Source organism: Eublepharis macularius, chromosome 1 (assembly GCF_028583425.1).
Source record: "Eublepharis macularius isolate TG4126 chromosome 1, MPM_Emac_v1.0, whole genome shotgun sequence".
NCBI classification, from domain to species: domain Eukaryota; kingdom Metazoa; phylum Chordata; class Lepidosauria; order Squamata; family Eublepharidae; genus Eublepharis; species Eublepharis macularius.
This window is the reverse complement of record NC_072790.1, coordinates 251,285,597-251,423,299: the sequence shown is the minus strand read 5'-3', so window position 1 is coordinate 251,423,299 and position 137,703 is coordinate 251,285,597. Positions and strand designations below refer to the sequence as shown.

General features: G+C 47.1%; 3 protein-coding genes across 5 annotated transcripts; all 3 read right to left on the bottom strand.

Annotated features, from left to right (window-relative positions):
- Positions 1-46,977: 46,977 nt before the first annotated feature.
- Positions 46,978-68,503, bottom strand: RFX5 (regulatory factor X5). Of its 2 annotated transcripts, none has more exons than XM_054985824.1 (10): positions 68,345-68,503; positions 61,699-61,839; positions 61,434-61,467; positions 59,374-59,456; positions 58,454-58,573; positions 58,154-58,270; positions 55,416-55,497; positions 51,224-51,422; positions 49,969-50,063; positions 46,978-48,982 (listed from the first exon to the last, which is right to left on the bottom strand). In XM_054985824.1, the coding sequence occupies exons 2-10, from the start codon at positions 61,821-61,823 to the stop codon at positions 47,753-47,755; spliced, it is 2,085 nt and encodes a 694-aa protein (XP_054841799.1). In that variant the 5' UTR covers positions 61,824-61,839; positions 68,345-68,503; the 3' UTR covers positions 46,978-47,752. The 2 variants fall into 2 exon arrangements, with proteins under 2 accessions (XP_054841799.1, XP_054841807.1); XM_054985832.1 differs by having other exon boundaries at positions 61,699-61,836.
- A 4,599-nt stretch (positions 68,504-73,102) lies between these two features.
- On the bottom strand, positions 73,103-108,938 carry LOC129329976 (methanethiol oxidase-like). The gene is made up of 12 exons (XM_054979755.1): positions 108,857-108,938; positions 102,317-102,373; positions 100,381-100,493; positions 96,056-96,241; positions 93,523-93,643; positions 92,331-92,513; positions 88,752-88,930; positions 86,858-86,936; positions 85,002-85,123; positions 84,193-84,285; positions 73,870-73,988; positions 73,103-73,780 (listed from the first exon to the last, which is right to left on the bottom strand). The coding sequence occupies exons 1-12, from the start codon at positions 108,909-108,911 to the stop codon at positions 73,618-73,620; spliced, it is 1,470 nt and encodes a 489-aa protein (XP_054835730.1). The 5' UTR covers positions 108,912-108,938; the 3' UTR covers positions 73,103-73,617.
- A 9,984-nt stretch (positions 108,939-118,922) lies between these two features.
- LOC129332476 (methanethiol oxidase-like) lies at positions 118,923-131,315 on the bottom strand. 2 transcript variants are annotated; one of them, XM_054983629.1, is made up of 11 exons: positions 131,267-131,315; positions 130,505-130,617; positions 127,404-127,589; positions 126,570-126,690; positions 125,489-125,671; positions 123,591-123,769; positions 122,704-122,782; positions 121,442-121,563; positions 120,645-120,737; positions 119,176-119,294; positions 118,923-119,085 (listed from the first exon to the last, which is right to left on the bottom strand). In XM_054983629.1, exons 1-11 carry the CDS (start codon positions 131,271-131,273, stop codon positions 118,923-118,925), a joined length of 1,365 nt encoding a protein of 454 aa, XP_054839604.1. In that variant the 5' UTR covers positions 131,274-131,315. The 2 variants fall into 2 exon arrangements, with proteins under 2 accessions (XP_054839604.1, XP_054839613.1); XM_054983638.1 differs by lacking the exon at positions 127,404-127,589 and having other exon boundaries at positions 131,267-131,297.
- Positions 131,316-137,703: the final 6,388 nt, after the last annotated feature.

Sequence of the window (137,703 nt, the reverse complement as noted above, 5' to 3'; positions counted from 1 at the left end):
GGGCTGGAAGTATCAGGGAGACCAGATGGACAGCATTTCCTGTGCAAGAGCCGTCCTCTCTTGTCTCACTCTGGGTTTCCAGCGTGCCATCTGCAAGGACCCAGTCAATAGGGCACCCCCTCCAAGGAATAAAAAGAGGAGGGCCAGGTGGGACACGCTGAGCCTCCAGACGGCAAGAGGGACAAAGAAGGTTCTGGCTGGAGCCAGATTGCAGCAGGCAAGAGGCGGCGGAGAGAAGGGCCGGCTGTACCCTGCCATCTGCTTCCCAGCGGCCCTTTCCTTTTGCCTCCCTGGCTCTGTCTCCAGCAGGCAGCAGCTGCTTCTTTTGTTTGCCCCTTTGTGCCCGAGGCGTAGCATTGGCACACGCCCAGGATCAATTAACTTCCATTCCCCCACCCCCCACCCCCACTGAAAGAAAAAAAGGGATTTGTGATTTGGATGTTCTGGGGTGGCCAAGGGTGCTTGAAGTGGGGGCAGAGAGAAATCTTCCACGTCCCATCTGTTCCCGACTCCCCTTGACCGGTGCCCTCTGAGCACAGAGTGGTTTTCCGCACCATTGCCAGACTCCGTGGTGGTGAGGAATATGGATTTGAAGAATCCATGGGCCACATGTTCTTTGCAGGTGGCTCTGAACACATATGGCGCTTGGCAGAGTCACCTGAGCAAAAGGCAGGTCCCTGCCCCAAGGAGGTCACAGTCAAAATATACACCGCATTAGTCACGTAGGGTTGCCAACCCCCGGGTGTGGCCTGGAGGTCTCCCAGAATTACAACTGCTCTCCAACCCACTGAGATCAGTTCCCCTGGAGAAAAATGGCTGCTTTGGAGGATGGACTCTATGGCATTATACCCCATGGAGGTCTCTCCCCTCCCTAGGCTGCACCGCCAAATTCCAGGAATTTCCCAAGCTGGGCAGTTGGCAGCCAGGCAATGTTTGGCTTTAAAAGGTGTGATGAGATGACCAGTCTACAGGAAGGAATCTTGTATATGCGTTTAGGGGCCACCAAGGGGTGCGTGTGTGCGTGCAATGAACACAACCCCCACACATATATAACTTACAATGTCTTTTCTGGACCAGTTTGAGTGGATATGTCCACAAGGCAAAGGAGCTCCCACCCATTCGGGAGGCAGGGGTACAGCTGAATCCTTGGGGAAATCTCTTATCTCTCCGCCTCATTTCCCCTTCTCTAAGCAGCAAAGAGGGGCAGTGTTTCCCCCCCTCCCCCATATAATTTCTAAAGGACTTTGCAAATTAAAAATGGGATGTGTGCCTTTTGTACTTTAAAAGAAATCCAGATTCTGTGCCAAGACAGATTATAGGGCTGTGTCATAAGAAATAGTTCAACAAGAAATAGCTCAACGAGATAAGAGACAAGAACTATAGACTCAGAGGAGTTAGCCGTATTAGTCTGTAGTAGCAAAATAGTAAAGAGTCCAGTAGCACCTTTAAGACGAATCAACTTTATTGTGGCATAAGCTTTCGAGAGCCACAGCTCTCTTCATCATGCATCTGACGAAGAGAGCTGTGGCTCTCGAAAGCTTATGCTACAATAAAGTTGGTTAGTCTTAAAGGTGCTACTGGACTTTTCACTATTTTGGACTATAGATTATCTATGGCCTTTATTTTATTTTACTTTATTTTATTTTTATTTATGGCATTTATAGTCTGCCTTTCTCACTGAGATTCAAGGCGGATTACACAGCGTGAGATTGGTACAGTCAATATCAAGAACATTTCCATAAACAATGCCATAGGGTAAATAGATCAAGATGGGTAGCTATGTTAGTCTGTCTGTAGCAGTGGAAAAGAGCAAGAGTCCAGTAGCACCTATAAGAGTAACGAAATTAGTGGCAGGGTAGGAGCTTTCGTGAGCCACAGCTCACTTCTGCCAGATATAGGGTAAATAGACACAAGTTCGCAAAGACACACCATTAGCAGGAATCCAGTACAACACAGTGGTGAAGTCTATGGTGCCGAACTCTGAGATCCTCTCCATAGAATACAGCCCTCCTATCTGAGTAAAAAGCCTTTTTGAGTAATTTGGTTTTGCATCTTGCGTTCTGTCTGTCTGTTGGGGTAGATATGCTCCTACTGAGTAGTTTCCACATTGCTTTTTACTACTTACTCTATTGGTCTATTATCTGCTTTAATCCTGTTTTGCAAAACTTTATTTTGGGGGTCTTCTGCTATGGCTGGGTTGCAAGTCAGCACTCTGCTGGTTCGAATCCCACTTCTGCCAGAAGCTCAGCAGGTGGCCCTGGGTAAGCCCCTCCTCTCAGCCCAGCTCCCTAGCTGTATTGTGGGGATAATGATAACACTGATTTGTTCACTGATCTGAGTGTTTTACTGGGCCCGAAGCTTGCTCTTCTACTATAGACCAACAAGGCTACCCAGCTAGGGTTGCCAGCCTCCAGGTGGTGGCTGGAGATCTCCCAGAATTACAACTGGTCTCCAGGCCACAGAGATCAGTTCACCTGGAGAAAATGGCTACTTTGGGGGGTGGATTGTATGGAATCATGCCATGCCAAGGTCCTTTCCCTCCCCAAACCCCACTTTCTCCAGGTTTCTCCAGGTTTCACCCTCCAGATCTCCAGGAATTTCCCAAGTTGGAGCTGGCAACCCTATATCCACCTGAAACTATCTCCACAGCTTCTTGCACTAGGAGAACGCTCACTCGGCTCCGACCTTAGAGGAATGGATCCAAGAGATTCAACCTAAACTGTCCTGGGGCAGAGAGATCAAGGCTGGTAGCCGTGTTAGTCTGTCTGTAGCAATGGAAAAGAGCAAGAATCCAGTAGGACCTGTAAGACTAACAAAACTTGTGGTAGGGTATGAGCGAAGCTCTTGCTCTTTTCTCTTGGGGCAGCTGGCCCTGACAACCCGATTGCCAACATAACACCCACCTCGCCAGAGTGAAGAAGACAGAGAGAGGAGGAAAGACTTCCCCCCCCCTTTCTAATTCGGTGTAGTGGTTAAGAGCGTGGGACTCTAATTTGGAGAACCAGGTTCAAATTCCTCACTCCTCGGCTTGAAGCCAGCTGGGTGACCTTGAGCTAGTCACAGCTCTCTCAGAGCTCTCTCAGCCCCACCCACCTCACAGGGTGTTTTGTTTTGGGGATAATAATAACATATTTTGTAAACCGCTCTGAGTGGGTGTTAAGTCATCCTGAAGGGATGTTGTTGTTGTTGTTATTATCTTCAATGCTCTTTCTCCGGGTGATTTCCTGGCGGTAGCAGTTTTGACAAATGGGTGCAATTATCTGCTGTCATGGGACACCTGAACTTTGGAAAGGAGCCTGTAAGCAAGACTGGACCAGATCTTGTTGTTTTTTTCCCTTTTCTAAGTTCTTCCTTCACTCTCCATCTTCTGCTTTTTGCCCTGCTGCCTCTCCCTCTTTCCAAAGTTCCCTTGACGTTTCTCTCATTCCCATTTTGCCATCTTCTGGGCATGGAGCAGGGGTCACTGGGGGTGTGTGGGGGAAGGGGAGGTAGTCATGAATTTCCTGCAGTATGCAGGGGGGTGGTCTAGATGACCCTGGGGGGTGCCTTCCAACTCTATGATTCTTTGATTTATGCACAACGCCCCCCCCTCCCATTATGTTTTCAGCCACCGAAGGCTGCAGTTAGTCATCGGCGGGTGATCGGCTAACCACAAATTCTGCGGGTGTGTGAAGATCAGTGGTTGAGGGACTGCCCCTTCCCTGCCCTTTGGAATGACTAATTTATTTCGAAAACCAAAAAATTTCCATTTGAGACAAATATTTTGAGTTGCTACTGCCATGGTGGGAGGGGAAACTCCATATATAAAAGTTCCTGTCAGCACACTGAAACTTTTTTTTTTAAATAGTCAAATGGCTGATTTCATAGCTTTTGCCTAACAGAGCTACAGCTGGCTTCCAGTTCCAATCCCACCTCTTCTGTGGGCACAGGTAACCACTGGCCCTTTTCTAGGCTCTGAACTTCGGTTGCCAGCTCTGGGTTGGGAAATTCCTGGAGATCTGGGGAGCAGAGCCTGGAGACAGCAGGATTTAGCCTGGAGATCAACTGTAATTCCGGGAGATCTCCAGCTACCACCTGGAGGCTGGCAACCCTACTCTCAACCCTGAGGGCAAGATTTGGGAAGAGGAGAGATCTCAGCAGAGCATTGTTCCATGAAGTCAGCCGTCTTCTCCAGAGCATGTGATTTTGTGTGGTTTGGAGATCAGTTGTGATTCTGGCAACACTAGGGTTGCAAAGTGAACACACAATCAGAAGTGCATGCTCTCCAGCCGTGCTCCTGGAAGGCTGCTTCGGGGGGGGGGGTCTCATAAATAATGTCCAGTTTGTGCCAACTTCATGCTGACAGTGCCCGCTGGACAAACAATACCTTCCTTTTCCTAGCTCTTGGGGCAGAGGGGGGCAGGGGGCTGGCTGAACCCTTGTGCCGCCAGCCTGCATTCTTTGGCTCTTAGCTAAGCTTCCTCCCCTCTGTTCACCTTCCACCCTTTGGCAAGCGTCTGGAATGAGGGAGAAGGCTGTCCCAATCCCTGCCGGGTCTGTGAAGTTAAAGAAGTGGGAGAAAACAGGGGCAGGCCCCGGGATCCCTCCTCGTCTTCTGCTGGGCAGATCCATGGGGTGAAGGGGAAATGCTTTGATACAGGGAAAGAAACAAACCAACAGGATACACTGTGGTGGTGTTGTAGGAAGGAGAGACGGAAGGACTTCGTCCTAAGGAAAAGGTTATTAATGGCCAATATGGTTTAGTACAGGGGTGGCCAAACTGCGGCTCGGGAGCCACATGTGGCTCTTCTAGACATATTGTGCAGCTCCCAGAGGTCTCTGAGTATTGCCGTGGCTGTACAGTTTATTTCAGTTTATTTCCCTCTCTCCCTTCCCTTCTTTCCTTCTTTCTTTCCATGTCTTTCATATTTTCAGTAACAGTGTTGGGGTTGCCAGGTCTGACTCAGAAAATACCTGGGGACTTTAGGGGTGAAGCCTATCAAGGATGTGATATCACTTTTGTCAAAGGTCAGGTGACGGCTCTTCCCAAGCTCCACCCCTTCCGATTATGTCACTGCCAGCATACTGCACCAAAACCCCACCCCTTCCTGTGATGCCACTTTCAAGACACTCCCCCAAACTCACCTCTTCCTCTGAAGTCACTTCAATGCATCACGTCTTGAGGCTCTCAAACATGTGACGTTTATTCTGTGTGGCTCTTACATTAAGCTATTTTGGCCACCCCTGGTTTAGTAGGTTACAGTTTACCATTTAGCTTCTCCCTAGACGCTAAAATGATAAAACTAAGGCTGTCGTACTTTGGTCACGTCATGAGAAGGCAAGAATCTCTGGAAAAGTCCATAATGCTAGGAAAAGTGGAAGGCAGTAGGAAAAGAGGAAGACCTAAAACGGGATGGCTTGAGTCAATAAAAGAAGCCACGTCCTCCAGTTTGCAAGATCTGAGCAAGTAAGTTAATGATAGGGCATTTTGGAGGTCTTTCATTCATTGGGTCACCATGGGTTGGAGGCAATTTGACGGCACATAACGTACACACAGTTTAGGTGTGTATATGAATTTCAGTTGATGTTGTGTCTTTGAATAAGCTTATTTGTCCTGAATGGAATCGTAGTTTTGATAAAAGCTTACAGTTGAAACGGAGGAATAACCTGGGGCAACTGAAAACAGAAGTTCTAAACAATACCGGTTTAGAACTGAAAGCACTTTATAACAGAAATTCTTTTTTTAAAAAAAAAATGTTATTGGATGGGTTAACAAATATAAACATACAAGTCATTACCATTTTCCACCCCATTACATTTTCCCCATCCTTTCCCCCACCCCTTTTTTCTGGTGACTCCCAACAGTTTTCCATCCCCAACTTAATCTAAAGAATATATCATATCCTAAAATCTATAATAATATATATCATATATATCTAGTCTATTTACTTATATTAACTAGCATAATATAATACTTATCTAAATTAAGAGTATGAAAATTATATAACCATATAATAAGTACATATATATATAAAATATACTATTCCTTAACTCCCTATTATCTGTATTATAAATCTATTACTTCTATTACATCCCTAAAATATCATATATACTTACTATTACCCATACAATCTTGTTATTTAATCTTATACTTTCCCAAATAATTATACTATCTTACTCTTAAATTTAAACAACTACAGTACTGTAACTTTCTAACTCTATACTATACCATTAAAATATAATAATATACCCCCTTTTAACCTTAAGTAAGTTTCTATCTCCCCTTAACAACTATCCAAAGACCACAATTTCCCCTTCATGTCCCACTTTTTCTCCACATATTTCTTAAATTTTTCCCAGCTTGATGCATAGTCCAATTCTTCTTGTTCTTTCAATTTCCTTGTTAACTTGTCCATTTCTTTTATAACAGAAATTCTAACTACAGAAGTTCAAGACTGAAGGCAATTTAACGGTGAATTTGGAATTTGCAAGTTATTTGCCTAAAATCAATATGGAGCTTATTTTTTCTGTGTGGCTGTTGTAAATATTGGGTGTAGAACACGTTATATTTAATTGTGATAATTTGTCAATGTGCCTTTAACTTGTTATATTGTATGCTTGTATAGGAGATATTATATAAAACACTTTGGTTAAACCTCGTTTCTAATTAGCCTGTTTTCACAGTGGCTGTTTTGTTTGATACAAGGGAAGGCAAGTAAAACGAGTCCAGCGAAGACTCACCATTTATGAGAGTCAGCGCTCACTTCATTAGATACTCCCAGCGCATGGAGGGAAGTTCGATTTATTCATTCGATTTTTGTTTTGCTTCCGCTTCAGTCACATCGCTTCTTGAGGCAAAGAACCCACAATGCGCCGGCTACTTTCCGTCATTGCCTCTGGCACCTGCATATTGATTTATTTTGTTTGCGTTATTTATATTGTTATCTTCCTCCGCTGAGACTCAAGGGGAATTACAAAAAGTTAAGTTGAAGCAATCTTAACGGGACTGGACATCCAAGAAACAGTACCTGAAAAGGGTGCTCTGTCTCCCGAAATCTTGCATTCCGAAAACCTTGTTAGTCTCTAAGGTGCCACTGGACTCAAATCTGATAAACATTGCAATAAGATTTGGATTACAGAAATCGGAAACCAAGAAGAAATCAGAAAACAGCTGGAACAAAGCTTGAGCATTAACTGGGCACACTGAACGGTGGAGAAGGATCATGCTTGGGCCATGTGACCAGACGGAGGACATGTTTCATTGCATTTTTTAATGGTGTTTTCATGCTTTCAGGTTGTTGCTTTGGCCTGAAAATGGGATATAATTTAAAATCCCTGGATTGGATCTCCCAGATGATGCAGAGTTGCCACCTCCAGCGTGGGAAATTCCTGGAGATTCTTGGGGTGGAGCCTGGAGAGGGCAGATTTTGGGGAGGGAAGGGACTTCAGAAAGATATAATGCCATAGAGTTGACCCTACAAAGCAGCCATTTTCTCCAGGGGAACTGATCTCTAGGGCCTGGAGATCAGTTGTAATTCCTGGAGATCTCCAGCCACCACCTGGCAGCTGGCAACCTAGGAAGGCGCCTCCCCAGGGGGAAGTTCATTGCATCAGGGAAGGCACTGCAGTGCGTGAAATGGATCTACGGGATCCCACCCTATATGAAGGCTGCATGCATCCCCTCTCCAATTTTTCCTACTAAGAGGCTTTCAGGAATTGTAAGAAGCACTGAGAAAGAAGCCGCCTTCTTCCTGGCAGGCAGGAGCAGCTCCACCTGTTGAATTTCTGTCACGCAACTGTTAAAAGCAGAAGAACTACATGGGAAGGGGCAGTAACTCTATTAAAGACTTCTGTCTCTTTGCAGGGGCATTCATTCAGAGGTGGACTGGAATCATTCTTTTTTCCCCTTTTTGCACTGTTGATTCATTGCACGGCTTCTATTGCACAATGTGGCTTTTGCTGTAAGCCGCGTTGAAGACCATGGAGAGGAGAAGGGGCGACCCTTTCAAACAGATGAATATGCCTTGGCTTCCAAGGATTTTCACTTCCCATATTTCCAAAAACGAGAAGACCCAGAGCAAAAGTTCACCAAACAGACCAAAACACACGAGGGACATTTTCTCCAAGACCCTGACTCATCTGCTGATAAAATCTGAAGGCTGAATTCCTCAGAGGGGAGTCCTGACCTTAGCCCTACTCTCCTTCCTCCCCCAGTGTTCCCCCTCCCGCTCTTGCCATGTCTACGTGAAGTTTTGCACAAGCCCAAAATAGCCTCACCCCCACGGTGGCAACAGAGAGGCGGAAGCATTCCTCTTGCCTCTAGCTGTAGCCAGATGGTATCTCAGCCCGTCCGGCCTAATCGCCAGGCACCGCTGCTTTATCTCACATTGGCCAACCTCCCTCCAGGTCTATTTTCACAAAGATTAGAGCTTCCAGACAATGAAGGCTGAGGGATGTTGGTTCCATGCTCATCCGCCCTTTGACTGATCAATGAATCAATTAAAGGGAGATAAATGTGAATCCATTAAAAGGAGACAAATATACAAAAACCTCATGTCCTAGCTGTTGATTATTGCATTCCACTTCCACTGTGTAATCCAACTTGGGTCTCAGTGAGAAAGGAATGAATGAATGAATGAATGAATGAATGAATGAATGAATGAATCTATCTATCTATCTATCTATCTATCTATCTATCTATCTATCTATCTATCTATCTATCTATCTATCTATCTATCTATCTATCTATCTATCTATCTATCTATCTATCTATCTATCTATCTATCTATCACCAAAGTAGTAAAGGAAAGATTCAGGCCAGCACCTTTATGAACATATAAAGAACTGTAACACATCCCTTTTTTTAAAAAAAATGTTATTTATAGTCCATCTTCTCTTAAACTCAAGGTAGATTAAACAAAGTGAGGCAATGCAATCAATAGGTAAAAAGGTAAAGGTAGTCCCCTGTGCAAGCACCAAGTTATTACTGACCCCTGGGGGACGTCGCATCACGATGTTTTCTTGGCAGACTTTTTGTTACGGGGTGGTTTGCCATTGTCTTCCCCAGTCGCCTACCCTTTACCCCCGGGAAACTGGGTACTCATTTTACCAACCTCGGAAGGATGGAAGGCTGAGTCAACCTTGAGCCAGCTATCTGAGCCCTGCTTCCGCCAGGATCAAACTCAGGTCATGAGCAGAGCTTGGGCTGCAGTACTGCAGCTTACCACTCTGTGCCACGGGGCTCTGTTGCAATCAGTAGGATGCAACCTCTAATAAGCAATGCAATAGGACTGGAACTGCAGATTAGTTTTAGATGTGGCATGTTAAACAAGCAGTAGAAATATAACACACTGAGAACAAGGTAAGCAACCGATAATACATACAATGCACTGTAGTGAAGTCCACGGACCTTGAAACATCTCCTGAACTGTCCCGTTTTACCTATTTGCTTCTGGGCACAGTTCAAAGAGGGGCTTTTCACTGTTAAAGAGTCTCTGTAACTTGCATTTCCAGCCAAAAGGCTCAGATAGTGGGTGACGTGAAAGAACTTTCTCTGCCTGAAACTCTGAAGAGCCACTGCCAGTCAGAGCAGGCGATGGTGACCTTGATAAACTTTCAGTGCAATCCTAAAAAGAGTTATGCCAGTCTAAGCCCATTGAAATCAATGGTCTTAGACTGGAGTACCTCTGCTTAGGATTGCACTGCAAATGTCTGACTTGGAACCAGTTTGGTGGAGTGCTTAAGAGCAGCAGGATGCTAATCTGGAGAGCCAGGTTTGATTCCCCACTCCTCCACCTGAAGCCAGCTGGGTGACCTTGGGTCAGTCACAGCTCTCTCAGAGCTCTCTCAGCCTCACTCACCTCACAGGGTGATTGCTGTGGGGATAATAACAACATACTTTGTAAACCACTCTGAGTGGGAGTTAAATTGTCCTGAATAGAGATGGGCACGAACAGCAATACGAACAAAAAAAAGCCACAAATAGCCCAATCTGTTGCTGTTCTTCAAGCTGGACAGTCTGGCACGTGCAATCAATTCCCTTGGCAACTGGAGGCAGGGATTGTCTGAACTCTGTCTGAACTCCTGCTGTTGCCCTGGAAACCCCAGTCTAAGCCCAATTTAGCTTGATAGGCAGGTCTTCCTTTCAAGTGTGGAGCTCCAAATTTGTTACAAGGGAACAAAGACAAGGGGGGATGGGGGCTCCCAGCTCTGGCTTTGGAGAGGGAGAGACAGCTGCTGTTGGCATTTTGATAGAGAGAGTGCATTGGAGCTTGAATTTTCTTTGTGTGTGGTGGGATAGGGATCTAACCCTTCAAGTTCCAGGGCTCTACCAGGCTCTGGGCCAAGCTATTATTTATTATTGGTACCTTTCCTGGTGCCTGCTCAGGTAAGGTTTCTGGGAGTGGAGCAGTAGGGATCTTGACTTGGATGATGGCTGGAGGAGAGCCTGCTGGCCCCCACGAACAGCCAACCACGAACGTGTTTGTGAACAGGGCCATGTTCGTGGTTGTTCGTGAGTCTCTGTTCGTGGATGGCAACGAACAACGAACATCATGTTTGGTTTTTTTTCTGTTCGTGCCCATCTCTAGTCCTGAACAGTGGTATATAAATTGAATGTTTGTTGTTGTTGTTGTTGTTGTTGTTGTTGTTGTTGTTGTTGTTGTTACAAGGCAGCCTCTTCTAGGATGATGCTCACTGGCTGGCATCTGTGTTGCATTCAGAAGGTATCGGATCCAATCCCTGATATCTCCAGTTTAGAAACAGGCAAAGGATCTCTTCCTGAGACCCTGGAGATAGTTTGTGGTGACATCTCAGCTGGGTGGACTATGTCTTGCGCTTCGGACTACAGTTTGAAAACACACTCCTCACCGTGGTTTCACAACATGTAGCTTCGAAGTTAGAGCTAACTACAGTTTGGCCCATTTGGATGTCATGGCAAACCCACCATTCCCAATCAGGTTTTGGAGGGCTGGAGTATGACACTGGAAAGAGAAAAGAGGCCCTACATCCAGGCCCGGGTATATCCCATAATTCTGCATGTAGAAGCCCAGAATTCTGTAGTGGGGAGATAATTTTTAAAGCAAGTTTCTAGAGCATACAGCTGAGAAGACATACCTGAACTTGAAGAGGGGAGGTGCAACGGAAATCTCAGTACCTGGGGAGGCAGTGCAGCCTAGTGAGATTTCCTGGAAAGAGGGGACAGGGTCCTGCATCTCGCCAGATCTCCTTGCTCCTTTCCCCATGCCAAGCTGATGCAAAGCCAATGTGCATGCACCATGAAATGAAATCCTGCCCTCGAGTCACAGTTGACTGATGGCGCCCCCTGGTGGGGTTTTCATGGCAAGACACTAACGGAGGTGGTTTGCCGTCACCTGCCTCTGCAGCCCTGGTCTTCGTTGGAGGTCTCCCATCCAATTACTAACCAAGGCCGACCCTGCTTAGCTTCTGAGATCTGATGAGATCGGGCTCTCCTAGGCTCTCCAGGGCACATCAACCATGTAGGCTGGAGGAGGTGGCTTTTCAGGGCACAGAGTCTGGCTGCCTTGCTACAGAACTGTGATGCTTTTCTAGTACACGGCCTCCGAGTTTCTCTCTTAAAGAGGTGCCCCACGACACCCTAGTGATACGAAAGAGGCCTGGTTCTCCCTGGCACTGCCCTTGCCAGGGGACGGTTGGCACTTCCTGGTTCCTCCTGTGGCTGCAGTTGCTTGACAAAAACACAAAGGAGCTTTGTGACTCCCGCCTCCTCCCCCATTAAGGGCTCACTCATTCCTGTTTCCTCTGCTGGTGGGAGCCGGGCCAGAACTGGCCGGTTTCCGTCAGCAAAACCTCACTCCCCCTCCCCTCCCCTCCTCCCCCCTTCTGTAAAAGAATGTTTCCTCTTCTTGCGCCTAAAAGGGAAACATCCAGATGCACGAAACAGGCAGGTTTTGTCAAAAGGGGAAGGGATTTCATAGTCTGGTCAACGGACACTGCTGGAACCCGAAACAATCACATGCCCGAACTTTGCACAGATTGACCCAGAATAAAGACCACCCACCATCCCGCCGCCACTCTGGTTCCTTGCTCTCATTCAAATCCTCACTTTTATCAATCATTTCTGTGCGTGCTTTAAAAAAAAAGCCAAAAGCCAATCAATCAATCAATCAATCAATCAATCAATCAATCTATCTATCTATCTATCTATCTATCTATCTATCTATCTATCTATCTATCTATCTATCTATCTATCTATCTATCTATCTATCTATCTATCTATCTATCTATCTATCTATCTATCTATAAGAACCCCAAAGCTAGCAGTATAGTCTGTAGTCATGTTTATTTATTTATTTAATTAATTTATTTATTTGATTTATACCCTCCCCTCCCCACAAATGGGCTCAGTGCGGCTAACAACATTAAAAAATACATTAAAATCACAAAAACATAAAATCAACAATAATTTTTTAAAAAATCATTAAAATGGTCCAGGAGCAGGCTATTTAGACAAATATTGGGAGTCCGTATACGGGCATAGCAGATGGCCGAGGGCAGCCCCAGAAGAAGTGGTGGTCTTAGATGGAAGAAGGAGGATACCCGATGGCACTCAGCCGAAGGCCCGGTGGAACATCTCCGTTTTACGGGCCGTGCGAAACTGTAACAGGTCCTGCAGGGCCCGGATCTCCAGCGGGAGAGCGTTCCACCAGGCCGGGGCCAGGGCAGAACCATCAACAGCTTTCAAGAACCACAGCTCTCTTTGTCAGTTGCATCGACCACTTTTGAGAACCACAGCTCTCTTTGTCAGATGCATCGACCACTTTTGAGAACCTCAGCTCTCTTTGTCAGATGCATCAACAGCTTTTAAGAGCCACAGCTCTCTTCGTCAGATGCATCAACAGCTTTCGAGAACCACAGCTCTCTTCGTCAGATGCATCTGACAAAGAGAGCTGTGGTTCTCGAAAGCTGACAATGCATCTGACAAAGAGAGCTGTGGTTCTCAAAAGCTGACAATGCATCTGACGAAGAGAGCTGTGGTTCTCGAAAGCTTATGCTACAATAAAGTTGGTTAGTCTTAAAGGTGCTACTGGACTCTTTACTATTTCTGACAAGGGTGGTGATTTCCCCCACCACAAGGACACTTTCACTGATGTAAGAAGTTCTCCAGCAGCAGAGCTTTCAACGGAACAGATACGGTTGACAGTTCTGGGTTGGGAAATTCCTTGAAATTAGTGGGGGAGCCTGGGGTGGGAGGGAACGCTGGGTTGGGGAGAGAACACAGGAGGGTAAAATGCCATAGGATCCACTCTCCAAAGTCTCTCTGGGGGAACTAATCTTTTTACTCCAGAGAGAAATGCTGGGAGATTATCAGGCCCCACCTGGAGGTTGGCAACCCTATGAACTTGTCTCTTGCAATGCAGTGTGCATGTCAGCTGTGGGCTTCTTGGGGCAGGGACCTGCCTTTTGCTCAGGTGCCTCCGCCAAGCATTCCCTGACAGGGTTGCCATCCTCCAGGTGGGAGCTGGAGATCTCTCAGAATTACAATTGATCTCCAGATGCCAGAGATCAGTCCCCCTGAAGAAAACAGCTGCTTTGAAAGGTGGCTTCTATGGCATTATGCCCCACTGAGGTCCCTCCCCAAACCCTGCCCCCAAATCTGCAGGAATTTCCCATTCTGGAGTTGGCAACCTTACACCCAGGCTCACCCAGTTCTCACCTACAAAGCTCTGATTCTTGCACACCTCCCGAGTCAAGTTGATCATTTCCATCTGAAGATTGCCCTTAACAGCTGGACGGCAGGCAGAAATTCATTAGAAGCAGCCTTTGCCTGTTGCCCTTCTGCCAGGCAAAGTTGTACCTGTTGAACTCTGGCCTGTCACGCAGCTGTACAGAACACAGAAACTGCTAGGAGAAATTTTAAAAAATAGGATGCAAACAATCCTAATCTAGAAGAATCCCACGACCCCTGAGTTCATGACATCGCCTCCCCGAGTTCCCAGGTCCGCAAGACCAAAAAGCACCCGTTCTGCTCCTGAGAAGGAAAGGTCTGCTTCATGCAATGCAACGGCCGGTCGAACCCCTCTTTTTGAGCGAGCCCCAAACCACACCAGTCAAAGTTGGGGGTGCCTTTTCAAAACTGGTTCTGAGCTTTCCCCTGATTGGTCTGGTTGGGACCCACCCCCCACCCCGGCACAGCTGGTTCTGCCCAGCAACTGGGACGGTTATAGCAGCATTTCGGGGAAAGAGTGTGCGTGAGCGGCTTCCAGGAAACCACAAGTCCTCCAGCCCAGCAAAGGAAAATAAGCTGTGCTCTCACTAAAAGGCCAGGCGTGTTAGGGCTGCTTACACTCCCTCCCCACCCGCTACACACATGCTTGAAAATGAACAACATAATCTCTATCGGGGACAGGGTACCTCAGACCTGACCCCAGCCCTTCCTCCAAGCCTTCGTGGAGATCCACAGGCAGTGCTTAAATTTGAAAACAAGCCCCAGCCTGTTGGAAGAAGCACAACTTCTGATTGCAAGGTCAGCTGAACTTCCTTGCTGGTGCAAGAGCCTCGGTCCCGCGTAGCATTCCCACCTGCCGCTTGGCCAGGTGAACTTCCTGTCCATCAAGGGGATTTTTATTCCATCTGCCTTCCAAGGAGTTTAGGGAGGTAGAATGGTTTTCTCGTCCCCATTTTACCTTCACAACAACCCTGCGAGGTAGGTGCGACACAGAGAGGGGCTGCTTCCCCGTGTCAGTTCTGCTCCGGTTTGGCATCCAAACCGGACCAAGTTTTTTGGGGGAGCGCCCATACGACGTCATCCCCTAAATTTGCCCACTTCCTCCGTTTTCTCCTGCTTTGTTTCCCCAAACTTAGTTTAGTACAATTGCTTTGCAAAATACGTCGGCAAACTCTGTGGACAGCAAGGCATGCTTTTTTGAAGGTCCCACGCATCAGCACTGTTTTTGTTGCCACAAATACTGTGGCCACTATAATCCACCCCATGCAGGAAGAGGGCTTTAAAAAAAAATTGGCAATCGCTAGAAAGCTATAGCACTACAACAGCCGATTGCCGCCATCTACCAGGTACGGATGTGCTGTTAGATCTCAAGGGGTTTTCAAAGCAAGTGAGTAGCAGAGGGGATTTGCCAGGGCCTTCCTCTGCATAGTCTTCCTTGGTAGTCCCCCATCCAAGTACCAACCCTGTTTATCTTCTGAAATCTGACAACATTGGACTCTACTATGCCTCCCTCTCCGCAGCCTATGGGTTCCTCAGAACTCCCAGCGTTCATTAAAAAAACGAAGTCCCCACAAAAAGGGCAAGAGACCTCCTTCGAAAAGAACCACTAGCAGAGCATAGCAATAAAGTGTTATAACACTATTGCAATCTAGCAGTTACCGTGACTGGAAGCACTTCTCTTCCCCTGCGCTGTGCAGTTCGGGGTATCTCTCTCTCTTCCAATTTGCCTTCACCCGAAAGCTTCTTCCACAATAAATGTGTTGGTCTCTTTCTAAAAGTGTCACTCTCCCATCCAGAAGTCTTTCTAACCCTGCAGTCCCAGTGGCTCCTCTGCACATGCTCAAAGGTAGTCTAAGCTTATATTTCCTTCAAATTGTGCCTCTTGTGCAACTGGAGGAGAGGCCATTGTGAATGTCCTGCATTGTGCAGGGGGTTGGACTAGATGACCCTGGAGGTCCCTTCCAACTCTGTGATTCTATGAGACAGGAGAGGAGAAGCCAGAAGTGACCTTTGTTATTTTGTCTGCAGGCCTATTTATTTTCAGGTTTGGTGGATGGATGATCTAAGGTTGAATCCTGGAGCTTTGCTAACAGTGGAATTTTCCTCCAGCTCAAGGAACTTTGATGGGAAAGTCTCTGGGAGCCTCTTATGCTGCATTGATTGGGGGTTACTACTCAGTTCGGCTTCCACTGGCTCCTTGCAGAAAGACTGCGGAATTGCAACGGATAACGAAGCTCAGGACAATGCATCCCCCTGGATTGAACTGAGACCCCGGCTTCCTGTCTCATGACCAATGTTGCTTTCTCCACACCCACCACCCCTCTGCATACTCCACCCAATCCAATCACGCCTGCTATTGTCATTCACCAGCTATCGTCATTTAGCTGCTCTTGTCATTCGGCGTCTGAAATCACTCCACACTCCAAGATATAAGAATAGATGGACTCACATTCTAGCTGTATCTGAAGATGTGAGCTTTGACTCACGAAAGCTACAGTAAATTTTGTTAGTCTTATAGGTGCAACTGGTCTCTTGCTCTTTTCGGACTCCTTATGAGTTAGCGTTTCCTGAATTAAATCTCTCGTGGGTTTAACTCGACTACTATCACATTCTGCATCTGTTATTGGTCTTTTAATGGGCTTGTGCATTCTGTTTGATGCTGGAGTAGGGTTGCCAGCCTCCAGGTAGTGGCTGGAGATCTCCTGGAATTACAACTGATCTCCAGGCCACAGAGATCAGTTCACCTGGAAAAAATGGCTACTTTGGGGGGTGGACTCTATGAAATTATGCCATGCCAAGCTCCTTTCCTTCCCCAAACCACACTTTCTCCAGGTTTCTCCAGGTTTCACTCCCCAAATCTCCAGGAATTTCCCAACGTGGAGCTTGCAACCCTGTGCTGGAGAGATGATTAATCACAGGTGTTCAGATTTTCAAATGGGGGGGCTGCCATTTTTTTCCTTTTTCACCCCAGAAAGCAAAAGGAGAGACTTGACAAAAACTCTTCCCAGAGCCATCAAATCTATCCAAATCTCAGGGATTTGCAGCCAGTCCTAGAAAAGAAGCAGCCAAGAACGAGGCCTTTGCACCCCAGCCTGAAATAGCTCCCCCTCCCCTGTTTTTTTGCATATATTAAAAATGCCGACAACCGAAGGGAATAGTTCCCTTCTACATGGAGGATTGTCTACACACAACAATAACAACTTGTGTATTGAAGACTGTACCAGTTGGACTATTTATGTTTGAAATTTACTGTCTGGAATTAACACGGTCTAATGATGTTATTCAATGTATCTGTATGTTGTATTTATGATTGCCTCATTTATGACAGCACATTACGCACCTTGCAACTTGAACTAGAAATTATATAGAGAAAAAAAAATTGTAATTGAACATTACTGTTGTTGTTTATTTTTATGCTACCTTCCCTTTGGTTGTCATCGTTCTCTGAGTGGGAAGAGACGCCCCAGTGCTTAGTTGGTTATATTAAAAATGCAACTGGACGAAAAGTTGTGGGGGAAAACACACATGTTATTTTGGGTGGTCCTAATAAAAGGTATCACATGGATTTTGCTTTGGGGTTATTTTGGATTGTAAACCTCCCTAAATACACCCACAGAAAAACAGTCTCTAGATGCAGTAAATTCATACGTAATAAATATAAACCCTCCTGCCAGAAACAACAAGTAAGTATATCACACACGCACACATACAGGCACACATTTTAATTTTAGACTGGGCCTTTCTTGGGGCGTGGAGCTGTCTTTCTGTGTCTTCGCTTATGCTGCGTGTGCGTACTAAAGGCGTCATGGAAATTTTTTGTAAAAAATCAGGTTGGTGTTCCGAGAAAGGTATACCAGGTCAGCCCCGCAGACAAAGCCTAGATAGGAGACCTGCGAACAGTGGGTTTGGGAACCAGAGAAGATGCCGAGAGCAGGTCGAAATGCAAAAGGATGTGGTTGCTACATTCTGCCTAAACAGACCAGAAGAGGAAGCTTTTGACAGAGTAAAACATCCTGCCTTATTGCATATAAATATCTTGGGGGAGGGGGACACTGGTCCTCCCTGTTTCCCCCCCCCCATCTACACATCTCAGTTATTTCCTCAGACATAGACAGCAAGCTCACTGCGGTGGGACCATCTTATATATAGTTTCGCTACAAACACCAAGGGGTCTGGGGTTCTCTTTGCTGGCTGCTGCCCGAGCCAGTTACTTCTCTCTTTCTGGTGTTCCGGAAAAGTGGCCGTTAGTTTCAGTTTGTGTACATCACCGGAAGCAATGAGGAAGACGGTGCTTGGGAGCTAGCGTTGCCAGCCTCCAGGCTGGAGATCTCCTGGAATTATGACTGATCTCCAGGTGACAGGGATCAGGTCCTTGGGAGAAAATGGCAGCTTTGGAAGGCGCACACTACGGCAATTTGCCTCACTGTGGTCCCTCCCCTCCCCAAACCCCGCCCTCTCCAGGATCTACCCCCCCACACAAATCTCCAGGAATTTCCCCACCTGGACCTGGCAACCCTAACTGGGGGCATATGCAGAGTAGCTGCTGCTGCATGGATTGACCTGACATCCAGAGAGGCTCCTAATTCCAACCTTGAATGGCATTGGGGACTCTGTGTGCATTTGGATGTTTTGCAGCGTAATTTAAACTGAGCTCTGTCCAGCACAGCCCCTGCCTTTATTTGGCTTATGATGGCACTAAATAAATAAACCTGGACATACAAAGCTGCCCCCCTTCCCTGGTAGATTTCCCTGTATGATTTTCTGTCCTATAGCTATCTGACAAAGTGGACTGTGTGAGTCACAAAAACTCATACGGAAATAAATGGTGTCAGTTGGGTGTTGTGGCTGGATTCACGGACTAAGATCTATTTTATTTTATTTATCTGTGTCATATATAGTCTGCCTTTCTCACTGAGACTCAAGGTGGATTACACAGTCTGAGATTAAGACAGTCAGTTTCGAGGATATTTTCATAAACAATGACATGGGGTAAATAAACACAACTTTGCAAAGACGTAGCATTAGCCAGAATCCAATACAGAGTTGAAGAAATGCTGAAACAGAACGTAAGCAATTCTAGGGCTGACATTAGACCACATGAAGCTCATAGGAGCACATATTTAAGACAACAGATAGTACCGTAAGGCAACATAGTGGTAAAGTCTATGGCCCTTAACTCATTGGCGAAGCATCTGAGAGCCCCTCCCTACAATACAAAAGGCTTTTTGAATAATTCGGTTTTGCATCGTTTGCGGAAAGCCAGGAGAGTGGGGGCTCTCTTGACTTCCTCAAGCAGGCTCTTCTCTCAGGACCAAGATGAAATTAAATCAAGAGAGGACTTAGCAGCAGAAGGGCACGCCTGTCAGTGGTTTCCATATATGCAAATTTTGGAGAGATTCTAACTAGACAAGAGTCATTATGACTTTGAGAAATCTAAAACTGGATTTGAAATAGCCCTTTGTACAAATGATGCACATGTTATTTCTAAAACGCATAAACTTTTGTTGAGGTTTGAGACGGAAGAAGAGCAAGTAAAAGAATGTATGATTAAATGGGCGAAAAACTGTGGGCACGATATATTAATGGAGCAATGGGAAAATATGTGGATAAGGGGGCTGAAATTTACACTAAGCTCCAGTATTGAAGAAAATTTTTACAAAATGATGTATTGTTGGTATATGACTCCTGAAAAATTGGCTAGAATGTATAAGGGGGCGTCAAATGTATGTTGGAAATGTGCTAAACAAGAAGGGACACTTTTTCATATGTGGTGGACATGTAAGAAAGCAAAGAGTTTTTGGTTGCAGATACAATCATCGATGCAGAAGATTTTGAAGATTAAAGTCCAGCTGAAACCAAAGACTTTTTTGTTGGGAATAATGGGCAGCCAGTTGGAAAAAAGTCTTAGAACACTGTTCTTATACTTTATTACAGCAGCAAGAGTACTTTATGCACAAAAGTGGAAAACTACAGCATTGCCTACAGTGGAGGAACGGTTGACAAAAGTTTTGGAGTTTGTGTTAATGGCAAAACTTTCTGCATTAATTAGAGAAAGGACATTAGTTAACTTCTTGACTGAATGGAAACCGTTAATAGACTTTTTGCCTGAAATGGATAACAAGGATTTGATAACATCTGGATTTATGGATTAAGAATCAGGAACAATAGAAAAAAGAGGGGTTTTTATGACTAACTTAGAATAAGTGGGACTCTAGAAATGATATATACTTGTTGCGGAGAAAATGGGAACTCAACATGTAGTGTGATTTAGGTTTCTTTTTTTCTTTTTTCTTTTCCTCTTAATTTTATAGTTATATGTATTGTTAGTGTGTTATGTTTAGAATTGTGTGTTTTTTCTTGTTCTCTGTGTTTGTTGTTTATTGTGTTGTGGTGTGTAGTTTATAGTTTAAATAAAGAAAAAAATTAATTCAAAAGCAGGCTGTTCCACAGGGTAGGGGCCACCACAGAGAAAGCCCATGTACGGCTTTCTCTGGAGACCCAGGTTTGAATCCCAGCTCTGCCACGGACGCTTGCTGGCTAACCATGGGCCAGTCACACCCTCTCAACCTAACCTTCCTCTAGGAATCTGTAATTCCTCATTTTTAAGCCTTTCCTTCACTGAAAATTTTTATTTTATTTTGCTTCATTTATACCGCACCTTCCTCCCCGTCAGGGACCCAAAGCAGCTTACCTTATTCCTGACTCCTTCATTTCCCCTCACAACGGCCCTGTGAGGTGGGCTAGGCTGCGAGTGTGTGACTGGCCCAAGGTCACCCAGCGAGCTTCCACGGCAGGGTGGGGATTCGAACCTGGGTCTTCCAGATCCTAATCCATCACTCTAGACACGACACCACACTGGCTCTGAAATCATATCTTATGTTTGTATGTTGTAAAGTCGTGGATTCATAGGGAGGCCTTTCCCCCCACTAAGGAACAGCGTATTCCTTTCTTCCCTCCAGTTGCATCCCTTCTCTTATTTGAAAGGGCACAGAGGGGCTGTTTGATACATTAGGTTTCCCTTTGTAGGTGAATTCTTCTAGAGATGGCAGCAAAATGGCACCCATTCCTTCCCCCAAATTAGCTATTCCCAGGAGATGTTGGGCCCTGACCTGGATAGCCCAAGAGAGCCTGATCTCATCAGATTTCAGAAGCTAAGCAAGATCAACCTTGGTTAGTAATTGGATGGGAGACCTCCAAGGAAGACCAGGGTTGCAGAGGCAGGCAATGGCAAGCCACCTCTGTTAGTCTCTTGCCACGAAAACCCCACCAGGGGTCGCCACAAGTCAACTCTGACTTGAGGGCACTCTCCACCAGGATGGGTTGGACGGTGAAGAAAGCTGACAGAAAGAAAATGGATGCATTTGAAATGTGGTGCTGGAGGAGAGTTTTGCGGATACCATGGACGGCCAAAGAGACAAGTGGGTCCTAGGTCACATCAAGCCTGCATTTCCCCTAGAAGCTAAACTGACAAAACTGAGTCTATCGTACTTTGGTCATATCATGAGAAGACAAGAGTCTCTGGAAAAGTCAATAATGCTTGGAAAAGTGGAAGGCAGTTGGAAAAGAGGAAGACCTAAAAGGAGATGGCTGGACTCAATCAAAGAAGCCACGTCCTCCAGTTTGCAGGATCTGAGCAAGTCTGTTAATGATAGGACGTTTTGGAGATCTTTCATTCATAGGGTCGCCATAGGTCGGAGGCGACTTGATGGCATATAACTCGCACACACACAACCACCACATAAGCAAGGGCGGGTGGTGCACAACATTATCCCTTTTGCTATGGAAATCTGCACAGATTTAGGACAAGATTCTCTGGAAAAGTCAATAATGCTTGGAAAAGTGGAAGGCAGTTGGAAAAGAGGAAGACCTAAAAGGAGATGGCTGGACTCAATCAAAGAAGCCACATCCTCCAGTTTGCAAGATCTGAGCAAGCCTGTTAATGATTAGGAAATTTTGGAGGTCTTTTCTTCATAGGGTCACCATGGGTCAGAGGCGACTTGACGGAAAATAACACACACAGGCAAGAGGGGTCATTTTGGAGGGTAATAAATGACCACACCTCCGAGTCTGGAAAAAGGAGTCTTGTGTTTCTGCCAATACCTTTCTGCAAATTCCTGAGGAGGCCATAAAACATCCCAAACAGTTTATGGGGTGTTTGCTTGGGCAGGAGGGGCTGTGGTTCAGGTAGCTCAGTCCCCCTTCCCACTTCCGCGATATCTGCTTCCGCCTGCCACTTCACTGGAAAACAATCAAGTCATAAAACAGTAATTGGGGGCTTGGCCTGGCTGGAAGCCAAAGGAAGCGGAGAAATTTTAGGTTACGGAGAATGCGGTCACTCCTGATTCTGCCCTTAGGGTGGGCAGCCCGCTTTTTCCCTCCTGCCCTGCTTCCCTGGCATGGTAGCTTTTCCTGGCATGGGGTGACGGGGTGGGGGGGAGAAAGTTTTAATTAATCCATTAATCAATTAATTCCCACCCTACTTCTCAGCTAGTGAAGTCTCAGGCCACTAACCAGATCGATCAGATTAATTCAGACTAATCTCTCCAAATCAAAAACACGGGTGACCAAAAGAGTGTGAAATAGAAAAGAGTCCAGTAGCACCTTTAAGACTTCCAGAAAGCTTTTGATGACTTCCAGAAAGCTTTTGATGACTTCCAGAAAGCTTTTGTTGACTTCCAGAAAGCTTTTGACAAAGTTCCTCATCAAAGGCTCCTAAGTAAGCTCAGTAGCTATGGGATAAAGGGCCAAGTCCTCTTGTGGATCGAAAACTGGCTAATTAATAGGAAACAGAGAGTGAGTATAAACGGGCACTTCTCACAGCGGAGGGTGGTGAGCAGTGGGGTGCCACAGGGGTCGGTATTGGGTCCAATGCTTTTTAACTTGTTTATTAATGATTTGGAATTGGGATTAAGCAGTGAAGTGGCTAAATTTGCAGATGACACGAAATTGTTCAGGGTGGTGAAAGCCAGAGAGGATTGTGAGGCACTCCAAAGGGATCTGTCGAGGCTAGAAGAGTGGGCATCCATGTGGCAAATGAGGTTCAATGTAGCCAAGTGCAAAGTAATGCACATTGGAACCAAAAATCCAAAATATAAATACAAGTTGATGGGGTCTGAACTGGCGGAGACTGACCAAGAGAGAGATCTTGGAGTCATGATAGATAACTCACTAAAAACGTCAGCACAGTGTGCGACTGCCATAAAAAAAGCTAATGCCATGCTAGGGGTTATTAGGAAAGGGATTGAAAACAAATCAGCCGGTATCATAATGCCTCTGTATAAATCGATGGTGAGGCCTCATTTGGAGTACTGTGTACAGTTCTGGTCGCCACACCTTAAAAAAGATATCATAGCACTGGAAAAAGTACAGAGAAGGGCAACTAAAATGATTAAAGGGTTGGAACACTTTCCCTATGAGGAAAGATTGAGGCGCTTGGGGCTCTTTAGCCTGGAGAAAAGACGACTGAGGGGAGACATGATAGAGGTTTACAAGATAATGCACGGGTTAGAGAAGGTAGAGAAAGATGTGTTTTTCTCCCTTTCACACAATACAAGAACTCGTGGGCACTCTATGAAATTATTGAGCAGTCGGGTTAGAACAGATAGAAGAAAATACTACTTTACACAAAGGGTGATAAACACATGGAATTCGTTGCCACAGGAGGTGGTGGCAGCTACAAGCATTGCCAGCTTCAAGAGGGGACTGGACAAATATATGGAGCAGAGGTCCATCAGTGGCTATTAGCCACAGGAGATAGATGGTATTCTCTTGTGGGGAGGTGGTGCTCTGTTGTCTTGGTGCTGGAAGGAAGGCAGTGGGAGGGCTTCTGGTGTCCTGGCCTCACTGACAGTCCTTTAGATGGCACTGGATTTCTAGCCACTGTGTGTGACAGAATGTTGGACTGGATGGGCCACTGGCCTGATCCAACATGGCTTTGCTTATGTTCTTATGTTCTTATGACTAACCAACTTTACTGTAGCATAAGCTTTTGAGAATCATAGTTCTCTTCGTCAGATGCATCTGACGAAGAGAACTGTGATTCTCGAAAGCTTATTTATTTATTTATTTATTTATTCAATTTATATACCTCCCATCCCAGGGGCTCTGGGCGGTGAACAGTTAAAATTGATAAAAACAAAACTAAAATCAATATACAAATAATAAAACAAATTAACAGGTGCAGTGGTGGGGAGAACCTTCCCCACCCCAAAGGTGGGAGGCCGACATGGCACCGCCCCCTTCAATCACCAAACGCCTGGCGGAACAGCTCTGTCTTACAGGCCCGGCGGAACGATAATATGTCCCGCTGGGCCCAGGTTTCCATTGACAGAGCGTTCCACCAGGCTGGGGCCAGGACTGAAAAAGCCCTGGCCCTGGTTGAAGCGAGGCGGGCTTCCTTAGGGCCGGGGACCACAAGTAAATATTTATTCGCTGATCGGAGCGATCTCCGGGGAACGTACAGGGAGAGGCGGTCCCGAAGATATGCCGGTCCCAACCCACTCAGGGCTTTAAAGGTAAGAACCAACACTTTGAACCTGATTCGGAATTCAACTGGAAGCCAGTGCAGCTGGCGCAGGACAGGTGTGATGTGTGACTGGTAAGGTATACCAGTCAGGACCTGTGCCGCCGCATTCTGGACCAGTTGTAGTTTCCGGATCAGGCCCAGGGGTAGCCCAGCGTAGAGTGAGTTACAGTAATCTAGCCTGGAGGTGACCGTTGCATGGATCACTGTAGTCAGGTCCTGGGGCGTCAGGTAGGGGGCAAGTTGCCTGATCTGACAAAGATGGAAAAATGCAGACTTGGCAACCGCCGTGACCTGGGCCTCCATCGATAGGGAGGCATCCAGGAGCACACCCAGACTCTTTACCACTGGCAAAGTTGCCAGTGATGTCCCATCCAGGGCAGGGAGCTGGATCCCAACATCTGGCAGCCCCCGTCCCAGCTGCAGGACCTCCGTCTTCACTGGGTTCAATTTCAGCCTGCTCTGTTTCAACCATGCCGTCACAGCCTCCAAAGCTCTGGCCAGATTGTCTGGGGCCGTGTCTGGCCAGCCGTCCATCAACAGAAAAAGTTGGGTGTCATCCGCGTATTGATGACAACCCAGCCCAAACCTCCGCACCAACTGGGCGAGGGGGCGCATATAGATGTTAAATAACATTAACATGTTATTTAACATGGGGAGAGTATCGCCCCTTGGGGAACCCCGCACACCAAAGGGTGACGGGCCGATAGATCTCCCCCAAGCGCCACCCTCTGTCCCCGACCCTGGAGAAAGGAGACCAGCCACTGTAAGACTGTCCCCCTAATCCCCACGTCGGCAAGGCGGCTGGCCAACAAATCATAGTCAGTAAAGTTGGTTAGTCTTAAAGGTGCTACTGGACTCTTTTCTATTTTGCTACTACAGACTAACACGGCTAACTCCTCTGGATCTGTGACCAAAAAAGTGTGGAACTCAAAATCTACAGTTCAAGAGGCTAGGTGCCTAATGAATGACTGAGGGGAGGAAGTTTCACCGTCTTGGTGCCATTATGGAAAAGGCCCTGCCCCTGACAGAGGCCCTTCTTACTTCTGAAAGTTGGGGTTGGGGAAGAAATACAGGAATAGGACCTCAGTAGACTATTTTAACTGGGAGATAGATTCCTATCAGAAAAAGTGGCCCTTCTTTAAGCACCAGGCAAAGGGAGCTCTGACTCTCAAAAGCTCATATCCTGGAAATCTAGTTGCTCTTTAAGGTGCTACTGGAGCCAAACCTTTTTCTTCTACTACAGACCAACTCAGCTACAATCTAGGAGAGATGCATCTTCTGGGACAGCACTCCCCCCCCACCTGTGCATTTGGAGGCACTAATGTGAAAAATAATTACATTTTTTTAAAAAAACCCTGCTGCCTAATCAATCAGCGGTGCCTTTTTACCCAGTCGTTTGAGGAATCATTTCAGGATCAACCAAACTTTGTCACACTAACAGATATATCTACATGTGTGAGTGTGTTGTGCCCTCAAGTCATAGCTGACTTACGGCGACCCCTGCTGGGGATTTCATGGCAAGAGACTAACAGAGGTGGTTTGCCATTGCCTGCCTCTGCAGCCCTGGCCTTTCTTGGAGGTCTCCCATCAAAGTACTAACCATGGCCAACCCTGCTTAGCTTCAGGCTCACCCGGGCTATCCGGGACAGGGCATAACCACACACAGATATCTATCTATACACATAACAGATATAGCCAGATATGGCCACATATGTCAGAGTGGGCAAGACTCATAACTCAGCAGGCATCACTCTGCCCTGCTTTGCACCAGTAGCGGAAGGTCACAAAGGACGGGTTCAGCTGGGCACAGACAAGGAGTTTCACAAACTCCTGAGGGACAAAGAGCCAATGAAGGCTGGCAGCTGCCTGTGACACAATTGCTTGCACATCTGGCCCACTCCAAAAACACAAGGGGGTGCGGATTTGCACATACTCCCTCTGCATGCGTGTCAGACACTCCCAGCCTGTAGAAAGCTGTGGAGGAGGAGGTGGAAAGGGCTGTCAAGTCGTAGCTGACTTACGGCGACCCCTGGTGGGGTTTTCATGGCCAGAGACTAACAGAGGTGGCTTGCCATGGCCTGCCTCTGCAATCCTGGTCTTCCTTGGAGGTCTCCCATCCAATTGCTAACCAAGGTCAGCCCTGCTTAGCTTCCGAGAACTGATGAGATCAGGCTCACTTGGGCTATAAAGCTAATATGCCATAAAAGTTGGCATGAGAGGCAGTCTGGTGTAGTGTAGTGAATAAGGACATCAGCCTAGGGGAAGAACTGTGTTCAGATCCACACACTGCTGTGAAGCTCACCAGATGAACTAGGGCCAGCCACTCTTGGCCTGCCCTACCTTACAGGGTTGTTTGAGGGTAAATCAAAGAAGGGAGTCTGAGCACATTGGAGGAAAGGTGGGATACAAAGGTGCTAGACTGGAAAAATGCAGAAAGGTTTGAAGTCAGGAAGAAAGAGAACCCGATATGAAGCACTGGAAACCAGGGAGCGAGAACATTAAGGAAGCCTTGGTTTGCTATCTGAGAGCCAAGCTATAAGTGACGCCTTACACAGGTTGGACACTTGTCAGCTTCCCTCAAGTTTTGATGGGAAATGTAGGCATCCTGGTCTTGCCGCTGTAATGGAGAGCCAAGCTGTAAAACCAGGACGCCTACATTTCCCATCAAAACTTGAGGCAAGCTGACAAGTGTCCAACCTCTGTAAGGCGTCACTTGTAGCTTGGCTCTAGGTTGTCAATCACGCACTTTCTTTACTGGGGCAACCAAGAAAACTGCCTTCTGGGTGATGAGTGACCAGCTCAAAAAGCAGAGCTTCAAGCATCTGAAGGTTGGATCCTGCAGCGCTGGGCTGCTAATGGAGGTAATCTTCCCTGCAACAAGGACCCAGCTTTGCACACCAAGAGCGAGCGCCTTGGTTAGCAGAACAGATCCCACCAGATCTGACCTGGAGTTTTCTGCTGTTGATTCCGTCCGCAGGAGAGCCACTTTAATTGCCCATGTTGCCAACCGTCCTCTGCAGCTCCACCTTCGTTAACAGGTGAGCTGCAGGCATTAGCAGGCATCCAGTGTTTGTTTACCTGTCTGCCCTGCCAAACAACCTCCTTGCTGATCTCAGCAGATCACGAACTGTTCTGAGCTCGAGCCACCCTGGCTGGCACCACTCTCTGCCAGATCAGGCTTGGGCACAACCCTTGGCACACCGTGTTCCAACCTGCGTCCACACCCTTGGCAATTCCACCTGAGACTCCTGGTGAATATCAAACAGCCGTAAATGTTAATTGTCAGCTATGCAGAAAGTTCATCACGGCCAAGTATGGTGCTCAGCCAGGCGCCTCCAGGAAGCGCGCGCACTTGCCTTTGGGCCCTATAGAAGGCTACACCCTTCCCCTGACATCTGTCCTCAGCATCTGCTAGTCAAGGGTACATTGCCGCTAAACATGGAGGTTCTCTTCATTATTTGGCCATTCATATACTCAGCAGACTGGCAAGAAGACAGTACAGACGTGTAATAAATGCACTGGCAGAAAATCAGTAACGTTGTTCTCTGTCGCATTAGAAAGAGCAAGAGTCCAGTAGCACCTATAAGACTAACGAAATTGGTGGTAGAGTATGAGCTTTTGTGAGTCACAGCTCACTTCTTCAAATACCCTGCCCTGAAGAAACTGGAGAAGTGAGCAAGAGAGGGCAGGAGACTCAGCGTCTCTCCGGGGGTACAGCCCGAGACCCAGAGGCTGGCTGGCATCCATCTTTTCAGAGCCTTCACTGGTGGTTCTCCAAAAGTTGAGCTCTCCGGTGTACATCTCGAGAGAGGCAGCCGAGGTGCAGCTGAAAGCTTGATGCAATTGTTATTGCTGTTCCCTGCAAGATGCCAACACAAGCCTGTTTCTGGGCAGGGCAGTTCTGCTCTGGTAAGCCCTGGGTGTGTTGCATGCAAATATGAAGGGCCTGCTGCAAATCTGGCCTGCCAGGTAAAGCCAGCTGAGAGTGGCGCCTCCTTCGAGCAAAAAGACCTTCAGGAGGAGCCTTTGGCATGGTGATAGAATGGCGTTAGCCGTTTTAGTCTGTAGTAGCAAAATAGTAGAGTCCAGTAGCACCTTGAAGACTAACCAACTTTATTGTAGCATAAGCTTTCGAGAACCACAGTTATCTTCATCAGTTGCATCAACCGCTTTCGAGAGCCACAGCTCTCTTCATCAGTTGCATCGACAGCTTTTGAGAGCCACAGCTCTCTTTGTGAGATGCATCAACAGCTTTCGAGATGATGCATCTGACGAAGAGAGCTGAGGTTCTCGAAAGCTGACGGTGCATCTGACAAAGAGAGCTGCGGTTCTCGAAAGCTGACGATGCATCTGATGAAGAGAGCTGTGGCTCTCGATAGCTTATGCTACAATAAAGTTGGTTAGTCTTCAAGGTGCTACTGGGCTCTTTACTATTTGGCATTGTGGTGGATGCTTCATTTCCACCAGTTTTATCAGGACAAAACATTTGATACCTGGCTTTTAAAAAGAGCATTCTTCTAGAGAGAGAGAACATAAAATAACATTTTATAATGTTCATAGTCCGCGGGAAGGTAAGAGTGACCCCAATCATGTCAACGGAGCTTAATTATAGCTGGGCGTAGACTTTCAGGTTCTTTTCTAAATATACAAATAATAAAAATGAAAGTACTCGTCTCAGCATGTGAAGAGCTTGTTTTTCTTACCCCTGAGTAACCGCAGCTCTTCTAGATTTATCCAGAAAAAAGCATGCTGGAATAAGCGAGAGCTTTGTGCCCTACATGGTAGCTAATTTAAGCCTAAAAACTGACTAGGTTATACTGGGTATTCAGCCATGTTAGCTAAATGGAACCTCTGTGTTCCAGGGCAGTATAACTCGGAAATACCATGGTCATAGATCCAGAGGAGTTAGCCGTGTTAGTCTGTAGTAGCAAAATAAAAAAGAGTCCAGTAGCACCTTTAAGACTAACCAATTTTATTGTAGCATAAGCTTTCGAGAATCACGTTCTCTGACGAAGAGAACGTGATTCTCGAAAGCTTATGCTACAATAAAATTGGTTAGTCTTAAAGGTGCTACTGGACTCTTTTCTATTTGGAAATACCAGGCACTGAGGATAAAAAAGTTCTTCACAGCTTTGGTCTGGCATACCTATGGGACCGCCTCCCTCCCTATGTTCCTCCACGGCAGCTTCGCTCATCTCAACAGGGTCTCCTGCAGGTGCCAGGTTGCACACAGGTGAAGTCAGCTGCATGATGACATCACTTCGGTGACATCATCACACGGGCGGGACAGCGGAGGCAGTGTGTGGGGCTGGGAAGCCGCCCGTGCCATTCACCTCCCCGCAGGCGAATGGCACGGGCGGCCTTGCAGCCCCCCACGCTGCTTTCGTCTGCCCCGTGGGACAGGGGGTGGCCGGCTTGCTGCACACCCCCTGCCCTGCAGGGCAGGCAAAAGGGAGCGTGGCCACCTGCACCATTCGCCTGCCTCGCAGGAGAGGGGGCAGCCGGCTGCCTCCTGTCCTGCGGGGCAGGCGCACGGCACAGGCGGCCTTGCGGGACAGGGGGTGGCCGGCTTGCCACGCACCCCCTGCCCTGCGGGGCAGGCAAAAGGCAGCGCGGCCACCCACGCCATTTGCCTGCCCCGCAGGACAGGGGCCGTCTGGCCACCCCCTGTCCTGCGGGGCAGGCAAATGGCACAGACGGCCCCGCAGCCCCCCACGCTGCCTTTTGCCTGCCCTGCAGAACAGGGGGTGCGTGGCAAGCCGGCCGCTCCCTGTCCCACAGGGCAGGCGAAAGGCAGCGCGGGGGGCTGCAAGGCTGCCCGCGCTGCTGTCTACGCCCTCTGGCAGCTGGCAGCTGCTCCCGGCACCCCCTCCCTGGTGGCGCCGGGGGCAGACTACCCCCCTGCCCCCCCCTCAATCCGGCCCTGAGTCTCAGTGAGAAAGGCGGACTATAAATTATATAAATAAAAATACTTTGGAGGATGGACTCTATGGCATTTTATTTTCTTGTGGTCCCTCCCCTTCAAAACCCCGCCTCCCCCAGGCCCCACCCCCAGATTGCCCAGAATTTCCCAACCTGTAGTTGGCAGCCCTAAGCAGCAGGCAGGGCCATGCGAGTGTGTGTGTGTGTGTGTGTGAGAGAGAGAGATGAGTCTGCAAAAGCACAGGAAAAGTGCCAAATGTGACAGGTGACTTAGCTGCCATCTTCCTGAGACCCTCAGCTTTCATTCCAAACATGTAAGTTTCTAGTCCTCATGTTTGTGAAGACAGAGAGCACCTATCTAATTCTCAGAAATGGAAGGAGTGAGTGCATCTCTGTGGTTTGGGCATGCAAAACACTGGACTGGAGAACTCTTAGAGGAAAAGACTTCTGCGCGGGGAGGCACCTCTCCTTTTTAAAAAACCTAAAATCCAACAGGGCTTGTTCAAAACCTGTGTGCAGCTGCCACACGTGGCCGCAAGTCAAGGGAGGCCCAAATATCTGCTTGTCCGAGGCTGCCTGAGCCCATGCGCCATGCAGCTGCTCACCCAGCAGAACAGGGAACAATCGGTTTGCTCAGCTATGCATGAGAGCCCATGTTGGCGTTGCTGGGAACACAGCCGTCCTTCCATGTGCTGACGTTTGTGTTATTTGCAAGCGTGCGTGACAGCGGCCAGCAAATAACAAGCCGGACGCGAAGGCCAGCTCCACCCAAACTTCCATGTCCAAGAAGGACCACTCCAAGCACCCTGTGAGCAAGGGGGACATTGCCACCACTTGTGGGGGGGGGGCTGGCTTCCCCCCTTCCTCCTTTAGTCCCTCTCAACTGCAACTGAGTCAGTCTATGCCTCAGTCCATGGCACCCAACCGCTGGGACAGAGACTTTTGTTCCCTTCAGCTTGTGACGCTAAGTTCAGCATAACACAATAGGTTGAATGGATTTAATGGATCAGGGCTTCTAACGGCAGCACCTCGTGCCGCAGAAGTAATCAGTATTAACAGAGCAGATCCACGTAGGGTCCCCCTGACTCCCAAGATGGGGACGTGGAGTTCTTCTAACTGATCTCCAGCCTACAGAGATCAGTTCCCCTGGAGGGAGTCAAAACCAAGAATGGTATCCCACAACCGGGAGATATAGTAATATAATGTAACTAGCAACAAAGCCTGTGGTGGGGAAAAAATACAACGGGCTCTAGAAAGGGGAGGGTGGGCAAGCAGGCATTCACTCCTCCTCCGTCACTGATTCCAGCTGGTGAAGGAGGGGGGTGGGCATTGCCACCTGCTCCATGCCTGATCTGCCTGATCTCGGCCATGTGAAGGGGTGGTAGGCTTTGCTACCTGCTCCATGCCTGCTCCATGCTGGGCAAAGGGGGGGGCATTACCTCCTGTTCTGCGCCTGACTACGGCTGGGTGAAGGGGGGCAGGCATTGTCGCCTGCTCTGAGCCTGATCCCAGCAGGTTGAACAGGGGGAGGGAGGCATTGCTGCATGCTTGGCTCCTGACTCCGACAGGGTGAAGACAGGGTGGGCATTGCCACCTGCTCAGTGGCTTATTCCAGTAGGTTGAAGAGGACAGGCATAGCCACCTGCTCTGCTCCTTATCCTAGCAATACAAAGAGAATCATGAAAAGCAATAACGTACCAAAGTATAGTGATGTCCTGACGAAATAAAGTACTAATACAACAATTACAGAATGAATAGCTTGTTCTTATTTCATCTGTGCGCAATTTACCACCAATTTCCCAGTACACGCCTTCTTCCCCCCTTCAGACCTATACATAAAGTGCTAGTGCATCTAATGCAATTAATGAACAATCATTTAACAGCATTCAATATTGCTCTTGTAAACAGTTTTTAAATTAAGGTGCATAAAGTCCACCAATGCCAATTGTAGGTCAAGGTGCGCAGGATGGAAAGGTAACCATCTAATGGGCAGACCAGTTCACTGTGGGTCCCGTTTCTGTTCTTTATCAAAGATGGTCGAAGAGGGCGATGTCAATTTTACCACTCCTGAAACAAAATAGGATGTTTCGTCCTATGGTTAACTTCAGCAGGGATTAAAAATAACCCACTATGCATCTACTGGCACACATGAACTCTCCCATGTGGCAACACCACCTCCAAATCTCCAGGCATTCCACAAACCGGAGTTGGCAGCCCTAGATCCGTGGGCTCTGGCTCATCATGTCTGAAGTATGCTCCTTTCTCCTTCGCACACATGCACACGGCACTCCGTCCAGCGCACATGTTTGAGCTTTGACAGTACATGTAGGTTCTAGAGTGACACTTCTGGCGAAAGAGGGCAACGCCTTGGGCAAATTCTCCCAGCATGCCTTTCAGGGCAGGAAGTTCTGGTGAAAAAGTCAGCAGGCGGCAAAAGGCTGAAGGGTTGAGGGGGAACGAGTTCCAGTCACCCGCATCCAACTGCCTGACCTGCAACAGCTCAGCCATCCTCATAACGGCCCTCTGAGGTAGGCCAGTAGTCTTTTTATCCCCATATTCTAGGCCAGTAGCACCTTAAAGACCAACTAGAAATCCAGGGTAGGAGCTTTTGAGTGTCAGGCTTTTTTTTCAGTGGGAACGCAGTGGAACGGAGTTCCAGCACCTCTTGAAAATACTCGGCAATAGTGCTTGAAAATAATATTATTTCAAAGAATCCCGTGTGTTTCTTCCTCATTTCCCTCTTGAGAGTTCCGCCACCTCTTTTCCCAGAAAAAAAGCCCTGGTCAAGATCCCCTTCATCGAAGAATCTTGAACCTTGTTGGTCTTTAAGGTGCTACTGGATCCCAATCTTGCTCTTTTACTACAGACAAACCCACCTGAAATTATCCCTATATTGGGATCTTTCACAGAGGGGGGACTGTGAGGCAGTAGCTTGTCCTAAGCCCCGTGGAATGCAGTCGTGGCTGAGGTCAAATTTGCCGTGAAGACTGCCTGGCTCATCACGACGAAATTGATACAGAGCTCAGAAACTGGGGACACTCAAGAAAACAGGGTTGCCCTTACCTGTTGTTCATCGAGTATCTTCTGGGCCGGCTCACATTGGAAGCTAATGAATTAGGGACCATGGACTTCATCCCTATATTGCCTTACATATTATCTGCTGCTTTAAACACGTACTCCTATGTACCACCCGTGCTCCGTGTTGTCTAATGTCAGTCCTAGAATTGATTATGTTCCGCTTCAGTATTTTTTCTACTCTGTATTGGATTCTTGGTAATGCTATGTCTTTTAAACTTGTGTCTATTTACCCTATAGTATTTACCCTATGTCCTTGATACTGTATTGAAATGTACTCAATACTGATTGTACTAATCTCACACTGTGTAATCCGCCTTGAGTCTCAGTGAGAAAGGCGGACTATAAAAGACATAAATGAAATAAATAAAAAATAAATTGGAACTGTGCAGACGCAGGCCAACTGCAGAGAAGTCTTCAGGCTTTAAGGATCTGTGGAGAGGCATTCCTCCCTTCTGCGCACGCACAATATTTTCCCCGCCAAAATGCTGAGCACCGTGTTGGAGGAACACTCTTTGCCCTTCAATTCTCTTGAGCCACTGAAAGCTCTGCAATAGTGGAAGAGATAGGACAGAGCTTACAGCAGGGCAGCAGGGCAAGAATGTGTGCCTGCACAGAAGATACTCGATGAAAGTTACAAGTGCAACCCTGTTTGCATCTTGGTATCTGTCTGTGTTAATGATAGGACGTTTTGGAGGCCTTTCCTTCATAGGGTTGCCATAGGTTGGAGGCAACTTGATGGCACATAATACACACACACACACCTGTCTGTGCAGTCCCACATTGGGAGCACCGCCGGCACCAGGGTTTCTGGTGCCCGCAGCCAACTCCCCTGTGCATGTGTACACAGTGCGCATGTGCTCCCCAGACTGTGTGATGACATCATCATGCAGCAAAGTGGGAACTTGAAGAGGTAGATCCCTATCCCACCACACACAAAGAAAAGTCAAGCTCCAATGCACTCTCCCTGTCTCTCTCTCAAAATGCCAACAGCAACTGTCTCTCCCACCATTGGCTGGTGGGTGGCTGGGGTGGCGTGCGGAGGCTGCCCACGCTCTGCATGCTGCCCCGGCCACCTGCCATGACTGGCCTGCGGCTGCTGTGCCTGGCCGTGTGTGTGTGGTGGTGGTGGCGGCACAGGGCTGGCCAGCTGCAGCAGCTGCGGGTCAGCCACGCCAGCTCTGTGGCGTGCGCCTCCACCCTGGCACCCACTCTGTCGCCCTCTCTGGCCCTGCAGCGCCTACCTCACCGGCTCAATGGTGGCGCCAGCCCTGGTTGGGGGTATAAGGGGCTACCCACCAATGGAGGCGGGGGCAAGATTGTTAGTTGGACAGGGAATGGAGCACCACAGCCCCCACGGCCGACTCTCTCCTTGAATTCACAGAATAGTGGCCTACGAAGGTGTCTGCAGAGGACCATGTAGCAGTTTGACAAATGTCTCTGAGGGGAACTCCAGGGGCACATACTGTGTCGAGACAGGAAACCCCAACCTGAGCATAACAGAGTTTAATGGAAGCTGCCAGCCATCTGGAGAAGGACTGAGAGCCAAGCTACAAGTGAGGAATTGATCAAGCGGAGAGCAAGTGAACGGCAAGTGAACAGGGAGGAGTACACGTGAGTCTGTTCACTTGCCAGGCAAGGGTCATTCGTCACTTGTAGCTTGGCTCTCAGTAGAGACTTTGCCACTCTTGCAACTCTTGCGTGTACCAGAGTAACATACAAAGAGGCTGTTTGATTTTCGAAGGGTATTTGTTCTGCTCAGTGTTAGGAGAGAATTCCCCTTGGTCACATCACTTTAGTTACATTCTTATAGAAGTGTCAGAGGAGTTAGCCGTGTTAGTCTGTAGTAGCAAAATAGAAAAGAGTCCAGTAGCACCTTTAAGACTAACCAACTTTCCTATAGCATAAGCATTCGAGAATCACAGTTCTCTTCGTCAGATGCATCTGACGCAGAGAACTGTGATTCTCAAAAGCTTATGCATCTGACAAAGAGAACTGTGATTTTCGAAAGCTTATGCTACAGTAAAGTTGGTTAGTCTTAAAGTTGCTACTGGACACTTCTCTATTACAGAAGTGTTTTACTTTGGTTCCAAAGAAAGGCATGCTGTGATGAGAACTGGCTGCCTCCCTCCCTTATTCTTTTCCCCTACATGAATTGGCCTTGCAAAACAGTTTAGCTGCAGACTGTGGGAGATAAGGTTTGTTCTGGGACACTATGATTTATGACAGGAGGTGGCCTCCACAGTGTGTCAATGTTACGGCTTTGTTCTTTTAGTACTCGCCATTCGGTCTGAAGAATGTACCCCCTTTTGGTATGTGAAAAGATAACAAGAGGTACCCAAAAGAGTGTCAAATGTAACACATAACAGACTAAACCGCCCTGTGGATCTTTCAGGGTTTTGAAAAATCAAAAAGAGTCCAGTAGCACCTTTAAGACTAACCAATTTTATTATAGCATAAGCTTTCGAGAATCAAGTTCTCTTCATCAGATGCCTGATCAAAACTGGGCAGATACAGAAGAGTTTTGATCAGTTTTGATCAGGCATCTGATGAAGAGAACTTGATTCTCGAAAGCTTATGCTATAATAAAATTGGTTAGTCTTAAAGGTGCTACTGGACTCTTTTTGATTTTGCTACTACAGACTAACACGGCTAACTCCTCTGGATCTATGATCAGGGTTTTGAGTAGATGTTTTCTTATTTGTGTAAGGAGAAACTTGATATTATAAATATTCCTTGTTGATTTGTTTGCAAGAATCTATATAAAATAGTGGGTGTGCCCTACGTAGCATGCTTTGTCAGAAATTTCTGCATTGCGTCAGTTTATTTGGATCTATTTACTCTAATAAACTTTTTCTTATTTGCCAATACTTCTGCCTTGATTAATGGAGCGGAGAAACCAGTTCTGGGTTCCCTCTGAATTGGGAAATTGGTGAGCTCCCCTCACACTCAGATAATACAATAAAGATCTTTTGACATCTAATTTGTGCAGTGTCCATTCTGAATCAGATGTTGGATATGGAAAAAACAGGTTACGTGACGGTTTTTAACACATGAAGCTTTATTTATTTATTTACGTCATTTATAGTCCGCCTTTCTCACTGAGACTCAAGGCGGATTACACAGTATGAGGTTAATACAATCAGTATCAAGTACATTTCAATACAGTATCAAGAACATTTCCATATAGGGTAAATAGATACAATTTTAAAAGACATAGTATTCGCAAGGATCCAAGACAGAATAGAAAAAATACTGGAGCAAAACATAATCAATTCTAGGACTAACATTAGACAACATGGAGTGCTGGTGGTACATAAAAAAGGTAAAGGTAGTCCCCTGTGCAAGCACCGAGTCATTACTGACCCATGGAGGGATGTCGCATCACGACATTTTCTTGGCAGACTTTTTACGGGGTGTGTGCCATGTTCAGAGAGGAGGGGGGGGGGTCCCTCGACAGTTAAATTAATATGATAGTTATGCCTTCAAAGCAGGAAGTTTGCAAAATGCTGCTTTAGACCAAAGAACTGGAACAGGCTTTAGACCAAAGAACCATCACCTGCTATTTCCAGGGCAAGCGTTGTCTAGCAAAGGCATTCCGTGCTTGCTGCTGGCAACTCAGGTCTAGCAACATTACTCTTATGGCCCCCAAATACATAGGATGTTGGAGTTCCAGCCGTCCAGGTCAGGCAGAGTTTAATTTTAATTCACAACTTTGTGGTTGTCTTGTCAAATTTCATCCTAATGTTTACTGGCTATTTTATTCAGACTCCGGGCTAGTAATGTCGATGGTTTGGAAGAAATGGGAGGGGGAAGGGAAGATAATAACAATAATACATTTGATTTATATACTGCCCTTCAGGATAACTTAACATGCACTCAGAGTGGTTTACAAAGTATGTCATTATTATCCCTACAACAAAACACCCTGTGAGGTGGGTGGGGCTGAGAGAGCTCTGAGAGAGCTGTGATTGACCCAAGGTCACCCAGCTGGCTTCAAGTGGAGGAGTGGGGAATCAAACCTGGCTCTCCAGATTAGAGTCCTGCCGATCTTAACGGCTCTATCAAACTGACTCACAGCAATCTTCCAGCCACTTTGAGAAGAGTTAGAAGTGGGGAATAAATTTGCCCTTGGGACTGAGTCACAGTGGCTTACACACCCTGTGCCACTGAAGCGGTGATGCTGATGGCCCTAAAGCCAAGAATCCAGAGCAAGTGGCATGGCAGAAGCAGCAAACTTCCTCTTCCTGCAAAACAGGGATTCCCCTCTCCTTAATTAATGAATCAAAATTCTCAAGCAGGGAAGTTCCAAAACCTTGCAGAAGAATGTCCTGAAGGGGTCACTTCCCTGTTCTCTCCCACTCTTCCGCCAACAAGCTCAGCAGTAAATCCATGTAACTTTTTTCCTCCTCCATTGTATTGACTTATCCTACGTAATCTACCTTGAGTCTCCGTGAGAAAGACAGACTATAAAAATAAAATAAAGACAGTGGCCCAAGGTCAGCCAGCGACTCTGCAGCAGAGCAGAGGTTTGTTTACATGTGTATATATATATATATATATAACCATATATATAAAACTATATATAACTATATAACTAGAGAGAGAGAGAGAGAGAGAGAGAGAGAGAGAGAGTTATGTAGGTATGTACCGGACTTTTTATCAGCCGGAATGCGGTGGAACGGCATTCCGGCTCCTCTCCAAAATGATCGCATGCTTCGGGAAACCCGAAGCAGAAAAAAAGCTGTGGTTTAAATGGCCCTTTCCGTGCCACTTCAAAGTGGCAGGGAAAGGGGTGCTTAAAGCCCGCCGGCTCGCCTCAGCTGCCTGGCAGGGAAGTCCCCGCCAAGCAGCTAAAGTGCAGGGGTTTAAAATTTAAAGAGCTCCTTACCACGGAGCCCTATGCAATGATGTCACTTCCCGGAAGTGATGTCATTGCATGGTCCCAGGAACATGTGTGTGTGTAGTAGCAGAGTAGCCACTTCCTGTAGGGAGTTGCCCCAGGTGCTGGCAACTGCTGCCCTGAGTTTCACCGTTTCCCCAGAAAAAAGCTCTCTCTCTCTATATATATCTAGTTTACTTCCCCAGTCATAAGGAACTTTAAGCCACATGCTGAGCTAGACATTGGGATATGCAAGACTTCAGCTCCTTTGCTTGCATGGAGGTTTAATGCACAGAGCCCTGCCTCAAATAGTTTCCTCTTTGAGCAAAGAGAGCATCGCCCTTCACAGCTGAGCATCGGCAGAAGTTGTTGAAAAGGGCCAAGATTCTCCCTTCAACTCCCTTCAAGCTATGAACTCCACATAGCTTTTTCTCTTGCTTTGACTCAGGCTAGTCAAAGCCGAGCGAATACTACAAACATGTCAACCTGGAAAGAGCAAGGATTGCTTTCTTTCAAAGGTGATAAGGGCTGGCTGGCAAAAATTCAGAATAGGGCTGGACCAATTTGGACCGGGTGGAACTCTCCCCAAGGGTTCCAGCAAGATCTTTCCAAGGAAACCAAAGAGCCTGAAAGTGTAAATATTATTGCGGTCTTTCGCAAGCTCCCTGCTGCTGAATCATGCGGTCTCCATTCACGTTTTTGCTATGTCAGGAATGTTGGCCTTCACCCAGCGGATGGTCTCAGCAGGGGATGGAGAAGGAGAGCCCCGCCGGTAGATATCCCACTTTGGAAGCTGGAGCTGGATCCAGGCTCTGCCTCAGCCACACCTCTGGGTCTTCATAAAAAATACGGAGGAACAAAAGACGAAACATTGGGGCGGCGGGGAGGTGTGGGGGAATGGCGGGCTGAAGCTGACAGGCTGCAAGTTCCCAGGACAGGAAAAAGAAATCACTCCATTGCACGGTGCAGAACAGACTCACGGAACTCATTGCCACAAGAAATGGCAATGGCCGTTGGCTTCGAAGAAGCAAATTCATGGAAGATAAGTCTACCAAAAGCTTTGAGCCAGGATAACCCGATGAATCCTCCATGTGCAGAGGCAGTCTACCTAGTGGCTGGGGGCCAACATGAGGGGGCACCATCTCCATGCAGGGCTCGAAAGCCTCCTTGGTTGGACCCTGCTGCGAACAGGCTGCTGTGCCAGGAGGTTTGATCTAGCCAGGCAATTGCTGCATCCTTACAAAGCATTATTCTGTCTGTTTGTGAGCTCTAGTCTAGGCATATCCTGCTTTGGTTTGCTGGCACAGGGAGGACAAATGGGAGATTCAATCAGGTTCAAGGTTTTGGTATTAACTTATAAAGCCCTATGCGGACTGGGACCAGCGTATCTGCTGGACCGCCTCTCCCCATATGAACCCCAGAGGACTCTTTGTTCCAGTGATAAACATCTGTTGAAGGTCCCTGGCCCTAGGGAGGCCCGCCTGGTATGGACCAGGGCCAGGGCTTTTTCAGTCCTGGCCCCAGCCTGGTGGAATGCTCTGTCTAATGAGATCAGGGCCCCGGAGGACTTGTTATCTTTCCGCCGGGCCTGTAAGACAGAGCTGTTCCACCAGGCGTACGGTTGATGCTAGGCGGAGCCCCCCTGCTATCAGGTTGAGCATGGGCTGTGCCCTCCCCACTGGTGACATCTTCATCTATTGAATACTTCCTAATGCACTGGTGCTGACTAAAGGGTTGTTCTTTGTGACTATGTATAGTGCTATTTACTGTGCCGCTGTATATATGTATATGTATATGTATATGTATATGTATATGTATATGTATATGTATATGTATATGTATACGTATACGTATACGTATACGTATACGTATACGTATATGTATACGTATACGTATACGTATACGTATACGTATACGTATATGTATATGTATATGTATATGTATATGTATATGTATTTTAAAATTTTGGATGTTTTTAATTTATGATTTTAAATGATATGAATTATCTGCTGTAATTTTAATTTGTGTGTAATTGTGATTAGAGATGGGCAGGAACAGCAATACGAACTTTAAAAAGCCACAAACAGCCCAATCTGCTGTTCGCGAACAAGCTGTTCGTGAGGCCCCATTCTAAATGAAAAAGGTGGTCGTGGCAAGCCTCCTCGTTGCTGTTTGTCAAGCCAGACAGTCTGGCCCCTGCAATCAATTCCCTTGGCAACTCAGGCAGGGATTGTCTGAACTCTGTCTGAACTCCTGCTGTTGCCCTGGAAACCCCAATCTAAGCCCAATCTAGCTTCATAGGCAGGTCTTCCTTTCAAGTGTGGAGCTCCAAATTTGTTATAAGGAAGCAGGGCGGAGGGGGGCTCCCAGCTCTGGTTTTGCAGACAGTGAGGGAGAGACAGTTGCTGTTGGCATTTTGAGAGAGAGACAGGGAGAGTGCATTGGAGCTTGACTTTTCTTTGTGTGTGGTGGGATAGGGATCTACCTCTTCAAGTTCCAGGGCTGCTGCCAGGCTCTGGGGCCAAGCTATTATTTATTATTGGTACATTTCCTGCTGCCTGCTCAGGTAAGGTTTCTGGGAGTGGTGCAGTAGGGATCTACCCCTTCAGGTTCCAGGGCTGCTGCCAGGCTCTGGGGCCAAGCTATTATTTATTATTGGTACATTTCCTGCTGCCTGCTCAGGTAGGGTTTATGGGAGTGTTGCGGTAGGGATCTTGATGGCTGGAGGAGAGCCTGCTGGCTCCCACGAACAACAAACAACGAACATGTTCGTGAACAGGTCATGTTCGTCAATGTTCATTGTTCATGGATGGCAACGATCAACGAACACCATGTTCAGTTTTTGTTCTGTTCATGCCCGTGTCTAATTGTGATCTGCCCTGAGCCTGCTGTCGTGGAGAGGGCGGAATACAAATCTAATAAATTAAATTAAATCAATAGGAAACTTCATGAAGGGCTGAGAAAATGAAACGGACCTCATTTGCTGGAGCCCAATCCGAAGCCGATCCTGACCAGTTCAATGTCATTGCGTCCAGTGCCAGAAAGACTTGCGGGAAGCTAGAAGGAGGTCTTCAAGTTGGGGTGGTGGCAGTCGGGGACCCTTTCCTACCTTCGCATCTCTCCCAGCCCATCTCAAACCCATACTCAAAATGTATTTCAAAAACTTCCACTGGCGCCAATATGAAGTTAAAACTTGCCCAGAACTACGGGAGACAAATTAAAGTGAACGGGCCATCTTGCTGGTCTAAGTCTCTTTGGACTCACCTCCTTCCTGGTGCGGGCCTGTAGCTCCCTCCAGAGTTTCCATGGAAGCTGGAGTCTCCCCAGTGCAGGGTTTGCATTGTTAAGGAGGGGAAATTACAGGGCAGAGAAGAAACTAGGAGGGCCGCATTCCTGAGGTGGGGAGGGGAGGGACCTCCAAGGAAGGGGAAAGTAATTCGACAAGCATGTACCTGCCCCAGAGGTCAGCTATGGCGCAATACCAGCAGGCCTCCTGCATTGATTGGGGAGGGGAAAGTCCAGCAGCGAAGCCCTGAGGCCTCTGCATTCCTTTGCCAGCCACCACTCTGTGGAACAAAATAAAACCTCTCTCGGCTTTTCCCTTGGTCTTTTTGCATCGGTGTTGCTTTGCTTTAGGAACGTGCTCTCCCAACATTTATTTTGGGGTACAGAGCTTTTCAATTTCCCCCAATATTTGTGTTTTGCTCTGCGAATAAGGAACTAGGAACTGCGAATAAGGAACTGGGAACGTCAGCTTCGTGTTCTCCCACTGGAGGATTTGCCGCCCCACTGGTGATACTTTCATGTCAAATTATGGCTGGAAGATCTCCATGGGACGGGCCACGGAGATTGGTTCCACTTTCCCTAGCATTGAAGTTTTCCTGACTGCCTGGTGGAATCCAGGCCGCTCTGTACCTTGCCATGTTTATTTGGTGTGTGCCAGGCGGGGTTTAGATTATTCCAACGTGGCAGGTTCACACACCGAGCATGCGCTGTATCGAGAGATGATTTGTATGTGCAAAAGCAGCCATCTTGGACAGGGGCTTCATGTCTCATGACATCTTTCCCCAGCACAAAGAAGCTGCACCAGAGGAATGGGCCATAGGTAGTGGAATGAATCCACAGGATCCAACCCTAGTAGGGCTGAGTAAATTGCATAAAGCAGAAGAAATAACTAGGTGCAAGGTGGAAGATTCGCCTAGGAAAAAATTTACTTTAACAATATCCAAGGCTCTAAGAATTTGTTATTTCCAAAATGGAGAGAGCCCAAAATATTTACGTGCATGTTTCAAAACAGAACACTGGGAGACCACATCATAACATGCATTCTACGCAATTTCTCAAACTTTCACCTTAAACAAAAATAACTTTAAATTAAGATTAATTTAAAGTTGTAACATACTCGGATGGGGTTTTTTGGTACTATATTTTAACGTTTTCAGTTATATTAATTATTGTTTTAATTGACGTACTTTGTTCTCATGTCATTTTATAATAGATCCCCTGAAGAAGCTCAAGGCGGAACGTGCAGGGATAAAAAACCTTAATAAACTCTTCCACCAGGCACCTGGTTGTTTCTTCTTCTGCCTACTGGTGCGGCGATTGCTTTTCAAACGAAGCGCCTTTTGGTCTCTTTACTTCATTTTGCTTTTTCTCTTCCTGCACTTCAAGGAATTCATAGCAGCTAGGCCCAAGGCCTAACAGAATACCTTGCAACTGTGTGGGGATTTATCTAAAACTTTCTGTTTGTGGGTGCCATGGCTGTCAATAGTGCTGCCATGATAGGTTAATGGAACTTCCGTGTACAGAGGAAGTCTACCTCTGTGTACAATATGCTAAAGGCCAGCAATTGAGGGAGGGCATGCCCAGTGTGTGAATCTCTGGATTGGATGCTGGACCTTTTGGGGATCTTATTCCGCGAGGCAATTCATAGCTACTGCACATTCTCGGGACACTCTCCCGTTTGTTCCATGATTCAAAGAACAAAAGCCGATTCTGTCCGAAGGGGAAAAGCACTCCACCTCTGCTCAGATGTCTTTATCCTTAGGGACCTTTTCCCCTAAAAGTGCACAAAGCTTCCTTTAGAGAAGGGCATTCTGTACATGGTCAGAGTCACTCTGACAGTATTTGAAGCGGAAAGCACAAAGCAGCAAGCCGTCATTGAAGAATAACTTCCAGGGCTTTTTTTCAGCTGGAATGCAGTGGAACGGAGTTCCGGAACCTCTTGAAAATGGTCACATGGCTGGTGGCCCCGCCCCCTGATCTCCGGACAGAGAGGAGTTTGCCCTCTGCACCAAGTGGCACGAAGGGCAATCTAAACTCCCCTCTGTCTGGAGATCAGGGGGCGGGGCCACCAGCCATGTGACCATTTTCACCGAGGGTGATTTAAACTTTCAAAAACTCCCCCCTTGTTCCAGCTGACCCAAAGTGATGTCATTGGTCTTGGGAGCGTGCACACACTTTGCGCACACACATGTGGTCCCAGGGGCACCACCTCCTGCCAAGAGTTGCCCCCTGTGCTGGCAACCCACTGAGTTCCACCACCTCTTTTCCCAGAAAAAAAGCCCCGATAACTTCTATTAAGTGCCTGAATTGGTTCAGCAGGAGGGCGGGGGGGGGGGGAGGTAGAACGGCCGTTTCTCTGCATGTTAGAACATGCCTCCTCTCCCCCCCCCTCCAAACTACAGGACTGGGTGCATTCAGGTATAGGCCAAGCAGGAATTTGATTTCTCTTGGTTTATTTGCCTTGGAGCCGGCTGGGACGGGCCGGAACTGAATCAGAGCTCTGGAATGTCTCTTGGTAAGGACACAATGTTCAAAACAGGCGTGGGAGCCAAGGCCGCAGCATAGCGAGGCACCGTCTGGTTGCCTTTTCCAGATTCCAACCAAACAAATTCAGCTCTGCAACCCCCACCCCCCCATTCCTAATGGCTGTCCCGGTGCTGTTGCTCTGTAGACAGCTAATCGGGTTCTCTGCTTTGCCAAGAGGCATTCTGTGCACACAGAGTGAGATTCTCTATTTCTAAAGCTGGTGAAAGACCCGAGAATTGTAGCCCTATTGATGTTACGGGGCAAGGGACCCCTATCAATGCTGGCATGTGGGAAGCCACTGAGGAGCCCCCTGAAGTCTCTTTCTAAAGGAAGGAAACCAGTGTCCCAGGGTCAAGAGTCCCCCAGCAGGGCCCCCAGGGAAGCTGGGTTCAGGTGGTAGTTCCAAAGTAGTTAAGTCTGTAGTTGCAAAATAGTAGAGTCAAGTAACATCTTTAAGACTAACCAACTTTATTGTAGCACATGCTCTCTTCATCAGATGCATTGTCAGCTTTTGAGAACCACAGCTCTCTTCAGCAGATACATCCAAGACAGCTGTGGTTCTCGAAAGCTTGTGCTACAATAAAGTTGGTTAGTCTTAAAGGTGCTACTGGACTCTTTACAGAGTTCAGGTGGAGTCTCAGAACCCAGCAACTGGGGCTCAGAACCCCTCAGCCCCTCTCCGTTGGGAAGATCTGGTAAATATGGAGGCAATCTGGTTCAGCAAGTAGTTAAACTAGGCCTGAGATATCTGGGTGCAAAGTCTCATTTAGCCACGAAGATCATCCGACAAGCTTGGACTCTGCCTAACCTACCTTGCAGGGTTGTTGTGAGGCCAAAATGGGAGACAAGCCATGTATGCCGAGTTCCTTAGGGCCTGCCTGAGGTCAGAAGAGCCCGCCCCCACCCCGTTTCCTGGCTTTCCACAAATGACGCAAAACCACTTTTCAAAAAGGCTTTTTACTCAGATAGGAGGGACGTATTGTAGGGAAGTGGTGTCAAAAAGATGCTTCACTAACGAGTTAAGAGACCATAGACTTCACCACTTCATGTTGCCTTATGTCCTATCTGTTGCTTTAAGCATGTGCTCCTATGTGCTACCTGTGCTTCAAGTATGATCCTGCTCGGTACTTCTATGTTGTCTAATGTCAGTCCTAGAATTGCTTGTGCTCTGTCTCAGCATTTCTTCAACTCTATATTGGATTTCTGCTAATGTGATGTCTTTGTAAACTTTCATTTACTTACCCTATGGCATTGTTTATGGAAACGCCCTTCCATACCGAGTGTACTAATCTCACACTATGTAATCTGCCTAGAGTCTGAGAAATGCAGACTATAAATGACACAAATAAATAAATAAACAAGATGCATGATTTGTGGAGGGGCTACCCAGGCTAGGTGCGGCAAGGCTAGCTTGCTCGAGCCACCTGGCTCCTTTTGCTCAGTCGTCAATGTCCTCCTGCTACACACCACCTGCCCATAAAACTTCCTGTGCCACGGAGTGTGTGCAGCGAGCAGTGAAAACCGGGCAGACAGCCCGAGGGGCCGTTCCACATTCCAGAGAGCAGGCTGACATGAACGACCTTTTCAGTCCTGGGGGACTCTCGCAGGCCTTATCAGCAAGGACACTGTACACAGTCAGTCCACTGTATACACAGGGAGGTGCTATACAAACAGCAACATCAGATTAGGCAGAAGGGCCTGCCCGAAAAGAAGTTCAAGGAGGAGAAACCGGCAGCAGCCAAGTCCAGGCAGGGGACTTTCCACTCAGTGCAGGAAACACTGGCTCAGGATTCTGGCGAGAGATGAAATCAAATCAGGATCCAGCCCATTGTGAGGCCAGGGGTTCATAGTACCAGTTCCTCTAGGTATGAACAGAGTTCTTTTCCAGCGGAGAACCCACAGCCTCCCCATCTGCACATTTTGAAGGTGGGGGGGAGGGGCGTAATGGCAGTTTCTCAGCACATGTAACAGGAAGACTGAACTGAAAAGGACTCGTATCTGAAAACCCATCCTGTAAGTTTCGCTGCGTGGTAGACATTTGAATCTGGGTCTTCCTGCAACACCTAAATGAACCAACCACCACTTATTTCACCAGTTTGACACCCTAACCTGGGTCCATTTTGATAGCCATCTTTACAGAACTTCATCACTCGTTGTTCGGTGAGGCTCGGCAGACATCTGGATTCCCCCCCCCCCCCATGGACCGACGTAGCTGCCTGCTACGTCCGGAGACATCAACATCCGGTGTTTCAGACAGGATGCGCCGATCTTGCGTGGCACTGTCGTGACATCTGGTGGTCAAAAGAGGCAATGCCTCCCTGACGCGTACAACATCACCCAAGCTGAGGAGTGGGGAGATTTTTTAAGCCGAAGTGACATCTAGGTTTCTGCCCGCTTTGGAGGGCACTAAGCGGGATGCAGATTTGGAGGTCGGAAGAGAACCATCCCAAGCGGGCAGAGACTCAGATGTGGTGCTGTCTCCCATTTTACCACTCTTAAGGGTACTTGGCCTTCTAACCACTCCCCCTGTACCTTGAGATTATCAGTCCACTGCTATCTGCTGGGCCAAAGTGCAGAAGCAGCTTGAGCGCTGGATGGAAAAATCTTGCACGCTGTATGTGGCACCCACGTCTTAATTTGCCCACCTCTGCAGTAGGGGATACCAAATTGTCATTAACGATTCAGGTATGCTCCGCAATTCCTACAGATCTCCAAAGGGCTCGTTGCTTATGCCCAACCCAGCAGAAATTTTTCATGCGCATGCTCACATGTGCAAAAATGTTCCTCTTCTTCCCCCATGGAACAGAACTCTGAGAAATTGTCTTGCTTCCACACACATTCTGCCTTTGTGGAATACCTGTGGAATGGGCGCACACACCCTCAGACCCACCCAGCTTTCTGAGTTAAAGAAGCAAAGAGTAGAGCCAAACGGGGCTGAGGATCATCGGAAAAGACCCACTATTTATACGTTGCTTGGCCCTGGGAAAGCCAAGGTCTTGGTGTGCCTGGATTTTCATTCAGGATGTAAGAAACTGAAAGCTTCCCCCCCCCCCCTTTTGAAAAGACAAAGATGACTTCTTTTTAAAAAAAGAAATCTGTGTAATGCGTTTACATAGCATTTGTAATCAAAACAAGGGTTGGAAAGGGAAGGAACGGGGAAGGAATCGCCAACATTTTCCAACTTAAATAATGCAGAACAAAGCAGCCCTGGTTCTAAAAGAAGCCGTACACATCAGCTAAAGGGTTGGGAAGGAAAGCAAAATTCTTTGGGACACTGGCTGTGACGTGATTGTCGAGATGCTTAGAGATTAAGGAAGGGGAGGGAGTCCCTTTGAAATTCAAAAAAAAAATCCAATTTTTTACTATCTGTGAAAAATGCTCCCTTCCTCCTCACCGTTCACACTGGCTTTTAAGAGGAAGTCTCAGAATCTAGATCAGAAAGGCGGAGGTGCCAAACCTGAATTTGGTCTTCCTTCCCAGCTCTGGCAACTGCTCCTTTCCCTCTGTGTGGTGTAAGGATCCTGGGACCATTTAGGAATCTGCAACAGGCTGGAGCAGATCCTGCCAGATCCAGAATATCAGGGGCCAACCCCGCTTCCCAAGACAGCAAAAAAGAGAGGAACCAATCACTGGTTATAAGTAAACTTCTGTTTGGGGGGGGGGGGGACACGTAACCTTGCGAGATTATGTCTGATGAGAAGGAGTCTGACAGCTGGTACTGTTTTGCGCTTTCTTCCTACACACGTGCATTCAAGTTAGCAAAGCCGGGGGAGCCGGTGAAAAGCTGGGCTCAGTGATGCCGAAGCGGTGCTGGGATGCAGAATCCAGTTAAGGGAGCGAGACGGGAACGTTACCGGCTTGGAGCCTGCGTAGAAGTCACTGGGGGGCTCGCTGCTCCCCCTTTGTCCTGCTCTACACTGTTCCGCCGCAAACAGGTTAAGGACCCCCGCAGACTAGTGGCGTCGGAACGGTCCTTCGATGTCAGCGAGCTGGATTTGCTGATGGACAGATCTTGGGGCTCCGATTCGGTTTCCAGTGAGCTGTATTTTTCCGATCGGGCGTCTTCAAGGAGGCAGTGGGAGATGGAACCCCTTGCTAGGGTAGCTTTGGTCCTACTTCCTGGCCCTGAAGTGTCTTGACCCAACTGCACGGGCCCCTGCAAGTCGCTTCCTGCCTCTTTCACCAGGTTCTGCGTGCCAGATTTACGGCCCTGGATGACACTCACCTGAGAAGGCAAGATAGCAGCTTTTGCGGGATTGTTGACAATATGGCTGCCGGTCCCAGTGGGGCCCGTTCCGCTGTTGTCCTTGGGGGATGACCCCCTGGCGCCTCCTACATAGAGCACCTCTACTTCTGAACTCTCTTCTTGAGACCTCTGATGGGTGGTTGTTGATGGGCCAGACTCTCCATATCCCACAGTGACCACAATGATGTCCGAGTCTTCCTTTGTATCAGACGGTTCCTCTTCAGCAGCAGGCTTCTCCGACAGAAAGGACTCCGGCTCGTCCGGCTTCTTCCGGGGCCGTCCGCGCTTCCTCTTCACCATTGCGGCCTCCGCGGACAAATCCGCGGGACGCTTGCTGGGAGCTTTGGTTTTCTGAGGGTCTGGAAGGCTCTGCCCGGGTTCGCAACCTGTCGCGCCTCCGCTGCTAGGCGTGCTCTTGGGCTTGGCCGGGATTTCGGTTACTGGGGGCACCGCCACGCCAGGAAGAATCATGTTGATTACCGGCACGGCACTCGGTTGGCTGACCAGCCCCCCAGGTCCATTCACAGCTGGTGCTAAGTTCAGGGGCAGCGGCGAGGAGGCGGGGCCCATGGAGAGGGCCATTTTGACCGTGCCTCCCACAGGTGCAGCTGTGAGCTTGGGTACCAGGACTGATGGGGAGGAGTGGATGGCGGCCACCCCAGGAGACACCACCAGCCTCTCCACGGGCTGCACCCGAGGCAGCAGCACAGGGAGACGAGCCATCAAGGCGCTCACTTGAGGGCGGCTGGCCTGCTTGGCCGCCGCTTCCGCAGGCTTCTTGGCTTCGCTCCGTGGGGGGGCCACGGGGGGCTTGGAGGTATTGTCTTTTTTGGCCTGCAAATGAAGGAGGAAGGAAAGGGAAGGAGAAAGGCAGACATAAGAGTTTTCAGAGGAGTTAGTCTGTAATTCCAAAACAGTAGAGTCCAGTAGCACCTTTAAGACTAACCTACTTTATTGTAGCATAAGCTTTCGAGAACCACAGCTCTCTTCATCAGAGGCATCTGATGAAGAGAGCTGTGGTTCTCAAAAACTTATGCCACGATTTCCACCAAATGAGCCTCTCTTCCGGTCTCCTCTATGTCTGGAGGGGGTATTGACCATCTAACCCCCATATATGAGCGACCACGCATGGTTAAGTCGCACCTCCACCTCCGTCAGATGTTATATGGTTTTTATACGGTGAGCAGGAGTTTTATCAGAAAGCTGTGTTAATTTATTGTGATTTTATCTTTTATATTTTATCTTCTGTCGTAACCCGCTCTGAGCCCTCTTGCGGGGAGGGCAGGATATAAATATAAATAATAACAATGACAATAGTCTTAAAGGTGCTACTGGATTCTTTACTATTTAAGAGGTTCCAGGGGGATCACTGGTCATCAGTGCTAGACACGACATCAAGCAAACAGATCTGATGTCATATGGACCTGCAGCCACAGAATTCAAGAAGCTCGCCGTAATGCTAAGTCAGGACTTCAGACTCCCACCCTATTCTCAAGGCCTGCCCCGCGCCCCTACCCCATTCTGGCCTTTGTGCCCCTTTTATAACTGAGCAAAGATTTCCATGAAGTTTTGACTCCCGTCCACCTGCCCTCGTTTGCACAAACACAACTCCTGAGCCCTTCTCTGCCTCCGTGTTTCATAGACCTTGTAGCTTATCTTTAGGGACAAGCCACAAAGACGCTGCTTCTGGCAGCCTGCGCATGGCAGTCGCATCGTACAATGCAGCACTCTGGTTGCCGCTTGGCATCAGCCTTGCCAGGGTCTGCAGGCCCTATCCCCACCCCAAACGGCAGCTCCTATTGCTCTTGACCGTCTCTCACCTCAGGCTGTGGTTTGGCTGTGTTTTCCGGGGCTTCTGTCTCATTCTTCTTAGTGCTTGGCGGTGGCTGTTTTTCCCTGGGGGTTTCTGCAGTTTCTACAACCAGAAAGACTGAATCAAGACTGAGCCTTCTGAAGCCCAAAGAGAAGAGAGAGCAAAATGCAGAAAACTTGGGGCGGCCGGAGACTGCTTAGAAGGCTGCTTCTAACAGAGGCACCAGATGTGGGAATAGCTGCCAGTTTAGAAGGACTTAAACATTGGCTGGACTGATAGATGAGGAGAGGCTCCATCACTGGCTATGAGCTGTGCTGACCCGTAAATGGTCAGCAGAGGAAGGCTGGGCCATGTGACTAGCCACAGTTGGAAACAAAATACTGGGCTAAATGGATCACTGGTCTAATCAAATATAGCTCCTCTTATGTTCTCACATTCTAAATTCAGGAGTTCTTTCTGTTTATTTCAGGTGGATAGCCATATAAGAGCAAGATTTGAGTCTAGTAGCACCTTAAAGACCAACAAGACTTCCGGGGTACAAGCTTTTGAGAGTCAAAGCTCCCTTCTGACAAAAGGAGGTATGTAAGGAAGGGATCTTTGCTTATCAAAAGCTCACGTCCTGGAAATCTTGTCAGTCTTTAAGGTGCTACCAGAGTCGAACTTTGCTCTTCTTGTTTGCCATCCAATTTCAGCTTCCATATGAGCTCTCTGCAGTTCCCCAGCTCTGCAGAGAAGGAAGGAGCTGTGGTTGGTTAAGTGGTTGGGCTGTGAGTTAGCACTCTGCTGGTTCAAATCCCGCTACTTCCATGAGCTCTGCCAAGTGGCCTTGGGTCAGCCACTCCTCTCAGCCCCAGCTCCCTAGCTGTATTGGCGGGATAATAACTGATCTAAGAGTAGCCGTTCTCAAGCAAATGTGAGATTGCTGAAATGGAATTCATTTGCAAATTTGGAACATCGGAAGAGTGGTATATAAGCACATTGTTATTAATTTAAGATGCCAGGTCTGAAAAGTGACAGCTGGATCCCAAGATTCCCATCCTGCTGTGAACTGGAGCACTTGAAGATGGGAAGACCTGGGACAAATGCAAGAGGGCCCCTGTTGAGGGGAAGGATCTCTTGGGCGCCTTCCCCAACATAAGAGCACTGTGACCAGACCAACCCAAGGGGAGCCCCCCTAGAACATCCCTCTCTGGTCCTGCATGCCTGGAGTTGGGTGCCTGAAGGTCCAGAGGTGGGAGGCCAGAGAAGGAAGAGGAGCCCACCTGAGACCGCCATTGCCATGACGAGGTCGGCATGGGCCGAGCGCGGGTTGATGATGTGCTGTTGGATGAGGAACTGGGCCACCTCCACGATGTTGCTGAAGGTCCGCTTCAGGATCTTCTCCGCCCAGTCGCAGGTCAAGGCACAGGCCGCGTCCATCACTTCATCGTTGTAGGTCTGCACAATATCAGCTCTTTCAGTCTGCACAAGGGGGGGAAACCAGAGCACTGTAGCCATCAGAGTGGCAGGCCAGGTCTAGGAGATCCAAGTTCGAATGCCGACTCTGCCACAGAAGCTCACTCGATAACCTTGGGCCAGTCACAGCCTAGCCCACATCAAAGGGGTGTTGTTGTGAGGATAAAATGGAAATGAGGAGAACCGTGGACACCACCACGAGTCCTTCAGAGGAAGGCTAAGCTTGGCTTTATGCTTGTTTTCCAAGTTTTCTGCTAACCGACCCTACTGTATCTTTCATTGAACGTCCTAACTGTTGTTCATTATTGTACTTTGCTCAGTAAATGGCTTAGTGCTAGAACTGATTATGTTCTGTTTCAGCATTTCTTCTACTCTGTATTGGATCCTTGCTAATGCGATGTCTTTGCAAACTTGTATTAATTTACCCTATGGCATTGTTTATGGAAATGTTCTCGACACTGTATGAAAATGTACTTCCTACTGATTGTACAAAGCTCATACCATGTAATCCACTTTGAGTCTCAGTGAGAAAGGCGGACTATAAATGACATAAATAAATAAATAAATTACATTGTTATTTTCACTTGCACTGTGTAAACCGCCTTGGATCTCAGTGAGAAAGACAATAATAACAACAACATTCGATTTATATACCGCCCATCAGGACAACTTAATGCCCACTCAGAGCAGATGACAAAGTATGTTGTTATTATCCCCACAACAAAACACCCTGTGAGGTGGGTGGGGCTGAGAGAGCTCTGTAACCACTACACAAAACCACCAGACAATGTAAGGAAATAATAATAAAAATGCCCTGAATAAATACATGTGGAAGAGAGGGGGGGAGCAGTTGGTGAGGATTTTTAGCGAAATCCACATGCTGCCCCTTTGACTGGTAGTTTCGGCCTTAACATAAAGGAAGCAGGAACCCTGGCTTCAAGCTGCAAAGGTACCATATTTTTCTGCTTCCATTGTCCATCCAGCCTTTCAAAAGATGCTAGATGGACAATGGAATAGTTGTCCATCCAGACGGACAACTTAGAACAGTTTCAGGCGGGCAGCCGTGTTGGTCTGCAGGAGAACAGCAAGATTCAGGTCCAGCAGCACCTCACAGACCAACCCAGGGCCGTTTCCAGACGGCCCCCCGCCTCGCGAAACGTCGCGCGTCGTCGCGCGTCGTTGCGCAGAAAACGCGAAATATCGCGTTTTCTCGCGCGAGTTTTGCGCGACGTCGCGCAAAACTCGCGCGAGAAAACGCGATATTTCGCGTTTTCTGCGCAACGACGCGCGACGACGCGCGACGTTTCGCGAGGCGGGGGGCCGTCTGGAAACGGCCCAGGTGTGAGCTTTCAGTGGAGTGACCTAAGAGTGGCAGTTCTCAGCAGAACCACAGAGTTGGAAGGGGCCATACAGACCTTCCAGTTCGACCCCCTGCCCAATGCAGGATGAACCTAAAGCATCCCTGACAGATATTCATCCAGCCTCTTCTTGAAAACTGTCATCGAAGGGGAGCTCACCACCTCCCTAGGCAGCTGATTCCACCTTTGAACTACTCTGATTGTGAAAAGGTTTTTCCTAATATACAGGCGGCACCTTTCTGCATGTAATTTAAGTCCATTGCTTCGCGTCCTACCCTCTGCTGCCAACTGGAACAGCTCCCTGCCCTCCTCCAAATGACAGCCTTTCAAATATTTAAAGAGAGCAATCACGTTCCCCCCTTAAGCTCCTCTTCTCCATACATTCCCAAGGCCCTCAGCCTTTCCTCGTAGGGCTCAGTCTCCAGACCCCTGATCATCCTCGTCGCTCTCTTCTGCACCCTCTCGATTTTGTCCACATCCTTTTTGAAGAGGAACTTCAAAGGGAAATTACAATGCGAGATTGTTGAAATTGAGTCTAACCGCAAATTTGGAAAAATGGATCTCCCAAGATTGAAGCGGGACATAGGATTTTTCTTGCATTATAGACTAATTTTATGCTCTTTGCACCCATGTTCTATCAAGCTAGTTACAATATGTATTATAGCCAGCTTCTTGAGAATCAAATTTGCAATATCCTTCCCACTCTCTGCCTGAGCTTTAACGACTCCTTCTTTCTTGTATCTGACCAAAGGAGCTCTGATTCTTGAAAGCTTACATGATACCACAAATTTTATTGGTCTTATAGGTGCTATTGGACTCTTGCTCCTTTCTACTGCTACAGACTAACATGGCTACCCATCTTGATCGCTCTGGAAATCTATGTGGTTTCTAAGGTTCTGAGTCTAGCTTAGAATACTTTAAAAGGAGGTTACAGAATTTTATTGAGCAAGCTGAGTCAGGAGTTTTCAGACAGGGCAGTTGAATGGAATCTCCCAGTTCACAAACAATATACCTTTAAATAACCAGGTCCTGGGAACAAACAACCACGAGTGGTCATCACAGTCATGCGCAACTTTCCAAAAGCACATGGCTGACCTCTAATGGAAACGGGATCCTAGACTAGAAGGATCAGTTCTTGTATTCTTCACTGGATCTTTTGGTAGCTGTGACTGTCACAGATAAAATGGAGCCTCCATATTCAGAGGCAATATACCACTGAATATCAGATGCAGGAGAGGGTTTTGGCCTTCAGCTGGTGGCCAGCTGAGATCATCACATAGGAGGTGCTGTGAAAGGCCTGGAGAGCTGCCACCAGTCTGAGTAGGCAATAGTGACCTTGATGGACCAAGGGTCCGATTCAGTACAAGAGCCAAGTTAGAAGGAATGCCTGACACAATGTAGGCCAGAGTAGGCATACCACACAGCCTCCATTAATTGCTCTTTACATTTCTACATTCCTGATCTCCTGGTCAGTTGGCATGCCACACAGGAAGACTCAGGACGTAGTTGAAATGTTTCACAATAACTCTCTCATCTTTCACAGAGCGCAATATTCCCATACACTCTAAGTAATATTCTTACATGTCTTAAAGGTTCACTGTGTTCCTCTCGCTATGTTTCATAGATAAGACAAAAGCCTGATCACAGCATATTTGCTTAGTTGGCTGCAACTGGTTTGGAATGTGTAACTGTTGCTACAATTGTTGCTATAGACAGCTTCTTAATAAAACACTCACCTCCATGTTGGAGAGACAGACTTTGCATCCAGATCTTGTCTCGTGTCGTTACTACAACACAAGAAGGGCATGTGTCAGTTTCCCGAAAGGTTTGATGGGAAGTGTAGGCGTCCCATCAGTGAATCTCTCAATTCATGTGCACTATACCGCTCCATCAATTCCCAGTTTGTTGACGGGGTTTTCAGAGGGCTGTCGGCAGCCGGGAGCTTTCTGCCGGTGGCAGTAGCAAAGCTTCCTGAGCCGCACCACGGCTCACATGCCCTAGTCTGCTTCGGCCCCACAGCAGCCCTCCCAGCCTTTGTGGCCCCAAAGCAGGCGTGGGGCGAGCAAGGCGCAGGGACGCTGCCTCCTCATTCCTGCACCTCGCTCGCCACGTGCCTGCTTCAGGACCACAAAGGCCAATCGCCTCCTCCTCGTCCCTGCGCTTTGCTCGCCCTGCACCTGCTTTGGGGCCACAAAGGCTGGGGGGGGTGCTGCAGTGGGGCGAAGCAGACGTGGGGCGTGCACGGCTCTGAAAGCTTCTCCTCTGCTGCCAGCAGAGAGCTCCCTACAGTCCCGGCTGCCGCCAGCTTTCCCAGCCAGCAGCAAAACAGTGTAAGGGTGCTTGCAGCAGCGGCAACTGACAGGGGATCCCTTGGGCCAGCAGAAGGTGAGCTCCCTGCACCACCACCACCCTGCTGCCAGCTCAGCTCCTTGCAAAGATGCCCACTGAAAACCCCGTCAACAAACCAGGAACTGATGGAGCAGTATAGTGCACATGAAATGAGAGATTCACTGATGGGACGCCTACACTTCCCATCAAACCTTTCAGGAAACTGACACGTGCCCTTCTCATGTCAGGTGTCACTTCTAGCTTGGCTCTAAGACAGTTCCATGTGCGTGTCCAGCACTTCCGTGGGGCTTACCGTCTCTGTTTCTTTGAGATCTAGGCTGGGAAGAGGAGGCATGTGAACCACCGTCTTTCTCCGAATCCCACTGTAGCAATACGTTGGAGCAGAGTTAAGGAGATCATCCAAGCACCAAATATTCTGGACACTGAAGACCGTGTGCAGGCAGCAACAAAGGAGATTTCATTTGGGTTTCCTTCTCAGGCATGTACCATTTTCACAAAATCAGCCGCTTTTGATCTTGACTCTAAATAGGGCTTTACATTATGTAATCTGCCTTGAGTCCCAGTGAAAAAGGGGGACTATAAATAGCAAACAAATAAACAGTATCCCTATGCACTGTATTGAAATATTGTAATGGCTCTCAGACAGAAGGCAGAGCAGATATAATAATAATATTAATAACATCTGATTTATTATATACCGCCCTTCAGGACAACTTAATGCCCACTCAGAGCGGTTTACAAATAAAACACCCTGTGAGGTGGGTGGGGCTGAGAGAGCTCCTAGAAGCTGTGACTGACCCAAGCTGGCTTCAAGTGGAGGAGTGGGGAATCAAACCCTGTTCTCCAGATTAGAGTCCCATGCTCTTAACCACTACACCAAACTGTCTCTTGCCAGTTGCTTCACAGGACTGGACTGGAACTGATGAGTGGAGATTACAAGAGAGCAGATTTTGGTTGAGTATCAACAGAAACTTCCTAACAGTACGAACGGCAGGACAAACAGCCTTGGAAGACATTGCGCCCTCTTTCACTGGAGGTCTTTAAATGGAGGCTGCGTCCCCACCTTTCAGGGGGACGCAGTAATTATACATTCCTGCAAAGAGCAAGGGGTTGGACTAGATGACCCTAAGATGGTTCCAGCTGTACCTACTCTATGACTTGCTCCAACTTGCTCCATGTGTCCCATTTCTCTGATGCACAAAATAACAAACTAGGATGGGATGACAGGGATCTTTGTCTTGGGCACAGCCTTTTGACTATTTTGAAAGCTTTTACCCTGAAGATCTTGTTGGTCTCTAAGGCGCCACTGGACTCAAATCCAACTATCTAAATATGGAATCATCTCTATTGGTGGTGAGGACATAATGTTAAACTACGCCATGTTTCCCTTTCCATCTGGAATAATTAAGCTTGTCTTCAAGGCAGGAGGGTTATAACAAGTCATACACCAGTTTGGTGCAGTGGTTAAGAGCGGCAGGACTCTAATCTGGAGAGCCGGGTTTGATTCCCCACTCCTCCACTTTTTAAAAAATATATATATTTTATTCAACATTTTCAGTAATTTTTTAAAATAACAATAACCAATTAACAATGCAGAATATTACATACAACAATCAGAAAAGTACACCTCCTGTTACATTGTTCATTATTCATTATTCAGTTATTTGAGTGGCTGTTGTGTGACAAAGATATATAGGAAAAGCTCTGTTAAACAAAAATTTTCCAGGTCTGGTTACTGCTTAGCGATGATCGTATTAATGTGCCAACCTGTATCATAAGCATGCTAGGGAATAGTAGAGGTCATGTTTACTGCTTGCATTGGTCATATTTTCATCTTTTGTTAAGTAATCCAGAATTGGGGTCCATTGCTCCAGAAGGTGGGATTTATACTTTTGGTTTTCTTTTTGGGCACGTTGATCTGAAAGTTTTTCCTTTATAAAATGGTCCCAAATTCGGGCTTGCCAATTAGAGACGGTCGGTGTGGATTTTTGTTTCCAATTAGAAGCTATAATTAGTTTTGCAATCGCTAACCCCACTCCTCCACTTGACGCCAGCTGGGTGACCTTGGGTCAGTCACAGCTTCTAGGAGCTCTCTCAGCCCCACCCACCTCACAGGGTGATTGTCGAGGGGATAATAACAACATACTTTGTAAACCACTCTGAGTGGGCGTTAAATTGTCCTGAAGGGTGGTATATAAATCAAATGTTGTTATTATTATCATCATCTTGCTCAGAGGCTTAGTCAGGGCAGCAGGCTGGGCAGAGTGGAGTTAGTGCAGCTTTTCATTGTGCCCAGCTCAGCAGACCATTGCATACGGGGGCGGAAGTGGGGGGGGGGAGGTGGGAAACTGCAGACACGAGCTATTAGATAACAACAGCTAGCAGTTTGTTGCATAGCAGGAGCAGTCTCTCTGGTTAATGAGAAAACGGAAATCCATTCTTAAAGTGTTCTGGTAATTGGGCAGGTGGAGAATTTCAAGCCTCTCTTGGGCACAGTAAAGAGGTACTTTTAGCCTGTTACAGCCACTGGAGGTGCCCCCCCAGCTTGAGGAATGGTCTGCCAGAGGAGGCTGGCATAGGGCACCTTTTCTGGCAAGATAGGAGATTACAGAAGTTGCTTTTGTTTCTTTGGAAACTGAAATGCTCTTGGACGGGACAGAGTTGGTGGGCTGGAGTTGACCTTTGCTCCTATTTGGGGATGGCCAGTTTTAGGACACTGATCTTAGCTTTCTGAGAAAAGCTTCTGGGTGGTAGATATTTAAATAAATGAACGACCATTTTCCAATACCAGGGTGAAAACAGCTGTGTGGCTTTTGGGCTGTATCAGGCTTATGTTTTCTTCTGAGGTGCCCCTATCTTCGGGGAGAGGGATGGGACTGAGAGCCTCCCCCGTCCAGAGAGAGGACCGGAGACGGCGCTTGCCCGGCGACCTGGCAAGGGACAAGCAGTTCACTTTCAGCCGGCCCACCCAAAAGTTTTACCCCGACTCTTCCTGTCTACCCTGCCTCGACTTCAAGCGCAGAAGGATATTTCGATTGTCCGCGGCCGCCCAACCGTCTGGCTTTGAGGTTCGGAAAAATCTCCCGGATGATCTTCCCAAAATTCGCTGTGCTCAGAGAGCGGCTGCAAAGATTATCACAGTACCGCCTGTGGGAAGGGGACACAAAAAGCGCTCAGATGCCCTGGACTCTACTGGACCCGAAAACAGCAGAGGGGGATCACAGGACGGAATGCACCCAGGCACCAAACACCCTTTCCCTGGAAAGTGGGCATTTCAGAAAGAAAGGTACACCACTGTATGCCTGTCCCGCTCCCCAAGCTCACACTCACTTATAAGCATCGTACACGTCTTGTTTCGGTAAGCAGGTGTCTGGGTACTCCTCCAAGTGGTTCCGAATCCAGGTGCAGGCGTGCATGTGTTCAACCGAGCTCAGTGAAGCGAGATCCAGGCTGCCGGACCCAAGAGGAGGGGTTACTAGTTTTGGACCATCGATCAAGCGATCTAATTCCGCACCCTCTCCCACTGTCACACCAGATGGCATCTCTCCATGCGTGCAAATTATACTGCTACATCAAATGGTCGAGACGGTATGCAGCCATGAGGACTAGAATCTTTTCTCTCCTCAAGAAGCTGAATTTTATGGCCACGGTTCAGTCTTACCAGTACATTAAACCACAGAATGCACACAGCCCCTACGCAATGCCTTATCCTCATGTAGCTAAGGAGGAAAATAGTAAAGAATCCAGTAGCACTTTTAAGACTAACCAACTTTATTGTCGCATAAGCTTTCGAGAGCCACAGCTCTCTTTGTCAGATGCATCTGACAAAGAGAGCTGTGGCTCTCGAAAGCTTATGCGACAGTAAAGTTGTTTAATCTTAAAAGGTGCTACTGGACTCTTTACTATTTTGCTATTACAGACTAACACGGCTAACTCCTCTGGATCTAAGGAGGAAAGGCTCCATTCCTATGGCTTGCTTCCATCTTGCTTGTGCAATGTAAGAAGCCTCCTGAATTACATGACAACGAGGTGGCACGAAGCAAGACTGCCCCCTGCCCATGGCCTGTCACCAAGTATCGCTGCCATGGCTTGCTGACTGAGTTCCACTGTTATTCTACAACAGAGAAAAAAGATAATTTCCTTCGGGCTATGACTCCGCCCACTCTCTCCCCCGTAAACCCCTCCCCACAAACACTAACCACAGGCAACTTTGCGCACTTTACGCCCTTTTGCCAGACTCAATTACTCACTTTTTTTCTCCTGAGCTCGGGCCAGAAGGCAGCTGGAGGTAGAGGTACAGCTTGGCATGATCCGAAAACCTCTGGACATCTTGCTGTTCTCGCGGAGCACAGAAAGAGCCCCCATGCAAAGGAAAAGTGACAAATTTAATTCACAGACTGAAAACCAGTAAGCTTGAATGGTCGATCCTACAGAACAGATTTTAGCTGAACCAGTGAAGCTGCCTTGTACTGAATCAGCACATTGGTGCATCCAGGTCAGCACTGTCTCCTTTGACTGCAGCAGCTCTCCTGGGTCTTTGGCAGGGAAAGGCCTTTCCAAGAACTTGCCGGAGATTGTAGGAACGGAACCTGCCGGAGATTGTAGGAACGGAACCTGCCGGAGATTGTAGGAATGGAACCTGCCGGAGATTCTAGGAACGGAACCTGCCGGAGATTGTAGGAATGGAACCTGCCGGAGATTCTAGGAACGGAACCTGCCGGAGATTCTAGGAACGGAACCTGCCGGAGATTGTAGGAATGGAACCTGCCGGAGATTCTAGGAACGGAACCTGCCGGAGATTCTAGGAACAGAACCTGCCGGAGATTGTAGGAATGGAACCTGCCGGAGATTCTAGAAACGGAACCTGCCAGAGATTCTAGGAACGGAACCTGCCGGAGACTGTAGGAATGGAACCTGCCGGAGAGTCTAGGAATGGAACGTGCCGGAGATTCTAGGAACGGAACCTGCCGGAGATTCTAGGAACGGAACCTGCCGGAGATTGTACAAATGGAACCTGCCGGAGATTCTACAAACAGAACCTGAAACCTTCTCCATGCACAGCAAGCCAAACCTTGGCCCATCTAACCCACGATCCTTACGGACTCGGTAACATTCCAGACATTTGAACAGACAAGACTATCGGTCGACCTTCTTAACGGCATCACTCAGCAGCACTGGCCTATTTTTTGGACCAAGGATCTGACGGAAGGAGACATGATACATCCCCCTTGTGGAAGCTTCTCAATGCAAGACTTCCTGGGAAATCCTGCATCTTTTGTTCCACGATGAACGAAATGTAAGGTATCAATGCCATCAGTAAAAGTCTGAGAGCTGACAAGCGAGGGGAAGTAGCTACCGGAGTCGGGGGACATGAGAACTTCCGCCAAGGAGGAAAGTGCTCAAAAGTGACCCAGAAAGAACAATGCAGAGTGAAAGGCCAACAGGCCAATCTGCTCCTTTGACTTTATATACAATTTGCCTGTCGAAAAATTTGTGCTGCCAAGCTCACATGCTCAGAGTAAGGCCGATCGCCGCTGTGAGGTCAGGAAGCAATTTTCTCCTGGCCAATTTGGCTAGGGATCCTGGAGGTTTGTTGCCATCTTCTGGGCATGGAGCAGGGGTCATTGCGGGTGTGTGGGGGGTAGTTGTAAATTTCCTGCATTGTGCATGGGGTCAGACTAGATGATTCCAACTCTATGATTCTATGAAGCTGGTCCTCAATGCATATTTCACTTTCAAGGCATGAACGCTCATCTGTGGATCTGTGCGCTCACATGCTGGCTGATCTAAACTGTACCCCCACTGGGTGCTGCCCAGTTTAAGCAACCCCCATGCAAGTTTAATCGCTTGACCCGTGGCTGCCTCAGCATCACTCGCAGCACAGTTCATACAGCCCAGGCTGATCCATGGGTTACAATCCACGATTGTAACCCACCCTGAGCCTGTTTGCGGGGAGGGTGGGCTAAAAATGTCATAAATCAATCATTAAATCAATTAGGTTTCCCTCTTTCCTAGCAGAATTTGGTGTTAAACATTTGTTTTTGTCTGCTTGTGCTCGAAATCAAGCGGCCAACTCTTTGGTTCCCCCTCTGCTTCTCTGCCTTTTACAGCAGCCAGATGCGCAGATGACAGCGAGAATGATCTCCGCAACATAAACACGCACACACCCCTGACACCTGCACATCAAGCGTCTGTGAAAAGCACAGTTACAGCAGCTGGTGGAAAAGCAGGGAACATCCCATGTGTGCAAGCGATGTTTTAGTTGATTGGGCCCTTAAATGTAGTATTGCGCTCCATCTAGCCCACTCACCAATATGCAGTCGACTTTGCTCTGGATGGATTTCCTGTTTTAGGGCACAAGAATAAAAACGCTGGTTACTCTCTTCGAAATTTCATGTTCCCCTCTCCAAATCGGGGCCTCCATTTGCACCCTTCTTTGCTTCCCCCTAGCAGGTGCTTTGGATTCCCTGGGCTCTCCTGCCCTGGCCCACTGCCCTTTGGCATTTCAAGGAGAGGGAAGGGAAAGAAAGAGGAGAAGGCACAGCACCGAAGCAAAACCCGAACCCGCCCCTTACGAGATGGCGCCTTTCAGCTTGTGTAGCAAAGTACTGGGCTCGGCGGTGGCACCCCGGGAATCCACCTCTAAAGTTTCGCTTCCGTTTTCTGCGATCTCTGCGAACAGCCCGTTGTCGTCGGCCATGGCATCGGATGCCCTGCTTCAAAACAAGAAACAAGCCCTGCCTGCTTATTCCACAATAGAAACAATAACATTTGATTTATATATTGCCCTCCATGACAACTTAAGACCCGCTCAGAGCAGTTTACAAAGTGTGTTATTATTATCCTCATGACAATCAACCTGTGAGGCAAGTGGGGCTGAGAGAGCTCTGAGAGAGCTGTGACTGACCCAAGGTCACCCAGCTGGCTTCAAGCAGAGGAGCGGTGAATCAAACCGGGTTCTCCAGATTACAGTCCTGTCACTCTTAACCACTACACCAAAATATCTAAGGGAAGGTGAAAGAAGGCCATATCTTATACCCTGACTTGATAAGTCTCAAAAAAACAACTCTAGGAGTGCAGAAACAACAAAAAGGAAATTGTAAGTAAGCTTTGTGGGATATAAGCTCTGCCACTGAGAGACAGCCCCTATAAACTGGCCTGTAGAACTTGATCTCTCTCTGCAACAATTCCCAGGTATGTCTTTGCTGGCCATTGATGTCTGTTGTCAGAATAAGATAAGACAAGCTTTGCAAGATCCAAGCTGTTCAATACCTAAAGGGCTGCACACGAACCCACACTTCAAACCCCCTAGCTCTGAGCACTGACCCACAGCCACTCCAGAGACCAGGCAGGTAGAATGCAGTTCAATTTATTTATGAAACTGGTAGCTCTCCCTTTCCCACAAGCCACACTTCCCAATCTCCGATTCGTTTCTGGGTGTACCCACACACAAGACACAATTCCAGACTTCAGCTTAATAAAAGCTAAGTACATTTATTAATTAAGGAGAGTCTCCATAAAGCACGAAGCATTCTCTTCAGGCAATAAGCAATAAAACCAGAAATCCTTGCTAAATACTAAAACCTTTCTGTCTAAACTTTAAATCTAGCTAGCTAAGCCACTCTAAGTGGCCATCTCTCTCAGCATAGGGACACGCTAAGGGTATTAAAATAGCGTGCAGCTTTCAGCGTCCAGCATGCAGCATTTTTCATCTTTTGCATCATCTTGCAGAGTGAACTGAGAAGCCATCTTTTCCGGCCTCACCGTCACCCGGCAACACAAGAACCAATCAGGGTTAAGCCATTAATTGGCAGTACAACGGTGTGAAATCGAGGGAGGTAAGCCCAGAGCCATCCTATGGACAGTCCCTCCAAAGTCGAATCTCTAGGAAACCTAGGAGCTCTGGTAAACACAGTCCCATGCCACGCCAGAGATCCTTACACCAGTTGCAACTGGAACCTAAGTTCAGCCATTTTCTCCAGTGACCTAGTCTCAGGTTAGCAACTTCCATACAGACTGCTTGTCCCACTACAGACCTATGCGCACATTAGGCTGTGCCCAGTTATCTTTGCAGGCATCCCCCCTTTTTCCTAAAGTTCAATTCCACAGGGGAAACTGCACTTTTGCTCGTAGCTCTACTGTTGTGCAAGGGATCCCCAGGAGAAATCTAGCAGCTCCCAAGCTTGTGGACTTTTAGGACAGCCTGGAAAGTGCGTGTTGCACAAAGGAGGTGCTCAGGAGGTGTGGTTTACGGAGGGAAATGTAAACAATTTAAACAGAGGGAAATTTAAGTGCTGACCGAAGAGAAGGCCACCTCCGTACCTCCTAATTTTGAGCGTTGATCACATCCATTTCAGCACTTAGGCAGGCGGGACACATTCCCTTTTTGTTTGTGAGACTAAAAGCTCTCCCTTTCCTAAAGGCCTTGGCTTTCTGGGGTTGTACCCATGCCCAAGTCACGAATTCTAGACTCAGCTTAAATAAAAGTTAAGTTTATTAGCTTAAGGAGTGTTTGCATTAAAACACTCTTGCATTAAAACAAGAAAACCTTAGTGTTGCTACATAAAATCTGCCTATCTAAAAAGTGTGCGCTAGCTACCTAGGCATCTCTGCTTGGCATCCATATGTTGCTTATCTCACTCGTCCATTAGAGCAGGGGTCCTCTCCCATGCCTGGCTGGTCCGGCATAGGACATGCTGAGGTAGGGAAAGCATATGGCTTTCAACTTCTCTCTGGCATTCTTGCATCTTCAGAGCGCTAAAGAGTCAGGGGCCTGGGTGAGCTGAGAAGCCATCTTTTTCGGGACTCAGTCCATCACCCAACAACTCAAGAGCCAACCAGGGCTGAGCTGTTAACTGGCGTTTCAGCTGTGTGAAAATCGAGGGAGTGAACATGGAGCCTCTCCGAGAACGTCTCCCAAGGTTGAATCTCCGGGGAACTCAGAGACTGCTCCACAGGCGTTACTAAGCAGCCCAGCCATCATATCTGACTGGGACGGAGCCAGACAACGCTCACAATTCCGAACCTGAGTTCGGCCATTTTTACCAAAACTGTGGCTTTGGGCTGACAGGCCTTATACATTCTTCTCCTAAGACTTATGATGCCTAATCTGCAACATGGAGTGAACGTGGAACCTCTCCGAGAACGTCTCCCAAGGTTGAATCTCCGGGGAACTCAGAGACTGCTCCACAGGCGTTACTAAGCAGCCCAGCCATCATATCTGACTGGGACGGAGCCAGACAACGCTCACAATTCCGAACCTGAGTTCGGCCATTTTTACCAAAACTGTGGCTTTGGGCTGACAGGCCTTATACATTCTTCTCCTAAGACTTATGACGCCTAATCTGCAACATGGAGTGAACGTGGAACCTCTCCGAGAACGTCTCCCAAGGTTGAATCTCTGAGGAACTCAGAGACTGCTCCACAGGCGTTACTAAGCAGCCCAGCCACCATATCTGACTAGGCCGGAGCCTGACAACACAGAATTCCGAACCTGAGTTCAGCCATTTTTACCAAAACTCTGGCTCTGGACTGACAATTTCCTCACACTGACCATTTTTATTTCACTACAGCTAGGTTTAAAGTCAAATAGCTAGGGTTGCCAGGTCCAGGTTAGGAAATTCCTGGAGATTTTGAGGGTGAAGCCTGCAGAGAATCGGGTTTGGGGTGGGGAGGGGCCTCAGTGGGGTATCATGCCACAGAGTTTACCCGTTTTCTCCAGGGGAACTGGTCTCTGTTGCCTGGAGATCAGTTGTGATTCCGGGAGGTCTCCAGCTACCACCTGGAGGCTGGCAACCCTGCAAATAGCGTTCACACAGGAACTGGTACTAGATTCAGATCAACTTCCAAGCAAGGGAAAACCCAGAAATCTTTACATCAACTACAAAATGTCTTAAGTGCTGTGATGGGCACTTTGCTTTGTTTTAAAGTTCAGCTGGGACGACACTGAACCAAGTAGGACATCTCAGATTGCGCTTCTTATCGTCTGCACAGGCCAGAAGTTGGAAGCCAAACCTACCTCACACATGTAGGTTTGGAATGGGTGCGTCTGTTGATTAATGGACTCCAGGACTTCACACCACAAATCCCTAACCTTCCATCCCCAGATCACTAGTCCCTACACTCCTCTGTGAGCAAAAGATGTCCCCCACACACAAATTTAAGAACGAGGACATGCCAAAACGTCCATCATTCTGAATATTCATATAGGACCTCTGACAAAACTTTGTAACTGCTGGCATCAAGCATTTTAGGCGTTTAAACATTTTAATAAGAGGTTATATTAACATCCACAAGAAGCAGGACCTTTTCTGCAGCAGCCCCCACAGAACTGAAACATTCTTGCATAGGACAGTTTCTGACCTTCCCTGGATAGTTTCAGTTTCCAGAAGCCAGTTAAGAAATCCAGTTGGATCTCACGGATCCATTCCACTAATAGCAGCGTCTTTTACCCATGCAAGAAGCGTTCCCCTGACATAGCAGAAGGCGGCTGCTAATAATTCTTTAAAAGTTTCTGTGCAGTTCTTATTCATCTCAGAATGGAAAATCGTAAATCCCTGTAAGATTATCAATTTCTCTTTTCTAATTGAGCTCCTGTGCCTTTTCAGAGATAATCAGAGCCTGGGAAGGTGTCGGGGAACCTGGAAAATCTCTTAGTCACTGGATGGCATTTAATTATTATAAACTTTTTTTTAAAAAATCCTGCAATTCAGCTAAGCAAAGGGTCCTTGAGACCCTGCAAACTGGACTGAGCACAGACCCCCTTCCCTCACCCCAGGGCCCCAATCCCTTAGTACATCCCCACGTTGAAAGATCTGAGCTATTTTATCCTTAATTTCAATTTCTCACATGGCGGTTGCAAGGTGAGTATTTTTAGGATTGCAACCACAGTATGAGAAATCGAAATTTTAAAAAGCTTTGAAATTGAAATTAAAAATTAAAATTTTAAAAAGCTCAGATCTTTAAATATGGGAATGTATTAAGGGATTGCAACTCATTCTGGGACTTACTGCCAGGCGTTTTTGGGACTGCAACCACAGTGTGAGAAATAGAAATTAAGAGTTTTTAAAAAACCCTCTGATCTTGTATGGAAGTTACTAACCTGAGACTAGGACTTGAAAGGAAAATGGCTGAATGTATTGTCGAAGGCTTTCACGGCCAGAGAACGATGGTTGTTGTGGGTTTTCCGGGCTGTATTGCCGTGGTCTTGGCATTGTAGTTCCTGACGTTTCGCCAGCAGCTGTGGCTGGCATCTTCAGAGGTGTAGCACCAAAAGACAGAGATCTCTCAGTGTCACAGTCTGTCACAATCTCTGTGACACTGAGAGATCTCTGTCTTTTGGTGCTACACCTCTGAAGATGCCAGTCACAGCTGCTGGCGAAACGTCAGGAACTACAATGCCAAGACCACGGCAATACAGCCCGGAAAACCACAACAACCAAAATGGCTGAACTTAGGTTCCAGTTACAAGTGGTGTGGCCTGGCACAGGTCTGTGTTTATCAGAGCTCCGGGGTTCCCTAGAGATTCGACCTTGGAGGGGCTGTTCGCATGAGCGCTCTGTGCTTAACTCCCTCGATTTCACACCGTTGTGGAGCCAATTAACTACTTAACCCTGATTGGTTCCTGTGTTGCTGGGTGACAGTGAAGCCCGAAGAGACGGCTTCTCAGTTCACTCTTAGAGCTGCAAGATGCAAAAATGCTACACGCTGGACGCTGTTTTATCACTCTTAGCATGTCTCTATGCTGATTCGACCAAGTATGAGAGAGATGGCCACTCTGTGATATGCAGCTGCGGAAACCCCTTAAAGATGCTTAGTTAGCTAGCTTTTAAGTTTAGACAGACAGGTTTTTAGTATTTAGCAACAGTCAAGATTTCTGGTCTTATTGCTTGCTGCCTGAACAGAGTGCTGTATGTTTAGTGGAGACTTCTTAACTAATAAACTTACCTTTCATTAAGCTGAAGCCTGGAATTCGTGTCTTGTGCATGGGTACACCCCAGAACTGGACCGGAGATTGGGAAAAGTGGCCTTTGGGAAAAGAGGAACTTCCAGTCTCATAAATAAATTCTGCCTGCCTGGTCTCTGGCTATGGGTCAGCAGTCAGAACTGGGAGGTGTGAGTGGCGGGTTTGTGTAAATCTTTAAACATTGGGACGGAATGAGAGGCTGCAACCATAGGGCTTACTCCCAGGTGAATGTTTTTAGAATGTGAAAAACTGAAATTTAGGGGGGGGGAATATTCAGATCTTTAAATGTGGGGGATGTATTGAGGGGTTGCATCCATTTCTCAGGCTTATTCCCAGGCGAGTGTTTTTAGGATTGTAACCACAGTATGAGAAAGGAGTGAAATGTTCAGCTCTGTAAATGTGGGGATGTACTGAGGGGCTGTATCTATTTCTGGGACTTACTCCCAGCCGATTGTTTTTAGAACTGCAGCCACAGAGAAACTGAAATTAAGGGGGATCCTCACAACTTTAAATATGGGGATGTATTGAGGGGGTGCATCCATTTCTGGGACTAACTACCCAGTAGACACGCTGGGGATGGCTCCCTAAAGCAAGAGGGGAGGGCAGCAATAAGGTAAATTTGATGCATAGCCTCTCTGTGTCTCTCCCTGTGCTGGCCAGTTGCTCTCTGCGGCATGCAGGTGAATGTGGCAGCTGGCCTTTTCCTGGAAAGGCTTCTGCCTGGAAAAGGAGCCCGACCCAACCCTTTGCAGAGGGGACAACCTTGCAGTTGAAAAGCACCTCCGCTGCTCCTTGGGTGGCAAATGCACGGGCGCCTTGAAAAGCCCAGGGGCAGCCCCAAATATTTGCATTTCACCGAGAGGGAAATTCAAATGCTTGCAGCGCTCACTGCAATACCAGGATTGCATCGCTGGGAAAGGGCGGGGGGGGTGCAATTTGTCCCCACTTCTAGAGCCCTTCCTGGAGCTCGCAGCCAGAAAACAGCTGTTCCTCCCCTCCCCGTTTCCTTTAAAAGCCCGCTTCTGTGATTTGCAGAATCGGAACCGAGGCTTTCTCCAACCTCTGAAAAGACACACTTGTCAAAGTTGTCTCCCCTGGATTAGCCAGAGCAGAAATGCACTTAAAATGTGCAGAGGGAGGCAACTTGATTTCCTTTTGCATTACTTCCCGGTTTTTTTTGTCCTAAGCAAAATAGTAACTGCAAGACAAAAAGGGGAAAAAATGACTTTAAGTTAGCTTCAAAGCAAGAGGCTTACCTTCGCAAGACTTTCGGTTCTTCTGCTTCTTACCAAGTGAGGGCGGGGGGGATAACTCCAAAGCTCCAAGAGTCAAGAAATCTGCAAATGCAATTTTGCAATCCTTGGATCCCTTTGAATTTTGAGCTTGTTTTTTTTAAAAAAAAATCCTGTTGCGTTTACAGCTTTCCCCGCAAAATTACGAAATAAAACAGAAAAAGAAAGTACTCCCACCAAGCCAAAAAAAAAATACCCGCTTCTGTTTTCTAGCAGTTTTTTCCCCCTCTGATTGGTCGGCCCCGCTTTGATCTGCCCGGATACTGCGCGATTCTTTAATGCAAATGGCTGCAGAAGCTTTTTTCACCCGGATACACCCCGAAATTGCCTTCTCATTGGCCGAGCGATCGGAAAGTCTGCCTAGCAACCTGTCTCTGATTGGTGACAAGTCTGCCAGTTTTAGAGGCAGACCGGGAAGGGTGGGGAAAGAGGGAAACCAAGTCTTCCGCTTGCGGAGCGTGAGGGTGGTGGTTGTTGTTATTGTTACCATCAGTGATGATTGTTTATTTGCTTGTTTGTTTGTTTATAAACCGCCTTTCTCACAGAGATCCAAGGTGGAGTACACTGCAAGTGTATTAGTATTAGTATTAGTATTAGTATTAGTATTAGTATTAGTATTAGTATTAGTATTAGTATTAGTATTAGTATTAGTATTAGTCCGCCTTTCACACTGAGAGCCAAGGCAGATTACACAATGCAAGTGAAAATGAAATATAATCAACAGCTAGGATTTTCCATGAAGAGATACAATTGGGGACGATAGCAGAAAATTTGAAAATGAGCTTGGCCCTGAAACACAGAGATCCACCTTGCAGGGTTGTGAGGAAGCCAGCGGTCTCAGATTCTAAAGTCCCGGGGCAAAAGCCTTGGAATGATGTTGCAGTTGGACTCCGGGGAGGGGAGGAGAATTTGGTGGCTGTTCCATAAACTGGACTTAACACGGAAGGTCCTCAGAAAAGCTGGGCAGGATCAGGCCACAAAGTTCCCCTTTAGTCCAGCATCCTGTGTCCCAGAGGGGCCAATGGGAATATAACAAGCAGGAGCGTGGAGGACAAATCTTGTTCTTTCAGCCACAGTCGCAGCAACTGGCATCTAGAGGTAGACTGCCTCTGAACATGGAGGTGCCATTGAGACATCCTAGCTAATAGCCATTGCTAGACCTCTCCTCCTCAGGGAATTCGTCTAATCCTCTTTCCTTTGCCTGCTTTCACTGTTCATTATGGAATGAGGTATTGGGCCTGAGAAGAAATAGGCGTTCTGAAAAACAGACATCATACATAGCTGTTGTGGTGTAGTGGTTAGTGTCGGAGAAGACCCAGGTTTGAATCACCACTTTGCCAAGGGAGCCTGGTGGCTGACCTTTGTCTAAGTGCACACTCTCAGTCTAAGCTACCTCACAGGGTTGTTGTAAAGATAAAATGGAGGAATGATGCTTTGGGTCCCCCCATTATTCTCAACAAAGTTTAGAAAAAGTAAGCCAACTTTGAAGAAAATCTGTGCCTCTTGCTTCCTTCTCTAATTTGTACAGCATTCCGTGTAAATTAAAATGTTGTGCTCCACCCTGAGCCCACTTGGTGGGGAGGGCAGACTAAAAATTAATATAATAAATAAATAAATAAAATTTTGGGGCATTCTTGCTACATTTAAAATATGCCCAAACCCTTTCAGAAGTTAACTCAACTATGGACCGGCAGTATATCCTGTGCCAGGGTGTTCCATAAACTGGCTATGAGTTGTGAAAAGAAGTACTTTCGTTTTCCTGTCCCGGCTCCGCTGTGAATCAGGTTCATTTACGGTACAGCAGTCCTTGCTTCCCATGGAATGCCCCTCCTTACCTTGGGGCTTTGTTAAAACTTGGTGTGAGCAGCAAGGAATGGCACCTTTTCCCACAGCTTGTTAATTTAGGGTTCAAGAGGGGCCTGGAAATCTCCTGGAATTACCACTCGTCTCCAGATCACACAGATCTATTCCCCTGGAGAAAAAACGAAGATTTGGGACCAGTAGCATCTTAGAGACCAACTAGATTTCCAGGCTATGAGCTTTCAAGAGTCCAAGCTCCCTTCGTCAGATCCCATGGCTGCTTTGGACAGTGAACTTTATGGCGTTATGATTGCTAAGGTCCCCAGACCCCATCCCCAAATCTCCAGGAATATCCCAACCCAGAGGTGGCGACTCTATGGTGATTGGAATTGCCAGGCACCTCGTATGTGTGGTGTGGTGGTAGGACAGTAAAGCAATTCCATGAGCCCAGAGTACTCATACACTGGCGGGAGGCTGTCTGCTAAGTCTCCGTGGCTCTGTCTGATGTACTGATCTTTGACCTTTTCCAATCAACCTCAGCCAGGGTGTGGGGTGGGTAATCCGTTCACATCTCTGCTTTGGGAGCGGCTGACTTACTCATTCACACTTGTTACTGAGATGTGGCAGAAGTCACCGCTTTCAGAGGCCCTGTTGTATCTCTGCATGAGTCTGTGCACTAAGCTCATCTCCTGCCAAAACAGAAACAAAGCAGCAGAACAGCGCCTCGCTCAAAAACGTGTTCTGCTGACTTCATGTTTCTCTGTTACACGACCTTTTGAGGTGTAAATCTGATATGTTTCCCGTATTTAAATTCGGGGCGGGGGGGATTGCCCCATCTCTCACACAAGGAAACACTGCCTACAGTTCTTGAACACTAGTGAAGTTTACTGTGTATTGTTAACAGGGTATCTGAGGGGCAGGGATTCTCTCTCCCTTCCCTAATAAGTCATATGGCATTCTCAATGAGTGCAGAGACAGCTGTTGTGGAGTGGGCAGATGTAGCATACAGAGACGAGCCCTGGGCAGTGTCTAATAGCAGGCAAATGGGTCCCAAACCATGATCTGTAGGGAGAACTGCCCTTCTTTTCACCTGCACAGCTACTGGCAGCTAAAGGACAGCCTCTGTCTAGGTAGTTCATGTTTCTTTGAGCAGAACGAATGTCCTTTAAACAACTGAGACAGGCAGAAATGCAACAGGTGGATCGTCAACTGCAGGCTGAATTCTGCAACTAACACACAGTTCACAGAATCCTGAGAGCCCTGGACATAGGAGATGATCTCTGAAGGGCCCCAGGCTACTGTGGCTTCCCCTTTGCTAACTATTTGGCGGCTGTGAGCACTGGACTGTTCTGGGGAAAGGGGCACTCTCCTTTTCGAGGAGCCCTACGGCACCGGCTTGGGAGAGTAAGGCCGGGCTTTATTTCATCCCACGCATGTTCCTGCATGCCGGGAAGGACCACCTCTTGCCGGGAATCAGCTCCAGAGTTTCAGCCACTGTCTGGAAGCAGGAGGCCATTCTCCCAGGAAACACCAGGTGGCGCCCTTTTCACGTCTCTGGGACTTGTCTTGTGGGCCTCGGAGAGCCCTGAGCCAAGGAAATTCCCAGCTCTTTTTTACCAAGTTGTGCAACTCCCCCTTCCAGAAGCACCAGATTGGGGCAATGCAGAAATGTAGGAGGTGTAGCCCACATGTAAGACAGTCTAACCTGCCAGCCACTGCTACAGTTGCGAGTTTTGCAAACAGAGGGTTTGCAACAACAACAAACTATTGTTATGTTTTCAGAACGTAGTATGGGTTTTTAAGAAAAAGTTGATAGTTCCATTTATACACGTATAAATGTTGGCAAAAAGCAACATTTGGGTGGCCTTTTGGGGTGGTTGCTACAGCAGTCACCAGGGGAAAAGAGGGTAAGGCAAGCTGGTGTAGGCAGTAGGGTGGAGGGAAAGAAGCTGACGGAGAGGGACAAAGGTAAAGCAGAGTTGTTGGAGAGCAGCAGAGGAGAAGACGGAATTGGCGGTGATGGGAGAAAGGAGGAAATGGGATATCCCCTTTTGCCAATCACTACAAACAACAACATCATTCAATTTATATACTGCCCTTAAGGACAACTTAACATCTACTCAGAGCAGTTTACAAAATATGTTATTATTATCCCCACAACAGCAATCACCCTGCAAGGTGGGTGGGGCTGAAAGAGTTCTGAGAGAGCTGTGACTGACCCAAGGTTATCCAGCTGGCTTCGAACAGAGGAGTGGGGAATCAAACCCAGTTCTCCAGATTAGAGTCCTGCTGCTCGTAACCACTACACCAAACTGGCTCCATTAGCCATAATGATATAGAACCTCCCCATTCAGGGGCAGTGTACCTATACTAGTTGCTGGGTTGTCACAGGAGGGGATGCCTACAGACTGGCCAACGTGGGAAATGGGAAGCAGGACTCAGAGGTCGGATCCAACAGGGCTGTTTGTGTAGGGCTCTTGAACTTTCAATATCCAGAAAGTGAAGCTTTGCCAGACTAAATCTTGAGAACTGGGAGAATATCGCTCCATGAACTGGACTCGCTGGGAGGCAGCCACACGGGAGGGCCTTGGCCTCCCTGCCCTGCTGCTGGCCCTTGAGGACAACCGATGGTTTTGTAAAACAGGATGCCAGACTAGGTGGACCACCCATCTGATCTGGCAAGGCTCTTCTGGTGTTCTGACTCTTGATGGAAGTTACGGGGTAACGACCTATGCAGGTGTCAGTTGTCAGAGTTGCCAGCATTGGCCAGGTTTCCCCGTCTGTCAAGCAGACACCACGGGGGGGTGGGGGGTGGGGGGGGTGAACACCATTTTATCACCAGATTGTTTGCAAAAGAAGCGTAAGAGTGAGTCGGCCGAACTGCTTATGAAATTGATAAACACTCAAGAGATCTGCTTAGTATAAAGAAAACTTTTTATTGCTCTGGCTTTACTTGCTTTACATCTGCCACTCAAGCTCATTTTTTCACATTCCAAGGAAGCCACATTTGAATTGCCTTAAAGCTAGCTTGTATCGAACTAGGAACCCTTGACCAGGAGAGGGAAAAGCCAGAGAAATGGAGGCTCATCTCTCTCTTACATCCTGACAACGTGGCTGTGCCAGGGATGTAAACTGAATTATTCCTCTCCCCGGATTTCAGCAATGGTGTCGAAAGGTGAGCAGAGGCACCTTTGGAGGACCAAAGGAAAGAAGGTGCAGCCAAATCCTCACAGTCTTAATGGAGTCAGTTGACTCCTTCGAGAAACCAGGCGCTGGAGGAGACAGCATCCTTGCTCTGAATTAGCACTCAAATGTACATACAAACAAACTGATTTGCAGAGAAGAACCCTAAGCAACAAGGTCACTGTGTGCATGCCTTCAGCATACACACCACAAAGTTTGTGTAGGAGTAGGCTTGGAGTACCTCCCCCCCACCACTAAACCCAGATATCCGAGGTGCAGTCTCCCCCGGGATAGCGCATCTCGTGAGCACGGGCAGGCCCATAGGGTTCCTTCCCAAAATCCACCAGGAAGTCCTCGTTCACACACAGGCCCCCCTGTTCAGTGTCCACGTTGATCTGTATCATGACGGAACCTTCCCTGAAAAAAGGAAGAAAACAGAGGCTGTGTGAAAAAGGGGTGAACGAAGGCAGAGGCCCAGTCACAGAAACAGGGGAAAGATTTCTTACCTGACCAGGTCAGGGTAAAACTGCTTGTCCCAAGGAGTGTACAAGTTATTGGTAACATAAAGTCTCTTGCCATCCAAGCTGAGCTGAAGCATTTGGGGTCCCCCAAAGACTCTCCTTCCCTAAAGAATGAAGGAAACGGAAGGCAAGTTGAAGAGATGCAGGCAGCATGAACAGGAAAGACTGTGTGGCGCACATTTGGCTCTCAGGACCTTCTGGAGGTGACTGTACCATGAGGATAGTTTCAGGAGGGTAGCTATGTTCGGTGTGTAGTAGAAAAGCAAGATGCGGGTCAAGTAGCACCTTAAAGCCCAAGCACGTGATCTTTCGAGTGTTGGAACTCCCTTCATCAGACCTGACAAAGCAAGTTTTGACTTTTGAAAATCCACGCCCTGGACTTCCGGGACTGAAACAGCGACGACACAGCAGTCAAGTTTTATGAGCTCCCTGCTGTGTCCTTCTTGGGCCCCAAGTCCCCCCCACCCCGCCCCACCGGAGAGGGGAGGCGGGCTGGAACAAGGTGAAAAGCTCAAGGGGTCTGGCGAACCCTGAGATGTCTCAGCACAGGTTCCGATAGCAAGGACCAACTGAAGGGCCTATGGCCATAAAGCTGCGAAAACTGAAAGTACAGCAAGATTTAAAGCATTTTTGCAGCGAATATAAGCAGGGCCGTTTCCAGACGGCTTACCTGCCTCCGGAACGTTGCACCATCTTGCGGGGAAAACGCGATATTTCGCGTTTTCCCCGCAAGATGGCGCAACGTTCCGGTGGCAGGTAAGCCGTCTGGAAACGGCCCAGATTCCGAACAGGACAGATAAACCTCAAGCCAGCACAAAAGATTTATGACCCCTTCTGCCAATAAGCAGATTGTTTTTATGGCTTTATGAGGGTTTTCCCAGCTGATGTATGAAGCGGCAGCTGGATTGAAGCTGGGAGGAGGAGGGAGAGACGGAGAGAGTGTTCCTCCCAGCAGACGGCTGGAAAGGCAATAAATTTTCGAACATAATTAACAAAATAAAGCTTTTTACCATTGTGATGGGAGATTAGCCATAATTGAAATGGCTTCTTGGGAGGAAGATCTAATTACCAAATTGCAAGAAGCCTCTAAGCTAATGATTGAAATGTTAAATAAAGCAGATGGGATATTTGGAGCAGAAGTGGACAAAAATAAGAGAAAAAATGACAACACAGAGCAAATCTCTAAGGAGACAGATCCATCTGAAAGAAAAATAGAACGAGGGGAGACAAATTTACAAAATCTACTGAGTCTACAAAATGTATGCTTGTACCAGTACGTCACCTTTAAGATACAAGACAGTACAAAAAAAAGAGCAAAACCACAGAACAAACCTGCAAAGAGAGAATCCAGCATTTTACTACTGAATGGAGAGGCTCCCAAACAGAAAATTAAACAAAGAAGAAATAACATTCTTGTTGACCCCTCCCTGAACTGGATGGAAGATAAGAAAACTTACCTTCGGCGGCCCAGATGGAATAAAGATTGGATATACCATTTTACGTTTTTTGTGTGTGTATGTTTGTATAAAATATATTTTGTATGTGCTTCGAAGGATTAAGAGGGGGGGGGACTGAGGGACCTAAAGAGTTTGCTTTTTTGTTATTATTACTGCTCTCTTTTCTGGAGAAATATGGATTATGATTTAGATTCTTTCTATATGTTAAATATGCAATAATAGATCTAATGAAAGCTCTAGAGGCTCTGTATTATGATAGATTTTGAATGTTCACTGCCAAAGGATGATGGTGATGTGATGGCTGGGCCTTTGAAGCCTTCTATCTGTTCTTAATTTTAGTCTTTCTTTTTAGAATATAAATGAGTGGTTAAGCTAAGTAACTGACTGCTGTTTATAATTTTAATATTATGAAAACCTAAGTAATAGGGCAGATGGTCAAGACAAAGCAGATGAAGGAACCAGTTTTCCTTTCTCTTCGTTTTTTTCTCTTTTTTAAAAAGATGAGAAACCATCTGTTAGTCTTGTAGTTTATATAGACATTCCAGCCTTATCAATATGAAAACACAAGCAAACAGCTCTGGTTGGACTTTTCTTTTCCTGAATTAAATACTGATCTGGCCTTTCCACCTTTACTATTATGAAAATCTAAGTATATAAGATTGGAAGGTTTGTCCAGAACAGTGGCAAGAAAGAGGAAAACTAACATAAAAGGCTTCCTTCTTATATAGATGTTATACTATTCCTTGATTGTTATTTTATGTCCTATTATTCTCACTCTTTGCTCTTAGAACGACTCATCTATAATATATACAACTTACCTCTCTTTTCTTTTCTTTTTTTAAATGTGAAATTGTGTTTTAGCTTTGTAGCTTATGTAGACACTCCACTCTTACTAATATGAACATCCAACTAAATAGCTCTGGTTGGACTGCTCCTCTTTTGAATCAAATACTGACCTGGCCCCCCACCCTACCTCTACTATAATGAAAACTTAAGTACACAAGTTTGGAGAGTGTGGCCAGAACAGAGACAAGAAAGAGGAAAATCAGCACAAAAATACTTCCTGCTTATATAGCGATAGACCATTGTTTGATTGATTGATATATATTATTCTGCTATTTTTACTTTCTGCTCTTAGAATAACTCATCTATAATATATATAAAGGAAAAGAATGTTAGAAATGATATAAGGAATAGGATAAGTGGATTAAAAAGCATAATAAATAACGTCTATAGAAACAAAGGGAAACTTGAAGGTATATGGGGCGTTAACTATATATTTAATGGCTTTCTATATTTGGACTGATGTATATCTGTCTTGTGGCGAACCTGCTAAAGATTGTTGTAATCCCTTCCCCTTACTATAAAACTCAATAAAAATGGATATAAAAAAAGAAAAAAGAAAATCCACGCCCTGGAAATGGTCTTTATGGTTCTACTGGAAGCACATTTTGCTCGTGTACCTTGAGGCTAAGTGGTGCAGCTGTACCAGGCACCAGATCTGGGGGCTCCCTGGAGAAGCAGAGAGGGAATTCTATGACACAAACCAGTTTTGGATTAAAAACTGCCCGCTCTCCTAGCTTTCTGCAAACTATGCAAAACTGAGTAATTCAAGAAGGCTTTTTACGCAGATAAGAGGGCAGTACTGTAAGCAACTGGCCTCAGAATAGGGTTGGCAGGTCCCTCTTTCCTTCCACCAGGAGGTAGACGCAGCTGGCACTTACCTCATGCCGTTCACTACGGTCTTCTTCACGTGTGTGTGAAGCACGTGCACGCACACCCTGGAGCTGACTTGATGACATCACTTCCGGTAGTGACACCATTGTGCCTGCCGCGCAAGCGCTCCTGCGCTCCACACAGAGGTGATTCTGCCCACTTGGGCCCCAAATGAAGTGCGGGGACACTCCTGTGGCTGGCATGATATCACTTCCGGAAGTGACATCGCTGCACCTGCTGGGAGTGCACACATGGCACATGTTCCCAGGGTGCCTGCTGGGATATTGCCATCTCCCACTGATCACTGCTGGGTCAGCAGGCAAGATGGCAAACCTTCAAGAGTTTGCCCGCCACTGGTGAGCACCTGGGAACCCTACCTCAGAGAGATGCATTGGTAAAAGGACAGGGACTATGGACATTATTACATTATGGTTATTGGAGTGTTTATCAAGCGCACCCTCTCTAGAAGGGGAGGCAGTTTGGCATGTCAGAGATGGTGAAGGTCCGTGAGAGAATCCATCCACTCCAGAGCAATTTCTGCTCTGTCATTTAAAACCTGCTTCCTGGCTAATGTTGCATCTCCCAACACATGAAGATGGTGCCACCATCTCAGGCAACCGATTTGGGGGCTCCTTGGAGAAGCAAGGTGGAAATTCTGAGGCGTAAGCCAGTTTTGGATGAAAAATTGCCTAGTAAGGAGCACAGAAACATCTTGCGCTTCTGGCTTTCTGCAAATTCAGTTGGCAGCAGAGGATAGGACCCGAAGCAACGGGCTTAATTACATGCAGAAAAGTGCCGGCGGGATATTAGGAAAAACTTTTTCACGGTCAGAGTAGTTCAAAGGTGGAATCAGCTGCCTAGGGAGGTGGTGAGCTCCCCTTCACTGGCAGTTTTCAAGAAGAGGCTGGATGAATATCTGTCAAGGATGCTTTAGGCTCATCCTGCATTGGGCAGGAGGTCGGACTAGAGTTCGAAGGGGCCCCTTCCAACTCTGTAACTCTTCTGAAATTCTGTGTAACCCCTGGTCCACTAGAGGGAGCTAAAGAGTTGGGCCATTCCTTATAAGGGAAAAAAGGCGCCATTTTCCATGATAGATTGGAGGGCCTGGAGGTGCAGAGAGAAGCCCTTTTACCTCAGAAACATATTTAGGTATGAGAATTTCTTATGCTCAGGGCTTTTTTTCAGAGGGAACGCAGGGGAACAGAGTTCCGGAACCTCTTGAAAATGGTCACATGGCTGGTGGCCCCGCCCCCTGATCTCCAGGCAGAGGGGAGTTGAGATTGCCTTCGCGGAAGGCAATCTCAGCTCCCCTCTGTCTGGAGATCAGGGGGCGGGGCCACCAGCCATGTGACCATTTTCTCTGAGGGCAACCCACTGAGTTCCGCCACCTCTTTTCCCAGAAAAGAAGCCCTGCTTATGCTAATTAATGAACGAGAGGCTTGAGTTTATATGAATTGGAGGTTAGTCTGTATTTTGAATGGTGTTTGGGACTATTTGAAATAGTCCCTGAGGGACTGAAGCTGAAGGGAGAAGCACGTTTACCTCAGCAGCACTTCTTTCGAATGTCTCATATTGATATTTTAGGTAGGAGCATTTCTTATACTAATTACTGAAAGGGGGATTGTGTTTATATTAATTGGCTGTTAGTCTGTATTTTGGTTGTTGTTGGGACTATCTGAAATAGATGTTTTATGTAAATAATTTTCCCTGAGGGGTTGGAGCGGCCTGAAGCTGCTCCTTGAATTAAATAGCTTCAAACTGAATTATTCAGAATTATTCTGAATTATTCAGAAAGGATGGCTGTACAGTAAGGAACTGGTCTCAGAGAGATGCACTGGTAAAGGGACAGGGACTATAGACTTTACTTCTGTGTACTGTCTGATGCTGTAAGTATGATCCACCCGGTACTTTTACATTATTTCTACCACTCTGTATTGTATTTCTGCTGGTTTTAAATCTTTGCATATTTATATTTATATATCCTACTAGCTTGATGCTCGTGCTTCGCTACAGTATTTAAATCCAGTTATAGTATTTATGGGTATGTAACATTTTTTGGTTGGGGGACGGTTGAGTTGGTTTTGTAGTGTAATAGCACAGTACTCGCGCTTCACAGAAGTGTTTGTATAAAGCGGAGCATGTTGATGTCTAAAACTTGATGAAGTGAATTTCGAAAAGTAACATTTATTGAAGAGAATTTTAAAAGGAAAAGAGTGTAGTGCAATAAATAAAGTGAAAAATATGTACAACCGTTTTTTTTTCTACTGAAGGACCTGATTGGTGGTTTTCCACCACTTTGGAGCCCCCACTTTGAGGAGAAGCTTGTGGGCTGGGAAGCCAGGAGGGTTGAGCATGTTGAGGAACTCCACAGGGTACCACATCATCCATTTGCACCACTGAGTCCACAGATCTGTCCTCCATTTCTGCCCCTTCGAGGGAGTTAAGTTGTGTTTCATTAATGATGGCAGCCTTGTCATTCTTGGGGGTCAGAATGGCACACTTGCACAGCCCGTCCATGGACTTCTCCGTGATAGTGACAATATCAGGGTACATCATGGCTGTTAGGTCTGCTAGGGTCATCACTACTGTGCCCAGTCCTGCAGGGATGGTCACCTTTCTCTTGGACTCGGGACTTGCTGGTACTTGGCCACTGCTGCTCAGTGCACCGCGGGAATATGATGTGCATATTTCTTTGCCGCATCGCTAAGTTGCTTTCTCCTTTTAGCATCGGTGTATCTTACACAATGTCTGCCAGGAGGCTTCTTGGGGGCAGTAAGATGTGATGGCTACAAGAGGTGTGAGGTGGAGTTGGACTGAGGGAGGGGTGGTGTGGTGGGCCCTTTAGCAGGTTCATGTGAGAGGTTCGTACTGAAATGGCCCCTATAAAGATCATGCACCATCTCCCCATGAACAGTTAAAAACTCAGTTGTCATACTGACTTCTATATAAAATCCCTTTTCAGAAGTCTTGTACTGTCTTTCTTCAACTGTCTGCAGTTTCCTTGACCTGATTTTTACCTCAGAACACAGTTCCACAGCTGACCTATCAGGCTGCCAGCCACACAGGAAAGCCAAGCCCCACAGGGAGATTGGCAACCCTAGAGGGTCAGATTGGGAGGTGTATTCTTACCTCAAGACACATTCAATGACTGGGAGTCATTGAATGTGTCCTGAGGTACTGCATGTGTCCTGCATATGCAAATGACCTCAGGGAAGAGTTGCAATTGGCAGAAGGCGGGAGGAGCACCCTGCCAGCCATGTTTTCCCTGTGGGAAAACACGGCTGGCAGGGTGCTCCTCCCTGTGGGAAAACACCTTTTACCTCTTTTTACCCCCTTAGGGGGTGAATTTCTTAAAATCCCTTCTTAGTGAGTCTCTACATCACAAAAGGAATGTTCTCCCCAAATTTCACGTTTCTAGGTCCAGGGGTTTGGGCTGGACGTTGATGAGTCTGTCAGGACAATTGTCTTTATACATATAGACTAGCAACAAAGCCCGTTGTGAGGAAAAAAATACAACAGGCTCTAGAAAGGGGAGGGCAGGCAGGCAGGCATTCACTCCTCCTCTGTCACTGATTCAGCTGGTGAAGGAGGGGGGTGGGCATTGTCATCTGCTCCACACCTGATCTTCCTGATCTTGGCCATGTGAAGGGGTGGTGGGCTTTGCTACCTGCTCCATGCCTGCTCCATGCTGGGCAAAGGGGGGGCATTGCCTTTGTTTTGTGCTTGACTATGGCTGGTTGAAGGGGGGCAGGCATTGCCACCTACTCCCTGCTGGGTGAAGCGAGAAACAGGCATTGCCTCCTGCTCTATGCCTGATCCTGACAGGTGAAGGTGGTTGGTTGGCTTTACTACCTGCTCTGCTCCTGATCCCAGCTGGATGAAGGGGGTGCAGGCATTGTCATCTGCTCTGCTCCTGATTCCGGCAGGTTGAAGGGAGGGGCAGGCATTGCTGTATGCTTGGCTCCTGACTCTGGCAGGGTGAAGACGGGGTGGGCATTGCTGCCTGCTCAGTGGCTTATTCAAGTAGGTTGAAGAGGATGGGCATTGCCACCTGCTCTGCTCTTTATCCTGTCTGAGTGAAGGGAAGAAGGGCATTGCCTCCTGCTCTGCGCCTGATCCCACCCAGGTGAAGACTCAAGGTGGGCATTGCTACCTTCTCCACTCCTCATCTCAAATGGGTTAAGGCAGGGGAGGGCATTGCCACCTGCTCCAATCCTAATACCAGCTGGGTTATGGTAGGGGGGCATTGTCACCTTCTCCATTACTGATCCCAGTTGGGTGAAGGGAGGCGGGCATTGCCATCTGATCTGCTCTTGATCCCAGCTGGATGAAGGAAGTGGGTATTGTCACCTGCTCTACTCCTGATCCCAGCTGGGTTAAGATGGGGGTGGGCATTGCCAAATTTTCCACTCCTGATCCCAACTGGTTCAAAGTGGGGCAGGCATTGCCATGTGGTCCGCTGCTGATACCAGCTGGGTTAAGGCGGGGAGAGGGCATTGTCACCTGCTCTACTCCTAAAACCAACAGGGTTAAGTTGGAGGGTGGGCACTGCCACCTTGTCCTCTCCTGATCCCATCTGGTTGAAGGGGGTGGGCATTGCCACCTGTTCCGCTCCTAATACCAGCTGGGTTAAGGCAGTGGATGGGCACTGCCACCTGTTCCACTCCTAATACCAGCTAAGTTAAGTTGAGGGGTGGGCATTGCCAAATTTTCCACTCCTGATCCCAACTGGTTCAAAGTGGGGCAGGCATTGCCATGTGGTCCGCTGCTGATACCAGCTGGGTTAAGGCGGGGAGAGGGCATTGTCACCTGCTCTACTCCTAAAACCAACAGGGTTAAGTTGGAGGGTGGGCACTGCCATCTTGTCCTCTCCTGATCCCATCTGGTTGAAGGGGGTGGGCATTGCCACCTGTTCTGCTCCTAATACCAGCTGGGTTAAGGCAGTGGATGGGCACTGCCACCTGTTCCACTCCTAATACCAGCTAAGTTAAGTTGAGTGGTGGGCATTGCCACCTGCTCCTCTCCTGATCCCATCTGGCTAAAGGGGGGGTAGGCATTGCCACCTGCTCCTAATACCAGCTGAGATAAGGCATGGGGTGGGCATTGCCACCTGTTCTGCTCCTAATACCAGCTAAGTTAAGACAGGGTTGGGCATTGCCACCTGCTCCGCTCTTAATACCAGCTGAGTTAAGGCAGTGGATGGGCATTGCCACCTGTTCTGCTCCTAATACCAGCTGGGTTAAGGTGGGGGCTGGGCATTGCCACCTGCTCCGCTCCTAATACCAGCTGGGTGAAGGCAGGAGATGGGCATTGCCAGAGTACGCTCCCCTTCACTGACAGTTTTCAAGAAGAGGCTCGCTGAATATTTGTCAGAGATGCTTTAGGCTGATCCTGCACTGGGCAGGGGGTTGAACTAGATGGTCTGTATGGCCCCTTCCAACTCTATGCTTCTATGAGTTAATGATAGGAGAGGGTATTGCCACCTGTTCTGCTTCTAATACCAACTGGGTTAAGGTGGGGAGATGGGCATTGCTACCTGCTTCACTCCTAATACCAGCTGTGTTTAGGTGGGGGTGGGCATTGCCATCTCTCCACTCCTAATATCAGCTGGGTTAAGTTGGGTGGTGGGCATTGCCACCTGCCTCACTCCTAATACTACCTGGGAGAAGGCGGGAGATGGGCATTGCCATCTGCTCCCATCCTGCTACTGGCCTGGGCTTCCCACCATGGCATGTTTTCTGGAGGACTTGGTGCCTTGCCTAGGCTTCCCTCCATGGCATCACCCTCTGGTGGCGTACCAGAGTATACGCTTACTCAATTATATAGCAAGATTATGTTGGTTATTGAAATGTCTTTGAAATTTACTGTACTGACTCGCGCTATGTAATCCACCTTGAGTCTCAGTGAGAAAGACGGAGTATAAATGGCTTCCAAGGCAGGAGTATTCAGATATTCATAACTCAGCTTCTTATTAATTCGAGGCAGCTGAGAGTAAAGATGGGCACGATCCAAAATAAATTAACGATCCAGCTGATCGTGGATCGGCGCCGGCGACGATCCCCAATAAACGATCCACACCGATCATCTCCCGTTTCCGATCCATGGATCGTGGATCGTGGAGGCCAAAGCGGGGCGCGCTGCTATTCCCAGCTATGTGGGAAGGTGGGTGTTGGTGGCGGCCACCAGGCATGGCAGGCACGGGGAGACAGCGAAGAGCCGCCTCCCCTCAGGGGGCGGGGGGTCTGGCCTGTGTTTGGCCATCAGAGCTGCCTATCAGGGTTTGCAGGGATGAGATTGGAGTGCCCATGGCTACAGAATACCCCCGTCCCCCTCCCTCCCCTGGGTGTCTTCTCCCAACTGGTGACTGCTTTGCTGCTCCATGGTTGGAAGGAAGCCCTGCTGATCAAGGAAAGCTGGGCTTCCGTTCGGGTTTTCAGGGCAACAGAAGGAGGGCAAACACAGCTCAGGCATTCCCCTGGCTCCGTTGCCAGGGGAATAGATGGCTGGCGCCTGAGTGTCTGGCTTCCCGATCCGAGCACGATCGCCCCGATCCAGCCCTGATCCAGCCCCCCCCCCCCCGATCGCTGGATCGTTGGCCATGGCCAAGCACGATCCGCCAGGTCCCGATCGTGCGATCGCCATTATCGTGGGTTTTTTTCGATCATAATGTGGATTGTGCCCATCTCTAGCTGAGACTCGGCGCATTAAGAACAATAATATAAAACAATCTTAGTAGAAACATATGCACATGAGGAAAATGCTGAAGCAGGTGAAGAAGCACCAAAAGCAACCAATATTCTCAATGCCTCTAAAGCCCTTGGAAAGAGCACCATCTTCCATAGTCTTTGGAAGGACTGAAGGATCAGGGCTTTCCATACACTCGAGGGAAGGACAGGCCAGGGAATCAGTTCCATGGCTAAAAAGAGTCTGGAATAGGGAGATGCCATCTCCAGCGAATGAAGTTCAGACTTTGAAGGGGCAGATTCTGTGGCATCATATCCTCGCCAAGTTCTCTCCTTCCCCAGACTCTGCCCTCTGCAGGCACTTCCCCCCAAATCTCCAGGAATTTCCCAAGCAAGTTGGCAACTTTTCCACCCACCCCCAAACTCTTCCCTTCCATTTGTGATTGACTTACTTGGATTACGAAAGGATCAGGTTGGCAGTTCAGCTCTTGGTCTTCAAGGACGGTGACCACTCCGCCTTTGGTGATGCTGCCGCCCAAAAACACCTGTGCGCACACACAAAGATCCCCCCAGCCCAAAAGAGAGAGGGTCAGTCAGACGCCCCAGTGCCTGCAAGCCAAAGACACTGTCTGAAAAATGTCACCATAATCATAATGCAGAACAGTCTGTTAAGCCATCTTGCCACCCTTGCTGAGGTGGAAGGGCAGGGTGAAAAGGATTGAAATCAACACCACTTCCCTTTCTTGGTGTGACGCTTAAGGGTGACCCAGGAATACTTCCCAGGACTCTCTTTCTCTCACGTTGTGTGCAAGAAATAGGACACACACAAACAGGTTAGGATCGGAGCAGCTACCCCATATTTGGTCCTGCTATCTGGTGGCCAAAGTTATACTGGCTTCAACAGGGTGTTTTTTTGCAAAACGCAGGAGCTGCAGAGACTCTGTCCCCTTGAGAGGGGCCATGGCTCAATGGTATAGCATCAGGTTGGCATGCAGAAGGTCCAGTCTTCAAGCCCTGGATTAAGTAGCAGGTAATATGAAAAGGCCTCTGCCTGAGAATTTAGAAAGCCGTTGACAGTCTGAGTAGACAAGACTGGTTCTGATGGAATAAGGGCCTGATTCGGCATAAGGCACTTCCATGCATTCACAGTAAACCGTGGCGCTGTCATCAGATCGCGAAGGATTTTAATTCTGATGAGCAACCTTATATGCTTGGCTGCTTCTCCAGCCCTAGAGAAAGACCCCTGAGTGCATAAGCTTACCTGACCAACCAGCCTGGGGCAGTGAGGGTTAGTGATGTCATACTGACGGACGTCGCCGTGTATGAAGTTGCTCATGTACAGGAATCGGTCATCCAGTGAAATGAGAATGTCAGTGGACAACGCTAGAGGAGAAGAAGGTGGAATATTTTTTCTCTGTTTTAATTGCTAGCAGCTTTTGAAGCACAGATCTAGAAACCCCACTGCGTGATGGGTTTTGTAGTAAATCAGCGGGACGTAGCGCACTCGACTAAACTTTTTAAAAATTAACTTTGCTATTTAACTGCTTGACTCTTTTTTACTTAAAGAAACGGGTTGAGTCTCATGGATCTGTTCCACTGTTGGCGGCACCTTCTCTGGAGCAACGAGCCTTCTCCTCTTGCATTTTTGTACCAGGGTAAGGGGCTGCCACTTATGGAATGGATCCAACCCAAGGTACATCACTAAAAAGCTTCAGCGGAGGCACCAAAGGCAGGGGAAAGGTTTCCTTCTTTGTGAGATAATTTAAAAGTTGATTCATAAAAGGTTATACTTATTGGACCCAGTCCAGCAAGAACCCATCAGTTACCAGGCTCAGTTCAAGATCATGAGTATCATATTCAAAGCCGTTCACAGCCTTGGCCCCTCATATCTGTGGAACTCCCTCTTCCCTTATGTTCCACCAGCGCAGCTTTGCTTATCTGAACAGGGTCTTCTGCAAATACCACTCTCCAGTTGGGAAAAATCAACAGCTGTCCATACACACACTTTCTCTGTGGTAGCCCCCACCTTATGGAATGGCCTGCCTGTCTGAGCTCCGACTCTTCTTGCTTTCTGCAAACTATGCGAATATTTAAGGAGGCTCAGAGAGATGCCTTGAAAAAGGGAAAGGGGCTATAGACTGTTCTACTGGGTACTGTCTATTGATGAAGATATGCTTCTACAGGGTAGTTTCCATGTCATTAAAGATAGCATGTTTAATTATATTTTGTTTCAGCAATGTTTCATCTCTGTATTCAGATTTACGCTTGTTTTCAGTTTTCTGCAACCTGTACCATACTGTATTTTTTCACTGATTATCCTGTTATTTATACTAACTTGCAATGTGTGATCCACCTTGGATCTCAGTAAGAAAGGTGGACAATGAATGAATGAATATTCAAGTAGAAACAGAACTGTCTATAAAACAACAAAAAACTACAGCACTGATTCTCTTTTGTGAATGAAGATTCACAGCGACAATGGAGTGTCTAGATGGAGGTTTGCGATGTACTTTCCCCCTGTTGCACCCGCCATTCCTCCTCCTGCCACCAGAGGGCTGGCGTTTTTCATAACTGGTAGCTGCCATATCGCTATTGATAACTATGGGAACATCACCACTACCAAGTCTCTTTAAAAGCTTGCACATATGCACACTGGTGGCACAGCAGGGAAAATGGTGGCTACAAAGGGTGGACAACAGGAAAAGGGTGTCGATGGGGGCAGGAGGTTCCAAAATGCACACTTCCCATCCAGAAGGCATGCAAACATGCTTGAAGTGCATTCTTGCCAGAAAGAGTGTACCCAAATAGGTTTGGGAAAGATCAGGTCAATGTGGGGAATGCATGGAAAGTGGAGAATGCTCTGAAAAATACCACTCCAGCTGGGAAACCACAGGAAGAGGAAAAGAGTGGATGGATTCAACCAGGCACTTCTGCATAGCATGCATTGCAAGGAGGGCACGTGACACTGGCCAGAGTCCCGCTCTTCCAGTAGCTGGTGCAATTGCTTGTCTCATCCACTTAAACTAACAGGATTTTCTAAAACCAGTTACAGGTTTCAAAGAGCAAGAATAGGGGGAAATGACACGGAACATTCCAAACCCCGTCCTTTCCACCGACCTGGCATTTCAGGCAACAGCCATCCCGATACTTTCTTGTCTGGAACCTGGATCACTTTCTCTGCGGTCCAACATCCATCCTGCGGGAAAAATATATAATTGGATGTGAGGTTCTGCCTGATTCAGTCTCAGCCCATTGGTCTATCTAGCCCTGATTGACAGCAACATTCTGAGATCTACCCTACCCGCCTCCAGCCCTGGAAATTCTAGGGACAATTCAGCGTAGACTGAACAGACCCTGCTGCAAAGCCAGAAATGTCCTGCAACCAAGCAAATTGTATGGTCTTGCAGAGGAACTGAGGGCATACAAGGAGGTTAGTTTTGAACTAGCAGCTCCGGTTTTCCAAAGCTTTTATTTTTATTTGGTATAATGTCATTTGCAGCAGATACCATGTACCACCAAAAAGACCAATAAGTGGGCTTTAGATCAAATCAAGCCTGAATACTCCCTAAAAACTAAACAGATGAAATTGAGGCGATCATACTTTGCTAATAAACCCAGTGGAGGAGACAAAAATGCTAGGAAAGATGGAAGGCAACAGGGAAAGAGGAAGACCCAAAATGAGATGGATTGACTCAGTATAGGAAGCCATAGCCTCCATTTGGCAAGACCTGAGCAAGACTGTCACATTCATAGGGTCACCATAAGTCAGAAGTGACTTGATGGCAGGTTACACACCATTTACAGCAAAGTCAACATCAGCTGCTATTCAGCAAGGCTCCTTCTCAGATAGTTTACCTTCATTACCTATTCTAATACTCTTATAGAAAAGGGCACAAGGAAGGGCAAGATTTCTGCAGACACATGGGACACAATGGTTGTTGTGGGTTTTCCGGGTCTGTGACACTGAGAGATCTCTGTCTTTTGGTGCTACACCTCTGAAGATGCCAGCCACAGCTGCTGGCGAAACGTCAGGAACTACAATGCCAAGACCACGGCAATACAGCCCGGAAAACCCACAACAACCATCATTCTCCGGCCGTGAAAGCCTTCGACAATACATGGGACACAGATTACATTTCAAAACAGCAGGAAGAAGAGCTGGCTGGTTAGCCCTCGCCTTAAAATCTACTAGCACAGTCTCCAAGTTGCTTTAATTCTTGTCCCATGATGCAAACTAGTTACTGCAAGAGTCCTAAGATTATTTCACGTTTCCTGCGAGCTGCCCAGATCTTTGCCTACATACTCCCAGAGAAGATCTATGGGTTAGAGCCTGCACATACATTATTATTACTGCACATATATTATTATATATTACTGCTATTACTACTACTACTACTACTACTACTATTATTATTATTTCGATTTATAAACTGCCCATCCTCAGGGGCTCTAATATAATAATAATAACATTCAATTTATATACTGCCCTTCAGGATGACTTAACACCTACTCAGAGCGGTTTACAAAGTCTGTTGTTATTATCCCCACAACAGTCACCCTGTGAGGTGGGTGGGGCTGAGAGAGCTCCTAGAAGCTGTGACTGACCCAAGGTCACCCAGCTGGCTTCAAGTGGAGGAGTGGGGAATCAAACCTGGTTCTCCAGATTAGAATCCCATGCCCTTAACCACGACACCAAACTGGCTCTCCAGTTTGGTGTCGTGGTTAAGAGAGCCTTTTGCATCAAAGAAGGCTCCATGCATGGAGGAAAACGCTAGCCATTAGTGAAATGGATCTGTGGGGTTCCAACTGCATATTTGATTAGACAACCAAAATTCTATTATGTTCATGCTGTACAGGATTTATGACCTCTGATACAATTGAAAGATCAAAAATGAAATCCTTGGTGCTGGAGAATTGATTTGCTGGGACTGTCCGCAACCACCTCAACTGTAGGCAAGAAAATTCAGCCGGACATTTTTATTGTGGTGCAGAATCAGCCGCCAATGTTCACCTCTGTCTTGAAGAAGTGATGGATGGAGCTCTGCAGAGCGCAGCACACCATTCCATGCGCAGCGTTGGGATTGTGCAGGAACCGGATTTCGAACGGGACAGAATCCGCCCCTAAATCAATCGACTTGACAAGGCAGTGGGTTGTCCAGTCCCAGACATTCAAGGCACGGCCATAAATCCCTGAAGATGGACCGAGAAGAAGAACAAAGCCATGCAGCTGAGTGAGTGACTATATGGACCTACCTGAGGAAACAGGCATAAGGCCAACATACGGCGTTGTGAGACAATTCAAGCCATGGACCACAATCCTCCGGGTCCCAGGAAGCAGCTGACCCCAAAGAGCCAATCCTTTGCCACTCTTTGCTCTATGAACCAGTATCCTTACCAGATAGACTAACCTTAATCCACAGAAGGTACTGTTGGTTTGGAACACGACTGATCAAACATTAACCAATGGATGGGTCCGTCCCCCCCCCCCCCCCGCAAAGTCATAGACTCACAGTTTGGGTGACCTGGATACTGAAGGGTCATTGATCGCTCGGAGTTTTCATTGGCTACAACTGGATCATCCACTATGCAACAGTCTTCCTTTTCCCACTCCTCATATCTGACGAAGGGAGCTCTGACTTGTCACCAGGGGTCCCCTTCCTATCTGGGGGGCCCTGGTACATGGTCTGTTCTGACTCCATCTTGGCTAGATTAGTTTTGGCAGCCATTTTAGGAGCTAGCAATGCCGTACTTTGGAGACAGTAAGATTAAGGCTCTTCTCAGGCTATGCTGTGAGTGGCCATAACTTTGGGCAGGAGTCTGTTCCGCTGATGGGGCATCTGCATGCCTACCCATTGCCACAGGGGCTTGCGCCCACCTAGACCTGTCAATCTAATCTCATCTACAAGGAACAGTTTTCCTGGGCACCAAATCTTGTCAGAAGAGGAGGGCTTAAAACTGTTGTGTCTTTCCTCAGGTTTCAGAGAGGGACAAAGTAGAAAGTTAGAAAGACAGAGAGGTCAAGGCGTCTGTTTACTCCTTACTGCCCTGAACTATCGTTTGATGTGTAGGTTGCTAATCTCGTGACATCCTTCTCTTCCTCCCTTTTGCACACAACTCTCTCATCTCTCCATCTTGCACCACGAATGCAGGACTTGTCCTGCCATCCATGCCCATCCTTAGACTAGACAGGTAGGTAGGAATCTATCCTCTTTCCTATTAGAGTATGGAGTTCCTCTAATAAAGAACTCTTATTTCTTTTCTAAACTTAAGCTAAGCATCAGTTTGTTATTTTCTTACACCAGCCAACAACCTCTGAATAACCCATCATGTTTTATCTGCAATTAATGCTACTCTGCTGCCCTCCTACTAGTGCGGAGCCCCAATTTTATATTTTTAAATAGGTTCCAGGCCTAGTTCCATGCTTTCTAATACATCTGATTACTATCAGGCACCCAGATGGACTTGTTTACATGAACTGACCCTGTCTGAATGTCTCCTATCAATCTACCACAGACATGGGCAAAACCTTCACCTTGCCAGCCCTTTTTGTCCACTCTGCCTACAGGCAATTGCCTTATCTTACCTTTCTGGTAAACCCCCTTCCTAATTCATTCAAAGTCAGGAAGCCTATAGATTCACACCCAGGACTCACCCTGGATTCCTAGACATTACAATTATTTCATTGATACTCTTTTGTGCGGTCTTCTACAACTATTGTTGTTCTCCTCTGCTGGCTCTGAGGCTGCTCACTCTGCTCTTCTAAAACCATCCAACTTTTCCTTGGGACCTTGAGAAGCCCTGCCTGAAGTCCTCCTCTCTTGATCTCTGGACCGTCCAAGCAGACAACATACCTTACCCAGCTCAGCAAACTGAGGATAGGTAAACTCCTGTTCACTGTTTTCCTCTGGAAACTCTCCGTTCCCCTTCTTTAAATCTCTCTCTCTCTCTCTCTCTCTCTTCGTTCTGTCCCTTCCCTCTCAGCCAGAAGCTTAGTTCTCTTCTACTTTCTCTCCTCCCATCTAACTAATGGAAACCTGGGCCCAGCGGGACATATTATCGTTCCGCCGGGCCTGTAAGACAGAGCTGTTCCGCCAGGCGTTTGGTGATTGAAGGGGGCGGTGCCATGTCGGCCTCCCACCTTTGGGGTGGGGAAGGTTCTCCCCACCACTGCACCTGGTTAATTTATTTCATTATTTGTATATTGATTTTAGTTTTTGTTTTTATTGATTTTAACTGTTCACCGCCCAGAGCCCCTGGGATGGGCGGTATATAAATTGAATAAATAAATAAATAAAAATAAATAAATAAAATAACTCTTCATACACGTCCCTCTGAACACAAAAATTGCTTTGTTTTTATGCTCGAGTACCTTTCAATTCCTGTACCCCCGTAATTACCTCAATAAATACTGGCTATTTCGTACTTACTATTAGGCTATAAGATGCACTTTGAATATGCCTTCTCACTATCCAAATAATAGATCCCTAAATCACCTTCTACTCCCCTTAATTGGCTAGTGTGTCAGTTTTCCAAGGTAGCCAGGAAGCTAGAAGAGGTTTCCTCCTGACGCTGAGTTTGTTTCCCCGAAACTGGTTGTGGTTCCGGGTGAATGTCCCAAACCCAAGTTAGAGAGTCCACACATGTCTAAAGAAACTCGTGAAAGGGAGCACATGTGGTAACAAACCCTCTTAACGCTGGCACCCTGGAAATCTAGTTGGTCTTTAAGGTGCTATCGGACCCGAATATTGAACTTGAAGAGTTCCTATGTTAGACTTCCTTTGAAAAGTTTTCAGAAATTGCGAGCCTTTAAATTAGAATTGTGTCCCATCAATAGCTTTGTTGAATCTTGATCTCTTTTCTCACCTCCAGATGTTTGTTAATCCTGCCTCAATGACTTCTGTTTTGTTTTATGCTGCTGGTTTGACCTATTAGCTGCCAGCTGAAACATTCAAAATGTCAAAGCCATCTGATTTAAATTTCAAAACTCCAATTTAAATGTTAAAAAAATGTTTTAAATCATCGTTTTTAACCACGTTGACTGCAGAGAAAATTAAGAATGATTCCTGTGGTTCAGATAGCATGCTCCTGCTCAGACGCTCTCTGATAAAAAAACCCTCAGCAACATCACAATAGCTGCTATTGTCCAATATCTCCTTACCCCATTTGCCAGTGGCTAGATGCAATTTATCAAGTTAGGCTGCAGGCAGAGGACCCATGAAAAACTGCAAGAGAGCCAGCCTGCCTGGTTTACTGCCCTTACTATGCCTCTGAGCAGACTGCTACCTGGCTTAAGAATTAAACATGCCTAGTTACTCCAAACGAAAGAGGAAGCATTACAGGATTTAATTTTGACAGCTGTGATTATATTTTGCACCCGTCTTAGTTGGGCTCTGGGGCAGTGCTCGTGTTTCCCTACCCTTGTTGTCCGATTTCTCACTCCAAATTTCTTTAAATCCAGAGCAAACGTGGCAGTCACCTTTCCTAGCCCAGTGCCTACAGTTTCCATGATGATTTTGCTCTACAAAAGACTGGCCCAGGGGCTGATTTCATGCAAGGCAGTTTTAAGCATTCCCACAGAGCGAGGCCTCACCTTTCCCTATGTCCGCTGGGTTGAACCCGTTAACAAAGAATTTGGGCACTCCCCATTCAGTGCTGATCATGACGTTGTGCCTTGGCTGGTACCAGAAATCGTACCCTTTGGGGGCTGCTTGACTGGGTCTCTCCCAGGTCCCCTTCACTTCAAAGGTTTCTGCATCCAGAAGGACGAAGCCACCTGGCAGAAAAACAAGATCCACGCTCAAAACATGCACGCCACTCCCACCCTGAATCCCTTGCCAAGGGGTGGAGAAGAAATTAATCAAAGGAACCCAAAACAAATTCGGTTTTTGTGGACAGGCAGATGTATAGATATTAAGGCTGCAGCACTGAGGCAATGAATCCATCTGATTAATCAATTTAAAAGGTGCTCCCAATTAATAAAGACCAACATCTTGATTCCAAATTAAGTAGCAAGCAAATAAGTAGCAAGCATGGATGAAGTAGCAAGCGCTTTTCTGGAAGGGAAGTTCCCTTTTCCCCGCACATTTGAATACATCATTTTAATCCAAAAAGTTGGATCTTACCACATCATTCAACTAGGTATGGTTCCTTCCTGTGGCTCAAGGCACCTTTGGCATCTTGCACAAGAGAAAGACTTGCACCAGAGAAAGGCTATGTACTTAGCTGGGCAGAATGATAGGATCCAGGCCACTGAATGCTTTTTGCTTCAGAAGTGTGGGTTTTGTTCATGCGCAGGCTAACGCAGATTTAATTGACCCATTTATCTATTGAAACTCATACAATTTATCAAGACGATGGGTAACATTCTGTTAAAAATCCCCCTAGTTCCCCATAATAAGTATGGGATTATGGGGACATGGAAAATTTTCTCATGTCTAAACTGACATATCAAAATACAGTTACAATTCAAGCAGATATTAGGGCTGATACGTTTGTGGACATACGGGCTTCTTTATAATATAATGTAGTAAGGTTAACAATATTTTTTCGTCTTTTTGAGTATTTGGAGACTGTGCGTTTTTTTGTATTTTTCCTCCTTTTTCTTTTCTCCCCGTTAACACCGATTAAGACAAACTTAAATTAAAAACACAAGTTATCAACGATAGGTTCTTTAACTATCCCAACAGATACATGGACCCACTTTGGACCAATCAATCTGCTGTTTGTCAAGACCCTCCCCACCTCAAGTGGGATTCCACACAGGAATCCATTCTGCAAAGTACCTTTTGCATTGCCACGCGGGTCCCCTATTGCACTGATCATGACTTCCCCGCTGCCCAGGCAGTGAGAGGTATGTAGGTAAGCCAGGTCACATTTCTGGAAAACTTCCCTCGGTTCAATCACCTGCAGAGGGGAGAGAAAGAGAATTTGCAATGCGGTTACACCTTTCCTTGGGTTGGTGCAGAGGATTCTTCTTTACGATCTAGGAGTTGGAAACCACAAATCAGACCTTGAGACTGATGAGACATTTGGTCGCCAGAGATAAAATGTCTCCACACGCACATGCTGCCCTGCAGTTAGGCACCAACCCATTCACTTCTGTGGAGCTTGAGCTGCAAATGTTCCTGGTGGACTGTCAAATCTTTCTGTCCTGCATCTGACTGTAATTAACTTACCACCTTGCCTCAGGTCACAGGGGGATGGAACCATGGCCAAAGATTTACAACAGGAGATGGCCTTGGGAATGTGTGGATGTTTTGGCTTTGATTCTCCCGTGCTGTCTCACGAATGTACCCTCTTTGGTATGCAGAAAGATAACAGGAGGAGCCATAAGAATTAGCAGACTGTATGACCTGTCAATCTTTTTATTCCAGCCAGCTTTTCCTGGGTCTGTGAGCCCTCAAAAAGATGCATTCTTCCCAATTTCTCGTCTCTATTAACCTTCAGATTTCATGGGTGACTTTCCTTCCTACTTTCTCTGTACCTTCTTCTAAATCCATTGAAGTGAATGGGATTTATTTCTTACACCTCGTTAGGATTGCACCGCACGTCTTCTAAAACCCAGTGGTTTTAATTGTATTGCAATCCATCTATGAATTCTGCGTAGGTAGTATTTTATTCACTTACTTCCATTATAGTCCACTTTTCTGCAATAAAAACAGTCTACTACATACAATACAATAAACCGTGTAAACAACACCAGTTTATAAGCGTATGACATTTATATTTTCCTGCATTGGCCATGGGATATGGTAGTGTGGCTATTTTGAATGTAGAGGGTTGTTTTCATTAAGGCCGGTTTTGGCTGATGTTGTTCTCCCCGAGTTCAGCTTTAGACTCATAGAATCATAGAGTTGGAGGGGGTCTAACGGGCCATCTAGTTCAACCCCCTGCCCAATGCAGGAATAGCCTAAAGCATCCCCGACAAATATTTGTCCAGCCGCTCTTTGAAGACTGCCAGTGAGGGGGAGCTCACCACCCCCCTAGGTCCGTGATGCTGAATGACTTTGCTGTTTGTGAATAGCTACCCCGACGGTGTTGTATTTTGTATCAGATGTTGGAAGTGTAAATTAATGTGGGCCTGACGAAAGAGTACCTCTGAAACGAGCAAATTGGGATCGGACCGGTACTGCTCGTTGCCGCTGCTACGGGTGCTTCCCCTCATGACTACGCGACGTCGTGGTCAACATACAGCCGTCTGAACTTTGATTATATAATTTCTGGGACTGTACTCTCTCACTTTATTTGGACTTAGCACTTTTAGTGGACATTTACCACATAGGGTATAACTCACTTGTTGAATTATTAAATTTATGCAGGTTCCTCAGAGAATTCAGTTATCCCCTTATTGTGTGGCACGCTTCCTTTTTTTCCCCTTTTGAGTACTCTTTGAAGACTGCCAATGAGGGGGAACCCACCACATCCCTAGGCAGCCAATGCCACTGATGAATTACTCTTAATGTGAACAAGTTTCTCCTAACGTCCAGCCTGTACCTTCCCTCTTATAGTTTAAACTCGTTGAGTTCTATCCTCTGCTGACAACAGAAACAACTCCCTTCCTTCCTCTAAGTGACAACCTTTTAAATACTTAAAGAGAACAATCATGTCTCCCCTCAGCCTCCTCTTCTCCAGACTGAACATTCCCAAGCCCCTCAGTCTTTTCTCGTAGAGCTCGGTCTCCAGGCCCTTGATCATCCTGGCTGCTCTCTGCAGCCGTTCCAATTTGTCCACGTCCTTTTTGAAATGAGGCCTCCAGAACACCACACAATCTAGGTGGGGCCTGACCAATGCAGTATATAGTGGGACAACGATGTCCTGTGGTTTGGACGTTATGTCTTTGTTGTTACACGTCAAGACTGCAATCGGGTTTTTTGCTGCCGCATCACACTGACTGCTCCTATTTAGCTTCCCATCCACCCGTATTCCAAGATCTCGTTCACACACACTGCTACCCAGAAGTGTATCCCTCATCCAGTGTGCATGCTTTGCATTATCGTTACTCAGGTGGAGAACCTGGCGCTTACCCATGTCAAATCGCATCTTATTAAAATCTGCCCACTTTTCCAGTGTGTTCAAATTTTGTTGAAGTCTATCTCTGTCTTTAAGGGTGTTTGCTACTCCTTCCAGTTTGGGGTCATCTGCAAATTTCATGAGTAATCCTTTCACATCCTCATCCATTGTTTATTCCTTCTTAGGGCCCAGTGCAGCTGATCTCCAAGCACTCTGTGACCCTCCTCAAACCCCAGGTCTCCTCCTCCAAAATTTCAGCTTCCCCCATTCCCAGGCCTGGTTTGCATTCCTCTAATAAAGACGTACCTTATACAATCTGGGAGCTCGCTGGTCGGTCCCCGTATCCACCACGTAAATGCGAGAGGATCCAAGACAAGGGAAGATCAGCCGGTTCCGCTTCTTGGTGGTGTCCCCAAAGCAGCTGCTGCAGGCATTCCACCCGCTGTGGTGGAGCTCATCGTCGATGTAAGGCATGGGCAGGCGGTGGATCACCTGCAGGGGAAGACGGGAAGTTGGCTTGTCTCCAATCAGACCAAGCTGAAGGCGCTCCGCATGGAGATTGACAGGGGTTCTCTGGGGTCTCTGACAGAAAAAAAGTCTTTCCTAAGGCCTGTTATCTGAGGGCCTGAACAGATGGAATGAAGGTCACCCATATGGTTCTGTCCATAAAATGCAAACTTGTCAGGGTGTGCAGGGAAGGGACGGGGGGGGGGGTTAATCTGTCAGCCTCTGCTCAGTTTCTCTATTCAAAACTGGACTCCTTCCTTTTTTACTGGCATTGTAAAAGTGTATGTGTGTGGATGTTTTGCAAGAACATGTCTTTTCTCCTTCAAAAGCTGAGAATCTGACTTTGAACAACAAAACCAAATGGATATTGAAAGGTTAAACCCGCTCTCGCTTCTCTGCATAGCCCTGTGGCAAATCGAGGCAGCACAGTTTGCATTCCCTGGATGGAACAAGATCTGTTTGAGACAAGGAGGCCTCGTAGCCTTTTAACTGGAGGCATCAAGGATAGAGTCAAGGCCCCTTCTGCATGCAAAGCAGGTACTACACCATTTAAACATGGCCGTAAGCTAAAAAAGATACAGCATGGCAGGATGCTCATATATACACATGCAACATGTTGCTCCAAAGTTCTCTGGAGCAGAAATGTTGGAAACCATTTCCTGAAGGAGAAGATGATGGCTGGACTTCACAAGGGAGGGAGTTCTGCTGAAGGGGCCACCTCTCCGTTGTGGTCATCAGCCAATCTCGAAAGGAGACAGGCCAAACTCCATGGTCTCTCCACTCATGTTTATTTAAGACATTTTATGCCACCTCTGCTGCCTTCAAGACCATTTAGATGTCAAGTCAAACAATAACTTCATGCAGCGATAAAATTTTGAACAAAAAAGTACTAAAAATATCACACCAATCAAAATACAGCACAGCTTAATCTCCGCAACATTTGCAGCGGGAAAGCTTTTCTGCTAAAGACCTTTGCAGGCCAGGCGGGGACAGAAAACTCCTCTGTGGAGGAACAGTCGGAAAGTTGGGGGTGGGTAATCTCTGAGAAAACAAACTAGAAGGAAGGGTAACTGCTTATTGATTTACTACCATTAAAATCTGGGGATGTTTAGAGAGACATTTTGCTGGTTGATACGTTTTTTTGCTTCCCTCAAAACTCATCCATGGAGGAGTGTGTCAGATTCCCTTCAAATTGGAATTTCGGAGGGAACTCACTCTGTGCCCTCATGCCTTCATCCTGCCCTGCCGCCCAAGAGCTCAGAATGGCATATGTGGTTCTCTCCTCCTGCATTTTATCCTCATGGCAACCCTGTGAGGTAGGATGGCTTGAGAGAGTGGCTGGCTGAGTGTCACCCAGCAAGCTTCATGGCTGGGTAAAGATTTGGGATCAAGTCCCGCAAGCCTTAGTCTGACACTCTAACCATTACACCATCCTGTCTAGCCTTCACCATGACCTTACATGGTAACCTAAAATGAGGTCCCATAGCCCTTCCTATGGAATAATCCTGGCCTATCCTAGAAGGTCACTGTAAGACTTACAAGATAAGACCCATGAAGTGTTTTGGATACTCCAAAGTCTTATGATTGGCATGTGATGTAGCCCCTTGTGCTTTCCAGTGTGACGTTCCATTCTTCACCTGTTCCCACCTTGTTCTCTCCTTTTCTCTGTTCCCTTTAACTCTTGCCTATTTTTAGACACTATACAGCCGTTGGGCAGAGTCGTGTTAATTTTCTTTTTCTATCTAATCCACTGACACAGCTGCTATCAAAACGGCCAAACTGGTGTTACAAGTTTGAATGATTCTTGACAAGTTTGGGATTGTTTCTGGGCATGTCATATTTCTCAGACTGCAACGCTATCTGTACCTTTAGGGGGGTTGTCTATTTGAAGGGAAGCTGCCCAAAATCTTACTAAGCACTTACAAAAAAATTATATGAAATTTGTTCCTGGGAACTTGTAAGTATGCAAATGGAGCTAGCCCAATTTTCTCCATTTGATTAACTGATTCTGCTTTCAAAGAGATGGGCTTGTGGGGCGGGGATGGGATTTTTCATTCTTAGGAATAACTTTTCATCCTTCTGTCAACATCAGTCGCTAGCTATAGAGAATGGAAATCAATCTCAAATGTCCTTTTACAAACTATGGCTTATAATTCAGAAATTACAGTAGGAAAAATCCTAACTTGGACAACCGAAATAAACAAACAAACGAACTCTAATTTGGTTGGGCTGGCTTCCAAACATGTCAGGATCTTTTGTTCCAGAGTGCATGACTTTACACTCACATAAAACCTCATTTCCCACCTTGTTGCCCGTTTCCCCAAATTTAGAGAAATTCTCTTGTAGCTGTTCACAACCTGCTTTGGTTTTCACTGTCTTGAATAATTTGGTATTGTCTGCACGCTTGGCCACTATACTGCCCACCACCAATTCCAGATAAGGGCCGTTTCCAGATTGCTTACCTTCACGCGGGACGTCACGCCTCATTGTGGGGAAAATGTGAAATATCGTGTTTCCTCGCGCGAGTTTTGCACGACGTCGCGCAAAACTCGCACGAGGAAACGCAATATTTCGCATTTTCCCCGCAACGAGGCGCAACGTCCCACGTGAAGGTATGCAATCTGGAAACGGCCCTTCTTTGAACAAATTAAATAACACGAGTCCCACTATGAATCCTTGTGAGACTCCACTGCTTGCTTACTTCCATTGCAAGAACGGTCCATTTATTCCTACTCTACCTCTTACTATTTTAAAAAAATTAATCATAAAAGGATAAAGCTAAGCTTATGTAGGAGTCTTTGGTGAGGGCCTTGTCCATAGTTTGGAAGACCAAGTTCACGATTTTTACCAGATCACCATTATCCATGTGCTATTTTAAAAGAATTCCAAAAGTTTGGCGAGGCAGGACTTCTCTTTGTGGAAGCCATGCTGATTTTCCCTCGGCATGCTTTGTTCTTTGATGCACTTAATGATTCTGTCTTTAATAACAATTTATATTAATATCCCTGGAACACGTTAGGCTAACTGGTCTGTTGTTCCAGAGATCCTCTTTGGACCCTTTTTTCAAAAATCAGTGTAGCTTTGCCACTTCCCAGCCTTTTGGAACAATGGCCAATTTTAGCTCATGTTCTGATACACGTTTTTAAAATCTTATTTTTAAAAATACCTTTAGCAATTTGCTCCTTGTATTTTATCTCCTCCTCTTCATTTATTGGGCCAGAGTCTGGGCCCCTTCTCCTTCACCTACGAACAGGACTTCCAGTTTTTCAAGGAAGCCTTCTTGCCTTTTACAACTTCCTGTACATTTTTATCTTGTCACACCAGACAATCTCAGCTTCCCAAAGCCGCTGTCTGCCGTATTGTTGCTTGAAGTCATTGGCTCACCCGCTTGCCTAACCTGTGCCAGGAGGTGTGCTTTGAGGGAAGCCTGATGCCTATTTAAAAAGTTGTCTCAAGCAGCAAGAACAAAAGGCTGGCCCGAGGAGATGCTACAAAGGCTCAAAGCCAAGAAAAAAGAGCGTCTCTTTCCAGAACCTTGGAGCGCCTATGGGAATCTCAAACCCACTCACTCACCCCCAAGTCCTACCGGGCTCATGTGGGACAACTCTGCCTACATCTGCAGTAAGGTAAAAGAGCAAGGGAATGGATCAGCCTGTCTTTGCAGTTCAGATGGAACCCTCTTGCATGACACCAGAATTTGGGATGCTCTCCCCTCCATTAATTTGGCATTGGTTTCAGGATAAGCACAAAGGTCCTTCTTATCACAATGGAAGAATGATATTCTCTACCAGGGAGTTTCGCTTTAGCTTTCATGGCATTGAAAAAGGATTAGCCAACTTCATTGATGCGGACTGGGGCCATCGATGGTTCTGGTAGCTTAACAGAACCTCCATGTGCCTCGTGAGGACTTCCAGATGCTGAGGGCAGCCCACATCAGACCCTTCAGGCCTTGATTGTGGGTTCCTCAGAGACATCTAGGAGGTCCTTGTTGGGCCATAGCTGGTTTTACCCAGTAGGATTAATTCTTACGTTCATTTCTCCCTTGGCTGTCTTAATCCCTGGAACTTAAACTGAGGAATGGCAAATCAAAACATTTCCAATTGATAAAGATTGCTGGTCAGAACCTGGGAGTAACAAGGAGATTGTGGATCCACATCTACTGTGGCCAGGTAGTCAGGTGCTTGGAGGCCGGTGCCGGTTAAGACGCAAGGAACGTAGATGATTCTCTCCCTGGGACCTTGGGAAGCAAAGATGACATTCAGGAGTCAAGAGATGGGACCGTTTAAAAAGGAATTAGAGCTTTCTTTATCCAAGACCTTTGATCCTATTCGTTTGTTGCTTGCAAAAGATTCATTTACTCTAAGACTGTCTCATCTGCCTGATTTTTAAGAAATATTCTGATGATTCGTGAATATACAATGTATTTATTTTGATTTCTTTAAACATTTTTATGCTGTCTCTCTACCCAAATATTGTAGGGCTGTATTATTAACTAGAGAAATGCAAAGCTTTGGGATTTTCAAGGAAAGAAATATATGTTTAGAATATGTTTCCTCGAGTCCATGGCATGAATGCGTGTAGCTTCTAGCAAATCTTGCGGCAACGTGTTAGATGCCAATTCAATTCTTCCTGTGCCAAATCCTCCTTTCCACTAGCCTGCCCAACTGGTTGAACAACACCTAAAACCACAGTATGCTTTTTGTGAAAATGGAGATCTGGATCTTGTCCTTCTTTCGAGGACACCCCCTCCCGCACCTGACATAAAACTGGAAAGATCCTTCGATGGCACAAACACATGTTAAATGCAGGTGCAAAACACTCTTGGAAAAGGAACACTTGGAAAAGACAATTTTTTTAAAAAACTCTTCTCTCTCGAAGTAACCCCCTTCAACCCTCAACTACAGCAGTGAACTCTTAGAATGTAAAGAAAGTTAGGTTTGGCATTTCTTTTACACAAACTCTTCTGCCCTGTCGCCAGTGCAAGAAATTCTGTAAACATAGTCAACGCTTTTGAAAAGTCTCAAGACAGTTCTTGACCAGGGTAATCTTCTTGCAGAAGAGGAAGCCAGATTCCTGGACCTCTTCATTGTTTCATTGTTTAGAACATGGGCCGTTTCCAGACGGCTTACCTGCACCCAGGACGTTGCGCCACGTTTCGGATTGTGCCGGGGGAAACGCGAAATATCGCGTTTTCTCACGCGAGTTTTGCGCGACGTTGCTATCCGAAACGTGGCGCGACATCCTGGATACAGGTAAGCCATCTGGAAACGGCCCTGGTCTGGGCATTTTCTCTGATGGCAAAATTTGGCCCACATATAATGTGATCAATAAAAATGGGGGGAGCAGACATAGTCTCTCCTGGTGGGTTTCCTCTGTTCCAAAACAAGCAACAGGAAATGATCTCCTTGGAATGTTGTGGTCAAGCACGGAGTGGACACCCAACAGAGAATGCCCTTTGTCACTCGCCCTAGGCCCAAACACTTCCCAGACCCTTCTAGATCTTTCTAGGCAGCATTGACCCCATCAGCCAGCCTATAAACTGGGGAAAGAAGATGAGGTTTAATTCTCCTACTTCCCTGTGGTTTCCGTAGTCCAAAAATGAGGCCCATTTGCTCTTGTTAGCACTTTAGAGGAATTAAGAAAATGGGCACCTTTCCTTTGCCGATCTAAATTGGTTGAAACTGCTCTTTCATTAGTGCTGGGAAGATCTGCTGGCGTTTTGGCCCTGACTCACACAGAAGTCTTCCCAGCAAGCTCCAGGATACTTTTCATAAGATGGCAAAGCAGACTTGGCACTTGGTTCCAGAACACTTTGATGTTCGAACCCCAGACAGGTGGTGAATGAAATATCACCTTGGCTTGGCAATCATCCTTCTTCTCCTCGGGGTAAGAAGACAGGCAGTTCCCAGAGGAAATGCTGCTAGAGAAAGGCTTTTCAGTATTCACTCCAGAATGGGTGAATTATGGGAAAGGGGCGCACTCTCTAGAAAGCACCCTTGGGTGGAGGCTCAAGGGAATGTGGTTGGCCTGCAGCTCCGGGGCAGAGTCAAAAGTGCTTACCTTTCATGGCGTCCAGAGGTGTTGCATACCCAGGGCCGGTGCCACATCCACATTGCTCTGTGAAATTTTAAAGGGGGAGAAGATAAAATAAGAGAGAGAGAGAGAGTCATCTTATTTGCAAGAGAGAACAAGAACTGCTGCAGTGGGTGAGACCATCTGGTCCAGCTTTCTGTCTCAGAAACTGCAGTCAGCCCTGGGGCGTGCAAAGAGGGTGCTATGGAATGAGCCGCTCTCCTCCCCACATTTGCTATGTTTTCAAAGGGCAGCATTCCCCATAATAGCAAATGGCTGCTTTGAAGGGTGGACTGTATGGCGTTGTGGTCACTCCCCTCCCCAAAGCCCACCACCCCCAAACTCCACCCTGAGATCTCCATAAATTTCCCCATCCACAGTTGGCAACCCACTCCTCGCCACTGAATGCATCTCCAGATGCCTGAAGGGCCATCAAATGGAAGAGGGCAGAGATTTGATCTTGGCTGATCTGGAGGGTGGGTCTAGATCAAAGGGGCTTCATTTACAGGAGGGTGGTTTTCATCTGAGCATAAGAGGACCTTCTTCATGGTGAGAACGGCTGGACAAAGGATCTGATTCCTTCAGGAGGTGGTGGGCTTTGTCTTGTTGGCGATGTTGAGCGGTCTTCTATAGGGGAACCTCTAGCTTTGGGTTTTCATGCATGGAGCAGGGGGTTGGGCTCGATGGCCTACAAGATCCCTCCCAGCTCTGGAACTTTATGATGTCTGAACACACAAAGCTGCCTTATGCTGAATCAGACCATCGGTACATCAATGTCAGTATTGCCTACTCAGACTGGCAGCCACTCTCCATGGTCTGTGGTAGGCAGAGGACTTTCCCAGCACCCATTACTCGATTGTTTTTCCTGATGGAGATGCCGGGGATTGAACCTGGAGTTCCCACACCCATCAGATGCTCTACTCCTGAGTAGAGATGGGCACAAACAGGGTGAGTGCATTAGAGCTTGAATTTTCTTTGTGTGTGATGGAATGGGGATCTACCCCTTCAGGTTCCAGAGCTACTGCCAGGCTCCGGGGCCATGCTATTATTTATTATTGGTACCTTTCCTGGTGCCTGCTCAGGTCAGGTTTCTCGGAGTGGTGAGGTAGGGATCTTGACCAAGCTTAGATGATGGCTGGAGGAGAGCCTGCTGGCCCCCACAAACATCCAACCACAAACATGTTCGTGAACAGGTCATTGTTGTAAATGATCGTTTGTTCGTATTCGTGGATGGCAACAAATAACAAACATCATGTTCGTTTTTTTCTGTTCATGCCCATCTCTACTCCCAAGCCGCTAAGAAAATAAATATTGCATACATTTCAGCCCCCTCCCATCCATCCCCCAAACCACATTTTCTTTTCCTTTCTATGATTTCAACATTTCTGGAATTTTCCCATCTCTTCATTGCGCATCTTCTTTTAAAAAACAGCAAAAAGGAGAACAGGCTGACTTCTTCCAGGAGACCATTTTATGGCTTGGTGGGGGACTCTTTTGCAGTTACCTCAAGATCAGGCTGAGGCTGCCCCCCCCCACCAAGAGCTGTACAAGGGAATGTTCAGCAGCCCAGCTGGGCAGACCACACTTGTCTGGCGGTACTTACCCATTCATTAATTCACTGCAAAATAGGTTTCGGGATGGGAACACCCATCTGCCCACCTGCATGCCACGTTCCCGGCCACCTTCTGGGTACGTCATGCTAAATACCACCTGCATGCCATGAATGCAAATTGCAAAGATAGACCTTGGCAGGAACCTGGTGGCCTTCTCTGACCTAACCTTATCCTCATCAACGAGTGGCAAAATAATGTTCCCATTAGCATCTGAAGAGATAAGCGTGAGCAATGCTGGGCTGCCTGACTCTCATCAGCCTGGTGTTTCCTCCACATGGTTATTACAAAAGGAAACCAGTTGGGCCAGGTCCTTCCGCCTCTTTCAGATTACCTAGAAACTTGTGTTGAAAGATACCGAGGATTCAATATCGGGAGAAAATGAGCCCATGACCAGACTTCCTTAAGGAGGCGTCTTTAAGCCATTGATTACCGGAAACCGAGAGTGACTCACCAGGCAGCATACGATCATCCCTTAATTGTGGGCACCGCCCCCCATACCAAGAGAGGATATTATGATAGATAAGGTATTGGTCTGACCTAATATCAAGCACGGAAGCGTTGTTAATTGTCCTGGCAGGAATGCTCAGCTGTATAGAGGAATGACCCTGATATAATGTGTACATGGCACGAGAGGGGGTGATATTTGCAACCGGGTCAGGAAGGGCATGGCCTCCGTGCCTTCCTCATCGTCTCTGCAATACTTCTTCATTGCCAAGAAGTCTTACACTTACAGGGCTGCCAACTTCAGCTTGAGAATTTCCTGGAGATCTGAGGGGGTGTCTGAGGAGGAATTTCCAGACTCCAGTTTCTTCTAGACTCTGGCGTACAATGGATTCTGCCCTCGAAAGTGGCCATTTTTTTTCCAGGGGAACTGATCTCTGTACTCTGGAGATTGAATGTAATTTTGGGAAAACTCCAGGCCCCTACTGGAAGTTGGCAACCCTGCATACTTAGTAGATTGCTAGTAATGGAACCCAGTTGGTCCCAGCCAGTCTTTTTGCCTAAACTTGCCCCATTCCTATCCATACTTCAACCCCCCTCCAACACAGCTTTTGTCGACACAGCTTCCAGAATCCTTTCTTGCGGTTAAAGGGAAGCCCCCAGAAAAGCTGGTTGGATCCAACGTGATATGCTTATGCTTTATACTCCACTTTTCTCCCCAACAGGTACCCAAAGCGGCATACAACATTCTCCCCTTCTCCATTTTATCCTCACAACAACCCTGTGAGGTAGGTTAGACTGGGAGTGTGTGACTGGGCCAAGGTCACCCACTGGTTTACCCAGGACTGTCAGATACTAAACTGACAGTCAAACCACTATACCACGCTGGTTCTTTTTAGTGGGATTGAAGCCAGTCTGCAAACATATCTGCTTAGTTTCCAAACCAGCGATTGGCAATATGCTGCCTAGCAATGATTCTTCTAGGCCGCACCTGCATTTTATTGGATTTTGCAAGACTGGAGCTGCAGGTGATTGTGCACATTTGAATTCTGAGGAAGCGTGCAAGGCCAGAACTGAAAGGTTGGCGTTACCAGTAGGCAGGCGTAAGCCATGCATTTTCATGGGGGATGATTCACTTTGGCACAAACAGGTCTGTTTGTTGGGTAGACTGTGGCTCAGGGTTAGAACATCTGCTTGGCGTGCAGAAGGCCCCAGGTTTGACCCCCAGGTATCTCCTGTTAAAAGGACCAGGCAGCAGGTGATACGAAGGCCTCTGCCTGAGACCCTGGAGAGCAGCTGCCAGGCTCAGTAGACAACACTGACCTTGATGGACGGATGGTCTGATTCCTTATGAGGCACCTTCCTGTATTCATGTGTGTTCAACCTCAAACACTGCCCCACTGGCAATTCAGAATGGTAGATATTTCCCTCCCTAGATTCTGCATTTATGTTCTGATACCTTGAGTTCAAAACACACTATTTGTTCTTTCAATTGTAGTATAAAAAGAACCGCTTTATAACAGAACAGGACCAGGGTCAGTTCTTCAAACCTCTGCATTGTTCTTCTTCGAATGAAAGTGTGCTTCCAAGCTCTGTGTGTTTGTGAGTATTATGAAACACACAGATATGATTTGCCGGGTGACAGTTTTACTATCCCATAGGAATTTCGATAGGGTAGTGGATACGTGGGTATCAGTTTTTCACAGCAAGCTGGTTGAGCACTAGGAAGCCTGTTGTTAACTTGTAATTCAGCACTTACGTATTCAAGGGCCATCAATGCAATAATAAATTTGTCAGTCTTTGAGGTGTGATAAAACTCTTTTTTTGCTTATGAGGTAAGAGAGCAATTATAAGACCCGTTCAGAAGCCATGGGGCTATGATTCCTTGTAAGGAATCTTAAACGGGAGAGAAAATCCAATTCCCAGAGATAGTAGATTGTTTCCCACAAAGTCAAGTTGCTCTCTTCTGGACCTAACCAGGGGTGAGTGTGTATGTATGTGTGTGTGTGTGTGTGTGAGAGAGAACTGTATCTTTTTGGGGGGGGTGACAAAACATCTTCAACTGGCTCTGCTACACGGTGCATCTCAAGACTGCCAACTCCCCCCCCCCCCCATTTCCTTCTTCCTCTAATTCCAGCAAATTCTTAATTCCTAGGGGGGAAAAACCTGTGGAGGGTCAAGTGTCTTCTATGAAAATAGCAAGTTTTCAGTCCAGTGGTATCTTAGAGACCAACAAGATTTTCAGAGTGAAAGCTTTTGAGAGTCAGAGCTCCCTTTGTTAAAAGTTTACATCCTGAAAAACTTGTTGGCCTCTCAGGTGCCACTGAACTCAAAATCCTGCCATTCTACAAGAGACCAACACGACTTCCCATCTAAAACTATTCTCTGATAATGTTACTTTGCAATCCAAGAGACCTTCCCCCAAATCCCTGGTGGCCGAGGACTCTCTGTAGTTATTCAGTGGAAAGAGGAAAGCCATCTGCACCTGCTCAGAGGCCCTTACATCTATTCTTACACACATCCACAGGTTCAGCCCTGACATTGGAAAGAGATACTGGGGCTGAGCTGTAGCGAGCCCAAGCAGAAATTATGCCAGCCAGAGGGTACTCTGTCTGCAATCTGAATACCTTCCTGGAAGTAAGACGAACAGAATAAAATGGGACATACTTCTGCCGAGGGTTACTTCCTGTGGGACTCAGCAGCACTGAGGGTCTGAAACACAGTTTGGTGTAGTGGTTAAGAGCAGCAGGACTCTAATCTGGAGAGCCGGGTTTGATTCCCCACTCCTCCTCTTGAAGCCAGCTGGGTGACCTTGGGTCAGTCACAGCTCTCTCAGAGCTCTCTCAGCCCCACCCACCTCACAGGGTGATTATTGTTGTGGGGATAATAATAACACACTTTGTAAACTGCTCTGAGTGAGCATTAAGTTGTCCTGAAGGGTGGTATATAAATTGAATGTTATTATTATTGTTGTCGCTGCTGCTGCTGTTATTATTGGACCCTCGCCATCATGGGAGATATATTTTGCAGAAACATTCTGCCATTACAGCAATGAATAGAGCCTCCTTGTCCAGAAGCAGTATACCTGCAAGTGCTGGGTGCAGTGCACAAATCACTATCACTTCCCGGTCCTGCTTATGAGCATCCAGTGGGTCACTTTTAGGGACCGTGTTGGTTATGATGGATCTGATATAGTGAGGCAATCTGTATTGTTGAGGGCCCTGGCTTACGGGTAGTGCATCAGCTTTACTCAAAGGAGGTCCCGGCATCTCTAGTTAAAGGCAACAATGGTTCAAGGCATTTTGTCACCCCGAGCAAGGGGCCTCTGTCACCTACTGGGCCTATGGAGTCGCCAGTTGGGTCCCAGCTTGTAAGGCCTATGGGCCACAAGTGCTTGGCTTGAACCAGGCTGATGGCGGAGGGGGGCCAGGAGATGATGCCGGACACCAACCGTCCCTCTGAAGGTTTGAGAGAGCTGAGCCCCTTCTGCATTGTGCTGTCCCAAGCAGTCCCTGGGCATCTTGGCCAGAAAACCATCCCCGGTCAAGACCTTAATTTGAGATAGGGTCTAAGGTGGCTTCATAATGGCTCTTTCTTCAGGACTTTATTTAGATTTCATCCAAGAAACCTCCAACTAGAGATATCAAGGGTGGGTGTTGAGGGAAAACATTCTCGGCAAGGTATAAAAACTCACTCTTGGATATCTTCAATGAGTGGGTGAGCAGTTATTTTAAGGACATTTGGCTATGTTTATATTCTTTTTTTATACATTCATCATAACCATGGTGATTTTATCAGCACAAGCCGACCAGGTGGATCCTTCTTTAAGCCTCCTTGGAATCTAGAGCCACTGAATTCTTTCTAACTAAAATAAATGGTCAGAGTGAGATACTAGGTTTTGCTTCTGAGGAATAACTACCTGTGGTCTTAACCTCATGCAGGTGGGGTTGGCTGTTCATCCTTTCTAACGGGCATTCCTCTGGATTGACGCATGAGTGCTGCCACCAACAGCCCCACAACAGCAGCACAACATGTGCTGCTTTCCCTCCTGTAACCCCATCTCCATCACCGAACTGAAAAACTCCAGTTTGCAGAATAGGAAATTGTCTCAGCCTTTGCTGTTTCCGTTGTCAATCATTTAAATGTTCCATTCTGTTTACGACATAAACACCTTTCAAGGCACTTCAAGAGCCTGGAGTGAGCAGCCCAGAGGCCTTCTCTTCCTGTCTGTCTGTAAAAACGGCACTCATCAGCTCCCTGCCTGATCACAATCAGGACAACGCTCCTGCAGTGTCAAACACTGTTATGTATTATTTATTTACTCCATTTATACCTCTTCTGATCAAAGGACCGTCAATGCCAACGATAGCCAGGCAGAGCTTCTGAGAAGCTGTCCAGCATACTGTAAAGATTTGGGTCACCCTCCGTTGCTGGTCCACCCCCCCTCCCACCCATAAGATGTACCCTTTCTTACCTTTCCTTGATATCTCCTGACCGGATCCCTTCACTAACTCCCGATATATAGACATCTCTGCAGTCTGGGCTTGTATGTCTGGCAGGAGAAGGATGGTGTTTGTAATCTGTATACCCAAAGAGATCTTATATACATAATGATGTGGGCGGGAGAGAGAGAGAAGGTGTGGTCTCTATTTGGAAAAAAAATCCTCAGACTCTGAAGGAAAGAGCTGACACCAAAAATCGTGGATGGATAATCTTTTTTCCTACCCTCCATCCACCCCCAGTGAACAGAGGTTGGTGCTCACACACCCTCTTGAGATAGACAATTTGAGACAAGCCCTTTTTGAGAAGATAAAAACAAGATTTGGATTCAGGTCAGTCAAGTTTTTCCCTCTTTATGCACCAAGAAATGGTGCTACAGTACGGAAGAGAAATGGTTGGTACCAATTTGTATTTTCAAAGGATGCGGCACAGGCCAGACTGCGTCACACAAACCATCACAGTTTCTCAGAGCAACAGACCTCGGCCTGAGAACCTGGGGAGCAGCTGCCAGCCTGAGTAGACAGTGCTGACCTTGATGGACCAAGGGGCTGATTCAGTTTAAGGCAGCTTCGCGTTTGGGTGAGGGGCTGTGGCCAAGTGGAAGAGCCTCTGCTTTGCATGCAGAAGTGCCCAAGCACAGGTACCACTTCCAGTAAAGGGATCAAGGGACAGGGGATGTGAAAGAGCTCGGCCTGAGACCTTGGAGAATGGCTGCCAGCCTGGGTGGGCAATACTGACCTTGATAAACCAAGGGGCTGATTCAGTAGAAGGCAGTTTAATGAGTTCATATGTTCAGTATTGCTGAGTTGGATCCTATAAGCCGTGAGCACAGCTCTTCTCGTGGAATGGAACTTCACTGATTCTCACCACCCGCTGTAGCTCCCTGCGTAGGTAAAAGGTAAAGGTAGTCCCCTGCGCAAGCACCGAGTCATTACTGACACATGGGGCGGGGGGTCACATCACGAGTTTTCTTGGCAGACTTTTTGCCATTGCATTCCCCAGTCATCTACACTTTACCCCTAGGAAACTGGGTACTCATTTTACCGACCTCAGAAGGATGGAAGGATGGGTCAATCTTGAGCCGGCTACTTGAACCTGGCTTCCGCCAGGATCGAACTCAGGTCATGAGCAGAGCTTGGGCTGCAGTACTACAGCTTACCACTCTGCGCCACGGAGCTCCTGGCTCCCTGCATATCCTCCCCAAAAAGCACTGCCTGTGGAGTTCAGGCGACCCCATCCCAGACTAGGTCTGAGTGCAGTGTGGAAGGCTGCAGTGGGAGAGGGCATCAGCAACTATCATTCACTCTCTGTTGGCAGAAGTTCCTTTCTGCCGGCAGAAACAGACTACATAGGCTAAAAGCCACCATGATTATAATACTTGCTAAGAACCATCGCTGTATATAATGCTTAAAAGAATAATTTTAAGGTCTGTGGAGCTGAGAACTTTGTACCTAGGCTGTGTCAAGCTAAGTACAACACGTATATAGCTAGCTTCCCGACACTCCAATTTACAATACCCCTCCCACCCTCAGCCTGGATTATTAGTATTTCTTCTTTTCCCCACTCCTCGTATGTGATGAAGGGAGCTCTGACTTTTGAAAGCTCATACTCGGAAAATCTAGTTGGTCTTGCTTTTCTACTGCAGACCAACATGGTTACCCACCTCAAACAGTTTCGACAGTGGGGAGTCAGTGAGAGTAGGATTAATAAAGGATGGCTTGACTCTTCATTTTGGCAGGGGAGAGGACGGGAGGGGTTACCCCAAAGGCTTCCCATGGGTTTGGAAGAAAGAGTCAGGAAAACGACATGCCATTGCTAGTTTTTCATCAAGGATTTGTTGCCCAAGGAAAAATGACAAGGTTTCTCTTGGGGGACCGCTTTTTTTTCCCATGAAGTCTTTCCTGTTCTTCAAGAACACAGGCAATTCCTTGTATCTTCCTTGGAGGCTTGTTGATATGATTACTTTTGGGGGGGGGAGTGTAATATGGTAGCCTAGATTCCTGACAGCACCAGGTTACTCTTCCCAGAAATGGAGCAAAGGCAGAAGAGGTTTCCACGCCTCCTCCTTCATGCAGAAGTTTCCGCCCACTTTGGGGCTGACTTGTTAAAAACTAGGGCTGTGGGCCAGAGAGCGATTGGGAAAGGTGTTGGTTAGGAGAACAGAGTTAGGCAGTTATCAAAGTGTGGAATCGTGCGGGGTAAAGAAACTCCTCGGGTAAAAAGATAAAAGATTTATTCAGGAAGATTCCAATTTATATCGTTCTTGTAGTAGAAAGGAGAGAGAAGCCTAATCTAAAGGCTACTTTTTCCTGGCAAAATGGCCTGAGAAGCCGGCAGCACATACGTGGAGGTATGGGGTGATGGCTCCGTAGGAGAGAGAGACCTGGGGATGCATCAGCTGCTCTGTGGAAAACCACGCAGAGATGACTGAGGGACACAGGGAGAGAGAGTGGCTCCCAGCTTAGACAAAGAGAGGCATCCTATTTATTAGGAAAATAATTCATAGACACAATTTATTTATTTATTTACTAGCAACAAAAGCCTCTTGTGGGAGAAAATACAATGGGCTCTAGAAAAGGGTGGGGGGGCAGGCGGGCATTCCCTCCTCCTCCGTCACTGGTCCCGGCTGGATGAAGGGGGGGGGGAGGCATGGCCACCTCCTCTGTGCCTGATCCCAGCCAAGTGAAGGGGGGTGCAGGCATTGCCTCCTGCGCCGTACCTGATCCTGGCTGGGTGAAGTGAGGGTGGGCATATTCACCTGCTCTTGATCCCAGCCAAGTGAAGGGGGGTGCAGGCATTGCCTCCTGCTTTGTGCCCGATTTTGGCCGGGTGAAGTGGGGGGGGGCATTGCTGCTTGCTCCACACCTGATTCCAGCAGGTTGAATGGGAGGTGGGAATTGGCACCTGCTCCGTGCCTGATCCTGGCCAAGTGAAGGGGGGCAGGCATTGCCCCATGCTCCACTCCTGATTTTGGCCAGGAGCAGGCATTGCCACAGGTGCTGAGTGAATGGGCATTGCTACCTGCTTCACTCCTGATCCCAGTGGGGTGATGGTGGGGGGTAGGCATTGCTACCTACTCCACTCCTGATCGCACCTAGGTGAAGGCAGAGGGTGGGTATTGCCACCTGCTCCGCTCCTGATCCCAGCCAGGACTTCCCGCCATGGTGTGCTCTCTGGAGGTCCAGCTGCCTCATCTGGGCTTCCCTCCACAGCATCGCCATCTGGAGGTGCACCAGGGTAGGAAGTGAGTTGTCTTGAATACGCTTAGCCTTTTATATAGTAAGATTTGCATTATATAGAGTCGCCTTTCTCACTGAGACTCTAGATGGATTACACAGTGTTAAGTCAACATAGTCAAACAGCAGGAACGTTCAATAAACGAATGAAAAAGTTCAATTATTATCCGGACTAGGCGAAGCATCAGTATTACTCCCATTCAGGGTTCCCGCGAACGTGAGTTCCTGCACTACGGCGCAGGAATTGTTACAACTCAGCGCAGAGCTGAGAAGCCCCAGCGCACGGAAGGCGCTGGAGGAGGAGCCTTGGCTCTGTGGGAAGAGCTGCGGCAGGCGAGGGAAAGGTGTAGCCTTTCCCTCGCTGGGCTCTGGAGGAGGCACCGCAGCCGCCGCCAGCACGGCCTTTCCCCAGCCCCTCGCCAGGCTCGGGGGAACGAGCCACGGCAGGCGCCCACATGGCCTTTCCCCCCTCGCCAGGCTCAGGGGAAAGAGCCGTGGCAGGCGCCCGCACGGCCTTTCCCTGGCCCCTTGCTGGGCTCTGGAAGAGGAGCCAAGGCAGGCGCCCGCGCAGCCTTTCCCAGGCCCCTCGTTGGGCTCTGGAGAAGATGCTGCGGCAGCCGCCCACACAGCCTTTCCCTGGCCCCTCGGAGGAAAGAGCTGTGGCAGGCATCCGTGCAGCCTTACCCAGGCCCGTTGCCGGGTGTGGAAGGCCTTTCGCCAGCCCGCCAAGCATCCTCTCTGGCCCAGTGCTGTAGGAAAAGGTGGCGGCAGCAGCGGCAGGCACCCATGCTATTTCTCACCAACCCACCGAGCAGCCTCTCTGGCCCAGCGCGGGTGCTGGAGGAGGAGGAGGAGATGGCGGTGGTGTTTCACACTCCTAGGGTTGCCAGCTCCAGGTAGGGAAATACTCTTTTTGTGTGTGTGTAAATTCATGACTAAGGAAATCTATTTTACATGCACACAAAAAATTGACTTCCCAGTCACGAAGACTTGCATGGAAAGGAAAATTCATGACAGAGCTAGGGTCTGAATCTGGAAATTTTACACGGGCTGGTAAGACAGGCTGTCCTCTCGTTAAATTACTCCCTGGGGAGTGGGGAGCTGCGGCCTCAGTTTTACCAGTATTTTTGTACATCAACGGCATTCTGCTTATATCTTTAGGGGAGAATAGATCATTGCAATACAGTGTAATAAAACAGAATGGCAAGCAAGGAGAAGGCAGGACTTCAGTGCTGACTTTATGCTTTATGTCTTGATTTCATTTCAAAGATTCCATGACCATTACTCACAAAGAGAAAAGGAAAGAGTTTTAAAGCCATGAAGCCTCTAGGGTGACTAAAGGCCAGTTCTAGGCTATTCCAATGAACAGCTCTCAGCTGGAAGCTAAATAGGTGCTCCCCCTGCAACTTCAGCCAGCTTCCTTCTTCTTTCTGCAGACCTGGCCACAGAAGAGACAGGAAATGCCAATCGACAGCGCAGAGGTAGAGGGAGGGGTGACTGCACATCACATTCTGTTTAGGATTTGCTTGTGGGCAAAGAGGAACCCTTAATGAAGCTCATCTGCCTGATGTTGCCCAAAATGCAAAGAAAACTCTGGCAATACACTGATGCCTGTGGAAAGAAATGGTGCCTGAGCCATTTGCAGGCATGCTTCACAACACCTTTTTATATAAAACATAGAAGGGAATAGCCAGAGAGTGAGTGCATGGCGGGGCTGGATGATGCACAATTCTTCTTCTCTGTAGATCCAGAGGAGTTAGCCATGTTAGTCTGTAGTTGCAAAATAGTAAAGAGTCCAGTAGCATCTTTAAGACTAACCAACTTTATTGAGGCATAAGCTTTTGAGAACCACATGCCTAAGTGGGTGTCATCAACATATTGATGGCACCCAATACCAATGCCTCAGACAACCTAAATCAAAAGTCTTTTAATCAAATGGATTCTGGTTTTCGAAAAGGCACGCTCACAACTTGCAAGTTGCTGCTCACAAATTGGATTTCTGGCTCACAACACTGCACTGCTTAGAGGGAACATTGCTCCCATTCTGCAATCACTCCGTTGCATTCCCATCAGTTACTGGACTCCATTCAAGGCTTTGGCTATCACACGCAAAGCCTTTCATGACCTTGGTGGTGGTGGTGGTGGTGGTGGAAAGTGCTGTCAAGTCATAGCTGACATGGCACCCCCTGCTGGGGTTTGCAAGGCAAGAGACTAGTAGAGGTGGTTTGCCATTGCTGCCTTCTGCAACCCTGGTCTTTCTTGGAGGTCTGCAAGATTGGGCTTGCCTGGGCTATCCACATAACAACAACAACATTTGATTTATATACCGCCCTTCAGGACAACTTAGTGCCAACTCAGAGCGGTTTACAAAGTATGTCATTATTATCCCCACAACAAAACACCCTGTGAGGTGGGTGGGGCTGAGAGAGCTCTGAGAGAGCTGTGACTAGCCCAAGGTCACCCAGCTGGCTTCAAGTGGAGGAGTGGGGAATCAAACCCGGCTCTCCAGATTAGAGTCCCTCGCTCTTAACCACTACACCAACTGGCTTCATGGCCTTGGTCCCTTATATAGACAGGGCCACCTCTCTCCCTATGTCCCACCATGTAGTCCTTTGAACAGCCATATTACACACTGTTTTTGAAAGATCTTTATTCTTTGAATAATACTAACAATTGTGCTTATATACCCCTCTTCTAGACAGATCAGTGCTCTACTCAGAGCGGTGAACAAAGTCGGTATTACTCTTATCCCTGCAGAGCTCATAACAGTAGTGGGAGTCAGATCAGCAGAGTGCTGATTCACAACTCAACCACTTAACTATGGTACAGCAGCTCCCACCTTTCCATTATAAGTGGAAATTTCAGAATCGCCTGGTGTACCTTCTTAACCAAGATGCCTTTTGTGCCTTACATATCTAGGAGACTAAAAGGGTTAATGGTGCCCCACAGCTCTAGATCCCAGAAGTGGTCCGCATCTCTCTCCCTCCTCCCTGTTTCTTCTTCCCATGGAGACAAACTACAAAGTGGCAAACGTAGCGTTGTTAAGAGAACGTCCCTTAATTCCTCTTTTCCAAGCTCCTCTCTGAAATCCAACCATCTGTTCCTTTTCCTCTTTGTAGGACTTTGCAGTCAGTTTCTCATCAACGCAGTTTTGATCAAAGAGAAGTTTGAATAGAGGTGGGGCAGGAAGAGAGGGTCAGCACAATTTCAGAATTTCACTCTGTAGATGCTCAGAGGCAGGGAATATCTTCCCAGACCTTCCTATCAGGGCTACCAGCTGGCGGCTGGCAACCCGCAAAAGACTGGGAGGCAGGGATATGGGGAATTGCTGTCACAATTGAAGGTGTGATGTTATTTCTGGGCCAAACCCAGAAGTGATGCCACACTACTGTAGGATCCTAGAGTATTGTTACATCACTTCTGGGTTTGATCCAGCAATGACACCACACCACTGATGCAACGGTGATTTGTGCGTGTGTGTGTGTGTGTTTAATCTTTTAAGTCAGGGGCTTTTGGCCGGAGGTATCCCACTACCCGATGAGCCTATTTCCCTCTCCTGTGAGAGCATGACCCTGTAGTGTGAAATATAAAAACTGCAAGGGCTGAAAATGATAAAAAAGTGCCTTGATTTCTCTACAAAGAGGAATGAAAGAGAAATCCCTCGAGAGAAGAGAGAAAAAGAAGATAACAAGAATCGATGGCTAGATCTAAAAAAGTGAAATCCAGAGAAAGGAATTCCCCTCTGCATCACAACACTAGGTGAACGGCATTGCAGCATTTAAAGTTTTGCTACCACCTACTGGCAAAAGGGCTCACTAGTTGTGTGGTTAATGCCAGTGACAGCGAGATGCTTGAATCTACCACATATGGGCAGGGAAATGCCTGTGCATGATGGGCCAGCGGGAATGTGTCAGCCCTGCACATGAAACTGGCTGTGAGTCTCAGTGAAAAAAGTGAACAAAAGAAATAAACAAACCTGGAGGTTGACAACCCTGTCGTTTGAGTCTCTGTCCTCTGAGCTGGTTCACTTTGGTGAACCCTGCCCATATTTTGAAAAGGGTGTAATCTGCGAGGAAGGTCCCCTTCCTAAGCTGCAATGAAATCAACGAGCAGGATTACCAACCTCCAGGTGAGGCCTGGAGTTCTCCTGGAATTACAGCTGATCTCCAGGCAACAGAGGTCAGTTCCCCTGGAGAAAATGGGACCTTCAGAGTGTGGAGTCACATGGCATCACATCCCTGCTGAGCTCCTTGCTTTCCCCCAGCTCTGCTCCCCCCACACTCCACCCCCAAATCTCCAAGAATTTCCTAGCCCAGAGCTGGCAACCCTAGCTACACAACTGTCCTATAAGGTTGCCCCCCAGATTGTTGTTCCTTGTATGTGGAGAAGCCTAGGTTTCAACACCTGAATCTTAAAAGTTTGATCAAGATGTTTGACAAGTGCCATGTTGTGTATAGCCCGCACTCCTCCCTCCATAGATGTGGTGCTTCCTCTTATCTCCCTTACTGCAGCTAGGAAACTTGTGAACCCCTCCCCCCCAATTCACACACACCTGTGTGGCAGTGATTCCTCCCCTAATAAGTCATATGGCTTTCTCAATGAGCGCAGGGGAAGCTGTTGTGGAATGGCTGGGTGCAGCATGCAGTGACCAGGCCATTGGGTCCCAAACCGTGATCTTAGCCCTCGAGAGTTACAAGTAGAACTGCCCTTCTTTTCACCTGCACAGCTACTGGCAGCTAAAGGACAGCCTCTGTCTAGGTCGTCCATGTTTCTTTGAGCAGAACGAATGTCCTTTAAACAACTGAAACAGGCAGAAATGTAGCAGGTGGATCGTCAACTGCAGGCTGAATTCTGCAACTAACACACAGTTCACAGAATCCTGAGAGCCCTGGACATAGGAGATGATCTCTGAAGGGCCCCAGGCTACTGTGGCTTCCCCTTTGCTAACCATTTGGCGGCTGTGAGCACTGGACTGTTCTGGGGAAAGGGGCACTCTCCTTTTTTAGGAGCCCTACGGCACCGGCTTGGGAGAGTAAGGCCGGGCTTTATTTCATCCCACACATGTTCCTGCATGCCGGAAAGGACCACCTCTTGCCGGGAATCAGCTCCGGAGTTTCAGCCACTGTCTGGAAGCAGGAGGCCATTCTCCCAGGAAACGCCAGGTGGCGCTCTTTTCACGTCTCTGGGACTTGTCTTGTGGGCCTCGGAGAGCCCTGAGCCAAGGAAATTCCCAGCTCTTTTTTACCAAGTTGTGCAACTCCCCCTTCCAGAAGCACCAGATTGGGGCAATGCAGAAATGTAGGAGGTGTAGCCCACATGTAAGACAGTCTAACCTACCAGCCACTGCTATCTGCAGGTTTACAAAAAAAGAAATGTTTTTGAAAATCAAGTACTTTAAAAAAAAAAGGTATAGTAACATTTGTACATGCACAGATGTTGACAAAAGGCAGCATTTGGATGGCATTTTGGGTTGGCTTCAGCTGTCACCAAGGGAGGAGGCGAGCTGGTGTAGGCAGTGGGGTGGGGGGAAAGAAGCTGAGGGAGGTGACCTAGAGGGGCAAAGGTAAAGCAGAGGGGAAGCTGGAATCGGTGGTGATGGGAGAAAGGAGGGAATGGGTTGTCCCCTCACAGGTTCCCTTTTGCCAGCCACTATTAGTCATAATGAAATAGAACCTCCTCATTCAGGGGCAGTGTACCTATACTAGTTGCTGGGTGGTCACAGCGGGGGATGCCTACAGACTTCCTGCCCTGCTTGTGGTCGTATTAGAAGTATCTGACTGGCCAGCCTGGGAAATGGGAAGCAGCCGTCGGATCCAACAGGGCTCTTCGTGGAGGGCTCCTGAACTTCCAGTATCCAGAAATGTAGCAAGTGAAGCTTTGCCGAACTAGATATTGAGAATTGGGAGAACATCACTCCATAAAGTGGACTTGCTGGGAGGCAGCCGCACGGGAGGGCCTTAGCTTTTCTGCCCTGCTGTTGGCCCTAAAGGGCAACTGATAGGCAATTTTGCGAAACAGGATGCCGGACTAGGTGGACCACTCGTCTGACCTGGCAAGGCTCTTCTGATGTTCTTGTGCCAAGACTGACTCTTGATGGAGGTTTAAAGGGTAACATCCTTTGCGGTTCTCCATTGTCAGAGTTGCCCGGACTGGGCAAGTTTCCCTGTCTGTCAAGCAGGCACTTACCACAGGGGACGGACACCGTTCTGTCACCATACTGTTTGCAAAAGAAGCCATAAGAGCGAGTCGGCCGAACTGCTTTTGAAATTGATGAACACATGGAGATCCGCTCAGTATGAAGAAAAGTTTTTATTGCGCTGGCTTTACTTGCTTCACAGCTGCCACTCACGCCCATTTTTATCGTTCCAAGGAAGCCGCATTTGAATTGCCTTAAAGCTAGCTTGTATCGAACTAGGAACCCTTGACCAGGAGAGGGAAAAGCCAGAGAAATGGAGGCTCATCTCTCTCTTACATCCTGACAACGTTGGTAAACTGAATTTTGTCCCCCCTCAGGATTTCAGCAATGGTGTCAAAAGGTGAGCAGAGTCACCTTTGGAAGACCAAAGGAAAAAAGGTGCAGCCAAATCCTCACAGTCTTAATGGAGTCAGTTGACTCCTTCGAGAAACCAGGCGCTGGAGGAGGCAGCACTCCTGGTCTGAATTAGCACTCAACGTACATATTTAAAAACAAACAAACTGATTAGCGGAGAAGAACCCTAAGCAACAAGGCCACTGTGTGCATGCCTTCAGCGTACACACCACAAAGTTTGTGTAGGAGTAGGCTTGGAGTACCTCCCCCCACCACTAAACCCAGATATCCGAGGTGCAGTCTCCCCCGGGATAGCGCATCTCGTGAGCACGGGCAGGCCCATAGGGTTCCTTCCCAAAATCCACCAGGAAGTCCTCGTTCACACACAGGCCCCCCTGTTCAGTGTCCACGTCGATCTGTATCATGACGGAACCTTCCCTGAAAAAAGGAAGAAAACAAGAGGCTGTGTGAAATGGGGGTGAACGAAGGCAGAGGCCCAGTCACAGAAACAGGGAAAAGATTTCCTACCTGACCAGTTCAGGGTAAAACTGTTTGTCCCAAGGAGTGTAGAGGGTATTGGTAACATAAAGTCTGCAGCCATCCAAGCTGAGCTGAAGCATTTGGGGTCCCCCATAGACTCTCCTTCCCTAAAAGAGGGAGAAAATGGAAGGCAGGTTGAAGAGATGCAGGCAGCATAAACAGGAAAGACTGTGCGGCGCACATTTGGCTCTCAGGGCCTTCTGGAGGTGACTGTACCATGAGGATAGTTTCAGGTGGGTAGCCGTGTTTGGGACTGTAGTAGATTTCCAGGATATGAGCTTTAGAGAGTTGGAGCTCTTTTCATCAGATCTGATGAAGGAAACTTTGACTCTCGAAAGCCCACGCCCTGGAAATCTAATTGGTCTTTGCATTGCTACTGGACACACATCTTGCTTTTGTACCCGGAGGATAAGTGGTGCAGAGGTATCAGGCAGGCTCATCGGAGAAGCAGAGTGGGAATTCTGAGGCACAAGCCAGCTTTGGATTAAAAACTATCTTGCAAGGAGCCAGGGAAGATCACGCTCTCCTGGCTTTCTGCAAACTATGCAAAAGTGAATAATTCAAGAGGGCTTTTTACACAGATAAGAGGGCTGTACCATAAGGAAACTGGCCTCAGAGAGATCCATTGGTAAAGGGATAGGACTATAGACTTTACTTCTATGTACCTTCTGTACCTGTAAGTATGATCCACTGGGTAGTTTATGTTGTTTAATATGCCAGTCTGAAAATTGCTTATGATCCGTTTCAGCATTTCTGTAACCCTGTATTGGAGTGCTGCTGGTTTTAAATGTTTGCAAATTTACATTTATATATCCTATTATGTTGTCTTTGAAACTGACTGTACTGACTCACAGTACAGTGTAATCTGCCCTGAGTTTCAGTAAGAAAAGTGGGGTATAAAGTAAATAAATAAATTGAAATTTTAGAATGGCTTCCAAGGCAGGAGTCTTCAGAGATTCGTAACTCAGCTTCTTGTTCATTCAAGGCAGCTGAGAGGTGGCACATTAAGAACAACTATACAAAACATACAAAACAATCTCAGTAAAAACACATTCACGCGATGAAAACCACTGACTCGCAGGAGCAGCTGAAAAAACACCAAATGCAACCAATATTCTCAGTGCCCCCAAAGCCCTGGGAAAAAGCACCATTTTGCAGTTTCTGGAAGGACTGAAGGATCAGGGCTTTCCATACACTTTCAGGAAGGCCAGTCCAGGGAACCAGTTCCATGGCTAAAAAGACTCTGGAATAAAGAGATGCCATTTCCAGCGAATGAAGTTCAGTCTTTGGAGGGCAGACTCTGTGGCATCATATCCCCACCAAGTTCTCTCCTTCCCCAGACTCTGCCCTCTCCAAGCACTTCCCCCAAATCTCCAGGAATTTCCCAAGCAAGTTGGCAACCTTACCACCCACACACCCCATTTCCCACCCACCCCCTCCATTTATAACTGACTTACTTGGATTATAAAAGGATCAGGTTGGCAGTTCAGCTCTTGGTCTTCAAGGACGGTGACCACCCCGCCTTTGGGGATGCTGCCGCCCAAAAACACCTGTGCGCACACACAAAGATCCCCCCCAGCCCAAAAGAGAGAGGGTCAGTCAGACGCCCCAGTGCCTGCAAGCCAAAGACACTGTCTGAAAAATGTCACCGTAATCATAATGCAGAACAGTCTGTTAAGCCATCTTGCCACCCTTGCTGAGGTGGAAGGGCAGGGTGAAAAGGATTGAAATCAACACCACTTCCCTTTCTTGGTGTGATGCTTAAGGGCGACACAGATTTATTTCCCAGGACTCTCTTCCTCTCACTTTGCGTGCAAGAAATAGGGCGCACACAGGCAAGTTAAGATTGGAGCAGCCACTCAGTGTTTGGTCCTGGCATCTGGTGGTCAAAGTTGCATTGGCTTTACCAGGGTGGTTGTTTGCAAAACACAGGAGCCCCAGAGCCCATGTCTCCTTGCGTGGAGCCATGGCTCTGTGGTATAGCATTGGCTTGGCATGCAGAAGGTCAATATTCAAGCCCTGGATTAAGTAGCAGATGATATGAAAAGACCCCTGCCTGAGAATTTAGAGTGCGAGTAGACGATACTGACTTTGATGGAATAAGGGTCTGATTCATTCTGAGGCAGCTTTGTGCATTCAAGGTAAACCTTCACACTGTCATCTGATCCCTAAGGATTTTAATTCTGATGTGCAGCCTCATGTGCGCAGCTGCCTCTTCAGCCCTAGAGAAAGACCCCTGAGTGCATAAGCTTACCTGACCAACCAGCCTGGGGCAGTGAGGGTTAGTGATGTCATACTGACGGACGTTGCCGTGTATGAAGTTGCTCATGTACAGGTATCGGTCATCCAATGAAATGACAATGTCACTGCAGAAACCTGAAGGAGAGGAAAGTGGAAATATTCCTTTTCTCACCCTTTATTCTAATTGATAGCAGCTTTTGAAGCGCAGATCTAGAAACCCCTCTGCATGATGGGTTTTGTAGTAAATTAGCAGGAAGTAGAGTGTTCAATTAAACATATTTTAAAAAGTAACTTTCTAATATTTAACTGCTTGACTCTTTTTTACTTAAATAAATGAGTCAATTCATGATCCATGAATCTATTCCACTAATGGCGGCACCTTCTCTGGAGCAAGGAGCTATTAATTTTATTCACAGGCCTTTTCCTACCATGCTTCAGTTTTCAGGGTGGATCTAACAAGAGAAAAATTGCAATGACCAAATCTTAAAATGTAAAATATCATAAAACAATTTAAAGCAATAAATGGAGAGAGCAGTTATGCTAATAACACACTTCTGGTGATGTCAAGGGGTGTGGCATATGCCAATGAGTTATGCTAATGAGTTATGCTAATGAATTCCTCCAGCTCTGAAATGACTCCTGCTCAGCAGGAATGAAGCATCTCGATGGAGGTTTGTGATGTACTTTCCTCCTGTCGCAGCTGCCATTTCTCCTCCTGCCACTAGAGGGCTGGCTTTTTAAAAAAATAATTGGTAGCTGCTATATTGCTATTGCATGATAACTATAGTAGAGGTGGGCACAGACCGGAAAATGGACCTAAATTTGACACAGACCAGCCCGGTTCATCGTTCACAAACACGTGGTTCTTGGGACCACGTTTTGTCACGAACTTTGGTCCGTTTGGGCCGGTCTGTGGTCCATGAGTCCAGACATCCTGGCGCCGATCTATCAATTCCCTAGGCAACGGAGGGGTCATCCGCAGACCTTCTGCAGCCGTTGGAACACATCAATCCTAGCCCTCAAAATCTTGATAGGCAGCTCTGGCCACAGGAAGAGCAAAAGAGTGGCATGGATGCAATCAGGCACTTCTGCATAGCATGCATTGCAAGGAAGGCATGCGACACTGGCCAGCGTCCCTGCTCTTCCAGTAGGTGGTGCAACTGCCTGTCTCATCCACTTAAACTAACAGGATTTGCTAAAGCCAATTACCGGTTTCAAAGAGCAAGGATGGAAGAAACGACACGGAAAATTCCAAACACCACCCTTTTCACTGACCTAACATTTCAGGTAACATCCATCCCGATACTTTCTTGTTTGGAATCTGGATCACTTTCTCTGCAGTCCAACATCCATCCTGTGGAACAAATATATAATTGGATGTGAGGTGCTGCCTGATTCGTAGTCAGCCCACTGGTCTATCTAGCCCTGATTGGCAGCAGCCTTCTGGGATCTATCCTACCCTCCCATCCTGGAAATTTCAGGTAGAATGAAATGTGGGACTGAACAGACTCTACTGCAAAGCCAGAAATCTCCTGTTCTTCTTGCAACAGAACTATGCAGTCTGTGGCCACTGATTTTGTGTTGGTGTCTTCAAAGGCTGGAAAGCAGATTTAACTTTCCATTGCGCTACTATCCTCTGGACATCTTAATCAGACATGCATTCCTCCATTTTCTTGTAATGCAGCCAAGCAAAGTTCACAGTCTTGCTGAGGGACTGAGGGCATACAAGGAGGTGAGTTTTGAACTAGCAGCTCAGGCTTTGCAAAGCCTTTGTTTTGATTTGGTTGAATGTCATTTGCAGCAGATACCATGGACCACCAAAAAGACCAATAATTGGGCTTTAGATCAAATCAAGCCTGAATTTTCCCTAGAAGCTAAAATGACTAAACTAAGGCTATTGTACTTTGCTCATAGAACCAGTGGAGATGGAGAAGACAATAATGCTAGGAAAGATGGAAGGCAGTAGGAAAAGAGGAAGACCCAAAATGAGATGGATTGACTCAATAAAGGAAGCCACGTCCTCCAGTTGGCAAGACCTGACCAAGGCTGTCAAATTCATAGGGTCGCCATAAGTGACTTGATGGCAGGTTACACGCAATTTACAGCAAAGTCAAGGTTAGCTGCTATCCAGCTGCAGTGCAGAATCAGCCGCCAATGTTCACCTCTGTCTTGAAGAAGTGATGGATGGAGCTCTGCAGTGCGCAGCACACCATTCCATGCGCAGCGTTGGGGTTGTGCAGGAACAGGATTTTGAACGGGACAGAATCCGCCCCTAAATCAATCGACTGAAGAAGGCAGTGGGTTGTCCAGTCCCAGATGTTCAGGTAACGACCGTAAATCCCTGAAGGTGGACCCAAAAGAAGAGCAAAGCCACACAGCTGGGTGAGTGACTGTGGACCTATATGAGGAAACAGGCTTCTGGCCAATAGAAGGCGTTGCGAGACAATTTCAGCCGTGGACCTCAATCCTCCTAGTCCCAGGAAGCAAAGACACCCAAAGAGCCAATCCTTTGCTACTTTTTGCTCTATGACTGAATGTCTCCCATCAACCTGCCACAGGCATGGTGAAGCCTCCATGCTACCAGCCCTTTTTGTCCACTCTGCCTACAGGCAATCTCGCCTTTTGTTATCTTTCTGGTAAACCCCCCTTATCAATTCATTCAAAGTCAGGCAAACCATAGATTTGCACCCAGGACTCACCATGGATTCCTGCATATTACAATTATTCCGTTGATATTTTTGTGTGTGGGGTCCTACAACTATTGCTGTTCTCCTCTGCTGGCTCCGAGGCTGCCCACTCGACTCTGCTCTTCTGAAACCTGCCAACTTTTCCTTGGGACCTTGAGAAGCCCTGCATGAAGTCCTCCCGTCTCAATCTCTGGACCATCCAAGCAGACAATGTACTCTACCCAGCTCAGCAGACCAACAAGAGGTAAACTGCTTCTCTGTTCACACCTTTCCTTTGGAAACTCTTCTTTCCCCCTTCTTTAAATCTCTCTCTCTCTCTCTCTCTCTCTCTCTCTCTCTCTCTCTCTCCCTTCTGTCCCTTCCCTCTCAGCCAGAGGCTTGGTTCTCTTTGACTTTCTCTCCTCTCATGTAACTCTTCATAGGCATGTCCCCCTGAACACAACAGTTGCACCATTCTTATGCTTGAGTATGTTTCATTTCCTATACCCTAATTCCCTCAATAAATTCTAAACCTTGCTTTGGAAAAGATCTGGCTATTTTGTGGTTATTGGCAGCCTATGAGAAGCACTTTGAGTGTGCCTGCCCAGTATCCAGGTAACAGATCCCTAAATCACATTCTGCTCCCCCTAATTGGCAAACATGTCAGATTTCTAAGCTGGCCAAGGTGTGGAAAGAGGAAGAGGTTTTCCCCCGACAATGAGTTTATTTCTCCTAAACTGGTTGTGGTTCTGGGTAAATGTCCCAAACCCAAATTAGAGAGTCCACACATGTCTAAAGAAACACATGACAGCAGGAGTACATTCATCTTTGTATGTTCTGCCGCTGTGACTTCAGTTTTGTTTTATGCTGCTGGTTTGACCTATTAGCTGCCAGCTGAAACATTCACAATGTCAAAGGCATCTAAAACTCAATGACAACAGCAGCACAATGTCTCCTTACCCCATTTGCCAGTGGCTAGACGGACTTTATTGTGTTAGGCTGCAGGCAGAGGGCCAATGAAGAACAGCAACAGAGCCAGCCTGCCTGGGCTACTGCCCGTTTTATGCCTTTGAGCAGACCAGTACCTGGCTTAATAATCAAACATGCCTAGTTACTCCAAACTGAAGAGAAAGCATTACGGGATTTGATTCTGACAGCTGTGATTATATTTTGCATCCCTGTCTTGGTTGCGCACTCTGGTGGTACTTGTGTCTCCTTGCCCTTCTTGTACGATTTCTCACTCCAAATTTCTTTAAATCCAGAGCAAAAGTGGCACTCGCCATTCCTAGCCCAATGTCTACAGTTTCCGTTACGATTTTGCTTTGTGCAAGACTGGCCCAGGGGCTGATTTCATTCAAGGCAGCTTCAAGCATTCCCATCAAGCGAGGCCTCACCTTTCCCCAGGTCAGCTGGGTTGAACCCGTTAAGAAAGAATTTTGGCACTCCCCAGTCAGTGCTGATCATGACGTTGTGCCTTGGCTGGTACCAGAAATCGTACCCTTTGGGGGCTGCTTGACTGGGTCTCTCCCAGATCCCCTCCACTTCAAAGGTCTCTGCATCCAGAAGGACGAAGCCACCTGGCAGAAGAACAAGATTCACGCTCAAAACGTGCACACCTCCTTGTCAAGGGGTGGAGAAGAAATGAACCCAAATGAAGGGGTGGAGAATCAAATGAACCCAAAACAAATTCGGTTTTTTGTGCACAGGCAGATGTATAGATATTAAGGCTGCAGCACTGAGGCAATGAATCCATCGGATTAATCAATTTAAAAGGTGCTCCCAATTAATAAAGACCAACATCTTGATTCCAAGCAAATAAGTAGCAAGCATGGATGAAGTAGCAAGCGCTTTTCTGGAAGAGGAGTTCCCTTTCCCCTCGCACATTTGCATGCATCATTTTAATACAAAAAGTTGGATTTGACCGCATCCTTCAACTAAGTATGGTTCCTTCCTGTGGCTCAAGGCACCTTCAGCCTCTTCCACAGGAGGAAGTCTTGCACCAGAGAAAGGCTATGTACTTAGCTGGGCAGAATGATAGGATCCAAGCCAATGAATGCCTTTTGCTTCAGAAGTGTGGGTTTTGTTCACGCGCAGGCCGATGCAGATTTAATTGACCAATTTATCTCTTGAAACTTATACCATTGATCAAAACAATGGGTAACATTTTGTTAGAAATTCCCACATAATTCCACATAATAATTATTGTCTGACATATTAAAATACAGTTACAATTCAAGCAGATATTAGGGCTGACAAGTTTGTGGGTAGACAGGCTTGTTTATAATATAATGACATATAAGGTCTCCTTTTTATTTTTTCCCTGTTAACATCGATTAAGACAAAAACATAATTTATTAACTACAGGTTCTTTAACTAAGTAACAAAATATGGACTCACTTTTGACCAAGTAATCTGCTGTTTGTCTAGCCCGCCCTCCCCATGGGATTCTACAAAGGAATCCATTCTGCAAAATACCTTTTGCGTTGCCGCACGGGTCCCCTATCGCGCTGATCATGACTTCCCCGCTGCCCAGGCAGTGAGAGGTATGTAGGTAAGCCAGGCCACATTTCCGGAAAATTTCCCTTGGTTCAATCACCTGCAGAGGTGAGAGAGAGAATTTGCAGTGCAGTTATTCCTTCTTTCCTTGGGTTGAAGCATAGAATTCTTCTTTACGATCTAGGAGTTGGAAACCACAAATTGAACCTTGGGACTGATGAGGCATTTGGTTGCCAGAGGTGAAATGTTACCACGTACACACACACTGTCCTGCACTTAGACACCACCCCATTCACTTATGCTTTTGTTAATGCACTCCAAGATTGCGTTCGCCTTTTTTGCTTCTGCATCACCTTTTTTGTTGCTGCATCACACTGACTGCTCATATTTAGCTTCCCATCCACCCATATCCCAAGATCTTGTTCACACACACTGCTACCCAGAAGTGTATCCCTTATCCAGTATGCTTGCTTTGCATTTTTGTTACCTAAGTGGAGAACCCTCCACTTATCCATGTTAAATCACATCTTATTCAAATATGCCCACTTTTCCAGTATGTTCAAATGTCGTTGAATTTTATCCCTGTATTCAAGGGTATTCGCTACTCCTCCCAGTATGGTGTCATCTGCAAATTTCATGAGTTATCCATTCACACCTGCATCCAGATCATTCCATTGTTTATTCCTTCTTATGGCCCAGTGTAGCTGATCTCCAAGCACTCTGTAACCCACCTCAAACCCCAGGTCCCCCTCCTCCAAAATTTCAGCTCCCCCATTCCCAGGATGAGTTTGTATTCCTCTGATAAAGACATACCTTGTGGAGCCCGGGGGCCCGCTCATCGGTCCCAGTGTCCACCACGTAAATGCGAGAGGATCCAAGACAAGGGAAGATCAGCCGGTTCCGCTTCTTGGTGGTGTCCCCAAAGCAGCTGCTGCAGGCATTCCACCCACAATGGTGGAGGTCATCGTTGATGTAAGGCATGGGCAGGCGGTGGATCACCTGCAGGGGAAGATGGGAAGTTGGCTTGTCTCCAGCCAGACCAGTCAGGTCGAAGGCTCACTGCGTGGAGATCGGCAGGAGGTCTCTGGGGTCTCTGACAGAAAAAAGTATTTCCTAAGGCTTGTTATCGGAGGGCCTGAACAGATGGGATGAAGGTCACCTATATTGTCCATAAAATGCAAACTTGTCTCAGGTGTAAAGGAAGGGGAGCGGGGGTTTAACTCTTCAATCTCCACTCAGTTTCACTATTCAAAACTGGACTCCTTGCTTTCTTACAGGAATTGTAAAGGTGTATGTCTGTGCATGTTTCAAAAGGACATGTTTTTTCTCCTTCGAGATACTACTAACAAAGCAGGGGATCTGGCTTTGAACAGTGAAACCAAATGGATGTTGAAGGGTTAAACCAGCTCTCCCTTTTCTGCATGGCCCTGTGGCAAATCGCGGCACAAGAATCAGAACAAGATCTGTCTGAGTCAAGGAGGCCTCACAGCTTTTTAGTTGGAGGTATCAGGTATACAACCAGGGCCTCTTCTGCATGCAAAATAGGTACTACACCACTTAAACATGGCAGTAAGCTAAAAAAGAAATAGCATGGCAGAATGCTCATACACACACATGCAACATATTGCTCCAAAGATCTCTGGAGCAGGAATGTTGGAAACCATTTCCTGAAGAAGAAGATGATGGCTGGACTTCACAAGGGAGGGAGTTCTGCTGAAGGGGCCACCTCTGAAAAGGTCCTCTCCTTTGTGGTCATCAGCCAATCTCAAAAGGAGACAGGTCAAACTCCAGGGTCTCTTTCCTCATGTTTATTTAATACATTTTACGCCACCTCTGCTGCATTCTAGAATGCTTAGACATCAGACAACCAATAACTTCATGCAGCGATACAATTTTGGACAAGAAAAATATCACACTTATCAAAACACAGCACAGTTTCATCTCTGCAACACTTGCAATGGAAGACTTTTCTGCTAAAGACCTTTGCAGGTAGGGACAGAAAACACATCTGTGGATGAATGGTCAGAGTGTTTGGGGTGGGTAGTCCCTGACAAAACAGGCTAGAAGCAAAGATAGCTGTTTATCGATCTATTACTGCTAAAATCTGTGTTTTTAGACTGCATACAGCCCTTGGGCACAGTCGTGTTAATTTTCTTTTTCTATCTAATCCACTGACACAGCGGCTGTCAAAATAGCCAAACTGGTACGAGTTTGAATGATTCTTGACAAGTTTGAGTTTGTGTCTGGGCATTGTCACATTTCTCAGACTGCGATCTCAGCAACGCTATCCATACCATTTGGGGGGGGGGAGTCTTTTTGAAGAGAAGCTGTCCAAAGTACTTCAAAAACATAATATGAAAGTTGCTATTGGGATGTTATAAGTATGCAAATGGAGCCTGCACAATTTTCTGCATTTGATTCAATGATCCTGCTTCCATAGAGGTGGACTTGTTGGGGGTGGGGAAGGATTTTTTCATTCTTAGAAATGACTTTTCATCTGTTCCTCTGAAGATTACTCACTGGCTACGAATAATGGAAATCAGCCCCTAATCAAATTCAGAAACTGTGGCTTTTTTCATTCACTTTTTCAACAGACCCAGTTAAATTCATGCTTGCCTTGGTAACATGCAAAATAGATTACCACAACACACCCTGTGAGAAATTACAGTAGGTAAAAAAATGCAGCTGTGAGAATCCTAACTGGGACAGATGTTATGCTAATTGGTCTGTTATTTCTGAGATCCCCTTTGGACCCCTTGTTCTAAAATCAGTGTGGCTTTTGCTACTTTCCAGGACTCTGACACGGAGGCCAATTTTAGTGACAAGATACATACACTGGTCATAGATCCAGAGGAGTTAGCCGTGTTAGTCTGTAGTAGCAAAATAGAAAAGAGTCCAGTAGCACCTTTAAGACTAAATAACTTTACTGTAGCATAAGCTTTCAAGAATCACAGTTCTCTTCGTCAGATGCATGCAATATACTGGTCAGTAGATCAAGAATTTCAATTTGAGTTCCTTAAGAATTTTCGCTTGTATGCCCCCTGAGCCTGAAGACTTATTAATTTTCAATTTACCTAGTACTCCTAGAACTTCATCTCTTGTCACTGCAATTCGACTGAGCTCAAATTGCACCAGTCAGCTCCAGTCCCCAAACACTCGTTCTCGCCCATTTTCCACTGATGCAAATAATTCATTGAGTTTCTTCGCTGTCTCAACATCTGCCTTTAGACTTAGGGTTCGCAACTCTGGGTTGAGAACTTCCTGGAGATTTGGGGGTGGAGCTTGGGGGTGGAGCTTGGAGAGGGTGGGGTTTGGGAAGGGGAGGGACATCGGTAGGGTATAATGCCATAGATTTCTCCCTTCAAAGCAGCCATTATCTCCATGGGAACTGGGCTTAGACTGGGGTAACTCTGTTTAGGATTTCATTGAAAATTGATGAATGCTGTGAGGAGAATGACCAGATGGAACCCTCTTGCATTACACCAGAATTTGGGATGCTCCCCATCCATTAATTTGGCGTTGGTTTCAGGACAAGCACAAAGGTCCTCTTCACACAATGGAAATATGAAATTCCCTACCAGGGAATTTTTATTAGCTTTCATGGCTTTGAAAAAAGATTAGACAACTTCATCAATGAGGATTGGGGCCATCGGTGGCTCTGGTAACTCAATAGCACCTTCATGTGCCTCGTGAGGACTTCCAGATGTTGAGGGCAGCCCACACCAGACCCTTCAGGCCTTGGTTGTGGGTTCCTCAGAGACGTCTGGGAGGTCCTTGTTGGGCAGTAGATGGTCTGACCCAGTAGGGATAATTCTTATGTTCATTTCTTCCCTTGGCTGTCTTAATCCCTAGAACATGATGTGAGGAATGGCAAATCAAAACATTCCCAAACTGATTAGATCGCTGGTCAGAACCTGGCAATAACATGGAGATTCCGGATCCACGTCTACTGTGGCCAGGTAGTCAGGTGCTTGGACGCCGGAGCCAGTTAAGATGCAAGGAACATAGATGAGTCTCTCCCTGGGACCTTGGAAAGCAAAGATGACATTCAGGAGTCAACAAACGGTTTAAAAAAGGACTAGAGCTTTCTTTACCCAAAGCCTTTGATCCTATTAGCAGTTTTTTGCTTGCAAAAGATTAATTTCATCTAAGACTGTCTCATCTGTCTGATTTTCAAGAAATATTCTGAAGATTCGTGAATATACAATGTATTTATTTTGATTTCTTTAAACATTTCTATGCCGCCTTTCCTCCCAAATAGGGTCCCCAAAGTGGGGAATGTCAAAACATTACAACATTTCAACATGGAAAAAAAGCATTTCAAATCAAGTTTATACACAAACAATTTGATAAAGCATACACATGCAATCATGCACAGCCCATCCATTGTAAGGCGGAATTAGTATCTAGAGAAACGTAAAGTTTTGGAAGCACCTGTTTAGAATATGTGCCCTCCCAAGTCCAAGGCATGCGTGCTTGTGGTTTCCAACAAATCTTGCGGCGATGTGTTAGATACCAATTCAAGAAGAGCTGATACTAGGGAACGGCTTTTCAGTATTCACTCCAGAATGGGTGAATTATGGGAAAGGGGCGCACTCTCTAGAAAGCACCCATGGGTGGAGGCTCAAGGGAATGTGGTTGGCCTGCAGCTCCGGGGCAGAGTCAAAAGTGCTTACCTTTCATGGCGTCCAGAGGTGTTGCATACCCAGGGCCGGTGCCACATCCACATTGCTCTGTGAAATTTTAAAGGGGGAGAAGATAAAATAAGAGAGAGAGAGAGAGTCATCTTATTTGCAAGAGAGTACAAGAACTGCTGCAGTGGGTGAGACCATCTGGTCCAGCTTTCTGTCTCAGAAACTGCAGTCAGCCCTGGGGCGTGCAAAGAGGGTGCTACGGAATGAGCTGCTCTCCTCCCCACATTTGCTAGCTTTTCAAAAGGCAGCTTTCCCCATAATAGCAAATGGCTGCTTTGAAGGGTGGACTGTATGGCGTTGTGGTCACTCCCCTCCCCAAAGCCCACCACCCCCAAACTCCACCCTGAGATCTCCATAAATTTCCCCATCCACAGTTGGCAACCCACTCCTCGCCACTGAATGCATCTCCAGATGCCTGAAGGGCCATCAAATGGAAGAGGGCAGAGATTTGATCTTGGCTGATCCGGAGGGCGGGTCTAGATCAAAGGGGCTTCATTTACAGGAGGGTGGTTTTCATCTGAGCATAGGAGGACCTTCTTCATGGTGAGAACGGCTGGACAAAGGATCTGATTCCTTCAGGAGGTGGTGGGGTTCGTCTCGTTGGAGATGCTGAGTGGTCTTCTATAGGGGAACCTCTAGCTTTGGGTTTTCATGCACGGAGCAGGGGGTTGGGCTCCATGTCCTACAAGATCCCTCCCAGCTTTTGAACTTTATGATGCAGGAACACACGAAGCTGCCTTATGCTGAATCAGACCATCAGTCCATCACGGTCAGTATTGCCTACTCGGACTGGCAGCTGCTCTCCAGGGTCTGTGGTAGGCAGAGGACTTTCCCATCACCCATTACTGGATTTTTTTCCAGTTTGAGATGCAGGGGATTGAACCTGGAGTTCTCACACCCAACAGATGCTCTACTCATGAGCCACTAAGAAAATATATTGCATACATTTCAGCTCCCCCCCCCAATCCATCCATTCCCGAAACCATATTTTTTCCTTTCTATGACTTCAACATTTCTGGAATTTTTCCATCTCTTCGTTTTGCATCTTCTCTTAAAAACCAGCCTGCCAGAAAGGTAGGGGGGGCCCTACCTCCCATACACACCATGTGTAGCTTTGGAACAGCACCACTGTTAGTGGAAGGGATCCAAAGGACCAATCTCTCCTCCTGGTATAACAATGATCCCTCCAGGCCGCACCTGCATTTTATTGGATTTTGCAAGACTGGAGCTGCAGGTGATTGTGCACATTTGAATTCTGAGGAAGCGTGCAAGGCCAGAACTGAAGGGTTGGCGTCACTAGTAGGCAGGCGTAAGCCATGCATTTTCATGGGGGATGATTCACTTTGGCACAAACAGGTCTGTTTGTTGGGTAGACTGTGGCTCAGGGTTAGAACATCTGCTTGGCGTGCAGAAGGCCCCAGGTTTGACCCCCAGGTATCTCCTGTTAAAAGGACCAGGCAGCAGGTGATACAAAGGCCTCTGCCTGAGACCCTGGAGAGCAGCTGCCAGGCTGAGTAGACAACACTGACCTTGATGGGACCCATGGTCTGATTCCTTAGAAGGCACCTTCCTGTATTCATGTGTGTTCAACCGCAAACACCACCCCACCAGCAATTCATAATGGCAGACATTTTCCTCCCCAGATTCTGGGTTTATGTTTTGATATCTTGAGTTCAGAACACCCTATTTGTTCTTTCAACCTTAAAACAAAAAGAACTGTTTTGTAACAGAACAGAACCTGGGTCTGTTCTTCAAACATCTGCATTATTCTGCTTGGAAAGAAAGTGTTCTTTCAAGCTCTGTGTGCTTGTCCATATTACGAAAAAAACACACAGGCATGATTCACTAAGTGGCAGTTTTGCTACCCCAGCATTTATAAGGATTTTGATTGGGGTAGCGAATACATCGGTGTCAGTTTCCCCTATCAAACTCGCTGAGCCCTAAACTAGCAGGAGAAGGCCTGTTCTTCTCATTCAGCACTTATATGTTCAACAACCATCAGTGTGACAATAAATCTGTCAGTCTTTGAGGTGTCATCAAACTCCTTTTTTGCTTATGAGGTAAGAGAGCAATTGTAAGACCTGTCCAGAAGCCATGGAGCTATGATTCCTTGTAAGGAATGTTAAATAGAAGATAAAATCTGATCCCCAGAGACTGTAAGTTGTTTCCCAGAAACTGTGTGTGTGTGTGTGTGTGTGTGTGTGAGAGAGAGAGAGAGAGAGAGAGAGAGAGAGAGAGAGAGACTCTTTAACTGGCTCTGCTGTAGTGTGCATCTCAAGACAGCAACCCCCCCAATTTCCATATTCCTGATTTCAGTAGATCCTTAATTCGTTGAAAAAAGACTGCGGAGGGCCGTCTTCTCTGAAAATAGCAGGTTTTGAGTCCAGTGGCATCTTAGAGGCCAACAAGATTTTCAGTGTCTAAGCTTTCAAGAGTCAGAGCTCCCTTCTTCATACACTTGGAGAAGGGAGCTGTGACTCTCCAAAGCTCACACCCTGAAAATCTTGTTGGCCTCTCAGGTGCCGCTGGACTCAAATCCTGCCATTCTACTGCAGACCAACACGGTTACCCACCTAAAATGACTGCCTGAAAAAGTTATTTTGCAATCAGAAGAACTTCCCTCAAATCCCTGGTGGGCAAGGACTCTCTGCAGGCTTTTACATCTACTCTGACATATGTCCAGAAGTTCAGCCCTGACACTGAAAAGAGATACTGGGGCTGAGCTGTAGCAAGCCCAAACACAAATTATGCCGGATAGAGGGTACTCTGTCTGCAATCTGAATACTTTCCTGGGAGTAAGACGAACAGAATAAAATGGGACATACTTCTGAGTTGTCTGGCCTAGGGTTACTCCCTGTGGGACTCAGCACTGAGGGTCTGAAACACAGTTTGGTGTAGTGGTTAAGAGAGGCAGGACTCTAATCTGGAGTTTGATTCCCCCCTTCTCCACTTGAAGCCAGCTGGGTGACCTTGGGTCAGTCACAGCTCTCTCAGAGCTCTCTCAGCCCCTGCCACCTCACAGGGTGATTGTTGTGGGGATAATAATATCATACTTTGTAAACCGCTGTGAGTGGGCATTAAGCTGTTCTGAAGGGTGGTATATAAATCAAATGTTGTTGTTGGACCTTCACCATCATGGGGGATACATTTTGCAGAAACATTTATTGCCATTACAGCAATGAATAGAGCCTCCTTGGCCAGAAGCAGTTTACCTGCAAGTGCTGAGTGCAGTGCACAAATTACTATCACTTTCCTGTCCTACTTACGAGCTTTTAGAAACTGTGTGGTGGTTATGATGGATCTGAGCTGGCGAAGCCATCTGTATTGTTGAAGGCCCTGTCTTGGAGGTAGTGCACCAGCTTTGCCTGAAGGAGGTCCCAGCGTCTCTACTTAAAGGCAGGACTGGTTCAAGGCATCTTGTCACCCCAAGCAAGGGGCCTCTGTCACCTACTGGGCCTATGGAGTCACCAGTTGGGTCCCAGCTTGTAAGGCCTATGGGCCACAAGTGCTTGGCTTGAACCAGGCTGATGGCGGAAGGGGGCCAGGAGACGATGCCGGACACCAACCGTCCCTCTGAAGTTTTGAGAGAGCTGAGCACCACCACCACATTGTGCTATCCCAAGCAAACCCTGGATGTCTTGGCCAGAAAACCATCCTCAGTCAAGACCGTTCTCTACTTGAGACCCAGGAGGCAGGTTAGATAGGGTCTAAAGCAGCTTCAAAGGAGCTTTTTCGTAGGAACTTTATTTCTAGATGTAGTCCAAGAAGCCCCCAATTTCAGACATCATAGGAGAGGCGGGGATGAGCATTCCTCTGCGCTGACACACACGAGTGCTGGCACCAACAGCCTCCCTCCCGCAACACGCTGCAGAACAGGAAGTTGTCTCAGCCTTTGCAGTTCCCATTCCAAATCATTTAAATGTTCCGTTCTGTTCACCGCCAGTTTTTCACACCTTTTATGGCACTTCAAGTGCCTGCAGCAAAAATGGCAATCATCAGTTCCCTGCCTGATCACAATCAGGACGACGTTGCTGCAGTATCAACCACCGTTATGTATGATTTATTTACTTTATTTAAACCTTGCCTTTCTCCCCAAGAGGGACCAACAGTGGCTTACATTGTTCTCCACTCCTATTTTTCATTCTCATCAAAATCCTGTGAAATAGGTTAGGTTAAAAGTGTGTGGCTGGCCCAAGGTCACCCAGCAAGCTTCTCCCAGATCTTAGTCCAACACTCTAACCAGTAAACCACTCTGCCTCTCAATGACCACAGTGGCTATGCCCATTTTCAAGGTGTGGAAGCTTGAGGAGGGTGAGTGGTCCAAAGCAATGATACAGGCTTTCCTCTGATGTCTGGGCTGCTTTTAGGACAGCAAAGCAGAATAGCCCATCTACATCAGACCAAGAGACCATCCAAGCAGAGCTTCTGAGAAGCTCTCCAGCTATGAAGATTTGGGTCAGTCTCAATTGCTGGTCCATCCCACCTCCCCCTCCCACTCTCCGTAAGATGTACCCTTTCTTACCTTTCCTTGATATCTCCTGACCTGATCTCTTCACTAACTCCCGATATATAGACATCTCTGCAGTCTGGGCTTGTATGACTGGCAGTAGGAAGATGGTGTTCCTAATCGGCGTATACCCAAAGGGATCTTATATACATAATGATGTGGAAGGGAGTGAGAGAGAAGGTGTGGTTTCTATTTGGGAAAAAGCCTCAGACTCTAAAGGAAAGAGCTGACACCGCAACTTGTGTATGGATAACCTTTTTTCTACCCTCCATCCATCCTCAGCGAGCAGAGGTTGGCGCTCACACACCCTCTTGAGATAGACAACTTGAGATAAGCCCTTTTTGAGAAGATAAAAACAAGATTTGGATTCAGGTTGGTCAAGTTTTTCCCTCTATGCACCAAGAAATGGTGCTACAGTACGGAAGAGAAATGGTTGGTACCAATTTGTGTTTTCAAAGGATGCGGCACAGGCCAGACTGCGTCACACAAACCATCGCAGTTTCTCAGAGCAATGGCTAAATCTTTTTGGAGCAAGTCCATCTTAAGCTGGAACTGGCAGACTCTTTGCAAGGAACTGACCGTGTTCTTTCTGAGCATGTTTTCAGCATTTGTGCATGGCTGTTTGGTGTTATGACCATATTCAGCCTCTTAGCCACAGTGAGAGACTGTGGATGCCTCGTATTCTCTGAGGCATTTAAGATTCTCTCTGCATTAATCAGGCTTGCCTGATCTGAAAGCATATTTCGCTGCAAGTAGTTTTGTTTGATATATTGTCGATATTGTTTGATATATTGTTTTGTTTGATATATTGTCGATATTGTTTGATATATTGTTTTGTTTGGATGAAAGAATGGATTTTGTTGAAAAACAGAAGATTATTGGATTTAGAAGGGCATAAGATTTGGATGCATGGTTATTTGTGGTGTGCTTTGTTAAGAACAAATACAAACCTAGATTCTGTCCAAAAATATCTATGTAGCTATCACCACAAGAGGCACATCCTAGAAGGGAGATGGTAAGCCCTTCGCGCTGGTTAACTTATTGAGACATGCTAGTATTTTCACAAGGTTATGTTAAAATGAAATCAAGAGAGGACTTTTTAACGGGGATATATTTGCCAATGGTTTACTTATATGAAAATAGTGGAAAGATTTAAAGCAGATAATAGACAATATGAATTACTTTTGAGAATTCTTGGAGATCAGGCGAGGTTCCCAAAGACTGAAGGTGGGCAAATGTTGTCCCCATCAAGAAGGGGAAAAAGGAGGGTCCAAGTAACTACCGACCCATCACCTTGATGTCTATACCTGGAAAAGTTTTAGAACAAAATCAAACAGTCCGTCTTTGAGTATTTAGAAATGATGGCTGTGATTACTAAGAGCCAGCATGGGTTTCTCAAGAACAAGTCATGTCAGACTAACTTTATCTTTTTCTTTTGAGAAAGTTACTCCTTGCTGGTTCAAGGACATGCTGTAGACGTGGTTTATCTCAGTTTCAGTAAAGCTTTTGATAAGGTTCCACATAATATCCTGTGTTGACAAGTTAGTAAAATGTGGTTTGGATCCTATTATGGTTAGGTGGATCTGTAATTGGTTGACAGATCGCACCCAAAGAGTGCTTCTTAATGGTTCCTCATCCTCTTGGAGAGGAGTGACAAGTAGAGTGCCTCAGGGATCGGTCCTGAGATCTGTTCAACATTTATATAAATGATTTGGATGAAGGGATAGAGGGAATGCCAGATGATACCAAATTGGGAGGGATACCAAATACGGTGGAAGACAGGATCCAAGATCATCTTGACAGGCTGGAAAACTGGGCTAAAACAAATAAAATGAATTTCAACAGAAATAAATGCCAAGTTCTGCATTTAGGTAGGAAAAATCAAATACATAATTATAGGATGGGGGAGACT

Bases quoted from the DNA above. Each gene is read 5' to 3' on its own strand.
- LOC129329976 (XM_054979755.1), bottom strand. From the start codon at position 108,911: ATGTCTATATATCGGGAGTTAGTGAAGGGATCCGGTCAGGAGATATCA. The intron at 96,242-100,380 runs GTTCTGACCAGC...CTTCCCCTGCAG, and splicing joins AATCTCCTTGTTACTCCCAG to GTGATCCACCGCCTGCCCAT. The intron at 88,931-92,330 runs GTGAGGCCTCGC...GTCCATCTTCAG, and splicing joins CCCAGCGGACATAGGGAAAG to GGATTTATGGCCGTGCCTTG.
- LOC129332476 (XM_054983629.1), bottom strand. The intron at 127,590-130,504 runs GTTCTGACCAGC...CTTCCCCTGCAG, and splicing joins AATCTCCATGTTATTGCCAG to GTGATCCACCGCCTGCCCAT. The intron at 122,783-123,590 runs GTGAACATTGGC...TTTGTTCCACAG, and splicing joins ATCACTTCTTCAAGACAGAG to GATGGATGTTGGACTGCAGA.
- RFX5 (XM_054985824.1), bottom strand. From the start codon at position 61,823: ATGGCCGACGACAACGGGCTGTTCGCAGAGATCGCAGAAAACGGAAGC. The intron at 61,468-61,698 runs GTAAGGGGCGGG...GCCCTAAAACAG, and splicing joins AAGCTGAAAGGCGCCATCTC to GAAATCCATCCAGAGCAAAG. The intron at 58,574-59,373 runs GTGAGTAATTGA...TGGGTCCGGCAG, and splicing joins CCGAGCTCAGGAGAAAAAAA to CCTGGATCTCGCTTCACTGA.